This window comes from Danio rerio, chromosome 5, assembly GCF_052040795.2.
Source record: "Danio rerio strain M-AB ecotype USA chromosome 5, GRCz13ab, whole genome shotgun sequence".
Lineage (NCBI taxonomy): Eukaryota > Metazoa > Chordata > Actinopteri > Cypriniformes > Danionidae > Danio > Danio rerio.
The window spans coordinates 39128599-39250494 of record NC_141025.1 but is presented as its reverse complement, the minus strand read 5'-3'; the positions used below and the strand labels follow the sequence as shown (position 1 = coordinate 39250494).

Genomic DNA, 121896 nt, shown 5'->3' with positions numbered 1-121896 from the left:
ATTCAGAAATTCCTCAATGATTATTGCCTGTGATTAAGACAATGTCACTCCAATTTATGGAACAAATGATGAAAAAAGAATGAGAGAACTGAAACGTGTGGCTTGTGTCTTTTTTAACAGATTGAGCTGTTTGTTGGAAAGGTGTGTGGCATTTTTTTGTTCCAATGCAGAAAACATAAATCATAAGATATTGCAGTGTAATAACTTATCATATAGGCTATGCTATATTAGCTTACACTGCAAAAATATCAATGAGTCATGGAAACATACAGTACTTACGTACAGATTTACCTTGATTCTAGGCTACATCAACATTTAAGGCTGCAGTTATTATTTGTTACAATGTATAAGTATTGTAAATGTGAAAAAGCATAGTATTCTTCTGTGAGGGATAGGATTTAGTCCAGAACAAACATGTCTATATGGAAAGTCCCCATAAAACATGGAAACCCAACATGTGTGCGCGCGCGTGCATGTGTTTATGTGACTGAAGTCTAGACAGACTCCCGCCTCTGAAATGAGGATAAACCACCTGTCCAGACCGTAGGTCCAGCCGCATGGTCTTAATGGACACGAGAGCGCGCGTGCGTCTGTCGGCATACAGCCCGCTCCCCATTTGCGAGACTCCGAGGCGGCCATTACCCCTCGAAAAAAACAACAGCACATCCTCGCACGGGAAAACACGAACGTTCACGCGTTCAGTGTCTGCGAGGCAAAGTTGAGCCTCTGAGGACACCGTGTGTTCAGAATGAGGTAAAACATCAACAAAATATAGCCGAGATGCGCGCTTTATATATATTTGCAATATAATTCCCATTTAGACGCTGTATATTATAGTTAAAGACTAATAAAAAAACCAAAAACTTTACAAGAGGCAAAGTACGAAAAAACTCATATAGAGAGATCACGTGATGCAGGCTTTAAAATAGTTCAAGCTTAAAAGGAAGAATTGCCAACACTTTTTGTGTATTACAAGTTTTAAAAAACAATTATGTTTAACTAGGCAAAAAAGCTATTATTATGATTAAGTATATTAAATCCATAGTTATTTATATTAAATTGTATCTCATTAAATATGTGCTCAATTGCAAACATTTCAAATTTTGCATTTCAAATGTTTGCAATGGATTTTAAAAACAAATTAGTGCAGAAGTAAAACAAAATCTTATTGAGAAAATAGTTTTATGTATTGTAAGTAGGCATGGGCTGGTATAAGATTTGACTGTATGATAACCTTGGATAAAAATATCATGGTTTCACAATACCACAGTGTAGTGATTACTGCTCTAAAATATATTATTTTTAAATGTCTGAGTAATAAACAAAAACTTTTTTTCTCTTTGAAAACAATATATTTTACTTTGAGAAACATTTAAAATATTTTGGAAAAGGAAACGTCAGGCTAAATAATTCAAATGAATCATTGACTTCTGCTGTCTTCGTTTATTTAAAAAGAACACAGATTTCTTTACCATTTAAACGGCATATTTGGAGATCTTTTCTGCTGGAGTAACTGTTGCCCTAAAAACGTAAAAAAAAAAAAATCTTAAATAAAAAAAACTTACACCTACCTAAGGAACGGTATTACAGAAAATGTTGGCAGTTTTTAAAACCTTGAATTTTCCAAACTGCGGTATACCTTGAAAACGGTTATCGACTCATGGCTAGTTGTAAAGAAAATCTATCAACACAAATTGATTAAAAGCATATTTTGGATGTTTTCTTTATATTAGCCTAAACGTATTTTTAAGAAAAGCAAAAATGTCCTAAACCAAACTGTAGGCCAATGGGCAGCATTTAAAAAAAAAAAACTTTTTTGCCTGAAAAGTTTTTTTTTTTAACTTTTGCATTCTGTAATTTTTTAGATATTTGTTATATGATTGTTTCATGTTTAGATATGTTTCACTTTTCATGGACCTGATATGTACCTATGGCTTCTTCATATTTCTATGAGCATGAAAACAACAACATAATTATTCAGTTACAACATTTGCAGAGTCTATTTTATTGGAATCGAACTAAATTGCACAACTTACATTTTTATGTCTGGTGAACAATCACTGCAGTTTACCTTTAATGTCAGTTATATAGCGTTTCACACTGAAGTCTGAAGGTGAATGTAGTTGACACTTTAAATTACAGTATTTTAAATCTCTCAAGATGTTTCACAAAGTTTCTGACTGGGCCTGACTTGTACATCGTTCATGCCTTATTTCTACATATCCATTAATGCATACAAAAGTGTAAAAGACTTTGCTCTAAACAAGAAAGAAAATGCATAGTCATCCAGTTGGAAACAATTAGAAATAATAGGCTGTAAAAGAGATAATAATGCTTATGAAGATGGGGTAAAATCCCTAAAGTTAAGGTTAAGATAAACATTCCATTATAATTAGTTTTATTCAATTTATTTTTCCATATTACACTTTACATATACACACAACATTCATGTTTACAAATTGGGGCATGCACAAGTAGGCAGTGTTATTTGAATGTCTGAGCTGTAAAACAAGTTGTTAATGATTATTTTACTATTATATTACACCATACAAACAAAAGTTCTCAGTCAAGTTGTTATGGTTTATAAAATCACTGGCAGTCTCTAATCAGAAGCCAAGCAGCAAGAAGAGAAAATAAATTGACAGAAAAAGAAACCTGTCAATGAGCTCCTATAAAGGAGGTCACTGAGTGACAAATCAGGTTGGAATGTAGATAAAATAGTAGCCCCAGATGATGTCCTTTGAACAAATACATTCTTACACTTTATTTGTATCCTGCATTCTTCAGCAGAATTGTTCTTACACTGTACTGTTTGAAGTGTGATGATGACCACATCTTTGAACTATAGATGTTCTGTATTGGTCTATACAAAAATATACATTTCCATAAGGTTTATTTATGCAGAGTCACTCATAGTCACTTATTATAGCGTGAACTGATAAACTGTAATAAATATAGTATACTTTAGTTTTTACTACAGTAAATTGTGAAATGTAATATAATATTCCTAATTTAGATTTGTTTCTAATTTGTTTATTTCTGTTAATGTATTTCCACCCCATACAGCTATATAATTACCATTCATTCATTTACTTTCCTTCAGCTTTGTCCCAGATTATCAGGGGTCGCTACAGCAGAATGAACCACCAACTATTCTAATTTCTAGCATTTTTTTGCAGCAGATGCCCTTCCAGCCGCAACCATGTACTGGGAATTACCCCGACAGATTAATTCAAGTAGCCTATTTTACTGGTTCAAAAACGATACACTATTTATATAAATTGCTATGGTAGGCCTTTATGGAAATGATAAACATTCCAAGCAATTCTTTTCTTTGTTCCATTCACAGACACGTGTTTGTCAAGATGATGGTGAAAATGTATCACTGTATTGTCAAGGTCATTTTCACAGATTTCTGATTTTGAAGAGAAATAATGGAAAGAACAAACACACGATGGACTAAATATGAAGAGCAAAGCGCCATCTACAGTTACAAGATTAGATTCACTCTTCCTGATTCCGTGTTTTTTTTTTTTTTTTTTTGACTGCATCACCTGTAGCTACTATGTTTAGCTAGCTAGTTTTCATGTCATTTGGATATTAGAACTTCTTGTAACACCATGGACTGTTAAAGAACACGGAATATTTATAACATATTTATTTTGTCACCTTTTTTCGTGACTTGTCTGATTTGTTTTAAGATGTATGGCGTAGATTAGGGGTGTCAAATTTAGTTGCTAACACCGCCTCCAACCCTGTTTCATCACATTTACCTGTAGGATTCAAAGAAGACAAACGGACTCTATTAGTTTGATCAGGTGGCTGAAACTCAACTGCGCAGAGCTTCGTCTCTTCAGGAACTGAGTTTGTCGCCTGTGGCGTAGATTATAAATCTGCTTTCACTTTCTTATTCTTTCAACCTCAACCCCTTCACCGGAAGAGTTAGCGTTAAGGTGATCCAACTTTGCTCAGCAAGATTTCTACGAACAACTGTAGGCTACTTAAGATATAAGGTAAGAAAAATTTAACAAACAGGTCAAGATCATTTAAAGATTTGCTGACCATTATAATTGGAACAATACTAGCTTTGAGAATCGCCTTTGTCACAGGCCTGTATTAATTGCCGTCTCTTGTTTTCTTAACAGCGAACGTTTTTTATCCCTTCACTTCAGAATATAATGTTGGAAAAAAGTAAGTCACATATTTGTTATATTCATGCTATTATTAATAAATATTTTTATTTTTAACCTGTTGACTTTCTTTCGTCCCTGGAGAAAAGTTATTTTTATTTCCCCACACACTGAAACTGATTGGCTTCAAGTTTCAAAAGTTATTCAGTTGATTATTTCACTATTTTATTGAAAATCCAAAGTAGGTCTACTTTTCAATAAAAAAGTATTAATTATCAAATAAATAGGCTAATTAAAATAGGCTAATAGTAAATAAAATAGGAGGAAATGAAATAAAAACAAATGGTACCATTTGTCATAGCATCAGGGCCCAGTATGTTCTTATTCTGGTCCTAACAACTATTAAAAAAAATAATTAAACAATAATAATAAAAAGAATCGATTATGTAATCCAGGTGCTTCTCGGAAATGGCTATCTTTGCTTAGCATCAGGTGCACAGCAGCAGAAGACATTTGGCAGCAAACTATGAATTTAATTTGATTAATAGATGTCTAATAATACTACCAATTTACGTTTTTATTTTTATTTACATATGCAATGAATGTAAGCCTGCTAACTGTGTTTGGTTCAAATGATAGAATACGTACACTTAGTTTATATAATTAAATAATAATTAAGAAGGTGCTGATCGCAGAGGACTAGCATAATATTTTGAGGGCTATATCACGAGCTCAGATTTGGTTGGCCAATTGACGTTTCAGCACCACCTACATGTGTAATAAATTTTAAAGTGGTTTATCTGTTTTCCTACCCTAAATAAAAAAAAAAGAAAATCCAGCCAAAATTGTTTTTTAATTTTTTTGTGAGTAAAAGTAAAACCAAAAAAGGTCTTCTTTCTTTTCTTTATCCCGTTTAAAACTGGAAAACAAATTGTGCGTGTTCGTTTTTTTGATCAAACGAATAAACAAATAAGAGCACAGTTTTTTGACTCATTATTTGGTTTTGACTTGTTTTGGTTTTGTGCTTGTTTTAATTGTTCGTTTTATGTTAATAAGCAGAATAACAGATGAGCTTTAGTTTTTTTGTGCGTACCGAATAAACAGAAAAACGAAAAACTTACTGTTTTTCTGATGTTTCGTTTTCCAGAATAAAATGAATAATCAAATGAACGGATGGCACACAGACCCTTTTGAGTAGCCTATGTACATAAGTCAGTCAGTCAGTGGTATAACAACACACACATCATCAGTAAATGACTGAATTCATTGTTGGATGAACTATCCATAATAGCAGTAGGCTTGTACAATACAATCTGAATTGCAAACCGTTGCTTTTTGATGGAAAGCTGCATCTGGATTATATTATCATATCAGTAAAAAAGTTGCTCACAGATTGACTACCTGTCATTTAACTATTTATGATGTTTAACAGGGTGTGCACTGAAAATCGTTGTCATTCTTTTAACTATAGCAAACATAATATTTAAAACACAGTTGTTAAAGTGTTTATTTTTTAAAGATTGTTTCTTTGAAGATTGAGACTAACCTCTATTGTTTTCTTCTTTACAGTTTATTACAAAGTCATGACACCTAAAAATGTTGAACAAACTGCTCTAGAATTCGAGGAAAATCTAAAAAAGAATATAAAATATGTTAAATTAAAAAACGTGGAGAGGGGAAAAAAAACAAGAGAAAAGCCCAGTGATGTTTACCTGGCTTTCTGTCCAGTAGTTTCTCGCACTGGAACTGACATTGATGCGACACTCAAGAAAATTAAAGGTAAGAAATTTCTTTGCGAATATATTACATTAGTAGTATAAAAAACCGAAATGTTTTTTTTTTATATGTACTGCTACATATAGGGCCTACTCACAATCATTTTCTCTATTTTTGTCTTTAGACGATACACCGACCATTTTAGTGGTGCTTCATCACACATTTGACACTGAGGTTGTTGTGTCGAATAGCAGTACATTTGTGGCAAGGGAGAATATGCTTGTTGTTGACTGTCTGTTCTACGAGGGTAAAGGATTGCTTGCCTGTAAAAAAAATAAGGAGGCTTATAAAGAAGCTGCAAAGTGGCTAGTATGTTCTCATTTCAGTATTACATGTCAGCTTTTTTATGTTAGCTAGATGTTATTGATTTACTGTTCATAACTTTCCTACATATATTCATATATTTCTTTCAACGTTTGTGGAAAGTTTTATGATTCAGTACCATCAATGTTAATAACATGCTGATAGTGTTCATCTTATTATTTTTTTTTACTCGCTAGAAAAACCGAAAGGAAGCTGTTGGCAATTCAAGCCGCAAGCAGGACACATCCTCCCCAGATGTCCGGTCTAGTAGAAATGATCATAGTAAGTAAATGAGTATACTTTGTTTAAATTAGATATCTTATTAATTATGCCAAATTAGCTAACTGTTTAAGGTTTAACACTTAATTATCCACAGATAGAGATGAACGCAAAAAACGTGATGCCTCCAAGAAAAAAACGAAAACTTGTGTTATTCTCTGAACAGTGAAATTGATCACATCAGGCAAGCACTGCAAAATACAACAAACTTTAAAATTTAAAATTCTGCACATCTGTATTGGAAAACAACATGGTGGATTAATTTTTTATTGTTTCATATGTTTTAAATGCATTTTTATGACCAATGTTGAGAATAATCCTAGTCTAGATTTATAATGTAACCCACTACACTACACTGGGCCTGTTTTCAGTACATTTCCTCAAATGACTCTATTAGCATGGTCAACAATCATCAAATGAATAGTGTAATAAGGGGTGATGGTCACTATCATGCAGCATTTGGGACCTTTATTTCTTATATGTGATTCAATGTGCACATGGTGTGAGAGGAAGAAAGCAAGATTATCTGCCTGCATAAAGTCTGCATGAACTCAAAATGTACAATGTTCATTTTACTAGCACAAATTAGTCTTTATGTGTACAATTAATCAGTGGAAGTTAATACACTAAAAAAAAACAATTAATACTATGAGACATATTTAATTTGTACGAAAAATGAACAAAAGTCTTTATTAACTTCTCTCTTTATCAATTAATAAACATTATTTTAACATGACACTTTCAGGCCAGTAGCCAGCTTATTGAAAGGAGGTCTTATTTGTTTTCTAAAAACTCTTTATAGTTATTCACCTGATTTTCTGTTTAATTGGGGTATACATATTATATTTTAGTGACATATTAAGAACTTGTATTTGCTGGAATATCTTGTTGGATAGTTATTATAACTACACTTTTTGATGTACCAAAAATATTTCCTACCGTTTTGTCAAATTGCTTTATTTAAATGTGCATTTAAGGGTAAAGGCGAGTTTCCAGCGCCTTAAAACTGGAACTCATCGGCTAAGGGAGACAACCCCGACAGAAAAACAGGCAAGTCAAGAGACCTCAAGATGGCAGCCCCATCACGTGACTTGGGCGCAGAGGGCCAATCACCCACTTGCCCTAAATATATCGATTACGAAACCTCAGGAAATAAAAAGGAAAGTTGGACTGACTAATAGGAAACAACCTGGCAAACGTTTAAGGATTAATGATTTTAGGATTGAGACTTGGAATGTTCTATCCCTGTACCGACCTGGAGCTCTAAATGCACTACTCGAGCAAATTTAAAAATATAAGAGTGATATAACAGCTATACAGGAAGTGAAATGGCTGGGATCAGGATTACTGGAGAAAAAAGAAGAAACCGTCTACTATAGTTGTCATGAAAAACATTATATCTTAGGGACTAATAAGTAATAAGTAAAAGGCTAAGATCCCAGGTAAGTATTTTTAAGCCGTATGGTCCTCGAATATGTTATGTAGGATTAAAAGGGAAATTCTTTAACTACAGTATCTTCAGTGTGTATGCACCCACAGAGGCGGCTGAAGACGGTTAAAAAGATACCTTCTACGACGAACTAGAGAAAGCGACAGATAAGTGCCCACGACATGATATTAAGGTCTTTCTGGGAGATTTCAATGCACAGATAGGCAAAGAAAGATCATTGCATCCTGTGATAGGAGGACACAGCCTACACGATGAAACAAATAATAATGGACTGATGAATTTGCAGCATCATAATACCTAATTGTAGGCAGTACCCTTTTTAAATCCAAAATGATCCACAAAGCTGCATGGGTATCCCCAGAGAACAGAACTGTCAATCAAATTGACCATGTATTAACAAGCTCAAGACACAAAAGTTATCTCCTCAACGTGAGGACTTACAGAGGTGCAAATGTCGACTCAGACCATTATCTTGTAATGGGTATTCTCCTGGCTCAAAAATCAAATTTTAGGAAAACAAAAGCGGATAAGGTAATTAAGTATAATATAGCCAAGCTCAAAGATCCAACCTCTATACAAAGGTTCCAATACTGCTTGGATGAAAATATGAGGAGAACGGAGAATTCCAGAAACTTTAGGAATTAAACAAAGGTCACCGCGACCCGATTGGTCTGATGACGAGTGCAGAAGAGCTACATTGGAAAAGAACGAAGCGTATGATTAGTAGGAGAAGGACGAGAAAATCGGTGGAAGAATATAGAAAAAGCAGAAGAGATGAGAAGAAGCTCCATTGAAAGAAGTAGAGAGTTTGGGAGAGAAACAGAGTGGAAAATCTAGAATTATTAAAGGAGCAGAAGGATATAAGAAATTTCTATAAAAGTGTAAACGAAGGGAGGACAGCATTTCTACCAAGGATAAGCCAAATTCGGAAAAGTGACAGAACCCTAGTAACAGATAAAGCTGGCATATTGGAAAGGTGGACTGAACATTATGAAAACCACTTTAAGATTAAGGGCGAACATGAAACTATACATCAGGAATACCTCAGCAGCGATGATTTAGAACCACCAGATGATGAGGAGGTATTTGGCATCGTGAAGATTCTAAGAAATAATAAAGCACCTGGAATTGATGGGCTACATTCTGAACTTTTGAAAGAAGGAGGCTCGGAATCCATGAAAAAGCTGCATGAAGTAATACTGAAGGTGTGGACAGAGGAAGTGATCCCGGAAGAGTGGAAGACAGGAATCATATGTCCAATACATAAAAAGCGACGTACTGGAGTGTGACAATTACAGGGCTATAACCTTGCTCCCCACTGCATATAAAGTACTCTCTAGCCTCCTGAATTCAAGACTCTGGCCATTTGCTGAGGAAGCCATGGGGCAATACCAGTGCGGCTTTGTGAAAGGCAAGTTTTACAACAGATCAATTGTTCACTATCAGACAGATCATGGAAAAAAATGAATTTAATGTCCACACGTATCTATTGGTTTCAAAGCAGCATACGACACACCTTCGTGAGAACTTATACTTGGCAATGAAGAGGTTAGGAATCCCATTGAAGTTAATATGCTTAGTCAAGATGACAATGCAGGACACAAGCTGTTGTGTAAGAGTGCAGGGAGATCTCTCCAAGAAATTCCGGTGTGATAGTGGCTTAAGACACGGAGATACACTTGCCTGCACACTGTTCAATCTGGGGGTTGAAGATGTAATTAGAGATGCTGGTATAAATACCATCGGCACAATATACAATAAAAGTGTCCAAATATTAGCATATGCTGATGTTTGCATTATTGCTAGAACTTTATCAGCAATGAAAGAATCTTCCTCTTCTTTGGAATTGGCAGCAAGGAAAATGGGACTTGAGATAAGTGAAAGCAAGACAGTATATGACCAGTGATGCCCGCCAGACCAACTCAACGATACAAGTGGGAAATTATATATTTGAAAAGGTCAATAAATTCAAGTATCTAGGATCAGTGATCACTACAAACAACAATCTAAATCAAGAAGTGATACAGAGACTTGCCTCTGCAAATAAAAGCTATTACAGACTCATGAAGAACCGTTCACTGCCTAGACAGACAAAGATAACCCTCTAAAAAGTCCTGATTCGCCCAGTCCTGGCCTATGGATCAGAATCGTTGACAATGACAAAAGCCATAGAACAAAAGCTCTTAGTTTTTGAAAGAAAAATTCTGAGGAGAATATATGGCCCAATAAAAGACAATAATCAATCGAGGATACTTCACAACAATGAGCTTGCAGCCTTGTATAAGGAAATTGATATAGTTAAATATATCAGACTTGCGAGGCTAAGGTGGGCAGAACACGTCACACGTATGGATGAAAATTCCATTACAAAAAAATCTTCAAAACTGACCCCGTAGGCAAAAGAAAAGTAGGAAGGCCTAAACCAAGATGGCGAGACAGCATTAGTAGTGATGCCAATGTTTTAGGAATAAGGAATTGGTGGGCAGTTGCCCGGGACAGAGAACATTGGCGGAAATTACTTGAGGCAGCCAGGATCTAGTAATGGATTGTCACGCTAAGGATGATGATGATGATGATGATGTGCATTTAAACTGTAAGTTTTATATTACAGTTTTATAAACAATAAAAATACTTCAAATTAGAAATTAGAACTTTAAATTCTTAGAATAAAGAAATTAAGAGTTCAGATGCCAATACCTCTAAATGGCATGTAAAATGAGCATTTTTCTCAGCCTCGTATATTTATTTAGTTCAGTTATTTCACTTTAAAGGCAATGAAAAGAATGCATTCGTCACTATAAAAGTAAAATCACTGAGTCCACACACAGGAGTTTGAGAAAAATGCTAATTTTAGAAGAAAATATTAAATGGCATTTAGAGTTTTTTTGCATCTAAACTCTTCAAATATGAAAATATACTTATTTTTAAAATACAATTTCTTAAGCATAATTTTCTTTGGGAAATCTGTTTAAACTTGATTTAAATTAAAAACTGAAGCCTTTAGGCAAATAAAAAACTGGCCAGCACTATCAACCTTCCTCAGTCAGAATTTGGTCATTTGAATAATAAGATAAATTCAAACATAATAATAATAATGCAAATTTTGGTCTTTCAAACAACCTAAATCTTCTTGGCTTTGTGTCTGAATATTTAATTTAACTTAATAAAATATTTTAATAGCAGTTAAATAATTAAGAGCGATATATAAAATATATAATGTATTAAAAAAACAATATTCATTCTAGGCGGGGGTGTTGGGGGGAGGGGGGGGGGGGGTGTATTCACTCATCCCCAGTCAATGTCAAGTGCAAACCTACGCCCTTGGTTGCTACACAATACAGATATTAAAACAAAAAAAACACGGAGAGAACATGCAAACTCCACACAGAACTGACCCAGCCGAGGCTGGAACCAGTAACCTTCTTGCTGTGAGGCAAACTTACTGCCCACTGTGCCACCGTGCAGCCCTTAGTTGTTTTTATCCCTGATATTTACTCCACCATTCATCCACCAGAATGAGAAGGCATTATTTTTCTTACATTGATAAAAAAAACAGGTTTGCTTATATAAAACGCCAGAGCACCCACGCCAACTCTGGGAAAACATGCAAACTCCACAGAAAATGCCAACTGACCCAGCCGGGGCTTGAACTATGTTTGACCTCAGGTGAAATAGGTAAACATTTGTCCACTCATGCATTCATTCTGCAAACAAGATGTAAAATGCTAAGTCACATGTAGACTAGAGTCTATAAATGTATGTGTCCAGTAGTTTAAATAAACAAGGTTAACAGCTCAGTTTCTGTCTGTGTTGGCTTTAAGTAGGGTTGAAACTGGTGTAACCCCTAAGCAGAAAGGACTGTCAATTCTCTATTCCAGTAATATTGCTGCATACTGTATGTCAGCCAGAAGTTAATAAGTTTTTTTTCCAAGCATGGAGAAGAGAAAGTGTGTCCACAGGTCCTGTGTCATGCACAGATTGTGTTGCATACGGAGATAAGAGAAAGTGTGTCCATTAAAATATACTACTGTAAGACAGTAGTATACATTTAAAACATCTCCCGAAACCCAGATGGTCACTAAGCCCCTTTTCACTCAACTCACACAGAATGGTCATTCCAAAATATGAGTGTTCTATATCAATCCAAGTGACTTTATCTATGATGTTCGATATCATTGGAAATGTCTCAGTACGACTGGTACAATGGTCTCATTCACTCAACAACAGACATAATCAAAACAAAAAATATTCGGGTATCTTTTGAACCACTGCCAAGGGTGTACCTTTCCTATAGGCGAAACTCTTCCATTAAATGCTAAAGCCTTTTGTTATTTAACACATCCCTTTCCTCGAGGTGATTCTTGGAATTACTACTGGAGGGAAAGTTTCTAAATGTTCTGTTACCCAGATCAGCCCATAACGTGGAACTTCATGTTCCATGTTTAGTATATTTTGAAGTCAGGTATGCATCTTTTAATCTTGGATTTATCTTTGATAACTTGATGTTTTGTATTGATCGTTTAAGAATTGACTGAATGAATTGGCATAATACATATTTACCTGACTAATAAATTGTTATGTTTGAACATATTTTACTTTCTCTGTAATTATTAATTCTAGTAGATTACGCTGTATCCTTGTTTTCGCACTTCCTATGTCAGGTCAGTAGATGGACTAAAATCCAGTTGAGATGGAGCATTGGGCACACTAATTGAATGTTAGGCATCCGACTGACTCTTGAAATTGATTCAAGTGTACTTAGTTAGAAAGGGCGTTAACTTCCGTCTAGGACAACAAGGAGTTGCACGACTAACCTAGATAGGGTACCCTTGTTTTAAAAGTAATGTTATTCTAAATTAAGTGTATATGGGAAACCATGGGCTTGGCTAAACCAAAATTATTATAGAGTACAGTAGTCGGTTACATTTATAATAATGGCCCTAACCTCTGATTGGAAATGATTTTGTCTTTACTCAAGGGTGTACATCTAAGGAAGACTAATCAAAAATACTTTGGAATGAGCAAGCATGGGAGCGGCCATCTAAAAGTAGTAGTCATCTACCTCTGTTTAATATTCAAAAGACTGACAAGAGTGTGACCGTGAGGGACGACATCGGCCGGGGCGATCTCTCTGAGCGACATGAGCACCCGAATGAACAAACGTAATAGTTACGAGTGAAGATAAAAGGTTCAAACATTTATCTAAATTATATATTGATATAATCTTCTTAATGTTTTATGATTGGAGTCAGATAAAACGAAAGATAAATATATTAATATTCTAAACTACCTCATAATCAAAATGATAAATTTAAATTTAAAGTAAATCAACATTGTGAACTGGAAAGACCGAACAGGCATTGAACCTTCATCCACCAGTGGACACCTCTATTGGACCAACTTGGTGGACCTTACACTACTAATAACACCATATTACTAGTACAAACAAGTACAAACATGTGCAGTTGCAGTAAGCTTAATTTCATTAGTTTAATAAACAAAATAGAAAATCAATAACAAGTTCACTTGTTTAGTTCTGTACTTCAAATGTAAGTAAACTAAATGTTTTGGTGGGGAATCTAATTGAAAACAATATTTAAATGCTTTGTAATGCATCTGTGAAGTCTTGATCGCTGTCACTGTCTGCTGCATCAGCTGAGACAGAGGGGTTCCTGTGGGGATTTAGTGGTTCAACACAGCAGCCTCTTTGGGTTAACATCTCCACAAGCTCTGTCGCATGTGTCTGCTCTGTCACAATCTTCAGGGTAAATCTGGATGGGTTGCCCGCGTCTGCACTGTTAACTGGAATAATCTCTATTTCAGCCATTTTCCTAGAGAAAAAGAGAGTGAGAGACGTTATTAATGTGAGAGAGAAGACTTAAGGCCTATGCCAGCACACTTGTGGTGTGATGGAAAGTAAGTGTGCAAAACTGCCCAAGGTCTGAAAGTGGTAAATAAATGCACAATAAGTCATTTACCCAAAAAAGCTCACTTTGTGTGCACTTATAGACTTATAATGGCCTCCATTACTGTAAGTGGTCCATAATGTACAGCAGGGGTGCATTTTTCCTGAAGAGTTGCACTTTTTCAAATTTACAGGTCCCATGAAGTGTTTGAAATGTGCAGTTTTTTTCCCCATGTTTGATCTAATCTCAACTGAAATATAAAGAGAGGGTGAGACGTTACTAGCTCCTTAGCTTTAATAAAAAAAAAACCCCGGTCAATAGTGTTTTGTTTTACCACTTATCTGCCAGTGAGAGTGGTTGTGGTCAAGCGCATCAAACGTGAAGCGTCTTGAAGGGGGCGGAGCATGTCAGATACTAGAGAGCCTTTGATTGGTCAAGATTTGATGAGAAAATGAAGTATGAGGTCACATGAATAAAACCGTTGATTCACTTGGGAGGAAGTGACAACTTCACATGCTTTACATGTTTTTATCAGCTTTATATCTTCTAAACACAACTATTGTCACTGTTTTGGAGCAATTTTACTAATAATATCTAACTTTATTTAAATTTCATGGGACCTTTAAATAAGGTGTTGCTACAAATGTATTTAATACACGTAAACCAACAAAATAAGATCTTCAGGGACACGTGTGCTGCGTTACAAACGGGATATAGGCTATCGCCCTCTGAAGGGCCATTCGGAGTGAATTAATCATGACTGATGATGCTGCTATTTAAGTGCAGGGGGTCAGCCCTTTAATAGTAGGAAATAGCTTTCTCTATTCTAAATCTTAAATCTAAATAATTAAACATGTAAAATATAAATACACATTTGACCCACCTATAATGGTTCATACCATTGTGAAAGCATAATTGGGCAATTCACCCCACTGCCTTCAGGATACAATATTTAAACCATTGGGTGCACATGGTCCTTCAGAACAGTTCGGTAGTCCTTGGACCTTCTCCACACCGTAACTCTCACAGATGTGGGAAAGACAGCAAAGGTGGACTCATCAGAGAACAATACATGTTCCACATTGTCCACAACCCATTGCACTTTGGCACTGGCATGAATAGGCAACGTTTTGCTATAGCAGCCCGGCATGTATATTGACCCTGTGGAGCTTCTGACCAACAGTTTTAGTGGAAACAGGAGAGTTGAGTTGCATATAATTCTGCAGTGAGTTGGGCAGCTGTGGTTTCATGTTTTTTTTTTTTTGGAAACAATTGGTGTTAGCACCTGAACATCCCCAACAAGACACACACCAACAATTTATTCTCTTTCAAACTCTGATATGCCATCATATGACATAATGTTGTGTGCATTGCAATCTTTTCAGCAAAACTCTGCTATTACTCTGCTAAAACCTTCACACTCTGCTCTTACTGGTGGAATGAAAATCAATGAAGACTGGCCACCAGCTGCTCAAATTAAGCCATGAAACCTCCAACACTAAATTGGCCATTGTTTTAGTTTCATTGTCTAACCCTTGTACTTTTTCCAGATCAATTGTGTTGATTACCATAAATGTCATTGGTGGAAATGACATTTCTACAGTTTATTGAGAAGAAATTAAAGATAGCTTCACTGATCAGCTTTGTATTGATACTATCATTTCATTTATACAAAATACCCTTATTTACCTTAATTTTGTTTGGTTTTTAAAAACACCTTTGAAGGTACAGCATGTTTGGAAATGACAGAATAAATGTATGACCTTGTCAAGAAATGTTTAGCCTATTTTTTCTTCATGTGTTGTTAATGAACATTTTTTTCTTTCGATCTTGATCATGTGCTCGGATGTCACTATTCCTTTTCATAAAAACCACCAAAATAATCTTTTTAAAGCGCCATTGGTGGAAATGACACTGATACTGTGCGACAGCTATATTTTGTTTAAAAATTATATTGATAATAGTCTCACATTAATAACTATAAAATATTTTAATTATTTCACTAGCGCTTAATTAAAATACATTAGTAGTTACCAGATAAATAATATTTGATTGATTGAAATTTTATTTTCATTGTTGAACTCTAGGTGTGCGACAAGGCAAAACAGTAATTTTGACACCTAAAAGGAGGATGAATAATATGACAAAATATAATAGAAAGGTAATAAATTTTGACAAAAAAGCGGAATTTGAACAAAATTATATATATATATATATATATATATATATATATATATATATATATATATATATATATATATATATGTATATATATATATATATATATATATATATATATATATATATATATATATATATATATATATATATATATATATATATATATATATATATATATATATATATATATATATATAATTGATTGGCATAATTGGGTAATTCTTTAACTACAAGTATATATATATTTAAAGGACATATATATATATATTAAAGGACATAAAAGTGCCTGTAGTTAAAGAATTACCCAATTATGCCAATCAATGCTGTAAGTAAAATAATTAATTAATTCACCACAAAATTAAAATTCTGAAAATTCTGTCATCACTTATTTGCCATTCACTTGACCATATGAAGGCGAGTAAACATTTTTTGGATGAACTATCCCTTTAAATTACAGAAATGTGTGGGACCAGTGTTCAATGGAAATGTAAATTAAAGTGAGGTGCAGAGTGGGTGTTTTAGTACTCTGGGGGTCTCTGTGTGTTTTGTCGTCTCATAAGCCAGCACACTGCAAAGATGACCAGCAACAGCAGCAACAGCAACACCACAAACACGATGAAAATATCAGAGTTCAGCCACTGTGACAGAGAATCTCCTGCTTCCATCCCTACAGTAAATAATATGGTAATAATAACATGTAACTTAATGGTCGCTCATGTCTTTGTGACACGTATCAACATTTACACAGGACTAGTCAGTAAAACACATTAAATATATGCTACTAAGCGTTTGTAATATTAATAATAAATAATGAAAAAATGACAGCAAGCTAGGTTTTAAACTAAACTAGCTTTTAACTTTTTAAAAGAAAAACAAACAAAAACAATAAACATAAAGGTCTTAGACTAAAATATAACAACGCCAAAAAGATTTGCCGTAAAATAAGATAAGAACCGATTTACCTGAATAACGATCTCTTCTTTTGTTTTCTTCTGTTCACCACATGCTAGCGTGAAATATTTTGGAAAAAAAAAATATCCAAACATTGTGGTCATGGCAATATTTCAAATAAAAGCGAGGACACTTGATGATACCGGTAAAGCAAAGAGCTTAGAATGGGGATTATATGCTCTTTGGGTAAGGTAAGTTTGTAGTTGTTTTTTCCTTTAAAAGCAACAACTTCGATAAGCGGACTTTAAAACATAACAGAAAGGGGGCGCCAGAAGCCTTAAAACGAATGCGAGACAGGTAATATTGGCTTTCATGTTTCTCTCTAAATGTCTCGCTTAGGATAATGAAGCAGAAAATGAGTTATGTTTAACTGTGTTTATGTTTAAAATGAATGCTTTAAAAACTCACTTAAATCTTTTTTCATTTATTAATTAATTTTATTTTAAAGTAAACTACAGTAAAGTTAATCTTGATGAAGAGTTGCATTGAAAGAATTGCACAATAAATCAGTAGCCTACATGAAGTTACTGTATACAGAAATAGCAAAAACGTTATACAGGCACTGCTTGAGAAGATGAAGACCATCAGAAGTTATGGTAAATATTAGATATGGAAATGATAAACATTCCAAGCAATTCTTTTCTGTTTAATTCACAGACACGTGTTTGTCATGATGATGTTGATAATGTATCATTGTGTTGTCAAGGTCATTTGAACAGATTTCCGATTTTGAAGAGAAATAATGGAAAGAACACGTGGACTAAGGCCCCGTTTACACTAGTGCGTTTTAGTTTTAAAATGGCGTTTTAGAATGAAAACGATCCGCTTTCACAGCGTCCACACTTATTGTGCGTTATACTTTCATAATGGCTATTATTGATTATTAAAACTGACATTCAGCAAAGCAGAGGATACGTTTCGTATTTTCAAGGAAAATGAAAAGAGGCAGTGTTGTTAGGCTCCGTTTTATTATAAATTTGCATACAGTGAAGATGCAGCACGACACCTCAGCATTTCTGCTGTCTGTTAAGTTGTTCATATCAAAATGAAAATTCCTTCAAAGTTCCTTAAATCATGTTTTCATTTTATTGTTGAGAAAGTGAAACAACGTAGCCAGGATGATGTGAATAAGGTTATAAAGTACACTGTTCCCTTTGAAGATTTACCGGACATGTCCTCGAGGCTCTGTTTTCCATATCAAACTTGCGAAGTCTGAACTTACAGGGAGAGAATGCAGGACTGAACTGTGTGTGTTAGGCTACTTAATATTGAGGAAAAGCCCCAATCACATAGGCAAATGTCTGCAGCACCGCCTCCGTTTTCAGATGTCTCCGTTTTCCTCCATCCACACTGAGACGGAGCAGCAGCGTTTAAAGCTGCTTTCACACCTACACTTTTGTCTCAGCAGCGTTTAAAGCTGCTTTCACACCTACACTTTTGTCTCGTTTGCCCAGTTAGCGCGGTTCGTTTGGCATATGTGAAACCACCAATCGCTCTCGGATCCACACTAAATCAATCGATCCGAGATCGTTTGAATGAGGTGGTCTCGGCTAGATTGAAACGAACTCTGGAGCGGATCGATTGCAGTGAGAAAGCAAACGATCCGAGCGCGGTTATATCACTGTGTTTTATGGAAATGTATACGGCTATATGAAGAGAGAAGTATGAGTAGGGCGGAAAGTTTCACAAGTCTCCGGATGCCCACAAACGAGTGATGGTCTCCAGGTAATCTCGCGTCTCCTTCCGGTCCTCAAATAGGCTACTTCAAACACTCTTCCTACCCCTCCCCACCGCATCTCTCCTCACTCTTCAGGCACGTCGCAAGCACCTTGTCAAACACCACCAAACCACCATCTCTCCTGACAGCTGAGCAGTACTCTGCAAAATAAACCCCGACACTGACTAATGTGAGGAGAGTTTACTCACACGTGAATTGTTTTAGCTCTTTTGGTCCGATTAGAAACTTTGCAGTGTGAAAGCGAACCGCTCTAAGAGCAAAGAGCAACAATGTAACAATTGTTATCTCTGTTTCAGAACAACTGAACCGATTCACAGGTGTGAAAGCACCTTTAGGATGAAAACGGCCTCTCCAGCGTTTTCGAAACGCTCCGTTTTCAGCGCTCGAAAACTCCGGCGAATTGTGGACGGATGGGGTAACCGTAGCAAAACTTGTGTTTTCAGACTAAAATGCATTAGTGTAAACGGGGCCTAAAGCTGAAGAGCAAAGCACCATCTACAGTTACAAGACTAGATTTACTCTAGGATCTTGGAGTGTCCTAATTCCGTTTTTTATTATTTGGCGTTGACTGCATCACCTGTAGCTACAATCTTTAGCTAGCTAGTTTTCATGTCATTTGGATATTAGAACTTCTTGTAACACCATGGACTGTTAAAGCACACAAATATCTATAACAGATTAATTTTGTCACCTTTTTTTGTGACTTGTCTGATTTGTTTTAAGAAGTATGGCGTAGATTAGGGGTGTCAAATTTAGTTCAAAGAAGACAAAAGGACTCCATTAGTTTGATCAGGTGTGGCTGAAACTCAACTGCGCAGAGCTCCGTCTCTTCAGGAACTGAGTCGCCTGTGGCCTAGATTATAAATTTGCTTTCACTTTCTTATTCTTTCAACCTCAACCCCTTCCTTGGTTAAGTGTAGCGTTAAGGTGATCAACCTTTGTTCAGTAAGATTTCTAGGAACAACTGTAGGCTACTCAAGATATAAGGTAAGACAAATTTAACAAACAGGTAAAGAGAATTTGGTAACACTTCACAATAACAGTACATGAATAATGATGCATTAATATGTAAACTAAACATTATTTTATTATAAATTAATGATGAGTTAAGGAATGCACTAATCATGAATTAACTTTACTTAAATATGAGTCACATAAATTCATATGTAAATAACGAGTACTTTAATTACTTGTTAGTACATGTTGTTAATTAATGTATTTATTTAAGTCTAAGCTAAATGTAACCAATATGAACTCATGAGCTGTTAATGCATAGTTATGTCATGACTTTACTTGGAGGGGCACATCACTATTAACTCATCCTAAACTACTGATTACCTCCTGTTCATGTTAATGTTGACAGACCACTTTTCTATTGTTATTCAGTGTAAACTCACTAGTTGGACGTGCATAAGGAGTTCATAAGTAGTTAAGAATAGGTTAATGATGATGTGCCCCCCCAGTAAAGTCACAACATAATTATACATAACATATCATGAGTTCATCATGGTTAAATTAAGCATAAACTAATGTGGTAATTAATACATTAATTAACAAACAATCATGTCCTAACAAGTAATTAAGGTAGCCGTCATTCACACATGAACTCATGTGACTCAAGTTAAAGTTAATTCATGATTAGTGCAGACCTTAACTCATCATTATTCATAATAAACTAATGTTTAGTTTACATATTAATACATCATTATTCATGTTCTGTTATTGTAAAGTGTTACCGAGAATTTATTGATTTGCAGACCATTATAGTACTAACTTTGAGAATCGCTTTTGTCACAGGCCTGTATTGTTTTTAATAATTACCATCTCTTGTTTTCTTAACAGCGAACGTTTTTTATCCCTTCACTTCAGAATATAATGTTGAGTAGAAGTAAGTCACATATTTGTTATAATCATGCTATTATTAATATATATTTTTATTATTATCGACTTGTCAGCCAGCAATAATTCAACTGAAAAATAAAGCTGTTACAATTTTCAAACTCATGATATTCAAAACCTGTTGACTTTCTTTCATCCCTGGAGAAAAGTCATTTTTATATCCCCACACACTGAAACTGAATGGCTTTTGTGAGTAGCCTATGTACATAAGTCAGCCAGTCAGTCAGTGGTATAACAACACATACATCAGTATGATGTAGGACTGAATTTTATTGTTGGATGAATTATCCATAAAAGCAGTAGGCTTGTATAATACAGTCCATATTGCAAGCGGTTGCTGTTTGACGAAAAGCTGCATCTGGATTATACTATCATATCAGCAAAAAATGCAAGTTGCTCACAGATTGACTACCTATCATTATCTATTTATGATGTTTAACAGGGTGTGTACTGAAAATTGTTTTCATTCTTTTAAACTTAGCAAACATAATATTTAAAACACAGTTTTGAAGGGTTTATTTTTTAAGACTGTTTCTTAGAAGAATGAGACTAACCTGTATATTTTTTTTCTTCTTTACAGTTTTTTATACAATCGTAACACCTGAAAATGTGGAACAAACAGCTCAAGAATTCAAGAAAAATCTAAAGAAGAAGATAAAAAATGTTAGATTAAAAAACCCTGAGGAGGGACATCGCAAAAAGACAAGAGAAACGCCCAGTGATGTTTACCTGGCTTTCTGTCCAGTAGTTTCTGACACTAAAACTAACATTGATGCAACACTCAAGAATATTAAAGGTAAAAAATGTCTTTGCGAATATATTACATTAGTAGTAATTAAAAACGGAAATGTTTTTTTTTCATATGTACTGCTACATATAGGGCCTACTCACAATCGTTTTTTATATTTTTGTCTATAGACGATAAGCCGACCATTTTAGTGGTACTTCATCAAACACTTGAGAAGGAGGCTGTTGTGTCAAAAAGCAGTACATTTGTGGAAAGGGAGAATATGCTTGTTCTTGACTGTCTGTTCTACGATGGTAAAGGCTTGCTTGCCTGTAAAAAAAATGAGGAGGCTTATAAAGAAGCTGCAGTGTGGATAAAATCAAATGTATGTTCTCATTTCAGTATTACATGTCAGCTTTTTTATGTCAGCTAGATTTTATTGATTTACTGTTCATAATTTTCCTACATATATTCATATATTCCTTTCGAAGTTTGCTTATGAGCACCACCTAGTTTGTGAAAAGTTTTATGATTCTGCACCATTAATTTTGATAACATGCTGATAGTGTTCTTCTATTTTTTTTTTTTTTTTACTCGCTAGAAAAAATTGCTGCAGCAACGTAGGAACCGTTCTTCAAAGAAAAACCAAAAAGTAGCTGATGACAATTCAAGCCGCAAGCAGGACACATCCTCCCCAGATGTCCGGTCTAGTAGAAATGATCATAGTAAGTAAATGAGTATACTTTGTTTAAATTAGATATCTTATTACTTATGCCAAATTAGCTAACTGTTCAAGGTTTAACACTTAATTATCCACAGATAGAGATGAACGCAAAAAACGTGATGCCTCCAAGAAAAAAACGAAAACTTGTGTTTTTCTCTGAACAGTGGAATTGATCACATCAGGCAAGCAACGCAAAATGCGACAAACTTTAAAATTTAAAATTCTGCACATCTGTATTGGAAAACAACATGGTGGATGAATTTTTTTATTGTTTCATATGTTTTAAATGCATTTTTATTACAAATGTTGAAAATAATCCTAGTCTAGATTTATAATGTAACCCACTACACTACAATGGGCCTGTTTTCAGTATGTTTCCTCAAGTGACTGTATTAGCATGGTCAACAATCATCAAAAGAACAGTGTAATAAGGTGTGATGGTCACTATCATGCAGCATTTGGCACCTTGATTTCTGATATGTGATTCAATGTGCACATGGTGTGAGAGGAAGAAAGCAAGATTATCTGCTTGCTTAAAGTCTGCATGAACTCAAAATGTACAATGTTCATTTTACTAGCACAAATTGTTAGTCTTTATGCGAACAATTAATCAGTTACAGTTTTTCTCCATTGGTTTGGCTCATTTCTTGAAACAGAAATTACATTCTCAAAATTCTAAGATCATTTGGCAAAACAGTGTTACAGTTTAGCACAATACTATAGCTCACTTGCAAAAGCTCATACCTCTCCCAAAACAGTTCACTCATGCATCAAAACTAAATTCCTTTCCCATATAAAAAGTCAGTGCCACAAAAATCCTTCTTAGTTGGTTTGGCTTATTTCTTGAAACAGAGTGGACATTCTCAACACTCTTGTTGCTTTTGCCAAAATAATGTGGATGGTCGGCACAACACCATGGTTTACCTGCAACAGCTCATACCTTTCCCAAAACAGTTCACTCATGCGTCAAAACTAAATTTCCTTCTCATTTAAACAGTCAGTGCCACCAAAATGCTTCGTCCCTTTAGCATTGTGTGAGCACTGCAATTCAAAATGTTTAGATGTTTTGTCATTATGGCAAAGGACCACTAAAATATCCCTCATGCCTGCCTTACAGTCTTAGTCATTCATTGACAATGATTACTGTACTGTTTTATATAGCTAACTGTGTATAAAACTGAAAAAAATATGATTTTAGGGAAAGAGTAGCTTCCAAGGTTTGACGTCACACATTGCACTCATACTGCCAAGGAACTCTTTTTTTTATTATTTTAACGATCAACCACACAGAAAGTAACTTCTGTAAATCAGAGCAAAAAGAAACTGTATACAGCATAATAAACTGTAATATAAACACACAAACATAAAAGTAGAGTGCTATAAATAAAGCTGAAGTTTCATACAGTTCTTCACTGCCCGTTGTCCTCACCCTCCTGACCATCCACATGCTGCAGTCTGTGTGGCCACAGATTCCCGTCCACATCACAGCGTATATTTTCCCAAAGTAACTTCCGTAAATCAGAGCACACGATGCAATGAGGGAAGAAACGGCGTAAATGCCGCAACTGTCCCCTACAATGATCAAATGTTCCAAGGATTCACCTACTGTATGGTATTCATGGTATTATGGTCTTGACTAATTTTGACTATTGAACAGACTATTGTGCGTGTAATGACATATACAATGAAACGACGCTGACACATTTTGCAGAGAACAACCATTAGACTGAGAATCAACAATCAGTTTAGATACACAAGATCTATTTACTTGGAAGTTGTGTTAAATGTAGGCTATCTGTACTTAATCATTTGCAAAGATGCACTTAGACATTTGCAATTTGATGAAATGAATGAGAAATTCAATTCTGTTTTGAACAGCTGCCAAGTGGTTTGGAGGTTTGTCCATGTTCTTTTGAGAATGTAATTTCTGTTTCAAGAAATGAGCCAAACCAATGGAGAAAACCTGTAATACACTGAAAAATAACACACACTATTTGGTATGGTATAATCAAAATCTGTTTCCACTCTGGAACGGCAGTCCTTCTAGATGATGTCAGTTTTACAGATTAGATGAAAAATGCTCGCCCCTAACCATTAGTTTGCCGCAAATGAAAAATAAGAGGACGAGCACAAAAATAATACCCCGCCCCCGACTCAATATTCCCCTTTAGTTGGAAATATATAATCAGACACAGCAACTTCCGTCTCACACAGATTTAAATAATTTTTTTGATAATCACATTATTTTTTAATTATTATTATTTTGTGCCAATACAAAAAAATTTGTGTTGCTTTTTTCGGGTTTTGTGTTATGGGTGTGTATTTTAAAATTTTCTCTGTGATTTGTGCTTCGGGTAATGAAGAATATTTTGGATATTCTATTTTACTATTTTTATTTTTATTTTATTTTATTATTCATGTTCTATCAGATCCCAAATTAATCAACATATAATATCTATCATGTACCATCAACATGTTTGCATCAGAGGGTTAATAGGGTGTTTATTCATTACAAGTTAAATAAATGTATTGTACATTTTACATAAACAATAAAATGTCAAATAAATAGGGCATTAAGAGGAAGAAATGCAATATTTGTTTGACAATTAAAAACAATGTGTACTTTTTTGTATTTTCGTAAGTTTTGTATAGCTCTTTTGGTTGTGTCTTATATTAATACTTTTCTCTGATTTCTGCAACTGGCAATTAAACATACTTTTGATATTCTATCTCAATATTGTTTATAATAATTATTATTTATAAATCTGCTTTCAGTAAAATTATCCGAAATGAACCAAAATATGATTTATTATTATTTACTATCAAAATAGGTGCAGTGGAGGGTCAATAGTGCGATTTATAACAAGTTAAATAAATGCAACATTGTACAGTACATTACAGTACATACTGTAGTTCTGACCAAATGTCTGAAACCCCTTCAGGAGTGAATTATTTGCAATACCACACGCCTTAAGTACCTCACTGCTCTTACAAATGGGTTGCACAATACCGATATTAAAATAAAGCAAAACAAAACAAACTTAGCAACTTATATATTCCATTCACTGATATAGTGAATAATATGTATAATATTAAATCTATAACATAATATATAATATTCCCTGAAAACTAACTGCAGAATAAACACCTACATGTAAACATATATGACCCTGCCAGTTCTTCAATCTCTTAGTAACATCTCCAATTTCGGTTGAAACAATTTGTCAGAAAAACTACAGCCTGTGTTCCATCTTTTAATAATACTATATGAGACATGTTTAATTTGTATGAAAAATGAACAAAAGTCTTTATTAAACTCTCTCTTTATCAGTTAATAAACATTATTTTAACATTACACTTTCAGGCCTGTAGCCAGCTTATTGAAAGGAGGTCTTAGTTGTTTTCTAAAGAACTGAATCTTTTTGCAGTTATTCACCTGATTTTCTGTTTAATTGGGGTATACATATTACATTTTAGTGACACATTAAGAACTTGTATTTGCTGGATTATCTTGTTGGATAGTTATTATAACTACAGTTGTTGATGTACCAAAAATATTTCCTACCGTTTTGTCAAATTGCTTTATTTACATGTGCATTTAAACTGTAAGTTTTATATTACAGTTTTATAAATAATACAAATACTTTAAATTAGAACTTAGAACTTTAAATTCTTAGAATAAAGAAATGAAGAGTTTAGATGCCAAAACCTCTAAATGCCATGTAAAATGAGCATATTTCTCAGCTTTGTATATTTATGTTTAGTTATTTCACTTTAAAGGCAATGAAAAGAATGCATTTGTCACTATACACATGTTGTATGGACGAGTGTACGAGTTGGAGAAAAATGCTAATTTTAGAAGAAAATATTAAATGGCATTTAGAGGTTTTTGCATCTAAACTCTTCAAATATGAAAATATACTTTTTTTTTTAAATACAATTTCTTAATCATAATTTTCTTTGGGAAATCTGTAAAACTTGATTTAAATTAAAAACTGAAGCCTTTTGGCAAATAACAAACTGGCCAGCGCTATCAACCTTCCTGCCATTTGAATAATAAGATAAATTCAAACACAATAATAGTAATCCAACTTTTGGTCTTTCAAACCACCTGAATCTACGTGTCTGACTATTTCATTTCACTTAATAAACTTAACCTAATAAATTAAGAGAGGATTAATTAATTATATATTTTAATAGCAGTTAAATAATTAAGAGCAATATACAAAATATATAAATAAAACAATATTCATTCTTGTAGGGGATTGTATTCACTCATCCCCAGTCTCCACCAATGTCAAGTGCAAACCTACGCGCTTGGTTGCTACACAATACAGATATTAAAACAAAGCAAAAAAAAAAAAAAACTGAGCAAGTCACATTCCATTTTTGAAATGCATTCATCACATTACATCCTTCAGTCCAACAGCAATGTTTCTATGTATGTATCATGCCTCATCTGATGTAGCACAAATAAAAAATAAACAGTTTTATTCGCATGTCAGTTGTTTTTCATTCATTCATTCATTCATTCATTTTCTTTTTGGCTTAGACCCCTTTATTAATCTGGGATCGCCACAGTGGAATGAACCGCTAACTTATCCAGCACATGTTCCACGCAGTGGATGCCCTTCCAGCTGCAACCCATCACTGAGAAACATCCATACACACTCATTCACACTCATACACAAACAATTTAGCTTACCCAATTCACCTGAAACCCACGCAAACACGGGGAGAACATGCAAACTCTACACAAAAACGGCAACTGACCCAGCCTAGACTGGAACCAGTGACCTTCTTGCTGTCAGGTGAACTTGCTACTCACTGCGCCACTTTGCAGCCCTTAGTTGTTTTCATCACAGATATTTACTCCACCAGCATGAGAAAGCATTATTTTTCTTACATTAATAAAAAACAGGTTTGCTTAAATAAAACGCTAATGAACACACAGTAGCATACCTAAGAAAAAGAAAACTTTTAAGTAATATTTCCTCTTCATTTGGCTCCCACACACCTGCACACACTGCAGCAGACTCATGTTTCCAAGGATTCCACGTTTCCTTGATTCATATGGCATATAATTCATTCATAATTTTTTTTTGGCTTAGTCACTTTATTAATCAAGGGTCACCAGAAGGGAATGAACTATCAACTTATCCAGCATATGATTTACTCAACCGATGCCCTTCCAGCCACAATGCAGCACTGGAAAACACCCATTCACTCTTGCATTTGCACCCACATATACACTAAGGACAATTTTGTTTATTCAATTCACCTATACCGCATGTCTTTGGACTGTGGTGGAAACCTGAGCAACCGTAAACCCATGCCAACTTGGGGAGAACATGCAAAACTCCACAGAAAATGCCAACTGAACCAGCCGGGGCTTGAACCATTTTTGACCTTAGGTGAAATAGGTAAAAATTAGGGATTTTAAAAAATAGGTAAACATTTGTCCACTCATGCATTTATTCTGCAAACCAGATGTAAAATGTTAAGTCACATGTAGAATAGAGTCTATAAATGTATGTGTCCAGTAATTTAAATAAACTAGGTTTACAGCTCAGTTTCTGTCTGTGTTGGCTTTAAGAAGGGTTGAAACTGGTGTAACCACTGGTGTAACCCCTTAGCAGAAAGGACTATCAATTCTCTGCATACTGTATGTCAGCCAGAAGTTACTAAATCTACAAGTTTTTTTAAGCATGGAGAAGAGAAAGTGTGTCCACAGGTCCTTTGTCTTGCAAAGTGTGTGGTGCATACGGAGATAAGAGAGAGTGTGTCCATTAAAATATACTACTACTTGAGATATCACAAATATTTTGATGTCTTTGACAATTCAAACATGAGCTAAAAACACAGAGACAATCGGCTCCACAACCCAGCAGGAAAAAAACAGCTCCTTTCCTCCATTTACATTTGAAACATCTCCCGAAACCCAGATGGTCACTAAGCCCCTTTTCACTCAACTCACACAGGATGGTCATTTCAAAATATGTTCTATATCAATCCAAGTGACTTTATCTATCATTTTTGAAAATGTTATTTGAAATGTCTCAGTGTGACTGGTACAATAGTCTCATTCCCTCAGAAGTAGACAATCAAAACAATAGATTAATAACTTCAGGCATCTTTTGAACCACTGCGAAGGGTGTGCCCGAAACTCTTCCACTATATGCAAATTTCTTTTGTTTTTTTAACACACCTCTTTCCTCGAGGCAATTCTTGGAAATAATACTTAAGGGGAAGTTTCTAAATGTTTGTCGCATTCTGTGTCACACCTGCTGCAGTGCCCTCAGATGGTCTTCAAGGGCAACAGTTTTTGTTTAGTTTTTTGGGTTTTGTATCCTAGTTATGTGATCTCTCCTTGTTTTCAGCTGTCCCTCGTTGTCCAATTAGTTCTGTCTTTATAAGCCCTGTTATGTTGTGTTTAGTATGCCTTTTGATTTTCAAAGTTCTGCCCTGCTTTATTTGTGATCCGGTTCATCGTGTTTGGGTTGTTTGTTCACTTTGTTTAGTATCCTTACTATGTTTTTGGATTCCTGTTTAGTTTTTGTTTGATTCACGCTTTTGCCTAATTTTTGTACTTCACTTTTTCGTCGATTTTGGTACCTTGCCTGTCCCTTTGTCATTTTTTTGGATCTATATTTTTTGAAAATAAATGTGTTTTGCTGCACTTGGATCTTTCCCTTGTTTTTGTGATACCCAGTCATGCCATTCTGTTACCCAGATCAGACCATAACGTGGAACTTCATGTTCCATCTTATGTATATTTTGAAGTCAGGTATGCATTTTTTTAATCTTGGATTTATCTTTGATAACTTGATGTTTTGTATTGAACGTTTATGAATTGACTGAATGAATTGACATAATACATATTTACCTGACTAGAATGTCACCTCATGGTTCTATCCCACAGAGGAAAGAAATCATTTTTCCCGAACTCTCGCACTCAATCTGCCCAATTGGTGGAATGAACTCCCTAACTGCATCAGAACGGCAGAGTCACTCACTGTCTTCAAAAAACAACTAAAAAGTCTACTATTTAGTCTCCACTTTCCTTACTAATATGCAATTCCCTTTCTGACTCCTCCACTAACTACAAAAAAATAAATAAAAATAAATTACTAATGTTGTGCTTCTTACACTTTCTTTACATACCTGAAACTTGCCTACAGCGCTTATTCATTGTTGCTCTTATAGTTGTGTAAATTGCTTCCTTATCCTCATTTGTAAGTCGCTTTGGATAAAAGCGTCTGTTAAATGTAAACATATTTTACTTTCTCTGTAATTATTCATTCTAGTAGATTACGCTGTATCCTTGTTTTCGCACTTCCTGTGTTAGGTCAGTAGACGGACAAAAATCCAGTTGAGATGGAGCATTGGGCGCACTAATTGTATTTTAGAGGTCCAACTGACTCTTAAAATTGATTCAAGTGTACTCAGGTGGAAAGGGCGTTAACTTCGGTCTAGGACAACAAGAAGTTGCACGACTAACCTAGATAGTGTACCCAACCCTTGTTTTAAATGTTATTCTAAATTAAATGTATATAGGAAACCATGGGCTTCGCTAAACCAAAATTATTATAGAGTACAGTAAAACAGTCGGTTACATTTATAATAATGGCCCTAACCTCTGATTGGAAATTATGTCATCTTTACTCAAGGGTGTACATCTAAGGAAGACTATTCAAAAATACTAAAGGATGAGCAAGCATGGGAGCAGCCATCTAAAAGTAGTAGTCATCTACCTCTGTTTAATATTCAAGACTGACAAGAGTGTGACCGTGAGGGACGACATTGGCCGGGGCGATCTCTCTGAGCGACATAAGCACCCGAATGAACAAACGTAATAGTTACGAGTGAAGATAAAAGGTTCAAACATTTATCTAAATTATATATTGATATAATCTTTTTAATGTTTTATGATTGGAGTCAGATAAAACGAAAGATAAATATATTAATATTCTAAACTACCTCATAATCAAAATGATAAATTTAAATTTAAAGTAAATCAACATTGTGAACTGGAAAGACCGAACAGGCATTGAACTTTCATCCACCGGTGGACACCTCTATTGGACCAACTGGGTGGACCTTACACTACTAATTACAACATATTTACAAATGTGTGCAACTGCAGTGTTTTTAATTTAATTCATTTAATAAACAATATAGAAAATCAATAACAAGTTCACTTGTTTAGTTCTGTACTTCAAATGTAAGTAAACTAAATGTTTTGGTTGGGAATCTAATTGACAACAATATTTAAATGCTTTGTAATGCATCTGTGAAGTCTTGATCGCTGTCATTATCTGCTGCATCAGCTGAGACAGAGGGGTTCCTGTGAGTATTTAGTGGTTCAACACAGCCTCCTATTCGGGTTAACATCTCCACAAACTCTGTCGCATGTGTCTGCTCTGTCACAATCTTCAGGGTAAATCTGGATGGGTTGCCCGCGTCTGCACTGTTAACTGGAATAATCTCTATTTCAGCCATTTTCCTTGAAAAAAAGAGAGTGAGAGACGTTATTAATGTGAGAGAGAAGACTTAAGGCCTATGCCAGCACACTTGTGGTGTGACAGAAAGTGTGCAAGACTGCCCAAGGTCTGAAAGTGGTAAATGCACAAGAAGACATGATCCCATAATAGCTCACTTTATGTGCACTTGTAGACTTATAATGATCTCCATAACTGTAAGTGGTCATATTCAAAATTTTAATATTCAGATCAAACCCTCTGTGTCCATTATGTGCACTTCTGCTGAGACTGCAGTAAAGTGTTGCGCATTTTATTGACACTGAGATGAGTATGTAAATTTTGTTTAACATATACAACTGCTTTTTAATAATTGAACACAAACAGTTAAACAGTCAAACACAGGAAATGTATCAAGCAGACCAGAGGTCAAGATGGCAAATGTTGACATTGGGACAAGCTCATAATGTACAGCAGGGGTGCTTTTTTCCTAAAGAGCAAATTTAAAGGTTCCATGAAATGCTTAGAAATGCAATAGTATCTGGATGCAGCAGGGCCGGAGTGGGACTCCTTTTCAGCCCTGGAGTTTCAAGCCTTAGACTGGCCCACCTCAGTTTACGACTGACTATATTAAAATAAGGTCATTTACAATTCAGTTTTTAATGACACTTTCACGTCTTTTTCAAGAAAACAGCTGCTTTAGAACTTCAAATGTTCAACAAGCTTAAAGTTTGATTTGTCTTAACAATAAAAATGAAAAAAAAAATCATTAACAACTCACAAGAGGATCGAACAGAGATTGACATCGTCATAACACAACGTGCTGACCACTGGACCACAATGGCGGTGTTACAGATGTGTGGCCGGAATGATAGTTATATCATCATTACCCTGCAGGCTGCATTTTGCTCACTGGGCTGCGAGACAATAAATAAGAAGAGCGGAGCTGCGGCAAAATAATGATTAAAAAGAGTGAGGCTATGGTCAAATAAATAAATAAATAAATAAAGTGCGACTGCTGAGAGTGCAAGCAGCTAGAAACACCGGCCCTCTTGGCCAAAAAATGGACCGGCACACCGGGAACTCTCCCGGTTCTCCCGATTGGCCAATCTGGGCCTGGGATGCAGCCATTATGATGCAAGCTGAGATTGCATCACACTGTAAAAAAAACCCCTAATTTTACAGAAAATATCCCTAATTTTTTTACAGTAATTTTTTGTCATTTAAAATTATATGTAGAACTTAGTAAAATGACAAACAATCTCTCTAAATTCACAGTTTGACTTTCATTTTAGGTACTTTATCATTAAAGATAAATTACTGACATTTAGGGGTTTTTTTATACAGGGAAATTACAGTATTATTTATACAGTATTTTTTCTGTTATTTTAAATTATATTCAAAAATCCATAAAAATTACAAACAATATCTGCAAATTAACAGCTTGACTGTTATTTTATGTACTATATAAGTAATGACAAATTACAGCAATTTGTCTGTTTTTAACAATAAAATTGCTGTATTATTTACACAGTGTTTTTTCCTGTTTTTTATGAAGTACTTTTAAAATTACGTAAAATTAAAGTAATAAATTGTAATTACTTGCTCTGTAAAAAAAAAAAAAAAAATTAAAAATCTTTAAAAAAATGTCAAATGACTGGCCAAACAAAAACCATAAAATTATGGTAAAACTTCTTTGTTGAAATAAAGCGCAAAAAATAATAAATCTACAGATGTTTTCATTAAAATGTTTACAGAAAAACACTGTTATTTTACAGATATTTCCTAGATTATTATGATCAAATCCGTTCAATAAAGTTACACACTAAGTGCGCTCACATGCACCTGTTCCGGATTCCGCTGATTGTCGGAGGATCGTTATGAACTGATTACATGCACTTTAAAAGCAGCATAGACCAATTGCTTAGTCTTGTTATACTGTTACTTTAAACATTATGACGCGTTTCTCTTCTTTTGCCTTGCTTTGTTTGTTAATTGTTTACGTTGTTTGCTGCTGGGACTGACCATTTGCCTGTTATTTGACCATGACTCTGGATTCCTTGCATAATATTACATCTGTTTGCCCCTGTGTTGACTGTTGTTTGCCTGACCATCTCTGTGTAATAAACCTGCATTTGGATCTGCACTCCTTTGTCAACGTCTCCTTCACGTTACAGTTCCATTTCATTTAAGATCTGTAACTGAATCATTCCATATAACTTAAACCTCTACATGTTTTACACAAACACTATTCAATAAAATGTAACAACTGTGATTTTCAAGTTGTGAGAATTTTAATCAGTTGTATCTCGTTTGTTATTTTTTCCAAAAAAATTTTGATCCAAAATAAAACTGTTAAATTACGATCATGAGCATGTCTTGGCATTTTATTAAAGGTGTTTAATTGTAATGATTTAGGGAACATTCTTTCAAATATCATTATTTTCTCTTGAACTTTTAGTGCAGTCATTTTATTGATGGTGTTTGATCATAATAATCTAGGAAAAGTCTGTGTTTGTAAAACTCTTAGTGTGTAAAATAACAGTGTTTTTCTGTAAACATTTTAATAAAAATATCTGTAGAATAATATTTTTTGCACTTTATTTCAACAAAGACATTTTACCGTAATTTTATGGTTTTTGTTTGGCAGCCGTAGCTGCCAGTCATTTGACCTTTTTTTTACAATTATTTTTCCTACAGTGCACTCAGCGATGCAATGTTGGACTCAATGCACTCAATGGAGTGAGTGACATCATTGTGACGGGTAGGGTAAGGGGGAGGGGTAAGTGAGCGCATTAAAAAGCATTGGATACATCTCAGATTGCACTGCACCAGGTCTGCATCCAGACCCCTCTCCAGAAATGTGCATTTTTTCCATGTTTGATCTAATCTCAACTGAAACGTGAAGCAAGGGTGGAACAAATACTACCTCATCCCCTTTGAAAAAAACAGCCAATAGCATATTGTTTTATCACAGCTCTGCCAGTAAGAGTGGTTGAGCTTAAGCCTATGAAACGTGAATCGTCTTAAAGGGGGCGGGGCATCTTAGATACTAGTAGAGAGTATTTAATTGGTCAAGATTGGATGAGAAACTGAAGTATGAAGTGACATGGACAAAACTGTTCATCCATTAAGGAGAAAGTAACAACCAGCTTTAAGTGTTCATATCAGATTTATATCTTCTAAACACAAATTTTGGCACTGTTTTGACTTTTTTATATATTAACAACTAATAATATTAATACTAAAATCTTAACTTTATTTAAATTTCATGAGATCGTCAAGTAAAGTGTTGCTACAAATGTATTCAATACACGTGAACCAGCTAAATAAGATCTTCAGGGACACGTATGCTGCGTTCCAAACGGGATATAGGCTATCGCCCTCAAGAGCTTTTCAGAGTAAAACAATCATGGCTGATTTTGCTGCTGTTTAAGTGCCGGTCCAAACTGAAGTGCTCAAAACTGGCCACTTTGAAAAGCCCTTTGAAATAAAGAATTTTAAAGGAAACAACTGTCTGACCCTTCGGTCCATGATCCTTAGAGCATTAAATTTTTATGGGTGTCACACACTGCATTCAATTCAGAAGGAGTCATCTCTATTCTCCAAGTGCCTCAGAGGAAACCCCCAAAGGGTTTAGGACAGGCGGGGGTACTAAATCTCGGTCCTGGAGGGCCGGTGTCTAGCAGACTTTAGTTCCAACCAAAGTGTGAACTGGGTGGATCCCAGTGGGGGGACCCCTCTATTTAACACTTGATCCTGCCTGAAGGACATCAAAACAAGATGTATGGGGAGATCAGCTCTTTAATAGAAATAGCTTTCTCTGATATATCTTAAATATTAATGATTAAAAATGTAAAATATGAATATGCATATGAATATGCATTTGAACCCCCCCCCCCCCCCCCCCATTACGATTCATACCATTGCGAAAGCATCATTGAACTAATCAATGCTAAGAAAAATATATCATTCAACAGTCTGAATCTGGCAATTCTAGCACCGATAGACAACTTAAGTATTTACAAAACACGTTTCTTGTAAAAAAAAAAAAAAAAAAAAGGTGTTTATATCTGCATGTAGCCTAGAAAAAGAATTAAACACAATTTGTATAGTTTGACCTACAGTAACCTCACTAGTCACTAACATCCCTCAAAACATTGCAAATATATACATTTTATTAATGAATTAGATGTAATGTAAATACATTTACCAAACTACTACTGAAAAAGGTTGACCCCATCACCCCCACCCACCATCATCAATGTATAATTCGCACATTGGTTCCAACCTTAATTCCAATTAGACACACGGAAACCAAATAAGCTCTTTCTTGGTAATCAAGCTCTTTTTTTCTAGGTATACTAACTTTTAGACAGGTGTGTTGAAGAAAGTTGGAGCTAAATTATGCATGACACCATATTTGCCATTCACTTGACCATGAGGGTGAGTAAATAGTAAAATGTATGGGACCAGAACTGAACCGACTCTTCAGGAAAATGAACGAAAACCCCTTAAGTACGGTATGAGTTTAGTGGGATATGCTCAATGGAAATGTAAATTAAAGTGAGACTGTGCAGAGTGGGTGTTTTAGTACTCTGGGGGTCTCTGTGTGATTTTTCTTCTCATATGCCAGCACACTGCAAAGATGATCAGCAACAGCAGCAACAGCAACACCACAAACACGATGAAAATATCAGAGTTCAGCCACTGTGACAGAGAATCTCCTGCTTCCATCCCTACAACAAAGAATATTGAATATAATGGTTGCTCTTGTCTGTGTCAACATTTACATATCTAGTCAATAAAACATCAAATATACGCTACTAAACGTTTGTAATATTAATAATAAATAATGATATGACAGCTATGTCTAGCTATTCAAACTAAACTAGCTTTTTAACTTTGTAAGTGAAAAAACATAGAATTGTAACCATGCCAAAGATGTACAATAAAAGAAGATGGCCTACCTCTGATTTATTTAAAAGACGATCTCTTCTTTTGTTTTTCTTTTGTTCACCACAAGCTAGCGTGAAATATTTTGAGAAAAAATATCCAAACATTGTGGCCATGGCAATATTTCAAGTAAAAGCGAGGACATCTGATGATACCTGTGGGGTAAGTTTTGTTGTTGTTTTATTTCTCTTTAAAACGCAACAAATGTTCGTTAAACGGACAGAAAGAGGGCGCCAGATCCAGAAAAACGAATAAGAGACAGACAATAAGAAACATACAATGAGATGTTACACTGTTTGTTTATGCTTTGTAAAAACTGACTTAAATACGTAAAAGGAGACAATCTCGTTTTTAATAAATGTTTTTTTTTATTATTATAGCATAGTTAATCTTGAAAAGTTACAGTCAAATAATAGCACAATAAATCAGTAGCCTATAAAGTTATACAAAAATAGCACAAAAAAAAGGTAATGCAGGCGCTCTTTTAGACGACCATCAGAGGGTAGACACTCCCTTAAAACCCTTGAAACTCCCCTTTTGTTAATCGGTAAATCGTTTCCAAAGAGCTGTCAATATTCACTCTTCTCGCACACACAAACCCTTCTCCAAAATCTGCATCAACATCAGAGCTAATGAAGCCACACTCCTGATCTTCATCATCCTGAAAGAAAAAATAAAAACATATTGTACTCAGAATAACTGTCCCCCCCAAACCCCCCCCCACAACTGTGCACATAACAACAAGAATTATGTATTGTATAGGCTCCTTTTTAAAACTCAGTACAAGTCAAGAGGACAAGATCAATGTACAGAAAGTTACTAAAACAGAGGAGAATTGCGTTTGGTGAAAGAGGTTTTAATATGGATAGATTATATGTAATTTGGAACCAGCTGAAATTTGCGTTACAATAATCACTAAGGTGACTAAAAAATGAAGAATACAAGGATGGCTGTGGTATTGGGTGTAAGAAATGAACAAAGATGAAATGTGATAAACAAAATACTTGGTAATAATTTTATTGATTTTAGCAAAAACAAGTCCTCCTTACAAAGATAGAATAAATGTTCCAATATATTTTCAGTGCAACCACAAAAAAGTTTTTTTTTTTTAATATACAGCCACATTGCACTGCTACTCATGTGATATTGTGTTTATACAACAGTTTGACAGCATAATCGTGTATATAAAAAAGAAATTAAACACGGAGAGTCTCAAAACCTTTTTGTATGAGGAACTTCTTTCCTCCGCCATTCATTCACATCTGCAGCTGACTTCAGAACAGCAGAAACTAGTGTTTGAATTATTCTCTAGTGTAATGTCTAAAGTGATGACAAAACAGGAAAGTTTTTGCTCACATTAAGATTATAGGGCTGAACGTCATTAAATGCCATCTCTCCAGAGATTTCCCACTATTTCTCTGTTGTAATTGGGAGATCACAATAATTAACCCCAAAAAAAGTCAAAGCAATGCAAACACTACTAGATTACTGTTGTGTTTGCGAAAAGGAAAAACGCTAAACATATCTTCGTTCTTTCTTTTTACTGAACCAGTCTGTAGTTACGAAAACAAGAGATGCATTACAAACAGATGACCGACCTAAAAATAATACAGGGTTACAAAGAGTAGCCCAAACAAAATACATACATTCCTGAAATGTGAGTCCCATCTCACACTCAACACACTACAATATTATAATATAAACACAGCACTACAGCATACAAAAGAGAGATCAACTTAAAATGTCACTAGCCTGTTTAATAATGAGTTGATCAGTTGTAATTAGAAATTATGCTGAGTTTTTTGCTCTTTCGCCATCTTGTGGATGGACAACATCAATCGCCTGTGCTCTGCTCTGTATGACAGGCTCTTTGAAACTCCAAAATAATAAATATTTAAAATAGGCAATATCTTTATAAATAAACTGCATAGTTGCAATCTAAACAACTACATTCTCGCCTAAAAAAGCCTCAAAAATACATTATGTTGTCCAACAGCTGCAATAAATCTGTTCTATTTATATAAAACTTGTATATACTTCAAATGCATTACCACATATGATGATCCGGATCCCTCTGAAGGGGCTTGTAAGATCCAAAATGGCTTTTCATTGGTTCTGGAGATCAGCCAGCCCTGCCAGTGTACAGATGCGTCATTGTTTCATGTCAAAAGAATAATTTACACAGGTATTCATGTGGATGCAACAGAAGACTGAAGATTCTAGTTTTTTAAGATATTTTCAAAGGATATTAATAACCAAAAGTTATTTATTTATTTGGAAAAGGATACTCTTCAAAGTTGTAAAGGATCAAACCACATCACAAAATTACAAAAAACAGATAAGATAGCATCCACTCTATATTTTTAGAAAACAATTGTCTGAATGTTTTTTTAATTGCATTTAATTTTATTTTACAAAATTTAAAAAACAGATTTTATTTTAATAATGTTCATTTTATTATTAATTTAAGTTAAAATGAAATAATTTGAATACAGTACAAATTACGCCACTGTGAACTCAGCTTGCGAGTTCATGAAAATAATAACCAATTAGAGGTTATATAACACCGAATTCAAAATGAATTAATCAAACAAATTGTCAAAATTTTCATAAGCTCACTATATAATAATGTAAATAACTTTAATTTTGTTACGATAATAGAGCTCGTGGCAAACTGTTCACTTCTGTTTTTTTACATGTTTAATTGGTAAACATTTTTAAATACGGAAAAAAAATCTTTTGTACATTTTGCTTAATTGTTGTAATTTGTCTATCAATGTCTAAATCCTAAATCAGAAAACATAAACTAATGTAGAGTTATTAAAAGATACAAAAAAGAGTGAACACCAAAAGACAGCTGTACCTTATTAAGCTCTGATACAGTGGCCAAGGTGGCATTTCTCTTTGAGCAGAAGCTTTTGGCAGCGTTACAGTCACTGTCGTCACTCCAGAACAAATAAAACACATTGTTGTACAGAAGCCACACTTCTGAAAGATAAACAATCAGTGTTAAATTTCTGTTAGTTCAAAAATAATTAATAAACATAATCATGTAGAAATCATGACAGTTTGTTTTGGGATTTGATTTAGATCAATAGATAGATGGAGAGATATTATATATAATATAAAAATCTTGATAGATAGATAGATAGATAGATAGATAGATAGATAGATAGATAGATAGATAGATAGATAGATAGATAGATAGATAGATAGATAGATAGATAGATAGATAGATAGATAGAGTGAACATCAAGGATGTGACACATCTGAGAAATTCAAATTATAGATTGTGTGAAACGAGATCTTCACATGTTTCACACATACTGAAAATTGGTTAGCAAAATTAGTTTCTTCTCGTCAATAGGTAAAAAATCTAAATAAACCTGTTTGTCCTTTTGTCGGTTGTTTTTCTTGGTTGTGAGAGTCTGGAGGAGAAAACATGATATCCGTAAATCAATTTGTCAACATTTAAATGCACTCATCATGATAACCATCTATTCATCTATAGAATAATTAAAGCATTAGTAATTTCCAAATACTGCCCATGAAACTTACAATTTAAGCCCACAATGGCAAGGATGACGACCAAGATAAGGATGTTCACGGCAAACAGTAAATACACATAATTCCCCTTACAAGGCTTTTCTAAACAGAGATAATTAGAGATTAATACACAAATAATAAATCATATAAAAGTCATGACTTTCCATTTAATTTACTCATCAGTTGTGTTTTGTTTTACCTGACTTTAGTCCAGTTCGGTTAACAGTTCTTCGGTCTACTGGTGGAACATCAAGACTTTGGTAAAAATCTTCTGTTTTAAGAGATTCATTTATCTGCATGCCTCTGTTCTCTACATCTGTATCACCGTGTTGTTCGTATTCATTCTGAGACACAGAAAAACGCTGCTGCAGCTCCATTGTACTCACAACACTAAAGGCACAAGTGCTCAGCTACAGTACAAGTTAAAATATCGTCTACTCTGATGCTCATGAACTAAATGCAGTATAGGTTAATGTGGTTTGTGGTTGTGTACACACATGCATGATAACCGGAAATGTATTCTCTGTGACTTGGTTTTCTGTTCTCTTCAGGACTTCTGTTTAGTCTACTTTTTTTGTTAAATTTTGTGATGACAGTGTGCTTGAATATACATCAAACAGAATACTGAAGATTCAGAAACAGGAAATAGTGGGAAGAATCATAACTATGATTTGCTGATCAGGAAATAAAAAGAAAATTACACAATTTGAGCAAACTGCCAAATGAAGCAGAAGAAAAAGAAAAAAAACAAACTTACCGATCAGACCTTCAGCATTCAGTCTCTAGATGTTATTTATTTAATATAATTTTAAATAATAAAAAGAAAAACCGAAAAAATATATATGTATACATGCCTCACAGAAAGAAGGTTGCTGGTTTGAGCAATAGCTTGGTCAGCTGGTATTTCTGTGTGGAGTTTGCATGTTCTTCCTGTGTTTGTGTGTACAGTATTTCCACTGGGTGCTCCGGTTTTCACCACAGTCCAAAAACATGTGGTATAGTTGAGTTGAATAAGCTAAATTGTTTGTAGTGTATGTGTGTAAATAAGTGTATGTAGGTGTTAGCCAGTGATGGGTTGCGGCTGGAAGGGCACCTGCTGCGTAAAACGTATGCTGGATAAGTTGGCGGTTCATTCCGCTGTGGCGATCCCAGATTAATAAAGTGACTAACCCAAAAAGAAAATGAATGAATAAATGTATACATGTTACATTTATAAACAGTGTTAGGGAAAGTTACTTCAAAGAGTAATGCACTAAGTGCATTTAGCATACTAATTGCTAAGTAATGTGCTACCTTACTATTGAGTTACTTTTATTTTACTTTTTCTGACCTGGCTGAGGCTTGATCTCTTGCAGAACTTGCATGGTTTTTTCTTCTTCTTGTTTTTTAATAGAAGAGCTTTGCAATTAACAATGCACTGTAAAACCTATGCCTTTAACTACCTTTAAAAAACCCATAAAAAAGTAAGATGTTATCTTCTGAGAACTTCCTGACCCCAACATGCCGTATATATACAGATCATCTACTTTTCTGCTCTTTGTCCATTGAGGCAATCCATGTTTTCCCTTTTTTGATGCATTTAAAATAATAAATGCATTATCTCATTGTGTGCATGATTCAATGTGACTATTATCCTTTTAATTCAGCAATTATTTAAAAAAATCTAATTAATTAAAATAAAATTAACTTACAAATGTTATTACTTTTTTTAATGAATGTGCTACTTTACTCGTTTTATTGTGTAACTTGCGTTTCTTGTAATATGTTACCCCAACACTGTATATATACACACTGTAAACAAACTGTAAAATTCGTAATGTAAAATAACAGCCGTTAAATTACAAACAATACAGCAAAATAACAGACATTAAATTAGCAAAAAAATTACTGTAAAATAACAGTAGTTAAAAATACAGAAATTTTAATTTATGGACATTTCTGTAATTTAACGGACGTTATTTTATTTCTTTTCGGCACCCCAGCTGCAACTCACATTTACAGATTTTTACAGTGTATGATTATAGGGATAATTGATTCAAAAATAAAAATTCTGTCATCATGTGCTCTCTCTTCACTTGACAAAATTATTTGAGTTTATTTCTTCTGTTGAACACAAAAGCAGTCACTGACTTCCATATTGTAAATTCTCTCTATTTGTTTTTCAACAACATTTTTCAGAGTATATTGTTTTGTGTTCAGTTGGACAAAGAGAGAAAGTACTTGGAAAGTCACTTGGGTGAGTAAATTGCAAGGACATTTTCATTTTTAGGTAAACTATCAATCAAAGTCATTTTAAGGTTTATTTATTGCATGTCTAAGAAAGAATAAGTCAGAAAAGGCAAATTTGACTGATCAGGAAAATTATCAATATTCCATAAACATTTTGGGAGATCTTCAAATAGTGCAATTGAACAGGCATTTGAACAGAACAAGAGCTTGAACAGAGAGTTATGTAGCGTGCTTTAAGGGTCTAATTTTCCTAATGTTGTAGATTTGCAGGATTTGTTTATTTTAATAATGTGTAAAGTTCAATTGATCATCAAACACAACTCAACACAAGGTCTTGGAATATGTTATGCAAAATATGCTACGGCTATCGTTTTAAACTCAGATTGTTAATGTTAACAAAAGTGTGTAGGTAGAAAGCTCATATTTCTCCGTACCACTTAAAAATGAAATATAAATAGTAAAATAAAATAAATAACAATTAACACTGTGAATCGGGCGAAGTATAAGGAGATTTAAACTCTGCCTGTACTTAAAGCTTTTATCTGAAAGAAGTTAAGGACAGCCTGCAGCTGTAATGTTTACAGACATTTGAGAGTGATTTATGTCAGTTCCAGTCTGGAATGATTATCCTCATTCAACGGATCATTACTGACACCAGTATAATTCCTTATAACTGCCTGCTCTATGAAATGGTTGACCCTATTTTGACTGTTTTAATTAATAACCATACAAGTCAATTAAAGAGTTTCTGTTTTAAATAATGGTTTACACACAGCATTGTTGGTTTACAAAAAAAAAATTGAACAAACATAATCCTGTTGCTCTACTACTCTTGATTTTGGTTTTATTTTAAAAAGAAAAACTAAAAAACATGTTAAATGAGTATCTGAAATATTTTATGGCATCCTTCAAAACATAAAGATGATTTAGTATTCAAAAATGTTTTACTTTCTTACACTTCATATTTTCAGATTTTTCAAAGCATTTGTATTAATTTCTGTACTTTTATTGTAAACTGACATATCTAGCATTTAGAAATTATGGGATGTGTTGAAATAAAATGCACTGAGTTTGGTAAGTAACGTTAAGAGTTAAGGAATACAATCCAAACAAAAGTTACTTGGTGTCAAAAGGTTTAAGACAAATTTTAAATGGCACAAAATTAATATAAAATATATATAAAATACTTTTTGGAACAATAGTTAGAGAGTTGACATTCATTATAGCACTGCATTTAATCATGTGTTCAACACATTTATGTACTTTACATTATTTATTAGGGTGACGCGGTGGTGCAGTGGTTAGCACAAGCGCCTCACAGCAAGAAGGTCGCTGGTTCTAGCCTCGGTTGGGCCACTTGGCGTTTCTGTGGGAGTTTGCATGTTCTCCCAGCACTCATGTGGGTTTCCTCTGGGTGCTCCGGTTTCCCCCACAGTCCAAGGACATGCAGTATAGGTGAATTGGTTAAGCTAAATTGTGCGTATAGTGTATGAGTGTGAATGAAAGTGTATGGGTGTTTCCTAGTGATGTGTTGCGGCTGAAAGGGCATCCGCTGCATAAAACATATGCTGGATAAGTTGGCGGTTCATTCTGCTGTGGTGATCCCAGATTAATAAAGGAACTAAGCCGAAAAGAAAATGAACTAATTATGGGCTTCATGTAAAGAGCAGCAGAGGTCTCTAATGCTTCACGAAATTTTTGCCATGGTGTTGGCATAGGCGGGAGATACGCATTTAGCAGCTGATAATAAATAAAATGTGGCTATTTACCAATCCGCACAAGCTTTTTTATAAGACTTATTATCAAGTTCAAGTTAGAGCTAGAGATTCTCTAGACCTGTGATATTTAGAGAAAATTTGCCCACTCATGCATTCATTCTGCAAACCAGATGTAAAATGCTGAGTCACATGTATGTGTCCAGTAATTTAAATAAACAAGGTTTATAGCTCAGTTTCTGTCTGTACTGGACATAAGGAGGGTTACAACTGGTGTAACCCCTAAACAGAAAAGGCGATAGATTGTTGCATGTATGTCAGCCAGAAGTTACTAAATTGAAAAGTTTTTTTCCAAGCATGGAGAAGAGAAAAGTCTGTCCAGAGGTGTTTTGTCAAGCAAAGTATGTGGTGCATACGGAGATAAGAGAGAGTGTGTCCATTAAAATATACTACTAATTACTACATAGTACAAACATGTGCAGTTGCAGTGAGCTTAATTTTATTAGTTTAATAAACAATATAGAAAATCAATAACAAGTTTACTTGTTTAGTTCTGTATTTCAAATGTAAGTAAACAAAATGTTTTAGTTGGGAATCTTATTGATACATAAAAATATTTAAATGCTTTGTAATGCATCTGTAAAATCTTGATCGCTGTCATTATCTGCTGCATCAGCTGAGACAGAGGGGTTCCTGTGGGTATTTAGTGGTTCAACACAGCAGCCTCTTTGGGTTAACATCTCCACAAGCTCTGTCGCATGTGTCTGCTCTGTCACAATCTTCAGGGTAAATCTGGATGGGTTGCCCGCATCTGCCCTGTTAACTGGAATAATCTCTATTTCAGCCATTTTCCTTAAAAAAAGAGAGCGAGAGACGTAATTAATTAAATTAAAGGGGGCGGAGCATGTCAGATACTAGAGAGCCTTTGATTGGTCAAGATTTGATGAGAAACTGAAGTATGAGGTCACATGACTAAAACCGTTGATTCATTTGGGAGGAAGTGAAAAACAACAAGCTTTACATGTTTTTATCAGCTTTATATCTTCTAAACACAACTATTGTCACTGTTTTGGAGCAATTTTACTAATAATATCTAACTTTATTTAAATTTCATGGGACCTTTAAATAAAGTGTTACTACAAATGTATTCAATGCATGTAAACCAGCTAAATAAGATCTTCAGGGACACGTGTGCTGCGTTACAAACGGGATATAGGCTATCGCCCTCTGAAGGGCCATTCGGAGTGAATTAATCATGACCGATGATGCTGATCTTTAAGTGCAGGGGGTCAGCCCTTTAATAGTAGGAAATAGCTTTCTCTGTTCTATATCTTAAATATAAATAATTAAACATGTAAAATATAAATACACATTTGACCCACCTATAATGGTTCATACCATTGTGAAAGCATAATTGGGCAATTCTTCAACTACGGGCACTTTTAGCCTTGTGAAGTAACACAACACTGCCTCATAAGTTTATACAATTTGTCTAGTTTTAAGATCCTTAAGAGGAAAAACTTAGATGAGAAATTCTTAATAACATTTTTTCCGTCGTGAAATGAACCAATGTCATTTCCAGCACATCTCAATACACAGCTTTTATTTAGAAATGAAATAAATTCTGGCAGTCAAACATTGTCCAAGATCATTTTATATCTAGTTTAACCAATCTTTCCACAATACAATAATTGTACATTTGTCAATGAATAAATTAGTTCCTTAGGACCAAATGCTGAATTGTACACCTGCCACACTCTAAAATTTAAAATTAATTTGGTTAAGAGCTTATTAAAAAAATAAATAAATTGAGTTTGTATATTAAATAGAGCATGCACTCATACATTGTGAATACATTTTTAATGTGTGATAAGAACTTTTAAAATATATATAAAAAAAAAAAAAACGTGTGTGTAGTGATGGAAATGACAGGGTGCTGGGGAAATGACAATGAATCAATGTTAAAGTTGAAAAACCTTAGATATTTATTAGAAAAAATAATAAACTCGTAAACTCACACTTACTAAACTCAATTTACAAAATTACTAAACATAACCACACATGTTTTGCATGTGTAAAGCTGAGATTGATGAACAGATGAACAGTAACAGCATACTGTAAATAACTAATTATTATTGCAATAATATATAAATACATTATAAAATAAAAAGTATTATACATCTACAGGGGTTGGGAAATGAAACTGAAAGGCTTGATTTTAGAGCACGATAATTTATTAGTCAGGTGGTGTGGTGGTGCAATGGAAAGCTCTGTCGCCTCACAGCAAGAAGGTCGCTGGTTCGAGTCTCAGCTAAGTCAGTTTTCATTTCTGTGTGGAGTTTGCATGTTCTCCCCGTGTTCGGGTGGGTTTTCTCCAAGTGCTCCAGTTTCCCCCATGTAAATGCAGTACAGAAAAATTGGGGAAGCTAAATTGTCCATGTGTAATTGAGAGTGTATGGGTGTTTCCCAGTGATGGGTTGCAGCTGGAAGGGCATTTGCTGCGTAAAACATATGCTGGTGTGGTAAAATAGCAATCAGTTTTTTTATTATTTTTGTCTCTGTTTCTTTTAATCAAACAATTATTTGTATTGGTCATGTAAGGGTCATATATTAACTGAACTACTAATGTTGTGGGTGAGTGCTGTGCATACTAATTAGCATTTTTGCAGAAGTAGATAGATGCGGGTCCAAAATTAAATTCAGCTCTGCAGAAACTTCCTGTCTGAATAGAGGTGTTAAAACTGAACACAGAACACAGAAAGATGTATACTTTGTTGTTGGGCAGAGAATTCATAGAAAAAGGGGAATTATGCTGAAGGGGCGGCCAATGGAGGACTGAGCAATGAATGACAAGTGACGTTACACCAAAACTCCACCTATTAAGATCCGTGGTGTATATATGCTGAAGTCAGGAAATGTATGTTAGTTGTGAACCTCTTGAATGTAATTCTTGTATTGCATTGGGGTAATGTAACCCAGAGCTCTGTCATCGAATTATTCATTTGTATCCAATAAATTGATACGATTTTTGACATTGAAGAAAAACCTCTCCAGACCTTTTCTCTTGAACACGCATGGAATAGAGATAGATATTCCAACACTGGATAAGTTGGCGGTTCATTCCACTGTGGCGACCCCTGATAAACAAAGGGACTAAGCTGAAAAGAATAAGAATGAATGAATATTTCATCAGTATGGTGTCAGGCCTCCTTTTGCGGATAATATACCATCACTTCAGTTCGGGAATGACAGATACAAATCTTGCACAGCAGCCCGAGGGATTTTCAACAAATCTTCTTGCAGAATAGTGTTCAGGGTCACTATGTGATGCTGCTGGAGTAAAACATTTCCTGACTCATACCCCCAAAATACCCCAAAGTGCTCAATAATATTCAGTGACTGTGCAGGCCATGGGAGATGTTCAACTTCACTTTCATGTTCATCAAACCACTCTGTCACCAGTCCTGCTGTGTGTATTGGTGCATTATTATCCTGATACACCCCACTGCCTTCAGGATACTATATTTAAACCATTGGGTGCACATGATCTTTCAGAACAGTTCGGTAGTCCTTGGGCTTTCTACACACTGTAACTCTCACGGATGTGGGAAAGACAGCAAAGGTGGACTCATCAGAGAACAATGCAAGTTCCACATTGTCCACAACCCAAGATTTTGTCTCCTGCACCATTGAAACAGATGTTTAGCATTGGCATGAGTAGGCAACGTTTTGACCATAGCAGCCCAGCCATTTATATTGACCCTGTGGAGCTCCTGACCAACAGTTTTAGTGGAAACAGGAGAGCTGAGTTGCACAATAATTCTGCAGTGAGTTGGGCAGCTGTGGTTCTATGTCTTTTGAATACAATTGGTGTAAGCATCCAGGCATCTCTTTCAGGCAGTGTCCATACAGTTGTTACTCCTTTTGGATGTGGTTCTTCTTCTTGTTGGTTTGCTGACATGGCTCTGGATACTGTGATAATTGATAAAGACTTGGTCTTATGTGCCAGCAAGACACACACCAACAATTTATACTCTTTTAAACTGTGATATGCCACCATATGACATATTGTTGTGTGCATTGCAATCTTTTAATCAAAGAGCACACTCTGCTCTTACTGGTGGAATGAAAATCAATGAAGACTGGCCACCAGCTGCTCAAATTAAGCCATGAAACCTCCAACACTAAATTTGCCATTGTTTTAGTTTCATTGTCTAACCCCTGTACTTTTGCAATCCAGATCAATTGTGTTTATAACCATAAATGTCATTGGTGGAAATGACATTTCTACAGTTTATTGAGAAGAAATTAAAGATAGCTTCACTGATCAGCTTTGAATTGATACTATCATTTCATTGATACAAAATACCCTTATTTACCTTAATTTTGTTTGGTTTTTAAAAACACCTTTGAAGGTACAGCATGTTTGGAAATGACAGAATAAATGTATGACCTTGTCAAGAAATGTTTAGCCTATTTTTTGTTCATGTGTTGTTGATGAACATTTTTTTTCTTTCGATCTTGATCATGTGCTCGAATGTCACTATTCCTTTTCGTAAAAACCACCAAAATAATCTTTTTAAAGCGCCATTATAGAGTTGTGGTGGAAATGAAATTGATACTGTGCGACAGCTATATTTTGTATAAAAATAATATTGATAATAGTCTCACATTAATAACTATAAAACATTTAAATTATTTCACTAGCGCTTAAAAAATTCAAATACATTAGTAGTTACCAGATAAATAATATTTGAAAAGGTTATTTTCATTGTTGAAGTTTAAAACTCTGGGTGTGCAACAAGGCAAAGACAGAGAATTTGACACCAAAAAGGAGGTTGAATAATATGAAAAAAATATATAATAGAAATGAAGTAAATTTTGAACAAAAAAAGAGAAATTTTAACAAAATTATATATATATATATATATATATATATATATATATATATATATATATATATATATATATATATATATATATTTGGATATATGATCAAAGGACATAAAAGTGCCCGTAGTTAAAGAATTACCCAATTATGCCAATCAATGCTATAAGAAAAAATATCATACAACAGTCTGAAACTGGCAGCTCTAGAGCACCGATATAGACAGTAGTATTCACACTAAAAAAAGAATTAGACACATCATTTGTATAGTTTGACCTAAAGTAACCAGGTGTGTTGAAGAAAGTTGGAACTAAATTATGCATTAACACCAGCCCCACAGGACCAAATTTGAACACCCCTGGATTATGACATAATGAGCTCTTCCGAAAGGAACCCAGTGTTAAAGGAATGTGTGGGACCACTGTTCCACTGTTCCAAAATTAAAATTCTGAAAATTCTGTCATCACTTATTTGCTATTCACTTGACCATATGAGGGTGAGTAAACATTTTTTTTGGATGAACTATCCCTTTAATTACAGAAATGTGTGGGACCAGTGTTCAATGGAAATGGAAATTAAAGTGAGGTGCAGAGTGGGTGTTTTAGTACTCTGGGGGTCTCTGTGTGTTTTGTCGTCTCATAAGCCAGCACACTGCAAAGATGACCAGCAACAGCAGCAACAGCAACACCACAAACACAATGAAAATATCAGAGTTCAGCCACTGTGACAGAGAATCTCCTGCTTCCATCCCTACAGTAAATAATATGGTAATAATAACATATAACTTAATGGTCGCTCATGTCTTTGTGACACGGTATCAACATTTACACAGGACTAGTCAGTAAAACACATTAAATATACGCTACTAAGCGTTTGTAATATTAATGATAAATAATGAAAAAATGACAGCAAGCTAGGTTTTAAACTAAACTAGCTTTTAACTTTTTAAATGAAAAAACAATAAACATAAAGGTCTTAGACTGAAATGTAACAACGCCAAAAAATTGACGTAAAATAAGATAAGAACCTCTGATTTACCTGAATAATCTCTCTGGGGATTAAGGTAAGTTTTGTTGTTGTTTTTTTTCTAACCAACTTCGTTAAGCGGACTTTAAAACATAACAGGAAGGGGGCGCCAGAACCCGTAAAACGAATGCGAGACAGGTAATATTGGCTTTCATGTTTCTCTCTGAATGTCCCGCTTAGGATAAGGAAACATAAAAGGAGTTATGTTTAACTGTGTTCATGTTTAAAATTAATGCTTTAAAAACTCATTTAAATATTTTTAAATAATTAATTTTATCTTAAACTACAATAAAGTTAATCTTGAAGAGTTTCAGTAAAAGAATTGCACAATAGGAAATCAGTAGGCAACATGAAGATACTGTATACAGAAATAGTAAAAACGCTTAACAGGCACTGCTTGAGAAGATGAAGACCATCAGAAGGTGACACTTGAAACCCTTGAAACCCCCCTTTGTTCATCTGTACATCAGCATCGTTCCCGAAGAGCTGTCAAGATTCACTCTTCTAGCACACACAAACCCTTCTCCCAACCCGATCTCATAACTTTGCGTACAAATAACACGACTTTCCACCTTTGAACCGAGTCTCGTTGATGACGTCATCGCCGTTAAAGTTGGTGCGTGGCATATGGACGCATCTGTTCTCCAAAGAAATGAATGGGAAGGACTGGCGTATCATATGCACGCAAAAACGGATTTTGGCGTATGCATTGCACGCAAAGGGAAGGTGGAAAGTCGTGTTATTTGTACGCAAAGTTATGAGATCGGGTTGCTTCTCCATAATTTGCATCACCATCAGAGCTCACGATGCCACACTCATGATCTTCATCATCCTAAGAGAAAAACAAGAACATAGTACTCAGAACAAGTGTTTCCCCCCAAAATGTATCCCAATACTGTGCACATAACAACAACAACAGCAGTAATTATAATGTATTGTATAGGCTTCTTTTTAAAACTCAGTACAAGTCAAGAGGACAAGATCAATGTACAGAAAGTTACTAAAACAGACGAGAATTGCGTTTGGTGAAAGAGGTAATTAATTATATGGATAGATTATATGTTTTTGAAACCAGCTGAAATTTGAGTTACAATAATCAATATGTATGGTGGCTAAAAAATGTACAAAAATGACTTAGGTATTGGGTATAACAACTGGACAAAGACGAAATGTATGTATGTATGTGATAGAACAGAATACCTGATTTTATTGATTTTAGCAAAATAAATCCTCCTTAAATAAAATACCCAGAAATGTTCCAATACATTTTCAGTGAAACCACAAATAAGAAAGAAAACAGTGTAACCACAAAAAAACACATTTCCTGTAGTTTTGTCTTTATCATCAGTGTTTTTTTCTGTTCTCAATTAGTCGCCTTGCAATTATAAGGTTCTATCTGCGTTCTGAATGATTTTGAGATATTGAGCTTCAAAGTTTTTGCATTCCATATAGTAAACAGTATGTTTGTAAAATTTCTTTTTAAAATGAAAAGTTGTAAAAATGTAAACAACTTATAAAAAAACCATCCCATAATTTAAATAAGTTGTCATTTAATAAGAATATTTCAATAACTCAGTTTTGACAAAAATCTCAGATAGAACCATATAATTCTAAGGTGACGAATTATGATAGTAAATGACTAAGTCTCCCTCCAGTGATGATATACAGTCATATTACACCGCTTCTTATGAGATATTGCATTTATACAACAGTTATACAATGGCATAATCATGTATAAAAAATAGAAAATCAAACAAGGAGAGAAACCCTTTTGTATGATGAACTACTTTCTTTCTGCCATTCATTCACATCTGCAGCTGACGTCAGAACAGCAGAATCTGTGCACTACTTCACAAATGTCACTTTGGAGCTAGTGTTTGAATGATTCTCTTGCATAATAGCCCCTTTCACACATACAGACCTTTCCGGAAAATTGCCGGCAATTTTCCGGAAAGGTTGTATGTGTGAACAGGTCCTTTTTGAAAATACCGGTAAATTCGTTCTGGCTATTTTCCGGAAAGAGAAGTTGTAACATTACCGGCAATTTGCCGGAATGCTGCGCTGTGTGAATGCAGAAGGAAGATTACCGTAATAAGCGCGTGCACGTCTAGAACGTGCTGACGTGAGACGTCTGCTTTAGCCAAACACAACAGTCAAACGCATTCACGTCCGCGCGGTTTGTGAGAACAAAAGCCTTTGAATATTTTTCCAGACACATTTAGCTGCTAGAAGTTAGTCAGATCACGTTTATATGTTCTTCTTAATGTCAACTGTGTAAATAATTATCGATGAGATGCTTATGATAAGCCGTTGTTTGTTTACCTTCAAGCTTTGCGTGCGCCTATGAGCGCCTGCACAATTATGAACATCTCGACATGCGAAAGTGATCCTGCGAAAGTTGTTCACAATATTGATCATCCACAGAGTTTGTAATTTAGTCAAATGTTTACATATACAAGCGCAGCCGTTTAAAGCTCATTTGTGGTGAATGATGTCAGAATTTACCGGTATTTTGGAATGGATGTGTGAATGCTCTTTTCCGGAAAATTTCCGTAACGTCCTCGCCTGTGTGAACAGAGCTTTTTTGAATATACCGGTAAAGTCTTTCCGTAAATTTTCCGGATATTTACCGGTATCACTGTGTGAAAGGGGCTATTGTCTAACGTAATGACAAAACAGGTGATTTTGCTGGCATTTTAAGATTATAAGACTGAACGCCAAGAAATGCCATCAGTCTACAGGGATTTCCCAGTATTTCTCTGTTGTAATCGGGAGATCACAATAATTAACCCAGAAAAATCCAATGCAACGCAAACACTACCAGATTACTGTTGTGTTAGCGATAAGAAAAAATGCTAAACACATGTGAGAAAGAGTGGCCAACACACAATACATACATTTGTGATATATGAGTCCCCTCTACACTACAATTACTATGGTATAAATACATCATTACAACATAAAAAAGAGACAGATCATTTTAGAATGTAACTAGCCTGTTTAATAATGATTTGTTCAGTTGTATTAAAAACTTTTTTTATATTAGGTGGTCTCTGTCGCCATCTTGTGGACGAACAGCATCAACCATCTTTGCTCTGCCCAATAAGACAGGCTGATGCCAATGCGCTGTCTCTCCGAAATTATAAACATTTAAAATAAATACTATTCTTATAAATAAACTGCATAGTTGCAATCTAAACAACTACATTATTGCCTAAAAAGTTTCAAAAGTACTTTATGTTGTCCAACAGCAGCAATATTTGTCAAAAGCTGAAGTCATTGATCATTGATTTGCTGTAACTATGTGGGCGAAGTAAAACGCAAGGGCGAGGGGGCTGTATAAGTGCTGCTATTATGGAAATACCCCCCCCCCACCCCCCCGGTTACTTTTTCCCTCATTTCTGTTTAATAGAGAGAAGAGTTTTTTCAACACATTTATAAACATAAACGTTTTAATACTCATTTCTAATAAATTATTTATTTTATCTTTGCCATGATGACAGTAAATAATATTTGACTAGATATTTTTCAAGACACTTCTATACAGCTTAAAGTGACATTTAAAGCCTTAATTAGGTTAACTAGGCAGGTAAGGGTAATTAGTAAAGCTATTGTATAAGATGGTTTGATCTATAGACTATCATAAAAAATAAATAGCTTGAAGTTGCTAATAATTTTTACCTTAAAATGTTTTTTTCAAAAACTTAAAACTGCTTTTATTCTAGCCAAAATAAAACAAATAAGACTCTCCAGAAGAACAAATATCAAACATACTGTGAAAATTTCCTTGCTCTGTTTAACATCATTTGGGAAATTTTTAAAAAAGAAAAAAAATGTAAAGGGGACCTAATAAATCTGACTTCAACTGTGTGTGTATATGTAAGACAAAAAGCAGAAAAGTAAATGATCTGTATATGTACAGCTTGTGTAACTCAGAGGTCAGGAAGTTCTCAGAAGATAACATAATCTTACTTTTTGAATGTGGTAATTAAAGGCGTTCATTATACAGTGTGTTGTTAATTGCAGAGCTCTTAAGAAACAACCGGAAGACAAAAACCTGCAATTTCTGAAAAAGATCAAGCCGCAGCCAGGTAATGCAAAAATAACTTAAAAGAACGTAACACAATACTTACCTAAAAAGTATTTTTGTAATATCGTAGTGTATTACTTTCTAAAGTAACTTTCCCCCACATTATATTGTATATAAATATAATATGTGTGTGTGTGTGTGTGTGTGTGTGTGTATATGTATATATATATATATATATATATATATATATATATATATATATATATATATATATATATATATATATATATATATATATATATATATATATATATATATATATATATACATACAACAGTTCTGTCAGGTTCTCAAATCTGATTGGCTGATAGCCGTGCGATATTCTAAATATGCGATATTGTTTTTATATACACAATTATGCCAACAAACTGTTGTAAAAAATGCAATATCACACTTGTAGCAGTGCGATATGACTGTTTAACGGCACTAGTGGGTGCCGAAATACAGCCATATCGCACTGCTACTCGTGTGATATTGCTCATATATATATATATATATATATATATATATATATATATATATATATATATATTATTATGATTATTATTATTGTTATTATTATTATTTTTTTTAATTTATACAACACGTCTGTCTGGTTCTCGAATCTGATTGGCTGATGGCCATTATATATTAAAGTAATATCAAACTGTTGTTTAAACGCAATATCACACGAGTAGCAGTGCGAAATGGCTGTACTGTCGGCACTGGTGGGAGGCATGCGTGCCTTAGTGCCCCAACCAGTGCCGATATACAGCCATATCGCACTGCTACTCGTGTGATATTGCGTTTATACAACAGTTTGACGGCATAATTGTGTATATAAAAACAAAATCAAACATGGAGAGTCTCAAAAAGCCTTTTGTTTGAGGAACTACTTTCTTCCACGTTAGATTCAAATCATAAGCTGACAGTTAAACAGTTGAGCGTGCATCTTTTAAACTTTAGATTTAGATCTATAGTGTCTGCTTTTTTCTGGCTGTATGTGGGCGGAGTAATATACAAAGGGTAAAGAGGATGTACGGGTGCTGATATTACTTAAATATATCACGGCTATCAGCCAATCAGATTCGAGAACCAGACAGAACTGTTGTATATATATATATCAGATGCATTACCACATATGATGATCCAGATCCAGATCCAGATCCCTCTGAAGGGGCTTGTAAGATCCAAAAAGTTTTTCCATTGGTTCTGGAGATCAGCCAGCCCTGCCAGAGTACAGTTTTTTCAGTTTTTTTACAGTATTTTCATAAGCTCAGTAATAAAGTAACGATCTCTTTCATTTTCTTACAATAATAGAGCTCGTGGCAAACTGTTCACTTCCATTTTTAATGTTTTATCGTTAAACATTTTTAAATACTAAAAAACATTTTATACATTTTGCTTTTGTTAGTTGTTGCAATTTGTCCATTAATGTCTAATTCCTAAATCAGAAAACATAAGTGTAGATAACAATAATGTAGAGTACTTAAAAAAAGATAATTACAAATAGAAGCTGTACCTTATTAAGCTCTGATAAAGTGGCCAAGGTGGCATTTCTCTTTGAGCAGAAGCTTTTGGCAGCGTAACAGTCACTGTCGTCACTCCAGAACAAATAAAACACATTGTTGTACAGAAGCCACACTTCTGAAAGATAGGTTTCTGTTAGTTTAAAAATAATCAATAAAAATAATTATGTAGAAATCATTAGAGTTTGTTTTGGGATTTGATTTAGAAGATATAACAGTAGATAGAGAGATATTAGATATAATATAAAAATCTTAGACATATATTAATTAGATAAATAGATGGATGGATGGATGGATGGATGGATGGATGGATGGATGGATGGATGGATGGATGGATGGATAGATAGATAGATAGATAGATAGATAGATAGATAGATAGATAGATAGATAGATAGATAGATAGATAGATAGATAGATAGATAGATAGATAGATAGATAGATAGATAGATAGATAGATAGAAAATTAGTTTGCAAAATTTGTTTCTTCTCGTAAATAGGTAAAAAATCTAAATAAACCTGTTTGTCCTTTTGTTGGTTGTTTTTCTTGGTTGTGAGAGTCTGGAGAAGAAAGCATGATATCTGTAAAGCATTTTGTCAACATTTAAACGCACTCATCATGATAACCATCTATTCATCTATAGAATAATTAAAGCATTAGTAATTTCCAAATGCTGCCCATGAAACTTACAATTTAAGCTCACAATGGCAAGGATGACGACCAAGATAAGGATGTTCACGGCAAACAGTAAATACACATAATTCCCCTTACAAGGCTTTTCTAAACAGAGATAATTAGAGATTAATACACAAATAATAAATCATATAAAAGTCATGACTTTCCATTTAATTTACTCATCAGTTGTGTTTTGTTTTACCTGACTTTAGTCCAGTTCGGTTAACAGTTCTTCGGTCTACTGGTGGAACATCAAGACTTTGGTAAAAATCTTCTGTTTTAAAAGTTTCATTTATCTGCCTGCCTCTGTTCTCTACATCTGTATCACCATGATGTTCGTATTCATACTCAGACACAGAAAAACGCTGCTGCAGCTCCATTGTACTCACAACACTAAAGGCACAAGTGCTCAGCTACAGTACAAGTAAAAATATTGTCTACTCTGATGCTCATGAACTAAATGCAGTATAGGTTAATGTGGTTTGTGGTGTGTACACACATGCACGATAACTGGAAATGTATTCTCTGTAACTTGGTTTTCTGTTCTCTTCTGGATTACACAATTTGAGCAGACCTGCATTGAGTCTTCAGTCTCTAGATGTTGTTTATTCTTTTAAATTGAAAAAAAAAAATGTATATATATATATATATATATATATATATATATATATATATATATATATATATATATATATATATATATATATATATATATATATATATACATATATACACACACACACACATTATATTTAGATACAATGTTGTGGAAAGTTACTTTTGACAGTTTTGACAGTTGCTGCCCATGACTGTGAATGCTGCCAAACATGTATGTTAAGAGCTTGACCATGCAGGACCAGTACTATTTCTGAACATGGAGGCACCTGGCCAAGTAAATGAACAAGGGCAGCTGCCTGCTCGAGGAAGAGGAGTAAGGGTGGTTTAATAGGTGGAAGAGGCCTTAGTGCACAAAGACACTGTGATGTCCCGGATGAAATTCGGTCCACAGTTATAGACCATGTCATCAACCATGGCCTCACAATAGCAGAGGCAAGTCGCCGAGTGCAGCTTAATGTGTCTTGCTCTTCAGCGGGGCTATTTAATTAGTTTGTCATGAGGGGCGGTTCATGAAAAACATCTCAAACGAAGGACCGGAGAGATATGACTTGCTATATGAGTGATAACAAAACTGCATATAAGAGCCCATATGCTGTTTTTTTCCTCCTTAAGACACCCACGTTGGCTTTTCCTATTAAAATTTTAATATATTGTATGTTGAAACTACATAACATTAGTGCAGTGTACAATAGACCTTTTCTTTTTTACAAACATATTCAAATGTTGTATTTCAGAGCACAACAAAAGCAGTGTATTGCTGACGTAGGCTTCTTCATTCAGACACATTCATATGTTACTTTTCAAACTGCATTACAATTAGGGAGGCAACAATTATAGATTTTTGTTGTACGATTATATAGTCTGAAGAATAATCATGGGTTTTTTCCACTGAACTAAATTAATTTTTTATGTCTTGGTTGCACTATTTGGAGGGCCAGAACAAATTGCCTCGGGGGCCGGGTTCGGCCCACGGGCCGCCAATTGAACAGCCCTGCTCTTCTACAGTCTAATCCATCTTCCAAGCCTTTCACGTGGAAAACAGGTATGTAGTCAGTAAATGATGGAATTATATGTTGTATAAGACAGCCCACAGTTACAAGGGTGAGGGCATCACTTGTACCCCATTTTTCTGCTCGAGAGCCAAGTTCACAGCCAGAGCTTCCAGATTCCCCATCACAGCCAGAGCTTCTAGATTCCCCGTCACAGCCAGAGCTTCCAGATTCCCTGTCACAGCCAGAGCTTCCAGATTCCCCATCACAGCCAGAGCTTCCAGATTCCCCATCACAGCCAGAGCTTCTAGATTCCCCGTCACAGCCAAAGCTTCCAGATTCCCCTTCACAGCCAGAGCTTTCACATTCCCTGCCACAGCCAGAGCTTCCAGATTCCCCATCACAGCTAGAGCTTCTAGATTCCCCGTCACAGCCAAGGCTTCCAGATTCCCCGTCATAGCCAAAGCTTCCAGATTCCCCTTCACAGCCAGAGCTTTCACATTCCCCGCCACAGCCAAAGCTTCCAGATTCCCCATCACAGCCAGAGCTTTCAGATTCCCCATCACAGCCAAAGCTTCCAGATTCCTTGTCACAACCAGTGCTGCCAGAGCCACCACCTGAGTCCCACAAAAGGCCAGAACCACCACCTGAGTCCCACGAAAAGCCAGAGCCAACACCTGAGTCCTACGTAAGGCCGGAGCCGCCACCTGAGTCCCAAGAAAGGCCGGAGCCACCACCTGAGTCCCACGAAAGGCCGGAGCTGCCACCTGAGTCCCACAAAAGGCCGGAGCTGCCACTTGAGTTCCTTGAATGGCTACCACAGCCATTTGACTTCCCAGTGCTGCCAGAGCCGTCTGATTACTCCAAGCTTTCTGACCCTAAGCTTCCTGAACCACTGGGGTTATCTGAACCGCCAGTGCCTCCTGATCCATTGGTGCTACCTGAACCACCAGTGACTACTGATAGAGAGCCTCCTGACTCAGTGTGGTTGTCTGAACTGCCAGTGCCTCCTGGCCCACTGGGGTTATCTGAACCACCAGTCCCTCTCTACGCTCCAGGCCCTCCACAGCTCCACCCTCCAGGCCCTCCGCAGCTCCACGCTCTAGGCCCTCCGCAGCTCCACGCTCTAGGCCACGCTCTGTTTCGCCTCTGCACCACCTCCCTCATGAACTATTCTGGGAGCGTCTGGAATCCACTTTTGGAGGGGAGTACTGTCATGATCACCAGCAATCCACTTCTGACAGATCGCTGGTGAACTACATATGCCATGTTTAGGAACTACAAATTCTATCAGACCACATCCTATCATGTTATGCCAGTTTTTCTTGACTACGTTTTTGGGTTGCCCTTTTTGTACCAGCCACTGTTTTGCTTAAATATAATCTTATTTCACCTGCACTTGGATCCTCGTCTCTGTTGTTCCTTGCTTTGATCTCCACAAGCGACATATAATCCTTATTTTGAGGAATATAAGAAAAAGGGTTAAAGAACTGCAATTAGGGCCTCCCATGTAAATCTAACACTGTGGGTTTTACTGTAACATTTCAGTAAGTCTATCAATGATGATCCCCTCCCCCCCCTCCCCTTTCTGACACATACCCCTTGTACTACTTCTGCACAGGAGTACATGTATCCCAGGTTTGGAACCACCGGAGTAGTGGCCTGTAGTATACTGAACTTTTGGTTTTGAGAACATAGAACATATTATTAATGGATGACCCAGGCCAGAGATTGTGCAATATAACTATGTGCTGCCATATCTGAGAATGGTGTGGCCACTCACATCCCCAGTTTTGGCCCATACAATACACAGAAGCTCTTCATCTTCTTGGACTGCCTTCATTTTGATTTGATCCATAAAAATGAGAGAGGTCTCCTAGGGCTTCACCTACCACAATATGTCATTGTATGGGACAATGTGAATTTCCACTGTGGCTTGCTCATCAGGGCCTGGTTTACTACCCCTCCTAGGATGGTCATGGTGTAGATAGATAGATAGATAGATAGATAGATAGATAGATAGATAGATAGATAGATAGATAGATAGATAGATAGATAGATAGATAGATAGATAGATAGATAGATAGATAGATAGATAGATAGATAGATAGATAGATAGATAGATAGATCGATAGATAGATTTATGATAATCATAATTTTACATAAAATATGTAACGCAAAATAACCGCCGTTAAATTACAGAAATTTATCAAAAATTTAAATTTATAGACATTTCTGTAATTTAATGTCTAACATTTTACGGCTGCAGGAAAAAAACAAAACAAAAAAAATAATTTTACAGTGTATGTTTATAGGGATAGTTGATTCAAAAATTGAAATTCTGTCATCATGTGTTCTCTCTTCAGTTGACAAAATTATTTTAATTTATTTCTTCTGTTGAACACAAAAGCAGTCACTGACTTCCATGTAGTAAATTCTGTAATGTCAATGGCTGTTTTTCCCCAACATTTTTGAGAATATGTTGTTTTGTGTTTAGTTGGACAAAGAGAGAAAGTACTTGGAAAGTCACTTGGGTGAGTAAATTGCAAGGACATTTTCATTTTTGGGTAAACTATCCATTTAAGTCATTTTAAGGTTTATTTATAGCATGTCTAAGAAAGAAAAAGTCAGAAAAGGCAAATTTGACTGATCAGGAAAATTATCATTATTTCATAAACATTTTGGGAGATCAATTGTACAACTGATACAATTGTATGGCAAGATAGCACTGCAATAGTAACAGGCATTTGAACAGAACAAGAGCTTGAACAGAGAGTTATGTAGCATGCTTTAGGTGTCTATATAGGTGGATTTGGTTATGATGTGTAAAGTTCAACTGATCATCAAACACAACTCTAAAGTTCTTGGCTGTCTTGGAATGAGTTTTAGTTGATGCAAAATAGGCTACGGCTATTGTTTTAGACTCAGATTGTTAATGTTAACCAGAGTTTGTTGGTTTCAATGTCTCTACAGTCTAATCTTCAATTGCCATTCGAATATCGTATACAATATTGTTTTTTTAAACCCAAAAAGAAATACATTTTTCTTAAAAATGTTTCTCTTTGAAATATACAATTTTATGTGATGCAATGAAGAAAATACAAATAACAGAAAGCTTTCCTACAAAAACCTACAAGTAGCCAACCGCTTAAAAATGTTGTGAATCAATCAAATGAGGACATAGTTTTGAACTCTGCCTGTACTTACTTAAAATGTATTTTATCCAAAAGAAGTTAAAGACTGCATCTATAATGTGGCGACGCGGTGGCGCAGTAGGTAGTGCTGTCACCTTACAGCAAGAAGGTCACTGGTTTGAGCCTTGGCTGGGTCAGTTGGCATTTTTGTGTGAAATTTGCATGTTCTCCCTGCGTTTGCGTGGGTTTCCTCCGGGTGCTCCGGTTCCCCCCACGGTCCAAAGACATGCGGTTCAGGTGAATTGAGTAAGCTAAAATTGTCCGTAGTGTATAAGTGTGAATGAGAGTGCATGAGTGTTTCCCAGTGATGGGTTGAGCTGTGAGGCATCCGCTGCGTAAAACATATGCTGGATAAATTGATGGTTCATTCCGCTGTGACGACCCCAGATTAATAAAGAGACTAAGCCGAAAAAGAAACTGAATGAATGAATCTATAATGTCCTTTGACATGCCGGCACTACTCCAGAAATGTGAGAGTGGTTTATGTCAGGAAGTTCCAGTCTGGAATGATTATCCTTATCATCAGTATACCTGACATCAGTATTATTCCTTATTTAAAGACCCAATGTTAAATGGCACACAATTAATAAACATTTTTCTACTCATAGCATTACATTTAATCATGTGTTTAACAGATTTATGTACTTTATGTTATTAATTTATTTTACTTATGGCATCTTGCATACTTTTGTTTTTTGCTTATATATAATATCAATAATTATAAAATATAATCATTAACTAATTTTTATTTATTCATTTATTTTTATATTCATATTTACATACAATACAATACAACAGTTTATTGCCAGACTTGCATCTGAAAGGTTTCTTGCATAACAGCATGATAAATACTCCTTACGGACACAAAGACAAACAAAAAAGTGATTCATTTTACACAGGCCTTATTTAGCTCTAAGACAGTCTAATGTTCAAATGACTTTTTAAATTTCACTTTATTAAAACTTTGGACTCTAAATCGACAGTCAGACTTTAATGGTATACATTCATGATTCAACACATGACTGGTTCAAAATGATGTTCCTTGCCAGATGTTGTTGTAATACGAACTGTCAGATAATTTACTAATTTACATATGATAAACTTTGTTTATTTAGGTTAATAAAGTATTCTTTTAAATTATTTACATTTTTATTTTACTATTATAGATTTTATTAAACATTTTAATACACTTTTATGCTTCTACTAACATTTTCTGGGACCCCCTAGTGGCCACCGGCGTGGTTGAAAAAAAAATCCTGGCTTTATGTTGATTTTGGGAAAAAAAAAATCTTGAGAAAATAAAAACAAATCTGACATCAAACGTATATTTGTTTTTATTCATGCCTATACCCAAATAAACAGACTTTGATTTTGCTAAAAAAAAATATTAGACCACATCGCAAATCAAAACGCAACGCGCTCCAAAATGCGTGCGACGTCACGTGAAGTCCCGGAAGTAAAACAGGTTTTGATGATGTCACGAAAGTTGCGCCAGTTGTCTGTGCCTTTTTAAACTAAAATAACAATTTTACTAATCGACTTACATGACCTACTTTATCCTCCGAGCATACTGTTAGCTATTTGTCCATCAAGACCAGCTTTTCGAATGTTTAGAGTGAGTTTTGCTTTAATATCTGTGCGCTTTTGTTTATTGCTCTTTGGCGCTAATATTTCTGTGGGAAAAATAATCTTCATCAGTACATTGTCGGTGTTCATGAAATCCCAATATATGTTCATGTAATTGTGTCGCATTCGTTATAACTCTGTTGTTTTTTCAGATCCAGAGTCTTTGGTCGCTGAGTTTGCCTGTCAATGGAAAGTGAAATACACACCGAGTGGAGCTGGGCTTTAGAGGAAGATTTACTTCAGTGAGAACACAATGGCCTGAAATACAAAGAGTGTTTGTGCATGAAGTAAGTCAGCACTAATGTAACTTCTCCATCGACAGGAATCCTGTTTCAGCAGTGACTCGGCTGGACTCTTCCCCATGGAGTTCATCCGCCGGGCCCTGGTCCACAGAGAGCGGCTTCCCGACAGTGCCGACACCGTATGAAGAATCCAACACGTTTACAGTCAGCAAAGAAACACAGAGCCAAACTGTACAGGTCTGAAACACATCCTAATCACACACAATGTAAAGTTTATCATCTATATGTTTTGATTGATTGCTGTTTCCAATATAGACAGAGGATTGGACGGGGGAAAGAGCTACGAACACAAATGAGGACTGGGAGTCTGAGATAGTAAGTTTTCATCAATACCTCAAGTTTTCTTCATGACATGGTGTGTGTAGAAATGAGCACAATGTCTGTGCAAATGTGATAATGAAGCGAAACATGTTCTAAAATGACATATGAAATGCTCCTAGCTTTTTAAAAGCTTTTAAATGGGGTAACACGTTTAGTTTTTTTTGGTAAATGGTTTGTGTGAGGATATTTATGCTAAAGTTAATGTTGGTTTGTGTGATGGGAGCCTTGAGCTGCTGGACACATCGACCATGTTTTTGTTCTTGTAAGAGATTTGTCTCTTTGAATATATCAGTAGTTTTCAATCAATTGTGCGTTATGAGACCGTTCAGTTTCACACCACTAGAGAAAATATTTTTGTGTTGTGTTTTCTGATTTTACAAAAATCTTTTCATTACAAAATGACAACGTAACAACAGATATATTTGAATGTATTGATGGTGTGTCAAAGAGCTGTCTCCTTTTAAACCTGTACCTAAAATATAGTTAGTCATATTACATTTAAACATTTAGCCGATGTTTTAATCTAAAACAATGTACAAAATGAGGATAATAGAAGCACTTCAGGTCACCAACGATTATCAAGTTAATAAGTGGTCGTAATAAATGTTATAATATTATATGATCAAAAAATGACCAAAGTTTGATCCTAAATGGAGTCCTATAAAGGGATAGTTCATCTGAAAATTTACTCTGCTTACCCAATGATTCATTTGAAATATTTAGCCTGACATTTTTACTGCTCCAAAATATTATAAATGTTTCCTAATTTAAAATTTATTTTGTTTAATGGGGGAAAATGCTTCTTCTGTTTTTTTACCCAAACATATAAAAAGAACTTATTATAGAGCAGTAATCACTATACTGTGAAACCGTAATATTTTTATCCAAGGTTATTATACGGTCAGAAACTTACCGGCCCAAGCCTACTTTGAAACCACCTGGCAAAGAATAAGTTCTTTTTATATGTTTGGGTAAAAAAACAGAAGAAGCATTTTCCACCATTGAACAAAATAAATTTTAAATTAGGAAACATTTATAATATTTTGGAGCAGTAAAGATGTCAGGCTAAATATTTCAAATGAATCATTGATTTCTGCTGTCTTTATTAGTTTCAAAAACACAGATATCTTTACAATTTAAAATTTAAAACTTTACAATTTACTCCATCCTTGGAGATCTTCTCTGCTAGAAAAACGGTTGTCCTAAAAACAAAATCAAAAAAATGTAAATAAAAAAAATCTTGCATATACCTTAGGAACGGTAAAGCAGAAAATTTTAAAACATTTTTAAACCGTGGTATACCTTGAAAACGGTTATCACATTCCTCAAGTGAGAATGATTATGTTAAAGCTAATGTTTGTTTGTGTGATGTTAGCCTTGAGCTGCTAGACATATCAACCATGTTTTTGTTCTTGTAAGAAATTTCACAAGTATATAAGTAGTTTTCTATCAAATGTGAGTTATGACACCCTTCAGTTTGAGACCACTAGAGAAAATATTTCTGCTTTGTGTTTTTCAGATTTCACTTGACATTTTACAAAAATCTTTTCTTCACAAAATGACTGTAACAACAGATATGTTTGCATAAACTGACAGTGTTTCAAAGTGCTGTCTGCTTTTAAATAAACAAAACCACAACTTTGCTCATTTTATTAATGATCTAAAAATAGGGAACCATATTACTATTGTCTTGCTAGTATCACAATTGTCTTTTTAATGTTTCAAACAGCTAGTATTAAAAAAAATGAAGTATTGTTTCTTTTTTGTCTTTCACTGTAACACATTTATGTAAAAATAACGCAACATACTTGTTCTAACCTGTACTTAATATATAATTAGTCATATTGCTTTTAGTCATTTAGCAGATGTTTTAATCCAAAACAATGTATAAAAGGGATAGTTGACTAAAAAAAGTCCAAAAGCTAGTCCTTTAAAGAGATAGTTCACCAAAAAATTAAAATTTACTCTGTTTAGTCACCGCCAGGTGGTTTCAAAGTTGGCATGGGTCAGTATAAGTTCCTAACTGTATGATAACCTTGGATTAAAAAAAATCACAATTTCACGGTATTGTGATTACTGCTGTAAAATATATTATTTTTAAATGTCTTGGTAAATAAAACAAAAAACGTTTTCCCCTGCTGAACACAATATAATTTTTATTAGGGAACATTTAAAATATTTTGGAACAGTAAACATGTCAGGCTAAATAATTAAAATAAATCATTGATTTCTGCTGTCTTCATTAGTTCCAAAAACACAGATTCCTTTACAACGCATAAAAAACACATTAAAAAACCTTACACTTAGGAACAGTATAATAGAAATTATTACAGTTTTAAAACCTTGACTTTTCCAAACCGCTGTAAACCTTGAAATCAGTTATCGTCTCATCTCTATTTCAAATCTTTATGTTTTTTTTTCTGCAGCTAAACACTAATGTAGAGTTCACATTGCATGATTTTAGTCCTGATTTTCACTCTCTGAGAGGTTTTGTGAAATATAAACAAATGTCCCAAGTCTGAGGCAAATCGATGCTCATTCATACAAGCTATCTATTTCAAAGTTTGGATGCTTTTTATCTGATTCATATTTCTGTTTATCTCTGTCTCTTAAGCGTGCTTTAGTAGACTGCACTACTGAGTTGAGTGAGCAGTATGAGGCTTTAGTGAAGCAGCAAGCGGCAGAGCAAGAGGAGCACAACCTTCATGTCCACAATCTCCAAAAGACCAGAGATGACCGGAATCATCAGTACCAGGTTCAGCATCACATCTGTACATCACAGACCATCGCTCATTACACACAGCCTGTAGAACAGGGATGTCAATTCCTGAAGGGCCACAACCCTGCACAGTTGAATTCCAACCCTGCTCCAACACACTCTCCTGTAAGTTTTAAACAAGCCTGAAGGACTCAATTAGTTTAATCAAGTGTGTTTAATTGGGGTTGGAACTATACTGTGCAGGGCTGTGGCCCTCCAGGAACTGAGTTTGACATCCCTGCTGTAGAGCATTCATCTCTTATTCATCTTGAATTGTACATATCCACTGAACTTATACATTTGTAATTTTTCACATCTATCTGCATACTTCTGATTATTAATAGCAACCTGTACATTTATTCATCTATTGTAAATCTCTGATCATAGTTAATCCAACCTGTATATAATGTATTTAGTAAACCCATCTGTAAATATCACCATTGCTTTCTATAATTGCTCTTTATAACTTAAAGCTATATCTTGCACTTGCTGCTATTGCACTCCTCGTTAGACCTAAACTGCATTTTATTGCCTTGTACATGAGTAATGACAATAAAGTTGAATCTAATCTGATTTAATCTAGAGGATCACACTTTTACGCATAGTCATTTGAATAGCAAAAGTACCCATGATTTAGTAGGGAATGTTGATACTTTATGATTAAAAAATGTTACTTCTAAAGCCTAATTTTATTTGGTTTTCTTATCATTTTTACAGGAGTTTATTGAAAAAATTGAGTCTTTACAAGTTAAATTGAAGCTAAATAGCAGCAAGACTACACGGAAAAACTTCATGGTAAAACGACAAGAGCTGACTGCAGAGAAAGAGCGAATGGAAGAGGAGAAAACTAGGTAAATGCACAGCAAAATGTTTGTGAGATCTACCCACTTCACCACTTGCAAAGTCAAAATAAATTGCTGTACTGTTTACATAATAGTAATAGACTTACACAATAGTTGGTCTGTTAATACAGTTACGCTGATTATATTATACAATTTATTTATATAATTGATTGTATTACATAAATTCTGACATTGTGTTCAAGACAAATGTTTTACTGTCAGTGTTGATGCCAGATGTGCTAATATTTTTGTTGAAAAATTTAGGGTGCTTTCACCCCTGTAGATCGATTGTTTTTTTCCGAAACAAGGATTAAAATTGTTATTATGTTGCACTTTGTTCTTTGTGCTCTTTGCTTTCACATGGCAAAGTTTCTAAATGGACCAAAAGAGCTAAAACAAGTCACGTGCGAGTAAACACTCATTACATTGGTCAGAGTTCTACAGATTATTTTTCATAGTCCTGCTCAGCTGTCATGCGTACTTATTTTAATTAATGACAATGAGCAATAAGACATTAGGGAAAAGCTGCGCTTTCATTTTAAATGGTGACACCAACAGACATCATCACCAAATTAAAACCAGACTTTTTCATACATAGCAGTTGGCTTATGCGTTATAGCCTTTATATTATAGAGAGAAATAACAGATAAACCAAGACTGCAATTTTCCTAAGGAATAAACAGCTCTCATTAATAGCCTAGCATGCTTTCACTTTTGTATTTGACATGAAACGCACATTAGCCGGTATGAAAGATGACATACCGCCCTACTCATAATTCTCCCCTCATATAGCCATATATGCCTATTGCATGTCCATAATACACTGTGATATAGCCTGGTTCGTTAGTTTGTTGTATCTTATTGCTTTCTCACTACAATCGATCCGCTCCAGAGTTCGCTCCAATCAAGCTGAGATCACCTTATTCAGGTGATCTCCGTCTGATTGTTTTGGTGTGAATCTAGCGTGATTTCTGGATTCACATATGGCAAACGAACCTCACTAACTCAGGAAACACGCCAGGTTCTTAAACAAAAGTCTAGGTGTGAAAGCACCCTTTTTCTTCTGAATTTTTTTTTAAATAAAAGAAGTCATCTCTCTCTTTTCATCAATTTTATGAATCCTTGCTAAAAAGTACAAATCTAATAAATAAATAAATTGTTCTCGCCCCAAAACATTTGAAAAGTAGCATCTGATATTTTATAGGTATGGGACTAATATGTATGGGTCTAAAATTATTTATGTGTGTGTTTTAGACTGGCTCAAGAGCTGGAGGGCAAAGAAAAGAAACTCAAGATGCTGATTGAAGAACAGAGTCAAGAGAAGTAAACATTCAAGACATTAAAGAAGAACCACCACCTACAGTACCAGGCATCTGTGTTTTATATGTTTAATTATTTTTATTTTGTTATTTTAGGCTGTCCTGGGAGCAGGAAATAGCAGACTTGAGGGTGGAGATGGAGACGCTGTGCAGACAGGCCGAACAGGCCAGTCAGACGGTTCTTCAGGATGAGGTCAGGCACTGCAAACGATTACTAGAAAAAACCCCAGTCGATGTAATGAAGCATGAATATTATTGTCTGACTGTGTATCTGTTCATGTGCGCAGATAGCTGCACTTGAGATGCAGGAAAAGCTTGCTCTTTCTCAAGTAGAGGACTGGATTATCGATGCTGAAAAATATCTGAATTTTCTCAGGTACTTTGTGAATTGATGTCTAACATGTATAGATGTGCAATAAGTATACATGCACACAGGATAAAATTAATTTGTATTTATTCTGGACAGATTAAATCCTTCCCAGCAGCACTTGCTCCAGCGGCAGAAGTGGGAGCATAATGTGGCGATAGTCCGCAATAGTGTGGTAGGGCTAAAGGTGAGTGAATACCTAATGTTAGAGGATTATGGGGGAAAGAGTTACTGTTTATTCTTTACTTCGTCTTTCTGTTTTTCTTTTGCAGAATAAGTATAATGAAAATCATCAACTCTTGCAGAGGGGGGAACAATTGGATAGTTTACCTTTAGTCCAGCTGCCATCACTTCCACCAGTGCCTACGGTGAGAGCCAGTTTAGTTATATACATATAGATACTATCATTCACTATCATACAACATTTTTTAAATGATACAGTAAGATGGCTTTTATGATTATGTCAGCATTTATTTGATCAGATGTATAGCAGATATTGTATTATTATAAAATATGGTGTTAGTACAAATTAAAAATACATTTGCTTAGGTGTTTATTTGAAAATTAGATTTGTTTTGTCATTTTAGAAACATAAAAATTCGAATCCTTCTAGATAGAGAAGGTATTAGACTCTTAAAACCTTTGAACGTTTCTACTGTGCACTTACACTGTGCTTGTTGTAGAATGAACATTCTGGTAGAGAGCTGCTAAAATGATTAGCTGGATTACAATGGTTTGAACATGACCGTGGTTATATTTTGTTTTGTGAGCTGACAGTAGCTATGTTTCCATCCAAAGATGCAAATTAAATTAATGCGCAAAACTGGAATATTGCATAAAAGACGTGGGAATAAAGCAGCGTTTCCATCAACGAGTCAAAGAGAACAAAATCGTCACTTCCTGATTAACCGACGCCAAATATCAACAGTAAAAATGGACTTTACTGCAGTCAGAGAAGATGCATGAATCTTTAATAAATTACTTGCGCCTTAGAAGAGAGTATGCCGACACGCAATGAACGTGTGGTGGCGTCTGAGCCACTGAGCACAGAATAATTAATAACAAAATAAAACTAATACTGAAATAATTAAGGCGTTTTAGAATGACCAAAACAACATTTCAGATGTTTTACAAATGTGCTCAGCCTGCTGGTTTGTCCATTCACACATTTTTATCATCACATGAGCTCTGATAACAAAATCACATGACTTTTTTAATGCCCATACTGGAATTTGTTCAGTAAAAGTGTTTCGGTTGTAGTTCTTTTCTAGATCGAATTCTTTATTCGATTTATTTCTTATCGAATAAAAAGTTTATCCTACTCAATTATGCGCACACATTTTATGCAGATTTTCAAAATTAATGCGCATCTTGCTGTTTTCATCAACCGTCTTTGATGCGCATATCCAAAATGCATGTAAAAATGGGTGGTTTGAAACATAGCTAGAGTCAGAGCAGAACATTTGTCAGGTCTCAAAGCTACAGTGCAGTGTTTCATTCTTGAACAAATCCAGTCAATGATATAATATACCATTCTTAGTTAGTTTAGTGCTTTATTTATAAACAAATTGTTTTGTTTTTTTTTTGCCATTTTTTTTTTTTAATAAATTTGACAGCAAATCCTCAAGGAGCTGCTGTAAAGTCCTTGCTCATTTATTCAGGAATGAAACAGTGGTGCTGCTTTGATGACAACTTTTGCTTCACCTTTGTTTAAGTTTATTAATTTTGGAACAAAAAGGTAAACTGACAGCTTTGGTTATTGTGAATTTACTAAATTAATTCTATAAAACTAGTTGTTCTGGTCCTTTTTTCCGATTGAGCCATGTTCAATGCAGTTTTAAAACATACACCTGTAACTGTTTTTATAACCATTTCGCGTTTTGTGAAACTTTGCTGTATATAATAACTGTTTTATAAATGCAATAATGCCTTTGAAGCTGTGGCTTATAATTAATTTATAACAGCTAAGGGGTTTTAGAGATTTTTGCACTGTAAAGCACAGCTTGTGGCTTATTGCTTTATTTTATTGTATAAAAGTATTTGTATTTTATCTATAATATTGTTTTATAATATAAAGAACAAATAACCATTCAGGGATTTCTTTTTTAAAAAACTTTTTTGGTATTGCTATTTTAAGTGACATGCTGGAAATTGTTAGATCACAGTATCAACAGTCCTACTGATGTGAAGAAATGTTTCTACTGTATATAACTTTTATCTTTTGCTTTTCATAGTTGGAGATGATAATGAATCCTCTTCAGAATACTTCGTCCCATCCTGTTTTTAACAATGGTCTACCAACTACAACAACTTCCCCTCCTATAATTCATCCCCAGCTTCACCATTCGGTTACACCACCCCAGAGAGCCACACCACCACTTTCTGCCCCATCTCCTCAAAACACACCATACCTACCCAACACTATAGGTCCACAATCTTCACATGTCCCAAAGATGTATGGCCCTATGACAGCTCATTTACCTTCCCCTCAAATACCCATGCAAACCATCGGCCCACCTCCACCCTCATCCCACGCTCCTGTCACAGCAGCACCACATGTCTTACATCAAACACATGGAGGCGCCTCCTATGCGCCCTCAGTTACACCAGCAAGCAACTTTGCTGGATTAAAAAATAGTCATGGTGCCAATTTTCAACCCCAAGCTGCAGTGCGTCTTCCCCAAACCTTCATGCAAACCACATCTATACGAAACCCCTCCCCTCAGCCCCTACCTTCCAATACGGCACCGGCAGGCAAACTGGACAAGCTGCTGGAGAGACTGGGCTCACATTTCCCACAGTGCACAAGGTACTAAGCTCATGTTTACATTAAGCCACTTCATGCAGGAATATATATATATATATATATATACAATCATTAAAATGGTGTACATTTAAAACAGACTGCACAAAATGCTTCAGGGGACTTCCAGACCTTCAGTGGCTCAAATGAAACTAAAAGTTCTATGTTGCTTTCTTGGTGCTTAACGGTCGTTTTTCAATTAAATAAGTGACTCCAAATCTTCCAAATAATCAGGTGTCAATAAAATGCATCTGATCAGAAAAAAATGCATGAAATGAGAACTGTAAATAAGCCCAAACTGTTGTCTAAGCTTGATTTATCTGTATGAGTAAGGGCTGTGTGATATGGGCAAAAGAAACCCATCACGATTTTCTTGAACAATATTGCGATCGATTTTAATCATGATATTGTTACAGACAGACTGAATCTGTGTTTACAGTGTAAATCTGAAACATATTTTAAAAGGAAAACAATTCGATTTTTAACAAAGACCTATAACATGTCTCTAAAACAGACATAAAATAAAAATTACCTAGTAAAGCTGTAACAAATTGTCTCTAGAACAGACCTATGGCAAATCAAATGTGTGTCTGTTTGAGCTCGCAAACTCGAGTAAGGCTCTGATGTTTTGCTTGATTAAATATCAAAAGTAGTTGCAAGTGTGTTCACAGATTTCTTTTGTCATGCATAGATCTGCTGTGAAATAGGCAGTTTACATATCGTGTCTTTTGTGCGCACAAGTCCATTATTTTCCAATGGAGGCTCATTAATTGCGTGCACATATTGAGAGCGGAGCATGCGCGTATTCCAGGTGAACCCAGCTGAAAACCTCTCTTTTCAGACAAACTTTGAATGCAACTTTTTTTTAGAATGCCGCACAGCTTGTTATGTAACAAGAACTGATTGATCTGCTTCATACTTTGTATGGAATATACACATTTCGGTTACTTCAAGACATTCAAACACAAAGTGCTTTTTTTTCCATACATAAAACTTGTATTGGAGCTGGAGTAATATTTTGTTAGTTTGTCATCCTTTAATAAAACGATCTCAAAGCACACTGAAAATGCTGAAGCGCTTGCGCTTTTGTCATGCTTTTAGACGCAATATACGAGTAACTTACAAAGTACCTGTTTCTGCCATACATCAGCCTTTCTGGATACAAAGTAACTTAATCCCATACCACAGACTTTTTGGCACTAAGTCCGCCTGTGCTGAATCATCATACCTGTGTACGCAGAATTTAATCTCCTGTTCTCGCTCTCTGTTTAAGCGCGATGTCTTATAATTGATATAAATACCATACTGCGGGAAAATCATGCTGTAAGACGATTTAGAAATCGCTCGTGTCCAAATCGCGATTTTGATACAATTTCAATTTATCACACAGCCCTTGTACGAGTCAGTGAATTTTTGTGCTTTTAGTTTTTAGATTGTTGGTTGTGGTAATGTAGTTAACGATTCAATGTAGATTCATGTTTGAAATTGATCTCTCTGTTTGTGTTTTTCAGGGATCAGTTAACTCGTGTACTACAGCAAATCAAAAGTGAGCGTGGTACTATGGCTGGCATGTCGATGGATGATGTCACTCAGCAAGTAGCACAGAGACTCGTACAGAACCAAAGACCGGTGTGAACATATGCTCTTCTCTCTCATCCTCGTTGAGTTTTCAGTGTTTTTTTCTCTCTGTTCTGTGCATTGCTTATATGTTTCACTATTGTTTTAGCCACCAGGCCCTATAGCACCTCCACCTGGAGCCAGAGCTTTTCCTGGTTCTGTTGGTCCTATCCAGCGTCCTGTAGTGCATCCACCACATCCCATGCGGCCTCATTTCCCACCCCAAGTTGCTCAGGTGTTCCACACAAGACCCCCGCAGGTAAAACGCTAATTTAAATCATTTTTCTTAAAGGGGTTTTTTATGAAATGTCTGCATTCAGAGTTAAATGTTGTTAAAGACCTTTTGGACTCGCATGCAAATTATAGACCCAGTGGTAAAAGGTTTTTATACATATAAGAATATTTCTTTGTCAAAAAATGTACTTAAGGGTTGGAACTGGTTTTGGAAATGTTTTTCCGAACATGGTTCTATCTGACATCATGAAGAGTGAACTCCTCATAAGCCCACTTCTCATGGTAGAGTGTTCACTCAGGATAAGGAAGTTACTCCAATACTGTACAGGATTTGTTCAGTTGTAGTTTATTTAACTCTTCCACACATAAGTCTTAAATACACAAGCTGATCCCCCTGTGTGAGTTTTACCTCAATACCTCAATTCATCAACTTTTCCAAAACTACATGAATGCAAGTTTCTGTTTAACCCTTTAAGCCAGGCCACCAAGCCACGGTCAGAGAACTGGCACCGACTAAAACCAACCATTTTTTACCTGGCGTCAGCTGTGCCAGACTTAACCAAAAAGATGCATGTGAACACACCAAACGGATGACAGCCAACAGAAGTAAGAGTGCGCGTTCTGTATCTTTCCACTCCTGGGGGATCAGTAAACTATTTTCTCGTTCCATCTGAACTTTTGATGTGCAGATACCTGTTTTTTTGTATGTACAATTACTCTGGTGTGATCAGCTGATAAATTCAAATCTGTTTTCCCATGATAGATTGTGCTGAGGAAAACGAGCATGGTGCTTGTCAAATTTCAAAGTTTATCAATGCTCTCATTTAAATAGCTTTTGTTTTGGGTTGCTGACATTTAGATACACAATTATTGTGTATCTAAATGTGAATATTGTGCAAAAGTGGTATTTAAGGTTTAATATTGTGCAAGAGTTAATGTTGAAGCAAGCAGTGCAACATTATTGTAGTTCATTTATAGTAAACATTGTTTTTATTATTGTTCTCGTAAGATGTAGTTTAGATAAAGTGTTAGGTGCATGAGAGAGAAGAGTGTATCTACGGGTGGTTTGTCAAGCCCACTCACCTGATTGAAGAACAATTTAAAATGCACAATGTTTCCAAGAGACATGGAATGAATAAGAAAATGTCTATAGTGCAAGTGTGCAATCTAGTGCAAGAGCCAGAGAGATGAGTAGGTGTCTTTTCTACAGGTGGTTTGTTAAGCCCACTCACCTGTATGGGACATACTCAGGAAGACTTTCCAGACCTTTATAAATTTCTTTATTCTGTTGATTGACATCTACTATAGAGGTCAATGGTTACTGGTTTCTAGATTTCTTCAAAATATTATTTTATTATTTATTTTTATTTTTTTGAGAAAGAAGAATATCAAACATCTTCGATAAATAAACAATGACAGAATTTTCAGTTGGGGTTAAATATACCTTTTATATTTCAATAGACGAAATGAGGATAATGCCCATTTTTAAATCCAATGGTGGAAAGTAATAAAGTACTTTACTTTGTAATTTTACTTAAGTATGTTTTTTTTAAGTAATCTCTACTTTAGCTGTTGTTTCACTACATTGTAAAGCATACCAAATTTTTGCCTCTACATTTCATAAAAATATATGGTTTGCTATTCAACAGCTGATTCAAATAATCTTGTCAAAGTGAGAAAAAACAGGAGATTTAGTTTTTTGTTTTCTAAGAGATCGTCCTTGAGCCTTGAAGCTGTTCTGATACATGACAATCTGTGGTGAGCATTGTGGGCAGGACAAACTGTGTCTGTGAGCAGTTGGTTGTTGTGGCTGTGTGGTTTAATCATTGTCCTTGTGGGATATGTCAGCCACATATTCCACTCAGGTTCAGACATGAAGTCCTGGGGACACTTACCATGCCATTTAAAGTGAGTTTAGACACACCAGATGGTTGATGGAATCAGTGAGGGAAAAGTAAATATTGTAATTTTTAGCGCTTTTACTTTGTTTTTTATGGAATTATATGCCATTTGATGTAAATAGTTGGCCTTGATTCCAGAAGAGTTTGAAATTGTCAATAAAATTAAGTCCTCTCATGTTTTTGGAGCCATGTACTTTGACCAGGGGTGGACATTTTAGGTTGACTCATTTGTATTTACTGAATAACGAAACACCACCTAAATGTAATTACTGCCAAGCTGCTCTTATGAAACATATTTTGTTGGAATAAATAAATCAATTTTGACCAGGGGTGGGGAACGTTGATACTGGTGAGCTCTGCAGAGTTTAGTAGTTTCTACCCCAATAAAATAAAGATGAACAACTTAATCAAGGTGTTTAGAATTAGTGTAGGTATTTTTTTTTCAGGTTTGGAGCTAAACAGTGGCCCTCCAAGATCAAGCTATCTCACTCATCATTTAACCCAAGAAAACTTGGAAACATAAATGATCGTCTTGTAGAGCTGTGGAATTAATCAAAAAGTAATCGAAATCGACATTCAGAACCTATAATCGATCACATTTTACCAGAACGATTTTTTTCAATTACTTTCCCAAGGTGTCACGTGACCCTGTTCTGTTAAAGTCTATAGCTTTGCAGCCACGTCTGATCCGGACAAGTAGGACGATGGATTCATTCTTGAGCCTTACTTTGCACTACATTGACAATGATTGGAATCTGAGCCAAAGATGCCTTTAGATGGCATATAAAACTGTATCAGTGAACTTTAAGGGGAATTTTTTTTTATAAATACAAAAATAATTGTTTATTATTAATCATAATCGACTTAATGTTAAATTAATCAAGATTTTGATTTTAGACTAAATCGGACAGCCCTATCATCTTGTACTGATTCTTCACCTATTTTCATCAGTGGTTCATATCGGTTCTGAAGTAGCCCACAGTTGGTGGAATACCCATATTGGCATTTATTTGTGGTAGTGAATACTAAAGCAGCAGCTTATGATCCACATGATCTGGTCCCACAACTACCCTTTAGTCTCACACCTGGTTTATGCCATCGATTTGCATGCTCATTTTTAATATTCTGCCTGTTTAGTAGCTCTAGATTTACAGGACTCACCTCTATGTTGTATTGGTCCATAATGAAGTTTGCTTTTGAGTTCTGGCAGTTCTGGGCAGATTGAATGTATCTCTGTTTTAAGAAGTACAATCGATTTTAGAAGTCTGTGGGCATTTTTGCAGCAGAGATATTCTGAACCATTTTGAACAAGAAACATTTTCATCTTATGATAGGCGGCTGTTTTTTTTTTTTTTTGGTGAAGCAGGGGGTTGTTTAGTTAAAGATTTTGCTATTAGTGTTAACATTTTAGTCCAGAATGTTTGTAGATTCAGTGTTGATGTTCAAGCTGTGTGGTTTGAGCTTCCTGCTGATGAGCAGAAATTAAAATTAGGAGACAAAATGTGAAAGTGCAAAGCATGGAGCATTAATCAAAAATGTTCAAGCAGTAGATGAATTTGATAATGTAAATCGCTTTTTAAAGCTACTAAATGTTACAGTGCAATTTACTGCATATATTTTTTCTAAAATGTAACCATCAACATGTTTAAAAGGCATTCAGTGTTCAGATTATATATATGTTTTTAAAACTATTTTCAATATCATTGTCATTCAATTGTAGATCCTCATTAACATATATACTTTTGTCTGTCCCTATTTCAGTCCGCTCCTCGTAAATTTTGTTTAATGTGTCAAAATCCTGTGGACACTGCAACCCAGTACAACACAAACTGCTCCCATATAATGCACAAAGATGTAAGTGTGGAACTTTTAATAGATACGTTTAAGCTATTGCTTTGTCTATGTGGTGTAATAACCAGTTAAATGTTTCTCCTTTGCTTTAGTGTGTTAGTGTTTGGCTGAAGACGAGTAAAAATAATTCCTGTCCTTTTTGCCCATCCAAATGAGGACCGACTTAAAGAGGAAGAAAAGAAAGTCACTCAGCTGAGCCAATACCTACAAAAAAGGGAAGTGTAATGATCATATTAATAGTTATCAAGGCATTAAGTTTTGGTCATGATAACGATGTAGTTAATTATTTTTATAAAGGACAGCATGTCGATATACTAATTGATGTTATTTAGCAGATCAGGCGAGATCCTCACAATATGAATTATACTTATTTCAGTATTCAGTGTTATCCAAAGATTTTCAAACATACCCTGAAGTATAATCCTCATTATGTAAGCTTTTCATAAAGGTGTGTAACTTAAACCTCTGAAGAAGACGACGATGTTTCTTTCACAACTTTTCCAAGTGATACAAATCTGTACCTAACTGGAAAATGTTCTCTAATTCTGTATTTTATTAAATTAAGGATCCACCGAGGCCTTTATGTGTAGTTTTTATACATAAAACGTCAAATAAATTGATTAATGACTTTGTTTTGAACTTAATATTTTTATTGAGATTTAATATTAAGGTTTAAAATAAATTATAATATTGTTTAAAGTAATAAACTGTATTGTGATTATATAACATGAGAAAAAAACACTGACTCTATTCTTTTTTTTGTAATTTTTATTTTGTGCATTATTTAACTTGAACATAATAAACATTCATCACACAGCCTTTGGATCTTCTCTCCTTCTATCACCAAATGCAAGATTATCTGTTCTTTGATGTTGTTTGAGGATTAGCGTGTGCACTTTTATGCCTGGATGGCCTTGGCGATGGTCTCATACATCTGTGCGAATGTGGTCCTCACGTTCTCCATGTAGGGCTCCATGCGTGTCTGGAGGTCCTGGGTGTGTGGGGCGATCTTCTCCCTGGCCTCCTCGACAGCCTTTACCAGCTGCTCCTTGTACTCCTCGGCATAGGGGGCGGCCATGGTCCTCAGGTCCTCAAGACGCTCGGTCAGCTTAGTGCGAACAGCCTCGACCATTGGCACAACTTTGGACTTGGTTTCCTCAATGTTGGACTCGAAGGCCTTCCTAATGTCGTCCATCAGGGGCTCCAGCTTGGCACGCAGCTGCTCAGCATTTTGGCGGTTCAGAGCGGAGTACTCCTGGAAGACGGGCTCCAGCTTCTCACGGTACTCATCGATGTGCTTCTGCAGCGCGGTGTACAGCTCGGCACGGTGGGGCTCCAGCTTGGATCGGAGATCCTCAACGTCAGTCATGACCCTCTCGCGCAGCTGCTTGGTGTTCTCCATCAACTGGGTGGAGATGGTCTCGGCGTAGGGGGTCAGAGCCTGGGAGGTGGTCTGAGCATATTCCTGGAGCTTGGTCAGGCTCTCAGAAAGCTGGAGTCTGGAGAGAAAGGAACATAAAATTGAGAAACTCCGACTGCTTCAGTTAAAGCTGGAGTTTAGATTCTTAAATGAAATTGTGCTCATTCTAAGACCAGATGAAAACTGAGTCTGGTTTCTTCAAGATATTTTTTTTCTTAACTATTTTCTACTCCTGGAGTTCAGGTTTTGGCTTTGGCTTGTTCAGTTTCTCATTTAATATTCAGTAATATTCTATTAATTTAAAAAATATAAATATAAAAAAAACTATACTCTTTTGTAGTTAAAAATAGCCAAAATCAATGAAAATCAATAATTTAATTGTATTGTAGAATGTTATTTATATTTCCATGAACAAAACCACCATCTAATGATGTTTCCGTATTGATTGACGTGTGGTTAGTGGATCACTCACCATCAGCATGAAAGCGATTTAGGCCTGCTATAGTTTATGTGGAGATAATACATGAATGAACATCAAAAGGTATGTCAATACATACAGGTCAATGTACTGAAATGTATCACGAATTGCATAATCGGTTTTTCAACCGCGGAAAAGCATGACATGAGCATATTTACCAGCATCAAAAACTCGTTCATAAACAAGATTTTCAAATAAGTAAATAAATGCCATCCGTCCTGTTGTTATTGCACTCTGAGAAATATGCTAACACTAATTTTATGTTGCAAAATGTTTCTGAATGATGTTGATAATGATAATAAAATAGATAGACACGCATATAAAACATTAGGAAAACGTACCATAATCGTTATATACAAACGTGTTATTCTGCTTAGTTTTCTTTTTTAACTATTTCCCAAATAGAGCAAGGACATTTTCTCACAGTATGTCTGATAATAATTTATTTTAGCTAAAATGAAAGCAGTTTTTAATTTTTAAAAAAAATTTTTTAAGGTCAAAATTATTTACCCCTTCAAGCTATATTTTTTGATAGTCTATAGAACAAACCATCGTTATACAATAACCCCTGGTTAATAATCCAAGTTAACCCAATTAACTAAGTTAAGCCTTTAATTTCACTTTAAGCTGTTTAGAAGTGTCCTGGACAAAAGAATATCTAGTAACATATCTAGTAAAATATTATATACTGTCATCATGATAAAGTAAATCAGTTATTAAAAAATTTGTTATTAAAACTATTGTTTAGAAATGTGTTGAAAAGTCTTTTCTCTAAACAGAAATTGGGGAAAAAATAGACATGGGTGCTAATAATTCAGGGGGTTTAATAATTCTGACTTCAACTATAAGTTGGCCTATAACTTTCAGTACATTACTGGAACAGTATTTCTTAATTGAGAGCTTTGCCAGAACATTAACCAAAGTTAAAATAAAGTTAAAAAAATTTTAAATAAAAAAATAAACTACAAAGAGAGGTAACAAACCACAAACAGAAGATTAAGACAAGTCTCTTACTTGTACTGCTCATAGTCGGTTCCGTCCAGGTTGTCAAGGGCTTTCTCAGCCTGATCCTTGACCTGGTTCAGGTACACCAAGGCTGCTGCCTTGTAGTGCTCCAGCTGGGTCGGGGCATCAGCCTGGAATAAATTGGCCTGGGAACCTGAGGAAAGATACAAGAGAGATTTCAGAAACCAAAGTGATTAATTACCTATATGACCCTTTAAAGTAATAGATCACCCAAAAATGAACATTCTTTTATCATAGATTCACCCTTTACTTGTTCTAAACATATTTGAGTTTCCTCCTTCTGTTGAACACAATAGAGGATATTTTGAAAAAGGCTGCTTGCTCAAACCCGTTGGCTTCCATAGTAATTTTAAATTCCTACTATGAAAGTAGTCCCAACAGGCAGCATTCTTCAAAATTTTTGTGTTCAAAAGGTAAACAAAAACTCATGAAGGTTTAAAACCCGATGCAGAATAAACCAAAAGGTAATTTTCATTGAGTAAACTATCCCCTTAAACACATGGTCAAACTATTAACAAAATAATCAGTTTTATTAGTTTTTAAGTAATTTGTAAATTCAAATGACTAAAGACAACACTACGACATTTTGAAGTGAGAGGTGAGACATGTTGCTTACCCAAGGCCAAGAGAAGAGTCAGTGCAAGAGCTACGAATTTCATGATTAAGCCCTGAAAGAAAACCAAACTATTATACCATCATGCCTTTTAACCAAGGTCTACTTTGATCCACTTCTTAAAGTGAAGCATATTGTTCTCAGCTGTGCCTATGCTAAAGTCTGTGTTCTCTTTGTTTGTCCTTTCCTGCTGTTTGAGCTCTTACCTGAGAGGTGCTGCTCTGAATGTTCGAGGACAGACAGCGCAGGCAGGGCTCTTTTATACTGCAGGAACGGTGCCTGTGTGGAGTTGACCCCTGTCCTCTTACACATCAGAGGTCCAAAGGGTGAGTGCAATAAGAGATGCCTTTAAGATATCTGTAGACACGTCGATGCACTGTCAGTCTCACATATCACATGCGTTCAGTGATAGCGTTTCACAGAAAACATGCCACTTAAAAGGTTAAAAGTATTGCTTCTTAATTACATTTGTTAAACAACAGTAGATCAAATAGCAGTGATTTTATGGGATGTTTTGTAGTTCTTGGGACAAATACATTCTGAAATTGAGCAACTTTATATTTTGATGTAGCAACAAGTTTGGTGTACAGTGTAAATTAGTTTTATCCATTTCTCAGGAAGTATGGACAATATATTTTGGTTCATTAGAATAAAGTTTTATTCTTTAACCCTTTAACTGCCCACCAACAAAAAAAAGAGTTGCATCTCTTAACTCCTAAAGTCGCTAGTTTACGCTCTCAATGCACAACACATCCCATCATTTCTAAAATATCAACTTCTAGCAAATGATGTTGGTTTATGGTAAAAGTACCGGAGTTAATACATAAACTATGAAAATATGAAGTGTAAGACCAATTTATTTTTAAAAAATCATCAAAATAAAACATTTTGAATACAAAATCATCTTAATTGTTTGCCATTAAATATTTTAGATTCTCATTTAACATTATTTAACCTGTCTTGTTTTTTTTTTTTTTACAACTAAACTTAAATCAAGTGTAGCAGTGCAACAGGATTATGTTTGCTTATTTTTTGTAAACAAACAATGCTGTGTGTGTAAACCATTATTTAAAACAGTCATTCTTTGAACAACTTTAACAGTCATTATTTAAAACTGTCAAAATAAAATAAAATAATAAAAATAAAGTTACACAAAAAGCTAAACATATTCAACCAAATTTGACATTTTTATGGTTCTTTTTGCTTTTCTCCCTTTTTATTAAAGTTTCATTTAATATTCCCTAACATTCATTGGGGTGCTAATTTTTGCACCTTGATTATGGTACTGACTAGTGTAATATGTATATACACCAATATCTTAATGTATAGCATTTTATAGATAGTATCTTTTTTACTAATATATTAATTGGATTTTGTTTGAACTTCAGAACAAAATATAAAGAAAATAAAACACAAACTTGTTCTGAAACATTGAAACATCAGGAATCCGACAAATGATTAAAAAGGTGAAAATAAGTGACAAATTCAAATAATAACTTGGTAACATACTTGGTTAACATAGAATAATAACTTGGATGCATAGTTAAAAATAGATAAAGGTTAATAATACATATTATTGTACATTACATTTGACTGCTTTCAAATGTGTATACAAGTTTTTTTAATTGTTCTGCATTCTTTAATCCACTGAGCTTTTGAGTCTCCTTCTATTTTATAGTAATAACAGGCTTAGCTTTGAGACAGTTTCATTCTATTAGTTTGTGCTTGCTTGTGTTAATGTCAAATAGGAAGTATTAATTTAAAAGAGAAATCTGTAAGTATGTACTCATTTATGCTGGCCACTGCACTGTATATTTTAGGAGTTGTTGGTTGGGGCAGAACAGTCATACATTTATTGGTTTGTGATTAAGCAGTTTGTTATTGAGCACCGTGTGATTACATCTCACTCATAAACTGGCAATGGTGAAAGCATGACAAGACTATAAAGTTATCTCAAAACATTTGGCAACGTGTAGCAAACCTTGATCCTATCCTCCTTCAGCTCCAAAACCCATTTTATCAACTGCCAATCAGAGAAAGACTAGTCAGAGCCATTGATCAATTGGTTGTGTTTGTCAACTGATTCACTCAGCTGCTCATATTCTTCAGGAGAGCTTCTTTATTAAGTGGTTAAATGCTCAGCTCTATTTTGATTGAATATGAAGACTTTTCAGTTAAGTGTAAATTAATTATAATGCTGATTTAATAGTTTTTACGGGTCTTGAAATATTGTGGAATTTTAATAGCTTTAGTCGATAGTTATTGATATTGATATTCTGGAATTTTTTTTGACATTGATAGTCAGGGAATTTTTATTTTGTTTGTCCAAGTCGTGGAATATGAGGGACTTTGTCAGTTTAAATTTTAAATTAATTTCTATTTAGCAGTATGTTTATTTTAGTACATCATTGTTTCATGTCTATAGTTATGGTTAGGCTACTTTTCAGCTCCATTTTGTTCTTTTTTCACGCTGTTCAACTGACAGTCACTTTAGACAAATTACATTAGCCAGAATATACCCGTTAACTTTAAGAGCTTTAACTTTTTAACACCCAGTCTTTGAAGTGGTCATTTTGAAGCCAAACGACAGAAATGCTAAATCTTTAACATGGGAGATTAAAGGATTCACATCCATGCAAAGTTTTCTTTCAAAAGCTGAGGTAAATTATTATTATTGTTATTATTATTATTATTATTATGCCGTTTCAAGGTTTCTACGGGTCATGAAATATCATGGAATTTTAAAAGCTTAATTCCTGATATTGATTGTCAGGGAATTTTTATTTAGTTTGTCCAAGTCATGGTTTAAATTTCAATATCTATTTAGCAGTGTGTTTATTTTGTTACCTGTTTAACTGTTTCAAGCCTATTTTTATTTTTAGGCTTTTCAGCTCCATTTAGTTTTTTCACGCTGTTTAACTGACAGTCACTTAAGTCAAATGCAATAACCAGAATATATCTGATAACTAAAGTCAAACACGTCAGGATAATATACCTTTAAAGAGCTTTATAATGACCACTCAAACACTTTTTGGTTAAAAGTTGATGACAGAAAAGACATGGGAGAGGAGTAGCTTCACATCCACACCAACAGCAAGTACTTCAGGTGTTTTTTTTTTTCATAATCTGAGGTAAATTATGCAATGTTGTTCTCACATAGGCTGTTAAAATCATGCAAAATGATATTCAAGCTAAAACCATTTTAATTTTATGTTTATATTTTAACATTTGCTAATGTTTAACTACAGGGCTGCCGACTCTTACATGGCAGTATCCTCACGCCCTATTCCCCTCTTATCCCCCACCGCCCGGTCTTCCCTTACTCGACCAAACAACCACCCCTCGCCCCCAATCTTCACTTTTTTGGGTGAAAATACCAATACATAGCAATATATTTTGGGGTCGGGGAAAAAAAAAATCTCATTCCTAGGTAAAACCAAAAGTTAGCAGCCCTGTAATATATAAACACAATGTCAGCCTGTATTTACATTCCATAGATATCATGGAAACTGCACTTTTTAGTCTGTGAAAGTTAGGGAATTTTATATTTGGCTAAGAAACCTGTGATTTATTGTTACAGAAATGAAAAAAGGATGTGGAAACCTTTAAAATATCGCACACGCACGCATATACGTATGTACGTTCCTATATCCCACTGGGGACTTTTATAGACTCTCATAACTATGTTTCTACAACAAACCACATATTATATCCCTCAACCCAAACCCTGCTCCTAAACCCAACCCTCACAGGAAACAAATCGCATTCTTACATCTTAAATGTTTTATTTTGTGTTATTTATAACAGTTTACTTCAGTTTTGGTCCCCACAGTGTCCTGGTTGCATTTTTATATCCCCAATAAGGTATAGAGCTATCTAAAGGAAGTGATCAATCTTTTTAGTTTATTTAAAAATTATTTTGAAAATAGAGATATTTAGTGCAAATATCTGCCCAGTTATTTTACTAAATTGTAACATATTTGGGACTTTAAACGACACTGCAAAGTCCTCATCTGTAATAGGCAGAAACAAAAATGGTCTGTACTACAGTATGAACTGGTCTTTATCAGCAGTATCTTATCACTGTCTTGAGGTTTACGCAACATGCATTGGTAAGTACCCATAAATAGACTAATTTGCATGTCATTGAGTACTATGCAAGTTATTTCATGTCATTTTTCTTTTTTTATTTTGGAGAGAGATTAATATTTTAATAGCATAAATTCTTCTGATGATACTAAAGTGTGAGATATGTTGTTTCTTCCTCTTTAACAATAAAAATAATACTTGAATACAATCTAGTAAGTATAATGATTATAAATAATAATGCAAAAGAGATGCTTGAAATTTATATAAACTTCAATGTAAAAAAAAGTTAATTAAAACAAAAAACATACAAGTGATAATAAAAATTAAATAATAAGATTATGAATAAGATTAAAAGTAGTTAAAAAACAACCTAAAAATATTTATAGTTTTTTACATAAATGTATTAATATAAATAGAAACAAGTAAATAACAGTTTCATCTAAAAATTACACAATTTATTAAAATTATATAATATAAATATGAAATATCAACTGAAAAAAATGCATTAAAACTAAATAAAAAATGCATAATAATAATAATTTAATTAAATAAAATATTTCAATAAATATAGAACTACAATAAATACAAACGATTCAACTAATTGCACACATTGTTAGGTGCTAAAAAATTAATAAGTTATAAATATAGGTGTTTTGTTGTTAGGTGCTGGGTGATGACCAGCTAAAACTAGCTTGACTAGCATAGCCAGTCTGAGAGCCCAGCTTAAACCAAGCTGGTCTTAGCTGTTCATTTCCCAGCCTGGCCAGCTGAAGACCAGGCCGAAAATGGCTGGAAACCAAAACTCCTCTAAAACCAAGCTGGTGGACCAACTAAATCCAGCCAACCAGACGTGGCTGATTTTAGCTGTTTTTTTTTCATCTGGGAAAGAGCAGCAAAAGTATTTTTCTTTCAGTGTGGTGCTTGAGTATGGGATGCATGTTAACTGGATCCATTAGAAAGCCATATATGCATATGCTGTGAGAAGAAACTAATATAAACATTGTGAATTGACAGTTTGTAAAAGACGGCTGCGTACACGCTTGAGGTTTGATCCCTGCTGTTTTATTGGAATGCTTGGATCTAAAGCATGTGGCAGTTGTGCCGCAGTAATAGTGCACGCTTTGCAGACCATACAAATAGTTACAGATGGGTGATCTCTTACACTCCAACACAAAAAACAAACATTCACATACAACAGCACCAGCTACATAAGCACTTTGCACAGAGCACATTAATACTAACAGATTTTATATATATATATATATATATATATATTCATTTATGTATATACACACACTCGCACACATACTCGCATACAATTTGATACATCACTTCTTGTCCATTGGCTCATCCACACACACACACCAACTCTTCACATAATACTTTACAAAGCGCCAGGACACACACAAAAAACATGGATACAGGTGAGGTAAATATTTACACTGAAAACCTCATGGTTGTGCATTAGATTTCACCCAAAAATACCAACTCTGTTATCATTTACTCATACTCCAGTTGCTCCAAAACTATTTATTTCTTCTGCTGAACATTAAAGATGTTTTAATGTATTTTAAATGTGTTTTAATGACACATTTGGAACGTTTTTCCACTCTATGAAGTCAAAAGAGACTTTTTGGTTACTTGAAGATGCTTTTTAAGTCTACTGTTCTTTTAAAGTGATGGTCCAAACCAGTTTTACTTTCTTCTGTTGAGCAGAAAAAGAAGATATTTTGAAAAAAGCTGGAAACCTGTAACCATTGACAACATGCATAGTGTCTGTTTCTTTCTCTGGTAGAGTCAATGGGTTTCAGTCATAACAACACACACGAAAAAGAGCGAATGACTCAGTTTTCATGCACATTATGTACATTTGTAATTCTTTTTCCACTCTGATCACCTTTAAAGTGTGATTTCATCTTATTTTATTTATTTTTATAATGATTTTTTTTTCATGGTTTTTACCTTTATTTTTGGTTAGGAAAGTAGTGAGAATTGAAAAGAAAAGCATTGGGAGCAGAGAGAGGGGAAGGATCGGCAAAGGACCGCGAAGCGGAATCGAACTTGGGTCGCCATGAGCACCCATGTGCATGTGTCGACGCACTAACCACTACACCACTGGCACTGACATTTAGACTTATTAATAGCGTGAAATTAATGGTGGCTAATTCTCAAACGGGTTTCAGTTTTCTTCAAACAGTCTTCTTTTGCATTTAACAGAAGAAAGAAACTCAATGGTTTGTAATCACTTGAGGATCTTGTATGGAGCTAATAATATGCTAAAACAATATGAATTTGAATTGTTCATTTGAAGTATTGACAATTGTAAGTTAATGAATCTGAATCTTTATATGCCATTAAAATAGTTTTGAATTTGAATTTTTTTTTTTCATAAATTGAATTAGAATGTCAAAACTTGATTTTTGAACATCTGAAATTTAAGACGACTGAATATTTTTATAGACGCATTTTCAAACTTTCAAACTGTTCTGATTTCCTAGACTGCAGATATTGGGTTTGTAAAAATACAGTTTCAGGTTTTAAAGATAAAGAAATTTAGAACATCAATATCCTAAAATTCAAAACCAGCAATTCAGATTAAGCAGAAAGTTAGTCAGGGGTGACCAACAGGGAAGAGTAGATGATCACCGAAAAGTCAAACTAAGCTTCACTCACCTCTGCTTGATTCATGGTTATGGACGGATTACAGGGTGTGAATTATGAGAATGGGGGGTTTGGGAGGGTCTGGAAATAGGTTAAAAAAAATATTTTATCTACCGTACATATAGCCTTGTGTAAAATTAAACTAATATTTTTTAGCTTTAAGTATAGGGAAGGCTGCTTTTGGTTTTATTATTAAGAATTATGAAATTCTAATTAAGAAAATCAAATTTAAAACACCATTTTTAACAGCATTTAAAATTTCAGATTTATTTAGTCAATGATTCAAATGAACACAATTCAATTTCAGATTGTTTTGGCATATTATTACCTCCATAATCTTGAGGATGAGTAAATGAGTAGATTTTCAGTTTTGGGTGAACTATCCCTTAGGAGGGGCTTTCTCACTTCAAACTCGCAAACACACAAGGAATGACATGGTTTGATCACTCCAGTCTCTAATATATCATATTTGTGTTACTGGGAATATGAAAGGGCAAAAGGAAAAGAGGAGGTTTGAGATGCATCTGTGAACTGAAAAATAGAAGCAAGACAGATATTTCAAAGGCATGATCTCTCTGTTGTGAACTATCATCATAACACCGCTGTGAGTGTGACCGAGTGCATGTATGAAGGCACGGAGAAGCTGGCAGAGTAAGTGCTACTATTAAAGGATTTTTAGACCGTGACGATGGGATTTTGATGAGATTCAGGTCCCACTGCTGTCCTAAGAAAAATCTAGTCTTGTCACAAACATCTACTCTTCATTCTCCTAGTGTCTAGCATCTTGGACAACATATACACATTTTATACTGATCATATAAAATCAGCCACTGTCCTACGTAGCCTTTTTGTTTCGCATGTTGCCCAATCTTTTAGTAAGTACATCCTTAATATGCAACTTTTCTAAAACGCTGCCTCTCCAGTGATGAATCAAAGTGGGCTTTTTAAACCAGTGAAGCCCTCCTCTCCTGAGGCGTTTCCTCCAGAAGTTGAAGCAGCAGCTCGTGGAGAGTTGTTGAAATGGTCCTGTAAGCACTAGCGGTGAGATGCAGGTAGTCGAACATGTCTCGAGAGGAAATAGTCCCATCCGAGTGAACAAAACTACTCCCCATGTCGAGAAACTGTATGGGGCCGAGTCGAGGGAGCGATGCTCGAAGTAAATTGTTCACGGATGCATTTTTCTCTCTCAGGGGGTTTGGAAACTCTCCTCTCGGCAATAGGCCCTGAATGACAGGAATGATACGACTGATCAGTTTTGAATGAATCAATGAACTGAAGTTAAACTGCAGGAGTGGTAGAGCCCTATGAAATCTTTTATTATTGTTTCTAAAGATTTTCTTTGCTCCATTTTAATAGTTGATACATTTTTGGATAAAAAAAAAATTAATGGTTAACATACATTTTAGTAACCTACAGTGTAAAAATGCTGGGTTCTACACATTTCCTACATGTTGTCTTAACACAAATCAAGTACATTAAAGAGCACCTATTTTACAATTTAAGATAAATCTTTTCTGTATCCAGAATGTGTCTAAAGTTTCAGCTGTGCCTGTGTCCGATAAACAGCACAGTGACAGACATGAAGGAAGCATATCACACATAATGTTTGTGAGAAATACTACAGTAAGAACTTTATCAATGATAATTTCATGTATTTGTTGTGGTTAACTCAAGATTTTCGATGTGTCACACACAATGTCATTACACAGTTCACGCACACAGACACACACTTTGCAGTGTTTTTGCATGGCAGATGTGACAGGATACACGTTAATATCCACTGCTGTATGGATATCTGTTATGTTAATGTACAAATAAACCCGACTTAACATCCACAAACTGGGATTGAAGCATCTTTTATAATTGTACTGATACGCGGCTGTGCTGGTAAAGACAGTAAAATCACTGTAATTCATTACAATTAGCAGGATTTTCAAAATGTTTTAAACTTGTAAAACTTATTCTTGATAACATTTGATGATGACTGATGATCACATATTGTTCATTCACATATTTATCATTCATATTAATCATTAGTGGTTAATTATTAACACTCATCATAAGTCATTTCAAAATGATTCTGTACAGCGCCACTTATTCAAAATCCACATTTCCTGAATTCTGCAATTCAGTCTGAATTTGTTCTGCATTATGAAAATCATAGGGCCCTAGAGCTGATACACATTAGTAACAACAACACATCTCATATCATGATTTTTGTAACTCACCAAAACAATCATTTTGGACTTGGGGAGGCGAGACAGAAGTAACTGTGCAATAGCGAGTATTCCTCCTGCAACCTGATCTGCAGTGTGCTCATGGTTATTAGTTCCTACCCATACAACCACAACCTGTGGAAAAACCAACAAAGACATAATTACAGCTGGTGGACACACAATAGGGCTATATGCACACAGCCTTTTCATTTCAGCCAGCCAGCCTCAGCGCTTCCGGTGAGCTGTCTTTCGACATTGTGTCTTTTCACTTGTCTCTCAAAAAAAAAAAAAAAAGTGATCTTCACTGCCTGATAGATATACAATATGAAGTGTGATCTCAGACCGGACAAGAAGCACTGCATTAAATCTTTTTCCCCCACCATGTCTTTAAAATTGACAGTTTATTTTGCCCCAGTATTTTCAATGGAGTTTCTGTGCTCGCCTGCTGATCTGACGGCGTTTTATGACGTTTTATGCTTGAACAACTAAATGAACGCTTAAGTCTATTAAACTGAATGTATTTTAATTACATTACAACATTGATGCTGGAAAAGGAACCTTTTGAAATTGAAAATAATCACATTAAGCTTTCACCGAAAGTTTATCATTGGCTGAAAAACACTAGCTGTGCATATAGACCACTGGCTTTATAGTAAGCATCACTGTAACAAACCCAAACTCCTCCTTACTCGGGGTCTGATGTTCTCCAGTTCTCCATTCTGTAGTCTCCACATCACATTACTGGTTGTGTCTCCACCAATCCCAAAATTCAGAGCATGGAGAGGGGAAAACAATTCCCTCCACACCTGAAACAGCACAGATTGTAAATCAAACATGTACATTTACTTGGACACATATTTAGTGCTGATAAATATTAATAATACGAAATAATGTGTGAAAACTAACAAAATCTATTAAATGTACTGTTAAATTAATAATAAAAAGTAATGTCATCATTTTTTTTCTTATTGCAACACTATAATTTCGCACTAATTGGATATTATATATTTATTATTAAACAACTGAAAATTAAGTTTCATGTAAGATTAATTTAATTGCAGCTGAGGAAATGTTATCACAACAACAACAAAGGAAAGTTTTTGCGAACAGTCGACAACATTGTCAAAACAATCCTCATTCACACCTACAGTATCTGCGAAAACGACTAAAACATGTCTTTGTTGTTGATGCCATTTTGTGTAAAAATGTGGTTGCACACACAAGCCACTTTTCTACACTTTTGTGGAACTGTACAGTCAGGTATGGTTCCAGTAGTGTTTTTACTTTGGCAATGACTGACACTTTTGTGTACATTCCAGAGTTAGGGATGGCTGATGTGAAACTGACGTTTCAACACCCGAAGCGTGTTGAAAATCCCGAAGTGCAAGTCTTTTGAAACACTGCACCGAAGCATGATTCGAAACACCAGGGGCCTCATGTATCAACGCTGCGTACGCACAAAAACTTTGCGTACGGCAGGTTTCACGCTCAGAATCGCTCACGTTTGGATTTACTAACAATGAACTGAACGTGGGAATGTGCGCAGGTTCACGGCAGCTTTCCGGCAGGCGTACGCACATTTTTTGTGCGTGTCTGTTTTATTTCCATTGGCGACTCCTAGAGGCAACTGTGTTAAATTCCTCTCTACAAAGTGTCTGAGCCTTGCAATGGCAGCTGTATGAGACGGGTTCAGCAGGTATATAAGGTTTCCATACCATACATTTGACCAGCTAAACATTAAAGCACAATTTGCAGCAGTCGCCTGTTTTTCCAATGTAATCTGAGCTATCTACTGCATGCACATTGCTATAAAGACACTATCTGAAGATGAATTTGCATGCGTGAATCAGAAACATTTCCATTCAATAAATGTGCAAATAAAATATGATGCTTATTGATATGAACTTATTGATGATGCCTACTTGTCTTTCTCGTGATAAATAGTTGGCAAAATCTGATATGTAGCGGGGGAAAAAACAAGAAAGAGTTTAGTAGACGCTGGATTCGAGCTGCGTTCATGCTCGAACGTATCAATTCACGATCACAAGCGTCTTACGAACGCGCCACTGAGACTGCTAGGCGTCCTGTAACATTTTACAGGTATAAACCACACTATTTGTTTTTTTTTTAATGCACTCACTGCGATATGTTCAGACCCAACTGTGTTGACCGCATCAGCTAAACTCTCCCACTCTATTTTTTTCTTTTGTTGTTAATTCCGAAGAACAAACTTGCAAATAACACCGCTTTTCTCCGGTCTACCTCCGAAAGCAGCACCTCCAATTCACATTCTGTTCAAAGTTTCTCTTTTTGCTTGCTTTTTCCATTGCTTTTTCGTTGGGTTTTGCCATTAGCATAGTCATTAGCATATTCATATGGGGGAGGAGGCAGGGAGGGGTTTTGTGCTCGTGCATGTTGAGCTCAGTTTCACGTTCATTCAGATGTACAAAAGAATATGCGTGAGATTCGGCGTACGCAGTGTTTCATACATCTGAAATTTTTTCTGCGTACGCACATTTACAGCTTTGTGCGTACGCAATGTTTTAGTAAGATTTCCACGCAAGTCTTCGTACATGAGGCCCCTGGTCATGTGACTAAAGCAATCCAAAGCATCTGTCGTTTCAGAAGCATTTCAAGACCTGGCGAATCTGCGTTTGACTGACAGGGTCAGAAAAAAATCAATCTCATGTAGTCTAGTGGACCATGCGTGTGCACAGAGTAACTGTGCTGCAAATGGCCCGAGTTCAAATCCTGACTTATAAATACTCAGAAATTATGACTTGATGTATTTAAATAAAGTTACTTTTTATGACCAAACCAACACCTATTTATTCACAAAGTGTTGAATCGGATGTCAAACCAATGTTAAAACAAAACACGTTATAAGAACGGTATATAAAGAGTAATACATAGAGCTGCATCACCCTGCATTCGAACATATTATCTCTGCATGATAGTGTGAAACTCTTACCGCTTCACTAAATCGCTTGAAGCCTCAATTCAACAACGTGGAGTTTAATACCTTAATTTGCTTAACTGTTTGTTTGCTGTAGCTGCGCCTTAACAATACATACACTGACCACTAGGTGTCACTGAAGAGACTTTTTTCGAAACGTTTCAAAGCTTCGCGTATTTGTTTTGACTGTTTCAGTGTTTCATGAAGCCTCGCTTTGCCCACCACTACACAGAGTTCCGTTATCAGCACCACAGTGGACAATGAAACGGATCGGCAATGGACTGGTTAAAGGTCCAGTGAAGTGATTTGAAATGTGAATTTTTTTCTAATTTGATGTAATATTAACTGAAAAATGAACAGAGGGTGAGACAGAGTTTATTAAACTCCCCTTTAATAAACAGCCAATAGTGTTTTGTTTTAATCACAACTCTGCCAATGAGAGTGATTAAGCTCAAGTGCTCAAAGGGCGGGACATGTCAGACACTAGAGAGCATTTGATTGGTCAAGATTTGATGAGAAATTGAAGTATGAAAAATGAAAAAATGCCTAAAATCTAATTTAGGCAGACATTTTGTCACTGTTTTGGAGCACAACAAATTAAATATTTATATACTTAAATACAAAAACTTGATATCCTTAAAACTAGTAGACTGAAACTAACATTTACATTTTTTTGCAATCTTACATGCCCTTTAAGCAAACTGGACTGATAGTGTTAAAAACACATTTTCTTGATCTATCGTTTTTAAATGTTGGCACATTTGGGGCCCAAAATAATTTTAACGTTTAAATTAACAGCCAAGCTACATAATACAGTTTATATTTGTAGTTGAAAATGGCATAGCATCATTGGCTCCTTTGAAACCACAGACTAGTAGTTACTGTATGAAGGAAGAATAGGTAAACAGGCTTTTCCATGAAATAAAGGACTTCAAAGAACCACCCTGTACTCCATTAAAAATATTTAAACTTCAAATGAAGTTATAAAATATAACTATAAATTGCATAAAAATGTGATACTATGCTAATAAGGATTCTTTTGAAATGCTTAATTAAGTTTATTTTCTTTCAGAACAAATGAAACTGTAATAGAATGTTTAGAACGCATGATTCTCCTCTCATGGACCGACTCATTAACAGCATAGCAATTACCTCGTACTGCTGCATAAGCTGCACCATTGAGTCCCCCACAAACAGAACATCAGGCTCTGCATCCTTACACTCCTGCACAAACCGGTTATGCTGCAACAACAACAGGACAAATGCAAGCATGATACACTAATCCTAACTGGGGTGTTGCAAACAAAGAGAAGATTTGCATGCCTTTCAGATTTTATTGCACACCTGTGACATCCAGCGTCCATCACCCTGCACGTCGGTCACAGGTGCAGGTTCAGCAGCGGGATTCTCCTCCGCACTCATTCTCTACAACACAAACACAGGTGGCACAACAACACTAATCAGGAGATGTGTTGACGTAATGCAAATGAACTAGTTTGAGCCAGTCAAAATGTCATATTTGCAAATACAATTCAACACTTCAGTGATTGAAAGAGCAGTTCTGAGAGTAAAATGAAGACCAAGTAAAGATAAGAATAATTCAATTAAGCCACAGTAAATGCATTGTGCTACAGGTCAAAGTTTTAATTTATACTTATACTTTAATTTTATACTTTCAACTGATCTCCAATACATTTTAATAAGTTTTTTTTTTCAAAAAGCTTGGGATCTGATTGTTTTCCATTCACTAAAATATCTATCAGATAAACTATCAGATGACACTGCAAAAAAAAAGTGATGGTTTTCCAGTGCAAACATTTAAAAATTGCGATACAGTGCATCCGGAAAGTATTCATAGTGTTTCACCTTTTCCACATGTTTTATGTTACAGCCTTATTCCGAAATGGATTAAATGAATCTACACACAATACCCCACTATGACAACATGAAAAAAAATATATATATATATATTAAATTGTTGCAAATTTATTTAAAAAAAAAAAATCACATGTACAGAAGTATTCACAGCCTTTGCCGTGAAGCTCTAAATTGAGCTTGGGTACATTCTGTTTCCACTGATCATTCTTGAGATGTTTCAGCAGCATAATTGGAGTTCACCTGTGGTAAATTCAGTTGATTGGACATAATTTGAAAAGGCATACACCTGTCTATATAAGGTCCCAGGGTTGACAGTGCATGTCAAAGCAAAGCACAAACCAAGTATGAAGACAAAGGAATTGTCTGTAGACCTCAGAGACAGTATTGCCTCGAAGCACAAGGCTGGGGAAGGTTACAGAAAAAATTTTGCTGCTCTAAAAGTTCCAATGAGCAGAGTGGCCTCCATCATCCTTAAGTGGAAGATGTTTGGAACCACCAAGACTATTCCTTGAGCTGGCAGGCCATTCAAGCTGAGTTACCGGGGGAGAAGGCCTTAGTCAGGGAGGTGATCAATAACCCGATGGTCACTCTGTCTGAGCTCCAGCATTCTTCTGTTGAGAGAGAAGAACCTTACAGAAGGACAACCATCTGGAGACGGAGGTCACTCCCCAGCTGGAATTTGCCAAAAGACATCTGAAGGACTCTCAGGCCATAAGAAACAAAATTCTCTGGTCTCATGAGACTAAAATTGAACTCTTTGGAGTGAATGCCAGGCGTTATGTTTGGAGAAAATCAGGCATTGATCATCACCAGGCTAATACCCAGTGAAGCATGATGGTGGCAGCATCATGCAGTGGGAATGTTTTTCAGCAGCAGAAAATGGAAGAGGGAAAGATGAATGCAGCAATGTACAGAGACATCCTGAATGAAAACCTGCTTCAATATGCTCTTGACCTCAGACTGGGGTGACGGTTCATCTTCCAGCAGGACAATGACCCAAAGCACACTGCCAAAATATTAAGGGAGTGGCTTCACAACAAATCTGTGAATGTCCTTGAGTGGCCCAGCCAGAACCCAGACCTAAATCATATTGAACATCTTTGGAGAGTTCTGAAAATGGCTGTACACCGTTGCTTCCCATCCAACCTGATAGAGCTTTAGAAGTACTGCAAAGAGGAATGGGCAAAAATTCCCAAAAACAGGTGTGCCAAGCTTGTGGCATCATATTCAAAAAGACTTGAGACTGTAATTGCTGCCAACAGTGCATCAACAAATTGTTGAGCAAAGGCTGTGAATAGCTATGTATAATTTTTTTTTTTTTTAGGTTTTATTTTTAATAAATTTGCAACCATTTCAAAAATCTTTCTTCATATTGTCATTATATGGAATTGTGTGTAGAATGTTGAGGAAATAAATGAATTTAATCCATTTTGGAATAAGGCTGTAACAAAAAATATGAATACTTTCTGGATGCACTGCAAGTAAGGTTGAGAGAGAAATTAATCAATGTAATGATAACTACAATGACAAAATATGTCAAAGGATCCAAAATTAACTTTCATTCATTCTCACCTAATGTTTCCAAAAAAAAAAACCAAGACTACATATTAATTTTGCATCTTGTGAACTGTTATTTAAGAATATTAATAGCTTACCAAAAAATAAAATTTTTCTCACTCAAAGGATTCTTATAGTGATCGAGAGAGCTTAACACGCAGCAGTTTAAGAAAACACATGCAATTACAAAAAACATCAGTAAATAAATATACAATCTTCAGTTTGACAGCACATGTGTTGCAAATTCTCATAACACAATCAACTAAAAAAAACATGCGGCATTTTCCCAAAACACACACAACTGAAGAAACGTGCTGCATTTTGTCACAACACTTGCAAATATCCACGTAACACAACAGAAATGTTCCAAGGGGACCCAAAAACATGACGGACCCTGCAGGGATATAGATGTGTTATTATGTCGTGACTGTTGTTCAGGGAAGTTGTTGGTGGTCTTCAAAAAAGTGAGTTTTTTTTTATTGCACTATTCCATTGTCTTTTGTACATTATTAAACAAAATAAACTGATGATTAAATGGTACAAGTTGTTTCAATAGTATGCAGCACGTTAAATAAATACAGCACATTTTTTCAGTTGTTTGCGTTGTGACAAAATACAGCGTGTTTCTTAAGTTGTTTGTATTGTGAGAATTTGCAACCCATGTGGTGTCAAACTGATAAGGGTAGTTTCTTAATTTGCTGGTGTTTATTGAATTGCATGACATTTATGCTTGCATGTGTTTTCTTAAATTGCAGTGCGTTAAGCACTTTTATACATTTCTATTTTCCTGTTGAACACTTTAGATATTCTGAAGAATGTTGGAAAAAGCAGCCAATGATATTCATAGTACCATACACAAAAATACTATGCAAGTCAATGCCTGTTTTCCCCAACATTCTTAACTATAAGTTAGTTTTAGTCGAACAGAATTGAAAGAAGCGGAGGACCAAATTCTGACATGAATTTCATTTTTGGGTGAACTATCCATAATTGTATTAGAAAATAACACAAAAATACTGATGGGGTTTATTTAGTACAGCAATGCATGCTAGCAAGCAAAACATAAAAGGATGCCTTTTTACATTTGAGAGTATATGCTCAGATTTTCATCCCTTTAAGCAAATGTGTTTCCAAGACATGCAGAAACCACCGTTAAACGCTGCACAAAGAGCGCTAATGTTTTGCTTTCAGTCCTGAGGATGATGATGATGATAATGGACCCCGGATGAAGCAAGCACACAGATGAAGCAGCAGATGTTGTGCATTGAAGATTATACAATTCATGAATGTCTGCAGTGACTGGTACAGACAGGGATGATCCCGATAATGTTAATCTAATGATCTAACGGAGAAGAATGAATCAAATAGCGGGACAAAAGAAAAGGCAGCACATTGCCGGGCGCTCGACAAACGGGTCTCTATGCGCGCCTCCTCCTCTCGACTGACCTGGCGACAGTGTTTACAGATCCCGAACGAGCTGCGGGTGTGCAGCAGGGCAGGGCTCCCTCAATCACGCACAGCAGCACCGCAGTCCAGTCCACTGAACGACTGTCCGGGGAAGAAGATGCGGACGATTGTTTCTGCTGCCGCCGCGCACCCCGACTTTGCTGTTCCAGCCCTGCCTTAAAGAAATGCAAGCTCACGTGACAGTGTTGGCTGTTTAATAATGGTGTTGGGTGGTTTAATTAAGCGGTGATGAAGCGCGACGTCTTTTCAAGAAATCACAGTAAATGTTTGATTATGTAAAGCGAATAGCATCCAGCCAACCACCTCCCGCTTCCCTGCGCAACCGCCCTCGCACTTTCTGGAAGCCTCACTTCCGCCTACAGCCTTCGTCACGCACTTCCCATTCAGACCACCCGTCCTCATGAAGGCAAAATACAGGCGAGAACTGTGACTGGAACACACACAGCAAGTGTGTCCAGCTTATATTCAGTACAGTTAGTTTAAAACTGATCAAAATAATATTTCTAAACTTGTAAAAACTGTTCCAACTGCATTACATTTTACATTTAAGGTCTCTGAATTCAAAACTGTTAAGTGCTTCTGTGGTTTGGCTGTCAAATCTGTTTTTTAAAGCAGGAATTTTGATACAAAAGATGAAGAAATGCACTATTTTATTGTTTTAATCATGTAAATAATGCTAAAATGTAATCCACTATAATGCAATGGTATGTCCCCCACCACAACAAACTAACTTAACTTTGATAAAACTAACTATTTAAGGGGTGGTCCACTATGATATCATATTTTAAACTTTAGCTGAAGGGTAATGTAGCTGTGTGAACATAAACAACATCTCTGAATGTAAGACGCTCAAAGTTCAATGAAAAGGGACACATTGGCTTTTACTGAATTAACTTAGCAAAGCTACAAGAAAGCAGAACTTTGTGGACTACTAAAAATAAAAAATAAAATACATCTGTGTTAATGATGTCATAAACCCTTCAGGTTTTAAGCATACACCCCCGCACCGAAGAGGCAAGGTCAGATGTGCTCTAATGTTATAGCAGGATGTTTCCTGGTGACATAGAGCCGACCCGTGAATCTCAACATTATGTTAGCTGACCAATCAGAGTCTCTTGAGGGACTAGGAAATATGACAGTCATTGTCATGTTAGCTGAGTAGCTGTGTATAATTAAAGACATATGAAAAAATAACATGATTTTTCACAAATGAAGCATGAGCACACATTGCTTTGCACCCCATCAACACAACTAAGCTTTAAAAATACACTCTGGATCAACCCTTTAAGCTAACTATAAATAACCTGTAAACATTAATTGGAGACATAGACGTAACATTTAGCCTAGATTCATATTATAAGTAGACCTAGTCTGATACTATTAGCCTACAAAAGCCTCACTTTTGGTTCATCTAACAACACTTATGTATATACAGGCCATAAAATCCTGAATTTAGCCTGAAATCAAATCAGATGTGACCCAAAAAAACAAACTACAGAATGTATTGTACAATCTTGTGAAAGTTTTATGCAAGATATTTTGTCATGCAGTCTGAAAGAGGTCTGGGGGTCTAATTTTACACATTTCATATTTCCAGTTAATTAAGCACAGGTACAGAGGTGCACATTTTAACTTCACATTTCAAAAAAGACTTCACTTTTTGTTTGCCAACCCCCTGAAAATGTTCAGTTGAATTCAGATAATATTGAACAAAACAAAAAGTGATTGGTTGTTTTGCATATATCATCTCGTGCTCTTTTGGGTGTCCTTGACCAGTAAAAGTTGCAGTGGAGTTGCACAGTCATTCTAAATCAGGGGTGCCCAAACTTTTTCCTATGAAGGGCCAAAAACCAAACTTGATAGAGGCTAGCGGGCTGAAGGTAAATATATTTGCTATGGGTAATTTCTAATTTATTTAATAAGGTTTAAAAATGACTAGAAAACATTGCTTATATTAACAAATACAGTATTTTAAAAAACATTTTATAATTAACTTATTACAGTAAAAAAATATTACAGAATTACACTAGTTTTTGTCTGATTTGCACACAGAAGTCTTCTGCATCCATCAGCTGACAGTATTTACATTTTTAAAAATCAGATTCATTTAAAACATTTCATTGAAACGTTTAATTTCAGTTTGTTTTTTTTAGCTTATGAATAAAACAGACAAAATCAAATTATAAATGATGATCTCTGTGTTAAAGGCATTCGCCGCAACCATCTCCATCATTATCTTATGATATCTCCTCTCATATGGTGGTCCAAATCAAAGGTTACAAAGAGCCAACTTTGGGCCGCGAGCCCTACTTTGGGCATCTCTGGTCTAAATCAGTGACTATGGTTCTATATCACTCCAGCTTTGTAGTTCCACTCCACTTTTTCCATTTGCCCCAAAAAAGGCTCCTCCACACACATTGCTTTGAAACACTGTGGACACAAACAACTGGGGTATTATGCATTCCCAGTACTGTTGGCTCAAAACATTTGATTACCAACTGACCTCTTGGTTTAATTTAACACACTTTTGTGCTGTATATTTGCATGCAGCTGTGCAATATGACTAAGTAGTTTATTTCTGTGTTTTATTCATTTAATACATTTATATGGTAATAACCACATTTTTTTAAAACTTAATTTAGAAAAGAAGAAATGTACAATATACATCAGGAAGTAATCTACAAGAGACTTGAATACAGTTACACAGTGAAAAGAACAATAAGTAACGAAATAGAAAAGGAAAAAAAAGTACAAAATAAAGACAGGGGAAAGACAAAATTAAATAAAAAAACACAGAAAGCAACAGACTAACTTATTGGAAGCATGATATTTTGACATGAAGTTTCTATTAACTTGCAGAATTTTTTGTTGTTAGATAAACGTATAGCTTTAAGCAAGGAATCAATTCCAATTAAAAAATACGAACAATCACATCATTTTTCATTTATTTTTATTGCATAACAAGAACAATAACATAAAAAAATTATACAATGCTTGCATATTTTCTACATCAGAAGAACAAACCAGTAGAGAATTAAAATAAATAAAATAAAGATTCAAGCGTTTATATAAATTACAAAAAAACTATTTGCATAAGAAAAGGATTCCAAATTTGCATACATCCTCATAGCTTTTTTTTGTGTGTGTCTTTTAGGGTTTCGATTTAATGCTTAAGATTTTAAACAAATAAATATTAGGCTTATTATTTGACCATTTTTGTTTGTGTACATGCTACTTCCCATATATTATCATTAAATTAATAAACAAATTTTGCTCAAAAGTTTTGTTATTACTATTGTATATCAAAAATTATATATTTACAAGAAAACTGAATTTTTAATTTTGTAAGTTTAAATATAAGATATTTAACATCAAATCAAAACATTTGGGGGGAAAACCACATCATAAAAAGGCTTGTGTGCATAATAATGACGTCACGTGAACCCTAGTCTGCGCTTTTTTAATATTCCACAAGATGGCAACAGAGTCAATACACTAAATGTCACACCTGATTATTGGTATGCTTTTTGATTTCAATTCCAGAGACATGTGTTTAGTAAAGTACGGCTTATAAAACTATTTTCAATTTCCCAAGAAAAGACACTGCGTTAATTGTCATTTCGATTAGATGTTGTTGCCAATGCCACACATAAGAAACATGTTGTAACATGAACTGGAGAAACAGAATGGGGCAGGTTATTTTTCTGTTCTTGGGAATTGCCGTGTAGCTAGTCTGCCTTGCAGGTTTGTTGACGCCCTTTTAACTCCTCCTCTTTTCACTCACGGAGAAAAAGTGATTTAGCATGGCCGCTGTGCTCAGGAGTGCCGAAGTTTAACAAATACTTATATACTGGGTTTAAATACTGTACGAGACTTGATATTTAGTAAACAGTGGTCTACTGACAATTTCAGGAGCTCTGATAGCTCCTCCACTGTATTCTAATGAGGAGAATGTGGATTTACCTGTCTTCAGCGCTATGTGCGCTTGTCTTTACAGGTGAGTTTCCCACTTCCTGAATGCTCCTTTTCGGAAAACCTTTAATACGCTTAATTCGCCAAATGCGGTTAATATGTAGATACCTGTGTCCAGTGACTATTTGTGGCTTTAGAAACACAGTCTGCTTGTTTAGTTTTCAGTTTGAAGACGACTGCTGTGTTTTAATCAGGACAGGCACATCGTGGTTGAATTGTTTATGGTTTAACCACTGCTCATTTTAGTGTTTCTGCGGCACCTATTATACACTTACCAGATTTACACTGTGCTGCCGTTGATAGAATAAGATTATACGAGATTAGATTGATCCTCAGGAAGTTAATACTGGCATTAGAGCAGCTTCAAGTGGATAGCAGGTGCAGTAAGAAAGATTTACGATGGGTTAAAAACAAGGTTTAAATATCTAGAATAAATGCATTATTACAAAGAGTGAATCTTATTTATTTATTATTTTGGTATTAATGTTTTAAAGAGTAAATAAATAAAAAATCTCCATATCTAAATATATCAGCAGTCTTCTGTAGGGGTAGAGTGTGACCTAGTGAAACAGATTTATAGGATAGGAATGGCTGGAGTCTCAGCTTAAGCTGAGTTAAACACTCTGATCACAGAGAAAGCTTTACTGCTTAATTAATAGATAGTTTAGGGTAGTTCTAGCATAATATTTCCTAAGTGAACAGGATGTGACTGAGTGAAACTAGATGTTGCTTCATTGTAGAAATAGTTCAGATGATGCAAATTGTGGTGACTCAGTTTGAAAGACTGACTATGATCTAGTTGAATCATTTGTTAGCTTTAATAAAATTGCATTCATTATCTTTTTGTGTGTGCTGCGTCTGGGATTTAACATGGTTGTCAAAAACGTAATGTGTATTGTAGTGTTTTTACAGTAAGGCTGTATTAGTAAATGTTACTTGATGTATTTAATAACATGAAAAAAGAACAAGATATTTTATACATTATTATTCAGGTGGTTCGAAAGACTTGCCCCTTACTGAAAAAGCTCCAGAATTTGTCCAATACATGAGCTCATTTGTCTTATTGTGACTGCTATTCCATAATAAATTGTGAAGATAACCAATCCAAAAAGGCTGAAATATCAAGCGAAATCCGAGAAGTCACGCTGTGCCAAATTTGGCGTCCTAAATTCTGACTGGGGAAAGTTGAATGTGCTGGCCAGTTTGTCATTTAATAATTTAAAAACTTTAGCATATTCTTATTTTTGTATTTTAATAATAAGTATTTTCATATTTTTTTTTTATTCTAAATCTTTAGGAAATGCTTTCAGTACGTCAAAAAGTATGGTTACGTTGACCATCCGACAAGCTAATCCAGCAAAAAAAATAGTGCTTAAAATGTAATTTAAATGCAGTATTTCAACCTCATAATTAAATAGAAAATGGGGTGAATGACTGAAAAAAAGCCCACTTTTTGAGAACAAATAACCACCCCTTTCAACAGGCTGGCTACGGGCCTGTTAGTACATGTTGAATTATGATTATTGCATGCTGTACAAGTATTGATCATTATTAGTTCATGTTAGTAAATACATTAATGAAACCTTATGAAGTCGACTGTGTCATGCAGGTAGCTATTGTTTTAAAAGTCTGTTGATTGATAAAACAAACAACGAAACAAAGAGTACATGACTTTCATTTCAGGGGTTTCACTATGTAGTGGCATGATTAGGCTTGATCGTGAGAGTTTTGACATGACTGCAATGCTCCAACCTGCTCTTCGGGAAACTGTTTGTTATCTATGAATCTGTCATTAAGTTATGTAACACCACTATGGACGTTGTTTCTGGTTGTGCTGTTACTTTAAGGTATACACTTCATTTAATGTCTTTTTCATTCATGGTTAACAGGTGTATATCAGGTGGAAGGAATGGAGGTGTTTACATCCTCAGAGTTGGAGGCAGTCAATGGGACAGAAATACGTCTCAAATGTACATTTAAATCTAACCGTCCGCTCTCTGAAGAAAGGACCTCTGTATCCTGGAGCTTCATGCCACTTGGAAAGACGAAAGAAGAACCTGTGAGTCGATCATTCAAAGCATTTAAATAATGTGTTGAATGTCTAAATCCTGGCTTCTGATTGGCTGGAAATTGTGCATTCAAACTGTATAATTCACAGGTAGTTCCTATCAGTTCATCACTGTTTAGTGTTGGTGTTTTACAGACACATCCAAAACACATCACTCGCACAATTTAAGCGGTGCCCACTTATTTTTATTTCAAAGGTTACTTATAAAGCATTCTGGGTGTACCTAGTTAAGTGAGATCAGTAAATAGAAATGGTCATATCGTGAGCCTCAGACATTGTTTCCTCATTTTTATGTACACAAGTGTAAAACCTCGATGGACAACAGGACAAAATCAGACTTTTTTTAATTACTCTTGGGTAGGGCCAGACAGAGTCTGCGGACATTTTTTTGCTATTTCTGCGCAGAATTGTGTAAAAAAATTATTGGAATAATTTTGGGAGTATTGTAACTAAAAATGTTATTCCTTCATTCATTCATTTTCTTTTTCGTCTTTGTCCCTTTATAAATCTGGGGTAGCCATAAAAAAACGGTATATCTGAAATAAAATATAATAAGTTTTTTACTTTTATTTAATGTTTACAGTGCAAGTCCAATTAGATCCACTTATTTGGTAAACAAAGCAAGTCTCTCATAAAATAGGTCCACCAAAAAACAGAAAATTTTACTGCACAAACTGTAATGTAAATAAACCGTATGAACATTTTCATATTAGTCTATAATGAATCGCTATAATAGTCCTGAAATTAATAAAAAAAAAAACTTAATAAATATAAATATACACACATTTACACAAGTAAATGAAAGACTCTGATTGGCTAAAAAAAAAAAAAAAGCGAAAATTTTCGCACACGTATTGTTTTTGAGAGTGTGGGCTTACTCATGCATCACACTCTCAAAATTTGCATCCAGACTCGACGAACAGCCAAGTCTTCAGGACATCACCAAACAAAATGCAGACTGATATATTTGCCCTCAAGATCATTAATATTCAAACTAGGCTTGAGCGTCAAAGGGCTTGATACCGTCAAACCTCCTCCCTATTTTACCTTGGTATCTGGTATTACCATGCATGTTAAAAAAAAATTATGACGTAAGGCTCAGACAGCGTCACCAAACTTTTGGCTTGTGCCTAAACCATTCAGAAACTCAATACCGTTTATGCGACCTTAGGTTCGCGGTCACCTGTTTGTCTTGTTCGTATTCTTCTGTGTGGGACGCTCTCTCATTCACACGCACAGAGAGAGGGAGTGAGACAGCAACAAGCGACGCACAGCACCATGCTCTCTCTCTCTTGATCTCACAGACACACATACATAGAGAGAGAGCACCAATGCAACACACAGCACCTCTCTCTCTCTCTCTCTCTCTCTCTCTCTCTCTCTCTCTCTCTCTCTCTCTCTCTCTCTCGATCTCACACACACACACGCATATAAAGAGAGAGCACCAAGCGATGCAGAGCACCACGCTCTCTCTCATTCTCACACACACACATAAACAGCATCCACGCGGATATGCGCGCGTGCTCGCTCGCTCGGGAGCGAAATTGTTAGACCGTGCGCCCGGTCCCTTTCCAAAAACACCAGAGTTACCGACCGTTCCCACGATTCATTCAGAAATTTATTCTGGCACCGCAAGAAATCTGGTCGGGTCCCGCAGCTCCCGCGGTACAGCAGCGGGAATGCAGACCTCTCTCTAGTTCGTATTTACCACGTCTCCCTTCTTAGTCGGTCAAATATGGTCAATAAGGATAAGCACCTTCTGATTCTAGAGGTATTTTGTTGAGTAATAAATGAGCATATAAAACCATTTCTGGAGATTGGAGAATGAATGCAGTAAATTGCACCTTTAAAAAATGCTTATATAAACATTCACATGCAGCTCTCCCTTCTGTCTGTCTTATTCTTACACTCAACAGAAAATTAATTTAATAGTGTCTATTATGTTTCTCAGCAAGGAAGGGGAAAATTGCTATAATGAGTCCAATTATAATTGTTAAAATTACTATAAAGTAATGTAACTCACTTTGAAGTAACTAAACTTGCAGAGACACACAGATGAAGCCAGGTAATTCATGCAACTTTCATTCTCTCTCCCTCTCTTTTATATGTTGTTATAGCAAGGTTCATTATGTTGGTAATACAAGGCCTAAGAATTTTGTGTATCAAATATAAGTATTAGGGCTGCGCGATATTGAAAAAATCAGACATTTTAATGTTTTGTTTTTCTGTTAAATATATTGCGATATAAGTACAGTCACCAAATGATCCCTCAGAATTCAGGCATAGAAATTGAATTATCAAATGTAAAATAGAGATGTTCTTGATCTACATGTAGATTCTGACCCAGTGCTTATAATATTAGGATTATAATATTTTGATTATACATATTCATTGAGCAGCGCACAACATAAATTCCTTGCATGTTATTTGATATTTGATAAAAAATGTTTTGCATCCAACTGCTAAACTATGGCTTGAAGAATTAATATCTACTGTGCACTTGGAACAAACCAAATATCTTTGAAAAGGCAACATTGGACAATTTTACAAGATTTGTGGCCCTTCTGTTACTTAATGGAGAATTCTATTCCCCAAAGCAATGTTTTAGAACTAAAAAATAGTTTTGACTATCCCTGTATATGAGTGGTCTCACTGTAAATAAGTGAATTTGGGGGTTGGATTGTTTTTTTCTTGTTTGTTTTTGTAAGTTTATGCATATCAGAAAATTAATCCTGGAAGTCTATTCAATGACCACTGTTAGAGAAAAGGAATTTATTTTTATTACTTTTGTATTTTTTTATTAGAAAAATGTTTAGACTAACAACAGATTAATCAATCTTTCTCTTTTGTATTATAAAATGTCTTGACCAGACAAACTTCCTCTTTTTTACTGTGCTGCATACTTTTTAGAAGAACTGCTGACTAGTGGAAAAGCAGAATAAGAATAAATTGAGGGTGGGGGCCTTTGTTCCAGAACTATAGTCTAGACATGTCACAAGTTGTCCTGATGCTTGTAGAAGTTGTGAAATATATTAAAGATGCACGTAATTGTTCAGTTCTGGTATGCAGAGAAAGGTTGCAGAAAGAGGAAGTAATGTCCAGGGGTTGCAAAGAGCCAAGGGACTGCAGAATGACTGATAAGTGATGTTAAACCAAAACTCCACCTGTTAAGATCAGTTGTGTATATATATATATATACTGGAGTCAGGAAATGTAAGTCAGTTGCGTTGCGAACCTCCTGAATGTAATTCTTGTATTGCATTGGGGTAACGTAACCCAGAGCTCTGTCATCGAATTATTCATTTGTATCTAATAAATTACTAATATTTTTGGCATTGAAGAAAACCCTCTCCAGACCTTTTCTTATTGAACACGCATGGAATAGAGGTAGATATTCCAACACCACATAAAACTTTTTGTCAAAAGAGTTTTTAAAATGTGGAATTCCTAGAGCCTGAATGCTTTAAACTCTCTTGATATGCTCATAAAGTCACAGGGCTTAACATGTAAATGATAAACATTTGCTCCTGGTCAAATATAATCCCAATTCAACATTGCAGATCTTTGCAATGTGACTACTGCAGATGCACTCATTGCGATATTGATGCTGAAACGATATATTGTGCAGCCCTAATAAGTCTGGTTAATCTATAGAGTGCTGTATGCAGTTATTTGTTCACAAACTAAGAAAGAACATAACAGATCTGCTTACAAGACATGCTCTTAAAATTCTAAAAAAATAAAATTTATTCATACCTCCCTCTCTTAGATTTGTCTTTTTTTTCCACTTATTTCTTGTGTAACTTAAGTTAGCGTTCCTAAAGCTCAAATATTTGAGCCTGGGCACTGGATTTGATTACCAGGGAAAGCAAGATTTGATCAATTGTGTACCTTTAATCCAGTGTCACTTTGCAATAAAAAGTGTCTGACACATGCTTAAATCTACACTATTCCCTTTCTTTCTTTTTCAGTTTTTCCACTACCAGGGACATGCATATCTTCCTCCTGGCGGCCTGTTTAAGGATCATGTGGTATGGTCTGGTGATGTAATGAAGGGTGACGGATCCATCACACTGCAGGATGTGCAGTTCAGCTTTAATGGTACCTACAGCTGCCAAGTCCTAAATCCGCCCGACATCCAGGGCTTTGCAGGAGAGATCAAACTCCGAGTCGTTCAGAAAGGTGAGAGCAGATGCTGTGACGCACGGCTGAAAAATGAGCTCGAAAAATCATTTACTCAGACCTGTGTGGCGGTGAAGGTGAAGGTTGTTGTGTTCTTTCTTTGATCTCAGCAGCTGAAGGACGGAAGTATCTTATCAGTTGAGGTAGAAGAGCAGACAGACTCCTCAGAGAGTGTTATGATACAGAAAGCAAAAATGCGTAAGAACAACAAGAGTGGGTGAAGTTCTATTTGCTGGCAGTCCTCTGATAAACTTTCCCACACTCGTTGCTTGAACAGATTCGTCACCTTGCGTTATTTCAGTTTAAAGGGATAGTTCACTCCAAAATAACAATTTCCTTCGTCTTCTGCTGGTATCAGATTTTCTTGTTTTGCGTTTAGTTATACGATATAAAGTGTGTGTGTGTGTGTGTGTGTGTGTGTGTGTGTGTGTGTGTGTGTGTGTGCGTGCGTGCGTGCGTGCGTGCGTGCGTGCGTGCGTGCGTGCGTGCGTGCGTGCGTGCGTGCGTGCGTGCGGTATAATATAATATAACATAACACAATATATTATAATATGATGTAATATAGATAATATAATGCACAATTTTGGCCTAAGCTTAAAAGGTTATAATAACCAAAATAAAATAGTGTATTGTTTTATTGTACATAAATGGATAACTTTAATAAAACTAAATATTTAAATCAAATTAAAGCCCCGGTTAGATCACATGATTTTTATTGTCTGTTACGAATGTCACTATGTAAAATGATGCGATTTTTGTCTTGATAAAATCTTGACTTGTCGTGGGTAACACGTGTCAGACTACATGTTCCTTTATGTTCAGTCATTGTGACATTTAAAACGAATCTTATTTCCCAGAGCAGTCACAAGTGTTGCAATAACAATATTTCTTATCTTAATTTCAATGTTTTTTTTTTAATCTTATTTCAATCTCTAAAAACTCTGATGCTTGCTGACAACTCATTTACCATTATTTAAGGGAATTCGTTTTGACATTGATCGGATCAAATGTATATTTTATTTTTAATGTTAAGATATTTTCTTTTAAATCTAAATGTATATTTTCCAGCCATGGGTTTCTTATTAAACACTCCCTCGCCTGAACTTGCCGCGAGAAAATGAAAGCACATCAGCACCGAGAAAAACCAGATGCTTAAGACAAAATGACATATTAAAACATTAGCAAATATATGACAGATGTTTATGATACAACAATTACATGAAGCCTTAATTGAATGCTTATTTTTCATAGAGTGAAACAAATCAGCCACCCACACAGTTGAGTAGTGGTTGGGTACAAACAAAAATATAATTCAAACGTTTTTTTTTGGAAAAATATATCTTTTTGAAACCTTTTTGTTTGGTATAATTTGTAAATTAATTTTAATCTATTTTTGTTGGTCAGTTACCTACTAGATAAACAAGAGTAACGAATAACATCTGAGGTGATGTGCTTCAAAACCAGTCCGATATATGCACCAAAGCACAAACTGGTTTGTTAAATAAAATAAAATATTCACAATTTCAGAGAAACCTATATTGAACTGTTTTTTCATTTTTAATAACAAAATCATGCATTGCCGGTGAGATTTAATTTAAGTAGTTTAATCAAGTAATTTAAATAAGCAAGACAGGCTTTTACAATGTATTAGCAGCACTGAATGTGTTCCCAGATTACCTTGGAAGAACTAACTCAATTGAAAGGGTGAGTAAACTCAGAAACACGTGAGAATGGAGATGGCTGCACATTTGTGCCAGTCTGTCAAAAAAATAGCTCTAAACACCTTAATATTTTAGAGAAAATAGTTAAATAAGCATAACCAATGGTTGATCTTATCAACCCATGACCCAACCATAAGTAAATATGCAGCCAATTTTTTGTTTACCTGACCTGTGGATTAACGGCAGCACCCGCAGAAATGACTGAGAAATCATGTGCTTCTATTTCCCAGTGTCACCCATGTGACTGAACTTATCATGAAGAACAGGGGAAAAATTTAACATGCTAGACTTTCTGCGATGGTGTCATGAGGCGTCGCAAACATGTATCGGTTCTCATGAACTATGTCAAATTACATGTGAAGAAGCGATTGAATTGCCTTAAATTGTGTCCCAACACCCATTGGTCGTTTACGACTCCCCATGACACCCTACGTCAAGAAAATCATGCCAAAATCTTGTGCTCTGACTAGGGCTTAAAATGCAAAAGGATTAGAGAGTGCAATAGGTGACACTTTACAATACAGTCTCATTTAAATGTTGGTTAATGCAAAAATAGTGTTAATTTAATAAAATGATTACAACTTTTGATGCAATATTAGGCATTTACAATTAAATTAACATCACCTTAGATTAAAGTAAAGTTAATGTCATGACAGCTACTAAAGCATCTATTAATTTAAAGTAATGTTAAATGCAACCCTTTTTTGTAGAATTAACAAAAATAAGGCCTATAAATAGTCACAAAACTTTCCATGTTGTAGGCCAGATTAACATGTGAAAATGTTTTTTATATATATATATATAAATCACCCAAGTTTTGAAGCATTTGCTGCTCTCTAACAATCTGAATATTCCTAAAGGACCTTTTATGTTTATGTAATAATTAATTACCCATGGTATTTTAAAGTGCCCATAATATCAATGTTGTGCAGGTTCATTGTCGCCATATATTGAAATATTGAATATTGGCATATGTCTGCTCACACTCCTTTTCTCTCCTCTGTTGAGCACAAAACAAGCTATTATGAAGAATGTTGGAAAAAAGCAACCATTGCCATGCATAGTAGAAACAAAAAATACTATGGAAGTCTGTAACTACTTTACTATGTTTTCCTTTGTGTTCAACAGAAGAAAGAAACTCGGTTTGGAACAAGTGGAGGATGAAAAAATGTCAGAATTGAATTTTTGGATAAACTATCCTATGTTTAGTGAAAACAGATATAAAGGAAGAATTTAAAAGAGAGAATGTTTTCAGTCATGACTCCTCCCACTGAACGTCCCCTTATTTCTTATTGGCTGATGGATGTGACCGATGCAAAACTCATTTCACAGTACATGACTCCTCTTGTAGAATTGTCCAGATATTTAGCATTCATCAGCACTTTTCTCGCAAAGTGTCTTTGGTAAAACATACTATGCAATTGTGTTATTCATTGAAACAGACACTGATTTGCCTTCACTTTTAGCCATTCGTCTGCAATTTCCAATGAAATGTCAGCAAGTGAAAATCAGGGCTAGAATTGCACGTTGTGTTCCTGGCTTCAATAAAATAAAATAAAATTTTATTGGTTGTGATGGAATGATAACTGCTGTAGTCAATAATGAATAGTGAGTTAACTATTGTCTATTTTATGATTATTTTGTTATGGCTTGATCATTAACAGTCCGATAAGAAAATAAATGATCAGCTAATCAATTCTGGATTTAGTCAGTTTATGCGTGCTGCTGTCCTTGAGGGTAAATAGTGTCTTTAATGATAGTGCACATCACACACTGCAGATCTGCACACTCTAGAAGAGTTTATGCTATGGAAGGACAAGATATCGGCAATGTACTGTGCAGTTTGCTTGTTTTCCTACAGTTTGGTTTTTAAGGTCATTAAAATAAGTCTCACAAAAATCGATAGATTTATTTAACCAATATGGTTAATTAAAATAAAAGTAGTAACATACCATTAGGGCGGCACGATTCTGGCTAGTTGCTTTTTTATTTTGCTTAAAATCAAGATGATTATGTTCTCACCATTCTGTAGATGTAAAATAAAGGTTCATACAAGTAGGCTGTTATTATTGTTATTTTGCACACATATGCTAAAACAACAACAATAATAATAGGCCTATGTGTAGTTCTACTGTTGGCTATAATGCTAAACTTTGTATAGACTTGGAATGGTGGACTTGAACAGACTTGTCCTGTTTCTTAATGCACAGTAAAGACATCAGAATACGACTATTCCTAACTCTGAAGCTGAATTATTGTGTTTGAGAGATATGCTTGCAATCTATCTATGAGAACATTATTAGACCGCTTTTTCACTGCTAAAATGAGACATTTCCTCATTATCAGATTCCCTCTTGCATTATATTCAACAATATATAGGCTAGAGTACTGTAGTTATAGTGACCCAGTAAATTGTCTTTAAATGTTTTTAACTTTTGTAAGTTTAGATGCATGTTTTTAACTTTCAAATAACAACGTTATTTGCAACTCTATTACCTGTTATTCACAGCCTATTCAGGTTCTGTTCACTAAAGTACACATCATTGGGCACGCGCGCATCCTGTCGGCAGTAAACAAACAGTGCTTGAAGATTTCATAGCCACGAATACGTCATAACATTAAGACAGAAATGACATTTTTGGGTGAATTATACCTATATATATATATATATATATATATATATATATATATATATATATATATATATATATATATATATATATATATATATATATATATATATATACTGTATGTGACACTTTTAACACCATTTGGATGTGTTCATGTTGCTGAGCAACGTATATTCAACAACGTGAAGACTTGTGCATCTGCGTTTATGCTTCTCTTCTGACCTTGAAAATATAATTGGCTAAATCATAGAAAAGCTGAATTAAGATCGTGTGGAGGATCGAATTGAGATGGCAAACTTTTCGATTTATCGTGCAGCCCTACATACAATGTACAAAAAGAAAATAGAATAAAGAAAATTAGCATTATAAATTAGCACTAGCATCACAATTACTGTAGCATTGAGACTTCTCTCTTTTTTTTCCTATAGTTTCATTCTCTGAAATCGGGATTCTGGCTATAGCTGTGGGTGGATCGATTGGCGTCATTCTCCTCATTCTCATCATCTACATCGTTGTGCGGGTATTTCGGAGACGAGAAGAGGACATGACCATTGAGACGGAGGACCACAGGTCAAAGGATCAGGTTTTGTGAAAGAGGATTTTTGACTCTGGGATTTAGTCTGCTTTTCGATTCCTGTCTGGGATATGACTAGTGATATAAGAAGTAATAACATATTTTGCCACAGAATCCTCTGATTATATGAGCAGAATATATTGCAGAATATCTTGAAACCATATTGATCACTACAATATTACAGTGAAATGTTGTTTTTTTATCCTGATATGTTTTTATTTGATGACTTTTTTTAATGTTTGAAAGTTAGTGCTAAATTTAATTCCATTTTATATAAATAAAGTGAGAAAATTAAACCTTTCTATTTTTAAAAAGATATAAAATATCAGTTCACATATGTACATAACTTTATTGACTGTTGCTGCTTTTTATCTCATTATTTTGTAACTATTGAATTATTGCTGTTTTCCAGCAGTTTGTACTATCACAGATGTATGTGATCTGCCTATTTACATGCGTGTCTCCATACACGTTGATGCATTTCTGTGTTTGTACATTAGATGTGGTTCATAGACCTGTGCAGCAGAAAAAATAATATCTGTAAATATCTGTAAAAGAGCAGTATAATTTCTAAAACCAGTTAAACATTTTGAGAATGTATATGAATGGATGAAAAAAAACTGCATCAAATAATAATGATCGAACAAATGTTTATTGGTGCTTGTTACATAAACCTCAAATCTCCAGGGTTGTGGGATTCTCTGTTCATAAATGCTGGAATGCTTAAAAAGCTTAAACATATTTTCAAAGTGAATTTATTTATTCTTCAGTCCTAGTTTAATCATACTGTAATAATCTGCAATTTCAAAGCATTATTTTTATTCCCTTGATGGTTTTGTTACAAATACTACAGATACATTTTTGAGAACATTTTGTGAATTCTCTTTTTCTTTTTCTTTCTTTCTTTTTCTCTTTCTTTCTTTTATATTTGACATGGTACAACTAGTTTTAAAAGCCATCATTTTATGTTAAGTTAAATTGGACTTTTTCTTTTGCAAACATTTACTATACTTTTGGTTGAGCTTTCATTAAGTTCTCAGATGTTGACAACTCAGTGCTTCCCACACATAGACTACTTGGGCGGTCCGCCCAGGCATATTATCGACTGCCCAAGTATATTTAATGACGTTTTTTTATTATTATCAACCTTTTACATTTTTATTTTGTATCCACCTAATAGCCAAACATCCGCAATGGATTAACGAGTGGCAAATCTTATTTCACACTACACGTTTCCCATTTCTCGTTGTATATGTGCGAGAACGTTCAACACTCCCACAGACAATCTCACATGGTCTGCAGAGACCTACAGGAAAATGTCAGCAGCAGATTTTATCTGTCAGTGGGTGCACATGGCGCCGGAATAGAATAAAAGAAAACAAATAGTGGATTTTTTTATTTTAACAGTATTTTTTTATTCAACCCATTAAAAAGAAACAGTGCATAATAGTGTCATAATAAATAAAAAATATTGTTAATCACTTTTTTTTGTTGCATGTGGGTAATCGTGTGTGTCATGGGTAAAGGTGTTTCAATCCAGCTACCACTGCAAGTACATTTCAAACCTGTGGGAGGCACTGAACTAGAATACTATTTATCAAAAGTAAACTGGTGTAGTAATGATAAAACCCCAAATAAAAAAAAAAGTAAAAACAAAAACAAGGATGTTTTTTTTTATTTTTTTTAATTTTTTTTAAGGATTTCATTGTGGTTTTTGTATTGACAACGAAAATGTACTATAACTTACCTAACCGCTACTGTTATATGCCTGGGGTGGCCAAAGCTACTTTAGGGTTACATAGAGCAAAAAGAAAAACTAAGAAAGAATGAAAAGAAAAAAAAATGAAATAAAATTTGCTGTAGAGAATGGAAATCTACTTGACGAGTTCCACCCTGTTTTCAAACATGCTCAATGTAAATCAATGCAAATAACCACAGAAAAAGCTGACTGTTTTAAAGTAATAATATTTTGAAAACACACTACACAACCCAGAATTAAGTGGACTAACATGCAGATAATAACTAGAGAAGTTGAATGCTGATACAAAGAGTGGATCAAAAAAAGGAACACAAATAAATACATAAACAAGCTGTTCATGCACTCCACCTTCAGTGCATCTGGAAAACATTGTTAGCCCTTTACTTTTTATGCTACAGCCTTATTCCAAATGGATTAATTTATTTCCTCAATTCTACACACAATACCCCATAATGACAATGTAAAAAAAAGATTTTGTGATATTTTTGCAAATTTATAAAAATAAAAAACCTGAAAAATCACATGTACGTAAGTATTTACAGCCTTTGCTCAATACTTTGTTGATGCACCTTTAGCAGCAGTTACAGCCTCAAGTCTTTTTTGAATATAATGCCACAAGCTTGGCACACCTGTCTTTGGGAATTTGTGCACATTCCTCTTTGCAGTATCTCTCAAGCTCAATCAGGTTGGATGGGAAGTGACTGTGTACAGCCATTTTCAGATCTTTCCAAAGATGTTCAATAGGATTTAGGTCTGGGCTCTGGCTAGGCCACTCAAGGACATTTACCGAGTTGCACCACTCTACCATACAGGCTTGATTGGTGGATTGCTGGAGATGGTTGTCCTTCTGTAAGGTTCTCCTCTCTCCACAGAAGAACGCTGGAGCTCAGACAGAATGACTATCAGGTTATTGATCACCTCCCTGACTAAGGCCCTTCTCCCCCGATCACTCAGCTTAGATGGCTGACCAGGTCTAGGAAGTTGCCACTGTGGCATGATCAGTGGAAACAGAATGTACCTGAGGTCAATTTAGAGCTTCACTGCAAAGGCTTTGAATACTTACATGTGATTTTTAAGCTTTTTTATTTTTAATAAATTTGCAACAATTTCAAAAATCTTTTTTCACATTGTCATTATGTGGTGTTGTGTGTAGAATTTTAAGGAAATAAATGAATTTAATCTATTTTGGAATAAAGCTGTAACATGAAAAAAATGTGGAAAAGTGAAGCGCTATGAATACTTTCTGGATGCACTGTGTTAAGTGAGATGTCTGTAAGCAACCAGAGTAACCTAGTTTTTAAAATAAATAGCACAGTATTTAGAGTTTTATTTTGTGGGTTTAACGCATATGAAAACATGGGCAAGAATTAAAATCAACCCTAGCGTAAACAGATTATCATACTATCATTACCCTGTTCGAATGATAAATAGTCTTTAGATGAGATTCTTTTACCTGCTACATTACCCTTGAACCTCTTAATGCAAAGGAAAAAAACGTGGCCAGTCAAGTTCTGTTGGGGCATGCATATTAATGAGTCCAAGTGTTACATTGCAGTCTGTGTTATGTTCAGGTCTGCATGCTTTTCTGTAGTCCTTTGCTCAAACAAGATTTATATAAGGTGAATATAAGTTGGAGGCTTACAATATGTCATTTACATGTACTTAACTCTTATCATATGCATTTCTTCAATTTTTTCTTTTCTTCGTTAAATTCTTTTTTTTTCAGGTCGTGTCTTTAAAATATGGATATTAATTCTTCCCCAGTATTTTCAATGGAGTTTTTGTGCTAGCCTGCTGCTAATGATGGTGCCTGCATTTAAACAGTTTTTCGTTTTTTTTAACATTTCAGTAACCAAATGGAAAATTTAAGTCTGAAACAAAAGTCTTTTTAACTGATTTCATTTAAATTACATTACAGCATCAATGCTGTAAAAGAAACCTTATGAATTTAAAAATAGTCACATAAACCGTTCAGCAGAAGTTCATCATTGGCTGAAAAACAATAGCTGTGCATATAGACCATTGGTCAATATATTTGCTAATGATTTTGTCCTTGTGTAAATTGAAACCAAAAACTGCCGGGTAGATCTTCCCAAGATGAATCACTTCTAATGACCATAACTAACTGTTATTTAGAGACAGCTTTATTTTATTGCTGTCAACGTGTGTTTTAACTAACCATTTTTTTAACTTGCACACTGAATAAACATTTGTAAAAGCTGTTCAGGAAACCAAAACAGGCTAAACCACTTATGATGCAAACCCAATGACAAATGACACATTCTCACGTTGAAGGAATCATCTTATTAGCCATTCCAAACAATCAAGTGTTTTGCTAAAAAATGACACATTCCTCAAGCCTAGGGTGATGATGATATGATTTTATTATGTACATTAACAGCGATGTGAAACCCATGTAAAGTAAAATAATTGAAAGCTGTCAGTGGTGTTACAGAATTTTGAATAGTAATGTGTGAGGCGCTCTTAAACCTTATTCTTAATACAGCTTTCCAACTGCTCGTTAATGCAAATCACATGGCAACAACTCAATTTATTTGGGCATGTAGACATGGCCAAAGCGATCTGCTGCAGTTCAAATTGAGCTTCAGAATGGGGAGGAATGGTGATTTAAGAGACTTTGAATATTGCATGGTTGTTGGTGCCAGATGGGCTGGTCTGAGTATTTCAGAAACTGCTGATCTACTGGGATTTTCACGCACAACCATCTCTAGGGTTTAGAGAGAATGGTCTGAAAAAGAGAAAATATCCAGTGAGCGGCAGCTTGTTGATGCCAGAAGTCAGAGGAGAATGGCCAGACTAGTTCCATCTGTTAGAAGGGCAACAGCCCAGCCCAAATAACCACTTGTTGCAACCGAGGTATGCAGAAGAGCATCTCTGAACACGTCGAACCTTGAGGCGGATAAGCTACAGCAGAAGCTGAGGCTACAATTCACACAGGCTCACCAAAATTGAACAATAGAAGATTGGAAAAATGTTGCCTGGTCTGATGAGTCTCGATTTCTGCTGTGACATTTGGATGATAGGGTCAGAATTTGGCGTCAGCAAGATGAACACATGGATCCATCCTGCCTTGTATTATTGGTTCAGGCTGGTGGTGGTGGTGTAATGGTGTGGGGCATATTTTCTTGGCACACTTTGGGCCCATTAGTACTAATTGAGCACCGTGCCAACACCACAGCCTACTTGAGTATTGTTCCTGACCATGTCCATCCCTTTATGACCACAGTGTACCTGATGGCTACTTCCAGGAGGACAACGCATCATGTCAAAATGCAAATAATCTCAGACTGGTTTCTTAAACATGAAAATGAGTTCGCTGTACTCAAATGGCCTCCACAGTCACCAGTTCTCAATTCAATAGAGCACCTTTGGCATGTGGTGGAACGGGAGCGACGCATCATGGATGTGCAACTGACAAATCTGCAGCAACTGTGTGATACTGTTATGTCAATATGGGCCAAAATCTCTGAGGAATATTTCCAGTACCTTGTTGAATCTATGCCACAAATGATTTAGGCAATACTGAAGGCAAACGGGGGTCCAACCTGTACTAGTAAGGTGTACCTAATAAAGTGGCCTGTTAGTGTTCATTAACAGTATGTAATGGTACATTAAATAATTGCTCTTTTTTTTTTTTTTTTTAAGGTGGTGGAATTGACTGTCACCCACTTTTGGGGTGGCACCCAGATTGGCCAATCACATGTGTGGCTCTGCCACTGTACTAAACATTCTTTTTTTCACTAAGCATTGGATATAATGGAAAAGCACCCTCTGCTGGCTGTTAAACTCTGTCATAAAATAATAACACAAGTTTCATTCAATACTGTGAACAGACAGAGATCCAAATGGAGAAACATTGCACATGCTCCTGTGTTTAATGTGGCAGTGATCAGCACATCCATGTGTGTTTGTTGGTATAGCAAAGCATATTTAACACATAACAGCATGTGTTTGAGAAACAAAGAGACACTGCAGTAAATCACTGCTCGTGCAACTCATCTGAGGTCAGAAATGAGCCTATTTATTATAAACGCATGCGGTGTTCTTCTGATGCTGTGTGTGTGTGTGTTGTACTGAGATGGATGAGGGGCTTCTGGGTCTTACACTTAAAAGGACTAATTGAATTTATAGATTTTCAATTGTTTCAACTTAATAGAGAACCCGACTTCCTGTACATGAGTTTTTTGTATGTGTGTGCGTATGTGTGTTTGCTCACTCACTGCGGTATACCAGAGAGTGCTGAAAGAGGCTCGTCCCCTGCCAGACTCTTTGCTGCACCAGCAGAGGACACCTCTCTCTCTCTGTGTGTGTGTGTGTGTGTATGTGTGTCTGATGAGAAAGAAATGCAGCATTGGTGGGAACTGGTCCAGAAAAGCAGAAAAAACCCTCATTCAGTGCAGCATGGTGCTGCAGAGCTGCCTTAAAAGGGGGTTCACAAATCCAAACTGCAGCCCTCAACTCACAAACACGCACACACACAGACACAAACACTCCTGCACTGTCCCAGTGTCAAATACTCTGATGTCATCACTGGGCACTCGACACTTTCTGATTCCTCACTTGTCATGCTGTATAGGAATAGTTAATATGACATGCTGCATGACATACTACTTTAATAAATATAATGCTTTTTGTTTTTCAGATCTTTATCTTTATTTCAGATGTTATGAAAAATATTAAGAGGATTGGGAAACCATAGTTTAAATAAATGTTATTGGAAATTTAAACTTAAATCTTGATGTTCAGTAATAATAGTATTGTGTGTTTAACTGCAACATTCAGCTAGCTCAAAATGAAACCATAACCCTATTAAAGCTTGTTATATTTATTATTACTTGTTGCTTTGTTGGATTACATTATAACAAGGACACCTTACAAGTGTAATGAAAATGTTCATATGTACTATTTATCAAAATTAAATGCAGGATTGAGTAATAGGTTTTGATGTAGGTTTCTCTTAACCTCTTTTTTAGAACTGCCAGATCATTTTTGAAAAGTGTTCTAAAAAAATTTTCCCCTAAAGATGTTTATTAAATATTTAAAGAGTTAAAAAGAAAGCCCACCTCCCCCCCACCCAAATGTAACATTTTACCCTAATCTTTTCCCTAATGTTGTTAAGACCAACACGAGTTTCTTCTGTATAAAATAAAAGTAAATTAACTGTATTTTAAATAACACTTCTTTACTTCACTGCAATGAAAGTCACAAAATATATTCACTTATCACTAATGTATTTTCAAGGGTCACTTTGTAAGTTAATTGTACACAAGTTGATAGAATTCTTTGGGGTGTTAATGTAAAGTCTGTAACTTTGGTTAAAAATCTTATCATTTCATATAATGTGTCATTGCTTGTCATTACAGCCTGCCATTATCAATGAAAAATGTATTCAAACAAACATCTATGCATTTAAAAAGTGACATTCTTGTACTTAACCAATGCTCATCTCCACACTGCACAGTGTATATGTGCACCACTTGAAGTGAACTGAAGCTGGATCTTGCTAACTGTAAGCAAACCACTTTATTAAAAAAAAAAAAAAAAACGTTGATCTTTCAGACTGATTGTAGGCACAGTTTAATCATTTAAATGAATACAATTTTGATGTGATGTGTTTCATTCATTCATTTTCTTTTCAGCTCAGTCCCTTAATTCATCAGCGGTCGCAAGAGTGGAATGAACCACCAACTTATCCAGCATATGTTTTACACAGCGGATGCCCTTCCAACTGCAACCCAGTATTGGGAAACACCCATACACTACGGCCAATTTAGATTATCCAATTCACCTATAGCACATCTCTTAGGACTGTGGGGGAAACCGGAGCACTCCAGAGAGATGGACACAGAGAAAACTTGCAAACTCCACACAGAAGTGACTAAAACTGACCCAGCCGGGACTTGAACCAGCAACCTTTTTGAAGTGAAATGACAGTGCCAACCACTGAGCCTCTTTGTCACTCAAGTCCAGTTTCATATTTCCCAAAATTGTAAAGCAGTCAGGAAAAATAATGTTTCTGTTGAGCTGTTGCCTTTTCCGAAGCTGTGCAGAACACACAGCAGACTGCAGGCCGTCATTAGCCACTTTGCTATCTACAGTTGAAGTCAGAATTATTAAACCCCCTGAATTATTAGTCCCATCTTAATTTTATTTTTTTCATAATTTTTGTTTAACGAAGAGAGTTTTTCTACACTTTTCTAAACATATTAGTTTTAGTAACTTTTCAATTTTTCAAGCCACTTCTATACAGCTTAAAGTGACATTTAAAGGCTTAACTAGGTTAATTAGGTTAACTAGGCAGGTTAGGGTAATTGGGCAAGTTATTGTATAACAGTGGTTTGTTCCTGTAGACTATCGAAAAAATATAGCTTAAAGTGGCTAGTAATTTTGACCTAAAATTTTATTCTATCTGAAATAAAATAAAATAAAAAAAACGTTCTCCAGAAGAAAAAAAATATTATCAGACATACTGTGAAAGTTTCCTTGCTCATCATTTGGGAAATATTTTTTAAAAGCAAAAATAAATAAATAAATGAAAAGGGTTTAATAATTCTGACTTTAACTGTGTTTACAAAAAGGGGTGGGGTAAAGGGAGGAGTCCATAGTTTGCTTGGAGATGGGCACACATGAAGTAAATGCACACTTGAAGCTGGTTAAGCCTTTAAAACCAGCACATAATTCAAATAAGTCAGATATAGCACATAAAAAAACAAGCTTCATGTTTTCTTTTCAGCTTGTCTGAGACAAGCCTAACTAAACAATGTCTACAAAATTGAAAATTCATTTCAATGTTATAATTCAGAAGATATAAAATTGAACAACAAAGGGTTGGCTAAATTATAAACTAGTAGTCCTTTTTTCTTGCTAAACAATCTCTTCACAAAATATTAAGTTATTGACATTAAAAGTTTTTACAGTGTTTGCACTAGTCATTGCCAATTTTTTGTTTGTTGGCATCACACAAACATTGTTTCAAAAATGTAGTTTACAATCTAGTGCTGCAGCATCATTCTTCCATCTCTCGTGTTCATATGGGGATGAGGCATAGGTGTCTGTGTCTGGTTTGCATTCTTCAGAGAATAAAAAGATTATGCATATCAAGTAGAGCTGTATCTGCAGAGGTAGATATGATAGGCCAAAGAGAAAAGCAGGACTAACTAGCAGGCATTTTTCTACTGCATCATGCTCTTTTCCCCCCAGACCAACTAGATCCACCCTTTCTGTTTTCTTGCCTTTTATTTTATTTATCCTTATCTTGTATCTTAGTTTGTGCCAGATCTAGCTTACATTCCTTTCTCAGATGTATATAGTTATTGGTTGGGGATTAAAATAATTAAGCATGTCATTTAAATTAAGTATATATTTATTAATTATAAAAAACAAATTCAAACAAAGATATAGATATACAATCAGCTAGAAATTAAATACAGCGCTCAGTATACATGAATACACCCCATTTTGTTACATTAATTTTTGTATCCATTTGTCAGTAAATATGGGTAATGTAAATCGGGGCAAAATATTGCAAAAAAAATTACAAACTACAAAATTTCAACAATTTTTATATATTTTTCATTTTTCTTTAATTTTGCTTTTTCTGAAAATGTTTGTTTTTTATTTTTACCTAACATTTAAATTTGACCTACTGTACTAATTGTTTAACCATTATTGGAAGTTGTTTTGCTAGATAAGCTCCAGATTTGGCTTTAGTATATGCACAAATATAATATTGCAACCTAAAGCAAATATTAAATAACAGAGATTTGTGGGGGGTGTATTTATATATGCTGAGCACTGTATATGTGTAGGCCGACGTGGTGGCGCAGTAGGTGGTGCTGTCACCTCACAGCAAGAAGGTTGCTGGTTCAAGCCTCGGCTGGGTCAGTTGGCGTTTCTATGCGGAGCGTTCGCATGGGTTTCCTCTGGGTGCTCCAGTTACCCCCACAAGTCCAAAGACATGTGGTATAGGTAAATTGGGTAGGCTAAATTGTCCTTAGTGTATGAGTGAGTGTATGTGTGAATGAGAGTGTATGAGTGTTTCCCAGTGATAGGATGCAGCTGGAAGGACATCCTCTGTGTGAAACGTGCTGGATAAGTTGGTGGTTCATTCTGCTGTGGCAATCCCAGATTAACAAAGGGACTGAGCCGAAAAGAAAATTAATGTTAGTGTGTGTGTGTGTGTGTGTGTGTGTGTGTGTGTATGTATGTATGTATGTATATATACATATATATATATATATATATATATATATATATATATATATATATATATATATATATATATATATAATTATGAGTAAATAATAGACATAAGTAAAATGAGCAAATAAATCACACTTATTTTCTGTAAAATATGCAAATATTTGTAATTGATCATGTAAGATTGTATTAAATATAAATACATTCATTTTTAATTTTGTCTATTATTTAAAAAAAAAAAAAAAAAAAAAATATATATATATATATATATATATATATATATATATATATATATATATATATATGTATATGTATGAAAAAAAATGTTTTTCATTATTTTTTAGATTTATGTAAAAATAAAAACTTTTTTCAAACTTATTTTTACACGTCGTCATACTTAAATGTCATGCTGGAATTCATGTTCATGCTCTGTAAATAATAACAGATTTAATTTATCAACTCATTTATTTGCACACCGACAACCACTGTTAG

General features: G+C 35.1%; 11 protein-coding genes across 20 annotated transcripts; 4 read left to right on the top strand and 7 right to left on the bottom strand.

Annotated features, from left to right (window-relative positions):
- Positions 1-2199: 2199 nt before the first annotated feature.
- Positions 2200-11735, top strand: si:dkey-111e8.5. 6 transcript variants are annotated; one of them, XM_087252556.1, is made up of 7 exons: positions 2200-4013; positions 4146-4191; positions 5700-5909; positions 6031-6215; positions 6407-6491; positions 6586-6672; positions 7466-11735. In XM_087252556.1, the coding sequence occupies exons 2-6, from the start codon at positions 4179-4181 to the stop codon at positions 6648-6650; spliced, it is 558 nt and encodes a 185-aa protein (XP_087108682.1). In that variant the 5' UTR covers positions 2200-4013; positions 4146-4178; the 3' UTR covers positions 6651-6672; positions 7466-11735.
- Positions 11736-13416: 1681 nt separating this feature from the next.
- Positions 13417-17069, bottom strand: si:dkey-111e8.4. Its single transcript, NM_001100959.1, is given in 3 exon segments — positions 13417-13769; positions 16551-16692; positions 16988-17069. Coding segments are annotated over 2 exon segments (375 nt in total). The 5' UTR covers positions 16691-16692; positions 16988-17069; the 3' UTR covers positions 13417-13534.
- Positions 17070-17086: 17 nt separating this feature from the next.
- Positions 17087-24793, top strand: LOC100150003 (uncharacterized). Of its 4 annotated transcripts, XR_015491452.1 has the most exons (7): positions 19011-19701; positions 20557-20602; positions 21194-21409; positions 21532-21725; positions 21942-22065; positions 22160-22662; positions 24009-24793. XR_015491452.1 is itself a non-coding variant. In XM_087253838.1 (6 exons), exons 1-6 carry the CDS (start codon positions 17141-17143, stop codon positions 22222-22224), a joined length of 672 nt encoding a protein of 223 aa, XP_087109964.1. In that variant the 5' UTR covers positions 17087-17140; the 3' UTR covers positions 22225-24793. The 4 variants fall into 4 exon arrangements, 3 of the variants coding, with proteins under 3 accessions (XP_087109964.1, XP_087109966.1, XP_087109965.1); XM_087253838.1 differs by lacking the exon at positions 19011-19701 and adding an exon at positions 17087-17167 and having other exon boundaries at positions 22160-24793; XM_087253840.1 differs by lacking the exon at positions 19011-19701 and adding an exon at positions 17102-17273 and having other exon boundaries at positions 22160-24793.
- Positions 24794-30255: 5462 nt separating this feature from the next.
- Positions 30256-35650, bottom strand: LOC147844067 (uncharacterized). Its single transcript, XM_087253850.1, has 3 exons — positions 35515-35650; positions 35142-35283; positions 30256-30570 (listed from the first exon to the last, which is right to left on the bottom strand). Exons 2-3 carry the CDS (start codon positions 35279-35281, stop codon positions 30336-30338), a joined length of 375 nt encoding a protein of 124 aa, XP_087109976.1. The 5' UTR covers positions 35282-35283; positions 35515-35650; the 3' UTR covers positions 30256-30335.
- A 195-nt stretch (positions 35651-35845) lies between these two features.
- LOC101882805 (uncharacterized) lies at positions 35846-40182 on the bottom strand. The gene is made up of 6 exons (XM_087253841.1): positions 39246-40182; positions 39059-39148; positions 38887-38928; positions 38364-38488; positions 37552-37632; positions 35846-36161 (listed from the first exon to the last, which is right to left on the bottom strand). Exons 1-6 carry the CDS (start codon positions 39421-39423, stop codon positions 36015-36017), a joined length of 663 nt encoding a protein of 220 aa, XP_087109967.1. The 5' UTR covers positions 39424-40182; the 3' UTR covers positions 35846-36014.
- A 3290-nt stretch (positions 40183-43472) lies between these two features.
- On the bottom strand, positions 43473-48998 carry si:dkey-111e8.2. The gene is given in 3 exon segments (NM_001423207.1): positions 43473-43842; positions 48487-48628; positions 48917-48998. Coding segments are annotated over 2 exon segments (375 nt in total). The 5' UTR covers positions 48627-48628; positions 48917-48998; the 3' UTR covers positions 43473-43607.
- Positions 48999-49498: 500 nt separating this feature from the next.
- Positions 49499-55635, bottom strand: LOC141385561 (uncharacterized). Its single transcript, XM_087253852.1, has 6 exons — positions 55378-55635; positions 55191-55280; positions 55019-55060; positions 54496-54620; positions 54110-54202; positions 49499-49736 (listed from the first exon to the last, which is right to left on the bottom strand). The coding sequence occupies exons 1-6, from the start codon at positions 55553-55555 to the stop codon at positions 49644-49646; spliced, it is 621 nt and encodes a 206-aa protein (XP_087109978.1). The 5' UTR covers positions 55556-55635; the 3' UTR covers positions 49499-49643.
- Positions 55636-61428: 5793 nt separating this feature from the next.
- On the top strand, positions 61429-76733 carry rnf214 (ring finger protein 214). Its single transcript, XM_087253780.1, has 16 exons — positions 61429-61591; positions 61755-61844; positions 61925-62081; positions 62160-62219; positions 64840-64980; positions 65701-65834; positions 67080-67148; positions 67241-67337; positions 67432-67520; positions 67611-67698; positions 67784-67879; positions 69746-70320; positions 71826-71943; positions 72041-72190; positions 75828-75920; positions 76010-76733. The coding sequence occupies exons 2-16, from the start codon at positions 61789-61791 to the stop codon at positions 76070-76072; spliced, it is 1986 nt and encodes a 661-aa protein (XP_087109906.1). The 5' UTR covers positions 61429-61591; positions 61755-61788; the 3' UTR covers positions 76073-76733.
- On the bottom strand, positions 76671-79677 carry apoa1a (apolipoprotein A1a). The gene is given in 4 exon segments (NM_131128.1): positions 76671-77416; positions 78830-78974; positions 79458-79509; positions 79661-79677. Coding segments are annotated over 3 exon segments (789 nt in total). The 5' UTR covers positions 79501-79509; positions 79661-79677; the 3' UTR covers positions 76671-76815.
- A 4912-nt stretch (positions 79678-84589) lies between these two features.
- Positions 84590-96617, bottom strand: pafah1b2 (platelet-activating factor acetylhydrolase 1b, catalytic subunit 2). Of its 2 annotated transcripts, XM_087252561.1 has the most exons (6): positions 96258-96617; positions 92721-92801; positions 92529-92618; positions 89110-89226; positions 88433-88555; positions 84590-87427 (listed from the first exon to the last, which is right to left on the bottom strand). In XM_087252561.1, exons 2-6 carry the CDS (start codon positions 92796-92798, stop codon positions 87149-87151), a joined length of 687 nt encoding a protein of 228 aa, XP_087108687.1. In that variant the 5' UTR covers positions 92799-92801; positions 96258-96617; the 3' UTR covers positions 84590-87148.
- A 3439-nt stretch (positions 96618-100056) lies between these two features.
- On the top strand, positions 100057-112165 carry mpzl2b (myelin protein zero-like 2b). The gene is given in 4 exon segments (NM_212763.2): positions 100057-100275; positions 102140-102309; positions 106290-106500; positions 111280-112165. Coding segments are annotated over 4 exon segments (600 nt in total). The 5' UTR covers positions 100057-100220; the 3' UTR covers positions 111444-112165.
- The last annotated feature ends 9731 nt before the right edge of the window (positions 112166-121896 follow it).

Bases quoted from the DNA above. Each gene is read 5' to 3' on its own strand.
- si:dkey-111e8.5 (XM_087252554.1), top strand. The intron at 5,910-6,030 runs GTAAGAAATTTC...TTTTGTCTTTAG, and splicing joins GACACTCAAGAAAATTAAAG to ACGATACACCGACCATTTTA. The intron at 6,216-6,406 runs GTATGTTCTCAT...TTTACTCGCTAG, and splicing joins AAGAAGCTGCAAAGTGGCTA to AAAAACCGAAAGGAAGCTGT.
- LOC100150003 (XM_087253838.1), top strand. From the start codon at position 17,141: ATGGGGATTATATGCTCTTTGGGTAAG. The intron at 20,603-21,193 runs GTAAGTCACATA...TCTTCTTTACAG, and splicing joins GAATATAATGTTGAGTAGAA to TTTTTTATACAATCGTAACA. The intron at 21,410-21,531 runs GTAAAAAATGTC...TTTTGTCTATAG, and splicing joins AACACTCAAGAATATTAAAG to ACGATAAGCCGACCATTTTA.
- LOC147844067 (XM_087253850.1), bottom strand. From the start codon at position 35,281: ATGGAAGCAGGAGATTCTCTGTCACAGTGGCTGAACTCTGATATTTTC. The intron at 30,571-35,141 runs GTACTAAAACAC...CTTTTTTTCAAG, and splicing joins ATCACACAGAGACCCCCAGA to GAAAATGGCTGAAATAGAGA.
- LOC101882805 (XM_087253841.1), bottom strand. From the start codon at position 39,423: ATGGAGCTGCAGCAGCGTTTTTCTGTGTCTCAGAATGAATACGAACAA. The intron at 39,149-39,245 runs GTAAAACAAAAC...ATCTCTGTTTAG, and splicing joins CCGAACTGGACTAAAGTCAG to AAAAGCCTTGTAAGGGGAAT. The intron at 36,162-37,551 runs GTAATGCATTTG...TTTTTCTTTCAG, and splicing joins GATCCGGATCATCATATGTG to GATGATGAAGATCAGGAGTG.
- LOC141385561 (XM_087253852.1), bottom strand. From the start codon at position 55,555: ATGGAGCTGCAGCAGCGTTTTTCTGTGTCTGAGTATGAATACGAACAT. The intron at 55,281-55,377 runs GTAAAACAAAAC...ATCTCTGTTTAG, and splicing joins CCGAACTGGACTAAAGTCAG to AAAAGCCTTGTAAGGGGAAT. The intron at 54,621-55,018 runs GTTTATTTAGAT...CCTATCTTTCAG, and splicing joins ACCAACAAAAGGACAAACAG to AAGTGTGGCTTCTGTACAAC.
- rnf214 (XM_087253780.1), top strand. From the start codon at position 61,789: ATGGAAAGTGAAATACACACCGAGTGGAGCTGGGCTTTAGAGGAAGAT. The intron at 62,220-64,839 runs GTAAGTTTTCAT...CTGTCTCTTAAG, and splicing joins AGGACTGGGAGTCTGAGATA to CGTGCTTTAGTAGACTGCAC. The intron at 70,321-71,825 runs GTACTAAGCTCA...TGTGTTTTTCAG, and splicing joins CATTTCCCACAGTGCACAAG to GGATCAGTTAACTCGTGTAC.
- pafah1b2 (XM_087252561.1), bottom strand. From the start codon at position 92,798: ATGAGTGCGGAGGAGAATCCCGCTGCTGAACCTGCACCTGTGACCGAC. The intron at 89,227-92,528 runs GTAATTGCTATG...GTGCTGTTTCAG, and splicing joins AGCTTATGCAGCAGTACGAG to GTGTGGAGGGAATTGTTTTC. The intron at 87,428-88,432 runs GTGAGTTACAAA...CCTGTCATTCAG, and splicing joins AGTCCAAAATGATTGTTTTG to GGCCTATTGCCGAGAGGAGA.